This window comes from Anomaloglossus baeobatrachus, chromosome 4 (assembly GCF_048569485.1).
Source record: "Anomaloglossus baeobatrachus isolate aAnoBae1 chromosome 4, aAnoBae1.hap1, whole genome shotgun sequence".
NCBI lineage: Eukaryota > Metazoa > Chordata > Amphibia > Anura > Aromobatidae > Anomaloglossus > Anomaloglossus baeobatrachus.
Window position 1 is genome coordinate 574436094 of NC_134356.1, and position 144179 is coordinate 574580272.

Sequence of the window (144179 nt, forward strand, 5' to 3'; positions counted from 1 at the left end):
GGGCACCTTCGTTGCATGAATCCGGAGGGCTGGACTGGTGGTGGGCACCCATGTTGCATGAATCCGGAGGGCTGGACTGGTGGTGGGCACCCATGTTGCATGAATCCGGAGGGCTGGACCGGTGGTGGGCACCTACGTTGCATGAATCCGGAGGGCTGGACCGGTGGGGGGCACCTATGTTGCATGAATCCGGAGGGCTGGACCGGTGGGGGGCACCTTCGTTGCATGAATCCGGAGGGCTGGACCGGTGGGGGGCACCTTCGTTGCATGAATCCGGAGGGCTGGACCGGTGGGGGGCACCTTCGTTGCATGAATCCGGAGGGCTGGACCGGTGGTGGGCACCTACGGTGCATGAATCCGGAGGGCTGGACTGGTGGTGGGCACCTATGTTGCATGAATCCTGAGGGCTGGACCAGAAGTGGGCACCTACGTTGCATGAATCCGGAGGGCTGGACCGGTGGTGGGCACCTACGTTGCATGAATCCGGAGGGCTGCACTGGTGGTGGGCACCTACATTGCATGAGTCCGGAGGGCTGGACCGGTGGTGGGCACCTACATTGCATAAATCCGGATAGCTGGGCTAGACTGGTGGTGGGCACCTACGTCGCATGAATACGGAGGGCTGGACCTGTCGTGGGCACCTACGTGCTCACTTTGCCAAAAATCCCACTCCAGTCTCTACCAAATTGGTGACACAGCAAATGCACTACTTGTGATAAATTTGAGCAGTGGTCACCATAACCACCCCCCCAACCAAAGCTGGGTGGAAAGGGCTTAAGAACACAGTTGCAAAAGTTTGTTTTGTTTTTTTAAAGACCCTCAGGTTGCACCAGACATTTTGACTTTTAAAAGCTTTTTATACCAGAGTGCTGGGATAAAAGCTTTGAAGAATTGGGGCCTCTTGTTCTGGGGGAAACCCCTTTAACTTGATAAACTTGACAGTTCAATGCAAATAAATTCTAATCACTTTATATTTAAAAAAAAAAAGTTTTAAGAAACCCTTTTAGGTAACTTTTCATCAGTGGCAAAGTTTGGTACAACCTTTTTCTTTTCTTGACATTTATGAAAAGTGCAAAAGTGAGCAGCTACCATCGCTCTGATAAACTTATTCTGGATAATATAATTATATTGGTGCCAAGTGTAGCACATATTTGCACCCGCGGGCAGCAGGCATAGATTTCAAATTTCTGTGCCGCATTGTTTATATATTTGGACCATTCTACACCAGTCATTTTAAGGCCTATGAATGGGACGAGTGCAATGTGAGAAAATCTCCCGCTACACTCGGGCTAATGTTTTTCAATGAGGCCGCACAGATCTGCATTTTATTTTCTCATGCCAAACTGGTGCAAGAGAAAAACGGTACCATGCTGTGATCAGTACCGGTCTCAGATCATTTGTACACCCATACAAGTCTATGCGTGCGTGTGTGAAACGTCAGACTTCACTCGGAGGTTTCAATTCTTCATATTTAAGATTTTAGTTTGCGGTCAGTGAATAACCGTATACATCCATAGGTCTTGCATATAATGGGAACACAGGATATAGAATGGTTGCATTACTATGTACATAAAACCTTTTTCCACTGGTCATACATGAAAATAATTTGGCTCCTGTGCAGTGAGCTCGAGGAAGTAGGGCTAATTAATTAACCATATAGTGTCTGGCTTTTTTTCCATCCATATTAAAGGGAATCTGTCTCCAGGTTTTTGCTCCCCCATCTGAGAGCAGCATAATATAGGGACAACGACCCAGATTCCAGCGATGTGTCACTTACTGCGCTGTTTGCGGTTATTTTGATAAGATCAATGTTTTCTCTGCAGCAGATCTAGCAGTTATACAGAGCTCATGAATATGCTGGACTACCTGCAGCACGCCAAATAGTCCTCTAATGATAAAATCACTGTTTAATCAGCAACAGATTATTAAAACTGCAATAAGCAGCCTAGTAAGTGACATCACTGGAATCAGCGTCTCTGTGAAAACGTTATGCTACTCTCAGTTTAGGTGGCAAAAATCTAGTGACAGATCCCTTTAAAAAGGGGTGGTTCATTACTTAGGAGTAATGGCCACATCGATATAATGTTCAGAAACAAGGCTTATCTCAAATACCTCGTGTTGTCAATAGTGTGTGAGCGGAGCTTTTGCGGACCACTCATCCTGATTACGTGACCCCCAGGGCTCCGTGACCTCTCAGATCCGGTGAGGTCACGTCAACTGAGGCGGGTCACAGTCTCCGTGAGAGACTGGGCTGTGGGCGGAGTTTCACTGCTCATCGCAGCCCAGCGTCACAGCGCAGCATCTCACGCGCTCTCTCTTTCGCTGTAGAGCGCCGCAAGCAGGAGCGAAGCTGAATTTTGATTAGCGAGGAAACTCTGCCCCCAGCCCAGTCACTCGGAGACTAGGGCCGGCCTCAGTTGACGTGACATCACCGGAACTGAGAAGTCATGGAATGAGCGGTCCGCAATAGCTTCACTAACAGGCACTATTGACAACACAAGATATTTGAGAGAAACCTTGTTTCTGAGCATTATATCGATGTGGCCAGTACTCCTAACTAGTGAACAACCCTTTTAAGGTCGTAGGTCCTGGCCAGATTGAGGGTGTCGAACCCCAAACGACATGGTAGACATATAGGATGCCGCTCATTCAGATCCATAGCCAGACCGGGGACATGTAACGCAAGATGTTGTGAAGCCCCAAAGAGAAGCTCAGTTTGGTGGACGAGTGTCATGAGAGGTTAGTGAAGAAGAATGTCGTCCACTTTACTATTGGGAACGGATATCTGTGTATTGGGGACGAGGGCTTTTGGTCGCTCTCTTTTTCGGTCAAATCCATTCAGTCTACTTGAATGTAAAGCAAATGAAGTGCATTGGAATAAGGCTCCCATGGAAAAAAAAACCTTTTTACAACCTTTATTAAGAACGTCCCACACAGGTTGCTCTCCCACACTGCAGGACAAGGACACAGGTTTTAGGGCAAGTTGTAGACAGCACCAATGCAGTCTATGGCCCGCGGGCCAAATCATGTACAAAAACATACAAATGTCAACACAACCAATACCAAATCTGCTTGACTTGTAGAATTAACAGAAGAAATCTGTATTTCAGACAAATAATCGCCAGGGACAATACAATCTCTGAAATATTCATAAAAATGGGTCGTCTCTGTTCACATCCGAGTCAACAAAAATGACAAAAGAAAGATCTTTTTCTTAAGATTGGAAACTAAACTAAGTTTTTCTGCCACTTTTCACAGTAATAACTTGTCAACTAAACCAGGTGCCATCCCCTGCATGAACTATGGTGGGGGCCATACGTCTTGTCACTCAGCCTATGATTGCATATGACAGACCGTCTTAGAAGTAAGATTCAGGGGTCTGGATGGTTCATTTAGTCCCTCTTTTTCGATATTTGCATAAATAAAAGAGTCCTTGTGATGATACGTAACTTGATGTGGGACATGTTTGCCATACCGGTATGTCACCTGTCCATTTTCGGCAAATTAATTAATTGGGACAACGAATACTCCAAAAACCTAAAATAACACTGACCGTTCAGCCCAGTAGATGGCGCCACTGAGCAGTGGTGCCAGATCCACAGAAAACCAATAAATACCCACAGTGCTTGGTGTTTCCTTTTCCCAAACAATAAGGTCTTAATCTCCCCCCCATCATCACCTGGATCCAATCCTCACTATGGAGAAAACTACCACAGAAAAAAAAAATGTTTGCGTGTGGACAGAGAGTACCCGTCAATTTTACAGATGCGGGCTGAGCTGTGGTGGGCACTGGGGCGCCAGAACTAAGTCTATTTCTACCAAGAGGTGCAGAATAGTCAGCAGTTTGATCCCTTTTTCAGGATTACAGGTCTAGATCCTTTCCTATTCATGCACTGGAATTAATTAAGGCTGTATGTGATGTCCTCTAAGAAATAAAAAGTTACCAAACTGCTTGTGCCATCCAGTCCCTAGGGTGAATACAAATAATGCCTGGTTTACTATACGAGTACATTGATCTATGTCCATAGAGGAACATGGCAGTCCATAAGGGGGCATTTGCGGTGAATCAGCCAACAGCAATACTCTCGGGCCCCTAATGACACCGAATGATATGTAGACTGTGAAGACTGGTCCTAAAGGTGCAGATCTTCTGCTTGATCATACGCGTTACATGGTACAGTGCATGAGTCTATATACACATATTACATACAAAATACAAATATTATATAAATATATTTGCAGAGAATCTGGTACTTGGCTGCACTGCTTACACTAGGAAGATTGGACACTGCTTTTTCTAAGACGCGGCCCTTCAATTCACACAGAACCGGTCAAAGAAGTCCCATGATGTGGGGGCTTGCATCACAAAGTCAGAATCCCTAGGTCATGATTTATCAGACGTACTGAGAGAGTAAAAATCCTAACGTGTCCGACAATGTGATCATGTGCGCAGCGGATCCTCTACAGGGGATGTTCCTGGGAAGAAGATATGTACACCACAGTCATCAGCGTCCAGGGATTTCATTTAAGAACTTACTCGTTCTCAATCCAGAATAAAATTTGCAGCAAAAAGTTCATATTTACAGCCAAAAGGAGGGGGAAAAAAAAAAAAGATTAAAAGTCAATCAATGGAGGAAGCTCAACTTCTACAGCCACTAGTTGACTGTGATGGCCTTTGTAGGAGTAGACCCAACTACAACTGCGTAATGCCCCAAACCACAAAGAAAGGGGCAAGAAACTATAGAACAGGTCTGATCCTCCCGGCACCAGTATGAACGGCGTCTGATCCTGGTCTTTGAGCCTCCTCTTACAGTACAAATCATAGACTAGAGAAAGACCCCAGCACTTGGCACGTTTGATTCCATTCTTCCGTTTATCCAGGCCACAAGTTACAGGGTCTCGCCAAAGTGATCTTTTCTGTATTCGGCTGCATCCACTTGTCCATCGTTTTCATCATCTAAGTAAAGCAGAAAAAAAAAAAAAAAGTTATTATTTTCCCAAATAAATAAGTGTTAAAACTCTTAAAATGCAAAATCACATGCAAATTAAAAAAAAAAAAAGAAAGAAGAAAAAAAAGAAAGAGAAAGCGAACATGGATATGTGACCTACAGTAGTCAGCGGAGGGGAGATCTGTGGGATCAGGGAGGCAGCATGACGTTCACATAGGGGGCAGCCCCCTCAGGAGTTTTTGGAGCAGAAACTCATCGGTTTCACTTTTTTTTTTTTTAAAGTTTTCACTTCAAAAACTCTTGAGGGAAAAAAACCTCAGTATAAACATATCCTAAGCAGGCAAGGAGCGGTACTGGATTTCCATGCTTTTAGTCACTAGAACACTTCATACACTAATAGTCCATAGTGACAAAAGACCACTAGATGATGGTCCCTACAGATCAGAATAGTCTATGGGATTATAAATTCCCCATGGGACAGAACATGAACCCCCCCCCCCCCCCCCCCAAAAAAAAACCACATTCTCCTAGTGACATTAATCTCATATTGGCTGCATGTACGGCTGGCATCCAATACCGCCACTGGGGTCAGATGACTGGATTTCAGTCAGTATGTGGACCATGATGCCCAGTCTGATCCAGAGTCACTATAGGTATGAAATCCTGCCATCTGAACATAGCCTTAGCTGCTTTTATAAACAGAGGGTCCAAATTTTAGAAAAAGGCATTATTTTCATTGAATAAACCCTTCAAAATTGGGTCATCCTGTGTCTTTTACTACAAACCGGCAGGAATCTGCTGCCATCTGTAATGAAGACTTCTTTCCTTAAAGATCTTTCTCTTTGGATGTGGTGCCGGAAAACAATGTACGCTCTCACATTGTTGCTGTATCCATTTTCTGATTAGATGAAATGGACTCTTACATAGCCAGTCTATATCGGAAGAGATTAGTAATGAGTGACCACTACTATGCTTGGGTGCTTTGTACTCATATTGAGCAGTTGGATGGCCAGATGGGTACGACTCGAGCATCTGAGTATAATGGAAGTCAATCGGGAACTCGAGCATTTTTCTGTAAGATTTCCCAGAAAACCGCTAGAGGAGTCCAGCATTGACTAGTATTATACTCGGGTGCTCGAGTGGCACCCGTCCGGGCACTGAACTGCTGGCTTCCCGAGCATTGTAGTGTTGTCTCATCACTACCAGAGATGGCTTATGTTATCTGCTCCCAGTACTCTAAACCTGAGACTCCGTACACCATTTGGGACATAACTGGAGCTAAGGCCATGTGCACACGTTAAATATTTGGAGAGTTTTTTTTACCTCAGTATTTGTAAGACAAAAAACAGGGGGGGGAACAATCAGAGGAAAAGTATAATAGAAACAAGGCACCACATCTGTATTTATCACCCGCTCCTGGTTTTATCTTACAAATCCTGAGGTAAAATACTGACCAAATACTGAACATGTGTACATGGCCTAAGAGCGCAGATTTTCCCTTTACACCCCTAATATTGGCACTCTTTGGATATAAAAGCCAATCATACTAGACAGGGATCTGTATTCACTTCCCATTTGGTTTTTGTCCTTTCCAGCCCTCAAGTTTCCCCCCCATCATGTGGTGGGATTAATATCCTTAGGGTAGGGCCAGATGGTGCAGCTGAAATTCTGCCGCGGGTGGCAGAGCTTCTTCTGCAGACCTGGGCAAGGGGCGGCCCGCGGGCCACATCCGGCCCGCCTACTCTCTGTGACCGGCCCGCCTGGCTCAGGGCGTCCTTGCTGGCCGGTCACTGATGAGGGCAATCTGACCTGTTGTCCGGAGCTCCAGGCTCCGGGAGGCGCGTGGTCAGATTGCCCTCATCAGTGCCCGGGCAAATGCCGGGGCCCTGGAGAGCCGGGGGGGCCCACTCGGCCTTGTCAGTTCTGGTGACCCTTGGCCAGGGCCCACTCGCCTTAGTTCTGCTGCCCCCGGGCCGAGTTCCGGGGACCGCAGTCCTCGGCAGGAATCTGCAGCGCCATCCCTTTAAGGAGCAAAGACTTCCTGGTTGAACTTAATCTGTGGGCGGAGCTACCGGCCGGCGTCGTGCTCATCCCACAGATGAAAGAGTTGCAGTGCCAGCCAGCGACCCCCAGCACAGTGCTTCTTTCCGGCTCTGTGTGGGCCCCCTCTCCACCGTGACCTGAGCGGTATGTGCCCTCCCCACCCCCCGATTTATGGGCCCTGGTGAGCTGTATGGGCTCTTCTCCCCCCCTAGGTGTATTCCCTGCAAACCCCCCCCCCTCCCCGGTGCCGTATGTGCTGGGCCCCAGAGCCGCATGTGTCTGTATGTAGCAGAGCTATGTGTGTCTGTATGTAGCAGAGCTATGTGTGTCTGTATGTAGCAGAGCTATGTGTGTCTGTATGTAGCAGAGCTATGTGTGTCTGTATGTAGCAGAGCTATGTGTGTCTGTATGTAGCAGAGCTATGTGTGTCTGTATGTAGCAGAGCTATGTGTGTCTGTATGTAGCAGAGCTATGTGTGTCTGTATGTAGCAGAGCTATGTGTGTCTGTATGTAGCAGAGCTATGTGTGTCTGTATGTAGCAGAGCTATGTGTGTCTGTATGTAGCAGAGCTATGTGTGTCTGTATGTAGCAGAGCTATGTGTGTCTGTATGTAGCAGAGCTATGTGTGTCTGTATGTAGCAGAGCTATGTGTGTCTGTATGTAGCAGAGCTATGTGTGTCTGTATGTAGCAGAGCTATGTGTGTCTGTATGTAGCAGAGCTATGTGTGTCTGTATGTAGCAGAGCTATGTGTGTCTGTATGTAGCAGAGCTATGTGTGTCTGTATGTAGCAGAGCTATGTGTGTCTGTATGTAGCAGAGCTATGTGTGTCTGTATGTAGCAGAGCTATGTGTGTCTGTATGTAGCAGAGCTATGTGTGTCTGTATGTAGCAGAGCTATGTGTGTCTGTATGTAGCAGAGCTATGTGTGTCTGTATGTAGCAGAGCTATGTGTGTCTGTATGTAGCAGAGCTATGTGTGTCTGTATGTAGCAGAGCTATGTGTGTCTGTATGTAGCAGAGCTATGTGTGTCTGTATGTAGCAGAGCTATGTGTGTCTGTATGTAGCAGAGCTATGTGTGTCTGTATGTAGCAGAGCTATGTGTGTCTGTATGTAGCAGAGCTATGTGTGTCTGTATGTAGCAGAGCTATGTGTGTCTGTATGTAGCAGAGCTATGTGTGTCTGTATGTAGCAGAGCTATGTGTGTCTGTATGTAGCAGAGCTATGTGTGTCTGTATGTAGCAGAGCTATGTGTGTCTGTATGTAGCAGAGCTATGTGTGTCTGTATGTAGCAGAGCTATGTGTGTCTGTATGTAGCAGAGCTATGTGTGTCTGTATGTAGCAGAGCTATGTGTGTCTGTATGTAGCAGAGCTATGTGTGTCTGTATGTAGCAGAGCTATGTGTGTCTGTATGTAGCAGAGCTATGTGTGTCTGTATGTAGCAGAGCTATGTGTGTCTGTATGTAGCAGAGCTATGTGTGTCTGTATGTAGCAGAGCTATGTGTGTCTGTATGTAGCAGAGCTATGTGTGTCTGTATGTAGCAGAGCTATGTGTGTCTGTATGTAGCAGAGCTATGTGTGTCTGTATGTATGTAGCAGAGCTATGTGTGTCTGTATGTATGTAGCAGAGCTATGTGTGTCTGTATGTATGTAGCAGAGCTATGTGTGTCTGTATGTATGTAGCAGAGCTATGTGTGTCTGTATGTATGTAGCAGAGCTATGTGTGTCTGTATGTATGTAGCAGAGCTATGTGTGTCTGTATGTAGCAGAGCTATGTGTGTCTGTATGTAGCAGAGCTATGTGTGTCTGTATGTAGCAGAGCTATGTGTGTATGTATGTAGCAGAGCTATGTGTGTCTGTATGTAGCAGAGCTATGTGTGTCTGTATGTAGCAGAGCTATGTGTGTATGTATGTAGCAGAGCTATGTGTGTATGTATGTAGCAGAGCTATGTGTGTCTGTATGTAGCAGAGCTATGTGTGTCTGTAGCAGAGCTATGTGTGTCTGTAGCAGAGCTATGTGTGTCTGTAGCAGAGCTATGTGTGTCTGTAGCAGAGCTATGTGTGTCTGTAGCAGAGCTATGTGTGTCTGTAGCAGAGCTATGTGTGTCTGTATGTATGCAGCAGAGCTGTGTGTCTGTAGGCATGTATAATGTGTATCTATGTATGTCAGTGTATATGGCTGTATAGATGTGTCTGTTCTATATGTATTTTTGTGAGTTTGTCCTTAAATATGTATGTGTACGTATGTGTGTCTGCGTGTTGATGGGGCTCACTGGGACTCTTCCGCCCGGGGCCCACAAAAAACCTGGAGCCGGCCCTGACCCTCATCACACGCTGCGTGTCGGGTAGGAAACAGAGGACAGATCCTGAAGCTCCGCACAGTGTAGGCAGCGGAACGCAGGAATCTCTCCTCTGTTCCTTGCCCGACACTTTTCTCTGTGACACACGCGCGCCCTGATATCGTCAGTACGGCGCGCGTGTGTCATTTGAAAAGTTCCCGCCCGGCAGGAGAAGCTGCAGAGGCGGGGGCCGTATGGAGAGAGGCAGCGGCGGGGGCTACTAGGAATACAGCGTCGGCGCAGCCTGGCCATGTGAAGGAGAAGCAGCTCAGCGGGGGGCTCATACGGAGGTGTCTGAGGACGGGAACGATAAGAAGAGAGGTGAGTGGTTACTAGTAACCTGCGGGGACAATGGGGGCGGGCAGGCGGGGGGCTGGGGGAGAGGGGTAACTTTTGACAAATATTTGGGGTGTAGTGGTTTAGTATATGGGAATGTAGTTTTACAGGTGTGGTATAGGGGGGGGGGGGGGTGTAGTGGTGTAGTTTTATAGGTGTGTAGTGGTGTAGTATAATACAGGTGTATATAGGAGTGTAGTATAATACTACACCCCTATATACACCTGTATTATACTACACCCCTATATACACCTGTATTATACTACACCACTACACCCCTATATACACCTGTATTATACTACACCCCTATATACACCTGTATTATACTACACCCCTATATACACCTGTATTATACTACACCCCTATATACACCTGTATTATACTACACCACTACACCCCTATATACACCTGTATTATACAGGTGTCTATAGGGGTGTAGTATAATACAGGTGTATATAGGGGTGTAGTGGTGTAGTATATTACAGGTGTATATAAGGGTGTAGTGGTGTAGTATATTACAGGTGTAGTGGTGTAGTATAATACAGGTGTTTATAGGGGTGTAGTGGTGTAGTATAATACAGGTGTAGTATATAGGAGTGTAGTATAATACAAGTGTAGTATATAGGGGTGTAGTGATGTAGTATAATACAAGTGTAGTATATAGGGGTGTAGTGATGTAGTATAATACAAGTGTAGTATATAGGGGTGTAGTGATGTAGTATAATACAAGTGTAGTATATAGGGGTGTAGTGATGTATGTTATCACAGGTGTAGTATATAGTGATGTGCTGCAGTTTATTACAGGTGTAGTGTATACTGATTTATATTACAGGTGTAGTATGTGGCGGGTGTAGTGATGTAGTATATGGGGATTGTGTGTGTATGTATACATTGTGTGTATGTGTATATATACAAGATATGTACAAGATTTCTCCCGTGCATCCCCCATACTCTGGAACGCTCTACCTCAGCACATCAGACTCTCCCCTACCGTGGAAAGCTTCAAGAGGAACCTCAAGACCCACCTCTTCCAACAAGCCTACAACCTACAATAGCCCTCAGCCCAGTAGACCACTGCGCAACCAGCTCTGTCCTCACCTATTGCACCATCACCCATTCCCTGTAGACTGTGAGCCCTCGCGGGCAGGGTCCTCTCTCCTCCTATACCAGTCTGTCTTGTACTGTTAATGATTGTTGTACGTATACCCTCTTTCACTTGTAAAGCGCCATGGAATAAATGGCGCTATAATAATAAATAATAATAATATATTATACACGCACAGTATATATGCGTGTTTGTGTGTGTAATAAATTATATATATATATATATATATATATATATATATATATATATATATATATATATATATAACCGAGTTAATTATATTAGTCCGGCCCTCTAAAACCATCCCAATTTCTCATGCGGCCCCATGGGAAAATTAATTGCCCACCCCTGTTCTTCTGTGTTGTGACTGCACCGTCTGACCCTACCCTTAATATTGAATGGAATTTTATGTTCTCTCTCTCTCAATGTGAGGGACTAAAAGTCAACTTTGACTAATAACTTTTCAGTAAATCTGAGATCCAAAATCAATAATATTCTCTATATACCTGGGATATGATGAACTAAGCTCCTAACACATCAGACTGCACTGAATACAGGACTCATCACTAGGAGCAGCTGTATCATGCCTCCAGTTACCCGAATTTGCCCCTAACCCCCACCAAAGGCCTAGTGACCCGAATGTCCCCCTAACCCCCCACCAAAGGCCTAGTGCAGGATATATCTCACACGGATTAATCTGCAATCCGAGAGGAATATGGCAGCATTTTATAGTGGACCGAGCCCTCCAAGTACTAAAACTATAATATAATTCATTTTAAAGCTGCTTCTATATTGCAGAGTTTTATATTCTGCACAGACCTTTGACCATACTATGTAAAAGGCTATATGTATGCATAATAAAAAAAAGAGAAAAAGCTGTCTAGATAAATAAAATCTGGTTAGAGGGAACCCGTCAACTGAGTCTTGCTGCCCAAACCACATGAATCAGATCCTGGCAGCATTATTTTCTCTGAGATGCTCCGGCATTTCAGTAAAGTAAAATTTAAAGATCCGTCCGGTGACCATAATGAGAGGCGAGACTAGTCCAGCGTGCCTATAGCTGATGCTCCCCACTGCCCTAGAGGCGATTGACAGGTCTCGCTAAGGGAGAGATCTGACTATCACTTTTGGCGGCGCTGAAAAGAGCCAGCCAGGGGCGGCGGTGGACTCTGCTCATCCCTCACAATGATTCCCGGCCTAAAGTTTGAGCAGTATAAATGAGGTGACTAGTTCCCTCAGGTTTAGGCTACTCTGGTCTTCTGCAATTCCACATAGAACGGTTTATAGCATTTGAATATTGGAAACTTCCCCTCCTCCATAGTGTCTGGGACCATATTAGAGCATGTAATTATATTTCTTACACCATCAGGATTGGACGTATCTCAAGAGTTGATGCACAATCCATCACCGATTTGAGGAACCAGGATCACTCGACTAGGAGTGTATGTTTTTTGATGGGCATCAGGAGAAATAGGTGTCAGGAGATTGAAAGTGGCCAACAGATATCTTAAAGGAGTTTTCCAGAAATAGGATTCTTCAATCTATCAACTTGCACAAGGTTAAAATAAATAAAAAGAGTGGTTAGTCACCCTCCTCATCAGCCCTTTATTATTTCAACCTAGCAAAAAAGTGAATAGGTCGACAAAACCTATTTCTAGAAAACCCCTTTAAAAGGGAACCAATCACGAGGATTTTCGTATATAACCTAAAGCCAGTGCTATACTGGCACCATCAGGCTGATTCTATACATACAATTAGTGGTCAGCTCAGATGTTTAGGTTTGGAAATCCAAGAAAGTAAAGTTTATAAAATCATCAGCTTCTTGAGTGACAGCAGCTGATGATCAGATAATATCTGGGGGGTATTCATAGCTATCCCCACCCCTGTTAGAATTAGCATAAGTATTATACAATTTCCTTTGCAGGACCTGTGAGGTCATACCCATGTGACCAGAAGGGGCGGGGCTTCAGCCAACAAAGCTGATATCATGAAGCAACATTTTCCTATTGGTTGAGGCCCCGCCCCTTCTGGTCACATGGGTATGACCTCACACAGGTCCTGTTAATGAAAAAGTAAATCGATTGTATAATATTTATGCGAATTCTAACAGGGGGAGGGGATAAGTGTGAATACCCCCAGATATTATCTGCTCCTCAGCTGCTGTCACTCAAGAAGCTGCCGATTTTATAAACTTTACTTTCTTGGAGTACAAAAAATATATATCCGAGCTGATCACTAAAGGTATGTATAGAATCACCCTGATAGTGCCAGTATAGCACTGGTTTTAGGTTATATACGAAAATCCTGGTGATTGGTTCCCTTTAAGTGTAAGGCCACCTTTTCTGTGTGTAAGGCCACCTTTTCTGTGTGTAAGGCCACCTTTTCTGTGTGTAAGGCCACCTTTTCTGTGTGTAAGGCCACCTTTTCTGTGTGTAAGGCCACCTTTTCTGTGTGTAAGGCCACCTTTTCTGTGTGTAAGGCCACCTTTTCTGTGTGTAAGGCCACATTTTCTGTGTGTAAGGCCACATTTTCTGTGTGTAAGGCCACATTTTCTGTGTGTAAGGCCACCTTTTCTGTGTGTAAGGCCACCTTTTCTGGGCTTTTAAAAGAAAAGGACCAGCTTGGCTTCCAGGAGTGGTTTGCATAGACCAAAAAGTCTGAAAGGTGCAGATAAACTAAATTTGATGAAGAAAAAAAAATAACAAAAATACAATGTACAGTATAAAAGCTCCTTAAAATAGTCTTGTCCAAAACCCAGATCATATGCACAATGTTATAATTGGTGACACACATGACTAATTATCATGCACATTCTCTCTGTAACACGATGGCAAATTGCTATCACAGCAAGCATGGACGACGCCAAGTACCATGATCAGCTCCAGATACTTCATGACACTTATAATGAATGCAGAGAAAGATGAAATGGTTGTAACACCACAAACCAGAGGAAATCTAAACACAAGACGGATGCCGGAGAGTAAAATGCAACATACGTAAATGAGCAAGAAGGAAGAAATAGAGGAGAAACATGCAGACTAATACTAGAAGTGCAGAGCATCGCATCTTACAAGGTGCTAACACCGAGGCAGCCGGCAGTGAGGGATTCATGCACAGCAATCGGGCATGCAGAATGAAGCACAAAACGGCACAGCCATCTAATGTCTCCAGCAATAAATGTATTGAAAGCCATAGCTGTGACACGGTTATAAATAGCAGACTCTCTTGTGCCGAGTGTCACGTGACCTGGATAATCCGGAGCTGGATTGTATAGAACAGGGGGATAATTTGACGCAGGCAGAGCCCACGCTCACCTTGTACGTCTTCTTCTCCCCCATCACCATCCTCTTCCTCATTGTAGGCCAGCTCTGCCTGCTTGTCTGCCTCGTACTCACCCACGTTACCATCATCCCCGTTATAATCTGCCACTTTAGAACCATGTTGAGCATCTACGGGGGACTCATTCTCATCAAAAAACCGACCTGGGAAGTCGGGAGTGGGAAGGAGCAAAAAAAAAAAAAAAGGGATGGAAGGGCAGGAGAGAAGAAAGGAGAATGTGAGAAAATTAGGAAACATCAGCAAAGACAGGACAGGACTTTATCCCCAAGAGTTGTCAAAGTAATGCCGAGACCTAAAAATGAGCAGCAGAGTCCGGGACAGGAGATCCATAGTACCTCTGCCTCAGAAAGCCTGGAGGGTCCGATAAGGGGTGGGGAAGGGAAAGGGTAACAGAGGTCAGCAACCTGGAGCACTCAAGCTGTTGGGGAACTACAACTCCCATCATGCCCTAACAGCCTGCAGCAGCCATGCTGGGAGTAGCAGTTTCATAAAAACTGGAGTCTCGCTGGTTACTAGCATAACATAGCATTCTGCAACTCCAATACATTAGTTACATGAAATAGGACACACAATAATACCACAGTGCAAAGTATACAAAAACGTGATCAGAAAATAATAAAGTGAAAAACAAAACTAATAATATTGATATCAATCAAAACAGCAAAGAAATAAATTGTAGATAATGAGCACTGTAGATGGGGTGCAGCCCAAACCCAGAGTAAAGAGCACATGTACTGAGCACTGTAGATGGGGTGCAGCCCAAACCCAGAGTAAAGAGCACATGTACTGAGCACTGTAGATGGGGTGCAGCCCAAACCCGGAGTAAAGAGCACATGTACTGAGCACTGTAGATGGGGTGCAGCCCAAACCCAGAGTAAAGAGCACATGTACTGAGCACTGTAGATGGGGTGCAGCCCAAACCCAGAGTAAAGAGCACATGTACTGAGCACTGTAGATGGGGTGCAGCCCAAACCCAGAGTAAAGAGCACATGCACGGTAGATTAACAGGGGGCAAGGCATTAACATTAGGCTGCAAAGAAGGCTCCTTAAAGGGGTTGTTTCATTAGAGACATGGTATACATGACCACCAGTGAGAGGAGGGCTGGAGGGACACACGATACCTCTCTACACTCATTGTTGGGGTCATTCTGAATACAACAGACAACGCCTATAAGGCTAGTTTCACACTTGCGTTGAACGGCATCCATTGCATTGCGTTGTGTGACGGATGCAACGGATGTGTTGCATTTAGTGGCACAACGGATCGTACAAAACAATTTTTTTTTTTCTTCTTTAGTTTTACCTGCGGCAGACTATTGTGAACGATCAGCTGATTGCTCACAGCAGCCGGTTGCCGGGTGATCAGCTGATCGCTCACAGCAGCCGGTCGCCGGGTGATCAGCTGATCGCTCACAGCTGCCGGTCGTCGGGTGATCAGCTGATCGTTCGGCCGCCGAGAATGTGTGAGGGGGGGTGGAGTGCGGGGTGGGTGGAGCAGAGCTGGACCATGGCGCTGAGGACGTCAGTGCAGCGAGGAATGCAAGGCTGGGGACAGGTGAGTGTGTGTGTGTGTGTACATATATATATATGTGTGTGTGTGTACATATATGTGTGTGTGTGTACATATATGTGTGTGTGTGTACATATATGTGTGTGTGTACATATATGTGTGTGTGTACATATATGTGTGTTTGTGTGTGTGTACATATATATATATGTGTGTGTGTACATATATGTGTGTGTGTACATATTTGTGTGTGTGTGCATATTTGTGTGTGTGTGCATATTTGTGTGTGTGTGCATATTTGTGTGTGTGTGCATATTTGTGTGTGTGTGCATATTTGTGTGTGTGTACATATTTGTGTGTGTGTGTGTGTGTGTGTGTGTGTGTGTGTGTACACATGTGGAGTGGAGTGCGGGAGGGGGCGTAGCCGAGCGGGAAAGTGTCTGGCTCCCTGCACACGTAGCCAGGGTAAATATCGGGTAACTAGGCAAAGCGAATTGCTTAGTAACCCCATGTTTACCCTGGTTACGTGTGCAGGGAGCCAGAGATTATGCACAGCGAAATCCTACAGATTGCGCTGCTCAAAAAACGCTACATGCTGCGTTCCCTCCGCCCGACGCAGCGTCAAAATAACAACGTTGCGTCATGCAGCGGATGCAACGCAAGACCATCCATAGCTAACAGAAGTCTATGAGGAATATAACGGTTTCCTGCAACGGTTACCGTAATTCCTCAAGGCTGCAGATAGCAACGATAGCCGTCCAACGCAAGTGTGAAAGTAGCCTAACAGACAAACCGCACATGTGCTACTGCCCCCCACTCACAGGCCACGGATGAGGGATCGAGACCCCAAATCTGAAGACAGGTGCAACTCACAGGAGGTGGAACCTGCAAGTAACAGACATTTCTGGCATAAATGTCTCGTGTGATAATCCCTGATTATTAAGGCAGTAGACAAAGTGTAACTGTGGTTTTAAATTTTATTTCATAAATCAATAGTACGTATGAAAATAAGCAACTCTGTAATAAATCTTATCAGACAAATCTGCTTCTTTCTCTGCCAGAATTGATCAGTCATTATCAAAACTCATCCGCGAGGTAAAATCTGTATTCAGTGAAGACTTTCCCATTATTGAGAGAAGATGGCAGCTGTTACTGATGAGATTCTATGTAGAGGAGGGAGGAGCTCTTCCTCTAGCTCCTCCCATCATCATAGAATCTCATCAGCACCAACTGTCATCTCCTATCTCAGTTATGGGACTGATCAATTCTGGCACAAAAAGAAGCAAATGTGTCTGATGAAATTTATAAAATGAAAATTAAACAGATAGTTACACTTAAAAGATAAGATCCAAGTAGGAGCCACTCTATGTATATATGCACACACACACACACACACACACACACACACACACACACACACACACACGAGACCAAAGTAGAACTTTTTGGGCTAAATGCAAAACGCTATGTGTTGTCAAAAACGAACACTGCACATCACCCTAAAAACACCATCCCCACCGTCACACATGGTGGTGGTGGCAGCATCATGCTGTGGGGAGGCGCTTTTTTTCCATCAGAGACAGGGAAGTTGGTCAGAGATAATGGCAAGATGGATCGGACTAAAACACAGGGCAATCCTGAAGGAAAACTTGTTAGAGGCTGCAAAAGACGACACTGGGGCAGAGGTCCACCTTCCAGCAGGACAACAAGACTAAACATACTGCCAAAGCTACAATGGATGGTTTAAATCAAAGCATATTCATGTGTGTCAATTGCCCAGCCCTAAATCCCATTGAGAATCTGTGACAAGACTTGACAATTTCTGTTCACAGACGCCTCCATCCAATCTTACTGAGCTACCGCTATTTTGCAAAGAAGAATGGGCAAAAATATCACCTCTAGATGTGCAAAGCTGGGAGAGACATCCCCCAAAAGACTGATAGCAGTAATTGCAGTAAAAGGTGGTCCTACAAAGTACTGACTCAGGGGGCTGAATATAAATGCACGTCACAATTTTCAGATTACCGTAATATTTCTAAAAAGGTTTAGAAAACCATGTAACATTTCCTTTACACTTCACAAATACTGGCTATTTAGTGCTGGTATATCATATAAAATACATTTAAGTTTGTGGGTGTAACATGAAAAAAAATGTATGTTCATGGGGCATGAACACTTTTTATACATATATACATACTGTATCTCTAATATATCCTTAGTATAAAAATCTCGCCCTTCAAAACTTGGAGAATTTGCTACAAAAATATGACATTTCTTTTAGATGCTGTAAAAAAAAAAAAAAAAAAAAAAAAAAAAAAAAAAAAGCACAAAACAAATAAAACACTAAATACTATCTAACATGGTAGTGATCAATGCAGAATATCAGGCACTAATTGGATCTGTGGACACTCTCAAAACCTTGTTTCAGCAGATACTTGTACTCCCCAGAAACATGTCAGGAAAGGTGATTGTTCTTTTAAGGCTATGTGCGCACTGGGAAATGGAATTTTCTTGAGAAAATTCCGCATGCTCTCAAAGATTACCGCACCCGCGGTAAAAAACCGCGGGAAACCGCACCCGAAAACCGCATGCGGTTGGCTGCGGTTTTACCGCGGTATTATTCGCGGTATTGCCGCGGTTTTGCCGTGTGCAGGTTGGGATGTGCTTTATTGCATTCAATGCAATAAAGCACATTGAAAAAAAAAAAAAAAAAGTCATTTAATTCTGAGATAGTAGATAGATAGATAGATAGATAAAGAGACAGAAGAATAGATAGAGGGATAGATAGATGACAGATCGCTGCATTTTCCACGGTCGGCAGTGAGTTCACATTACCGGCCGTGGGAAATGACCGGTAATTACCTCTGCTGTCTGCTGCATTCAGCCTGTGTCTGTGACAGTCGCGGCTGGATGTCAGCAGTGCAGGACGCCGGAGCCGGAGCTGTGGATTATGCCGGAGTTTTGTTGCGGGAGGGGTTAATAAAATGGTGAACGAGGCTTGTTGGTTTTATTTAAAATAAAGGATTTTTCGGTGTCTGTGTTTTTTTCACTTTACTTACGGGTTGATGATGTCAGCTGTCACATAGACGCTGCCATGATCAAGCCTGGGGTTAATGGCGGTGATCCACCACCATTAACCCCTTGTTATATTACCCTGACCGCCACTGCTACACGGCGGCAGGAAGAGCCGAGGACACTCCCGGTGCTGCCGCATAACGCATGTGACAGTCCCGGGGCAGCTGCGGCTGATATTCTCGGCTGCCGGAGGGGGAGTGAGGCGGGGGACATTAACCCTGCCCCTCTCCCTCCCCAGCCTGAGGATACCGGGCCGCCGCTGTGTGCTTACCTCGGCTGAATGGTAAATATGCAGCGGAGCCCACGTTCTTGGTTTTCTATATTTCCGTTTTCTTTCTATGTGTGTTCTATGTGTCTGTGATGTCTGTGTGTCTGTGATGTGTGTGTCTGTGATGTGTTTGTGTTTACTCTCTGCTCCGCTTCCTCTTCCTGTAATGACATCACTTCCCTGCAAAACCGCAAGCAAGTGATGTACATTACCGGAGGTAAACCGCAAAATACCGCAGGGAATAACGCAGGAAAACGCAGTGAACCGCACAGAATTTGCTGCCTGCGTTATTCCCTGCGGGATTTCACGATTACATTGGAGTCAATGGAGTGAAATCCCGCAGCGATGTGCGGAAAAGAAGTGACATGCACTTGTTTTTGCTGCGGGAATCCCACAGCAAAACATGCAGCTGTCAAATTCCGCCCAGTGCGCACAGGATTTTTTTTCTCCATAGGATTTGCTGGTGATTCACTGCAGAGATGTTATGAACATTTTCTGCAGCGAAACATGCAGCAAATCCGCGAAAAATCCGCGGCAAAATCCGGTAAGTGCGCACATAGCCTAAAGCCTACTTTAAGCCCGTTTTACACGCTGCAATGTATCTTACAATGTGTCGGTGGGGTTACGTCGTAAGTGACGCACATCCGGCATCGTAAGTTACACTGCAGTGTGTGACAGCTACGCGCGATTGAAAGGTAAAACGTTCATCGCACGCACGTCGTTAATTCCTCATGAATTGAACGTCAGATTGTTCATCGTACCCGGAGTAGCACACATCGCAGTGTGTGACACCCCGGGAATGATGAACAGATCTTACCTGCGTCCTGCGGCGCCCGGCCGGTAATGCGGAAGGAAGGAGGTGGGCGGGATGTTTAAGTCCCGCTCAGCTCCGCCCCTCCGCTTCTATTGGCCGGCTGCCGCGTGACGTCGATGTGACGCCGAACGTCCCTCCCACTCCAGGAGGTGGACATTCGCTGCCCACATCAAGGTCGTATGGACGGGTAAGTGGGACGGGGTTTAATCGTTTGTGCGGCACGTTCAACAAATTGAACGTGCCACACATACGATGGGGGTGTTGCAAATCGCATACAATAGCGTATGCGAAATTGCAACGTGTAAAGCAGGCTTTACATGCTACAATATATCTTACGATGTGTCGGCGGGGTCACATCGTAAGTGACGCACATCCGGCATCGTAAGGTACATTGTAGTGTGTGACAGGTACGTGCGATTGAATGTTAAACCGTTCATCGCATACACGTCGTTGAATCCTGACGAATTGCACGTCAGGTTGTTCAATATTCCCGAGGCAGCACACATCGCAGTGTGTGACACCCCGGGAACATTGAACACAGCTTACCTGCGTCCTGCGGCTCCCGGCCAGCAATGCGGAAGGAAGGAGGTGGGCGGGATGTTTACGTCCCGCTCAGCTCCGCCCCTCCACCTCTATTGGCCGGCAGCCGCGTGACGTCGCTGTGACGCCAAACGTCCCTCCCACTCCAGGAAGTGGATGTTCGCCGCCCACATCGAGGTCGTATGGACGGGTAAGTACGTGTGACGGGGGTTAATAATTTGTGTGGCACATTCAACAAATTGAACATGCCGCACATACGATGGGGGCGGTTACGATCGCATACGATATCGTATGCAGAATCGTAACATGTAAAGCAGGCTTTAGGCAATTTACTAGTATGTTTGTGAGCTAGGAAACGTTATGTCAGGAGATAGTCATGCAGAAAGGGATAACAGGAATCACAGGATAAGACATAAAATTGGTTAAAGAGGACCAGGCCACCAAGGTGTTCATATATAAACTAAAGCCAGTGCTATACTGGTGTTATAATGCAGATTCTATACATTCCTTTAGTTGTGAGCCGCGTGACGTCGCTGTGACGCCAAACGTCCCTCCCACTCCAGGAAGTGGATGTTCGCCGCCCACATCGAGGTCGTATGGACGGGTAAGTACGTGTGACGGGGGTTAATACTCCCTTCTGAAATACAGGCAAGTAAGGTTTGTGAAATGCACAGTTATTTGATTGATAGCAGCTACAGAATATGTAATGGGTGGGTCGGGTTCTGCTAGTTATTCCCGCCCCTCTCTGCCTGCCTGCCTGTCCTCCCACCTACTTTCACCTGTAATAAACAGACAGGGGGAGGAAGGACAGGCAGGCAGAGAAGGGCGGAAAAAGCAAGCAGAACCCAACCCACCTTTCCGTTGCACCTGTCAAACAACAATGCATTTCACAAATTTTACTTGCCTGTATTTCAGACATGATACATCCAACCTCACAACTACAGGAATGTATAGAATCAGCATGATCGTGCCAGTATAGCACTCGCTTTAGTTTATATAGGAAAATCCTGATGGTTGGTCCTCTTTAACTAATAACTGAAGTGATAGATGGCAAGTATATAAGACTGGGAAATCAACCATTGGCTTTTCCTCACCTTTTTCCATTGTTACCGTATTTTTCGGACTATAAGACGCACTTTTTTTCTCCCAAATGTAGGGGGGAAAGTGGAGGGTGCGTCTTATAGTCTGAATATGGCTGCGGGGAATGAGGGTGCTGCGGTGGAATGGGTCATCAGGGGCACGAGCAGGCTGTAGCAGCGCCTGCCGTGACCACGTGGGCCCGCTCATTACATATGCACGCCTGTCCTCCCGCCCATCATCCCTCAGCGCTGAAGCCAGCGCTGACAGGTGGGCGGGGGGTGCGCACATAATTAACATCCGGCCGTGATCACCCCTGGCGACTACAGCCTGGAGTGATCATGTGCGGCTGTATTCACTGCCCCCCGCGCATCATCAGCACGGGGTGCAGTGAATATTACGGTATACTCACCGGTTACTTCCCTGCAGCATCGCGATCTCCTCCTGTCTGTACCGGCCAGCTGATCTGTGTAGAGAGCGGTGAGCACAGCGATGACGTCAGGCAGGACAAGCGATGCTGCAGACAACGGTGACGGCTCCACACAGATAAACGGCGCTGCTGCTGCCACAGACAGGGGGAGGAGCGATGCTGCATGGAGCGAGGAAAGGCGAGTATAAACGTTTGTTTTCTTTTTTTTTGTGTGACACAGGATACATGCCATATAGCAGGATGGGGCCATATAGCAGGATGGATGGGGGTATATAGCAGGATGGGGGTATATAGCAGGATGGGGGTATATAGCAGGATGCCAGTATATAGCAGGATGCCAGTATATAGCCGGATGGATGGGGGTACATAGCCGGATGGATGGGGGTACATAGCCGGATGGATGGGGGTACATAGCCGGATGGATGGGGGTACATAGCCGGATGGATGGGGGTACATAGCCGGATGGATGGGGGTACATAGCCGGATGGATGGGGGTACATAGCCGGATGGATGGGGATACATAGCCGGATGGATGGGGATACATAGCCGGATGGATGGGGATACATAGCCGGATGGATGGGGATACATAGCCGGATGGATGGGGATACATAGCCGGATGGATGGGGATACATAGCCGGATGGATGGGGATACATAGCAGGATGGATGGGGATACATAGCAGGATGCCAGTATATAGCAGGATGGGGTACATACACACATATACATATATATATACATACATACATACATACATACATACATACATACATACATACATATATATATATATATATATATAAAAGGATGGGGATCATATACAAGGCAGGAGGATCATTACCAGAATGGGGCATCTTAGTAGAGAATTTGGGGACATTACCCCCATAACAGTGTCATGACCACATTTTTTCCTTAAAATTTTATTTTCCTATTTTCCTCCTCTAAAACCAGGGTGCGTCTTCTAGTCTAAAAAATACGGTAACTTGCCTTTATCCTATATCTCAACAAGAGCCTATACTCTGATACGTGTCCAGATAATTATCACGATCTGAGCTCTGCATTACAGAAATATTCTGCTGGGGGCGATAATCCTGGTAAAAATGAAACACTGTTATTCTCCACTTCCACTGCCAATTCTACACTGCTGGATGCACCATAGTGTTAACTTGTAAATCCTGCATAGGTTTTGTGACGGGGTATGCGACAGAGCAGGCAGGACACCAGGCCGATGAACAATCCAACAAGTTTTATTGAGGCAAGGGAGCATAGAACATCCAATATCAAAATGGTGCTTTAGAGTCCACACAAAGGAAACCGATCCGGTGGCGACACCCGTCAATCCAATGCCAAGGAAAATGCAACAACAGTCTTTAGATGAGTTCCTTAAATCCAGCAACGTGGCCGAGACAACACAATCCCACAATACAGCCGATCTTCACTGTCCCATAGTCCATACATGGGCACCAGGACCTGGCCTCAGCAACAGATCCCAGCCCTTCACCAGACACCGCATTGACTAACAAAACATGTGGCTGATTCTTCCACCTCTACTTAGATCCACCACCTGGATGGGAAAGGGTTCACACCCACTTTTTAGTATGTGAATTTATATGGAAAAGTTTCCAGAAACAATAGGCTTGTAGTGGATGAGTCCCATGCGAGAACAACAAAGACACAGTCGCCCACTAGATGTTGACCTAGGCTTGATTACATTAAAGTCCAGAAACACGGGCCAGGGAGGGACAGGTTGTTACAGTTTACACCTGGAAACCTGTAATACTACATTCCCAAGGACCACGTTGGTCCCACAGTGATATTCGCACCAGCAATGACCAATGTGCAGGGGGAGCCGCACATTTCACTTTTTGAATTGCGATGGTCACAATAACGTCCTGCAGCTATAAATTAACATTGTGCAGATCCTAATCTTGCAGCTCTTGTTAATTTATGATATGGATATTTTTTTTCGGATCGTGCATGATATGATGCAGCAGATTTCCTGCAACTAATACAAAGCAGAAACTTAGCATGGAATGTAACCTGACTTGCGGCATTAATCAACTACTGATCAGCAGTTATCTGTTATACAGACTGACCGCACAGAACGATCAGTGCACATAGGCTGACCGCACAGAACGATCCGTGCACATAGGCTGACTGCACAGAACGATCCGTGCACATAGACTGACCGCACAGAACGATCCGTGCACATAAGCTGACTGCACAGAACGATCCGTGCACATAGGCTGACTGCACAGAACGATCAGTGCACATAGGCTGACCGCACAGAACGATCCGTGCACATAGGCTGACTGCACAGAACGATCCGTGCACATAGACTGACCGCACAGAACGATCCGTGCACATAAGCTGACTGCACAGAACGATCCGTGCACATAGGCTGACTGCACAGAACGATCAGTGCACATAGGCTGACCGCACAGAACGATCAGTGCACATAGGCTGACCGCACAGAACGATCAGTGCACATAGGCTGACCGCACAGAACGATCAGTGCACATAGGCTGACCGCACAGAACGATCAGTGCACATAGGCTGACTGCACAGAACGATCAGTGCACATAGGCTGACTGCACAGAACGATCAGTGCACATAGGCTGACCGCACAGAACGATCCGTGCACATAAGCTGACCGCACAGAACGATCAGTGCACATAGGCTGACCGCACAGAACGATCAGTGCACATAAGCTGACTGCACAGAACGATCCGTGCACAGAGGCTGACTGCACAGAACGATCCGTGCACATAGGCTGACCGCACAGAACGATCCGTGCACATAGGCTGACCGCACAGAACGATCCGTGCACAGAGGCTGACTGCACAGAACGATCAGTGCACATAGGCTGCCTGCGCAGAACGATCCGTGCACATAGACTGACCGCACAGAACGATCCGTGCACAGAGGCTGACTGCACAGAACGATCCGTGCACATAGGCTGACCGCACAGAACGATCAGTGCACATAGGCTGACCGCACAGAACGATCAGTGCACATAGGCTGACCGCACAGAACGATCAGTGCACATAGGCTGACCGCACAGAACGATCAGTGCACATAGGCTGCCCGCACAGAACGATCAGTGCACATAGGCTGCCATTGTTCTCGGACCTGATTACACAGGACGATGAACTGCTGAGAATAACGATCTTATAAGAAAAGATCATTTCACCCAACAAATAGGTGCTGTGCTCGTTTATTGGGTGACCAGCATACTGTTTACACTGCTCGATTATTGTGAAGAGTCTTGGAAGGCAGGTTACTCATAATTATGCAGTATAACTGGGCTTTAAAGCTGGTGTCACACACAGCGACAACGACAACGACGTCGCTGCTACGTCACCATTTTCTGTGACGTTGCAGCGACGTCCCGTCGCTGTCGCTGTGTGTGACATCCAGCAACGACCTGGCCCCTGCTGTGAGGTCGCCGGTCGTTGCTGAATGTCCAGCTTCATTTTTTGGTCATCACTCTCCCGCTGTGACACACACATCGCTGTGTGTGACAGCGAGAGAGCGACGAAATGAAGCGAGCAGGGAGCAGGAGCCGGCGTCTGGCAGCTGCGGTAAGCTGTAACCAAGATAAACATCGGGTAACCAAGGGAAGACCTTTCCCTGGTTACCCGATATTTACCTTCGTTACCAGCCTCCGCTCTTGCTGCCAGCGCCGGCTCCTGCTCTGTGCACATGTGGCTGCAGTACACATCGGGTAATTAACCCGATGTGTACTGTACCTAGGAGAGCAAGGAGCCAGCGCTAAGCGCGGCTCCCTGCTCTCTGCACTGTGACATGTAGTTGCAGTACACATCGGGTTAATTAACCCGATGTGTACTGTACGTAGGAGAGCAAGGAGCCAGCGCTAAGCGCGGCTCCCTGCTCTCTGCACATGTAGCACAGCGACGTTATGATCGCTGCTTCTGCTGTGTTTGACAGCTAAGCAGCGATCATAACAGCGACTTACAAGGTCGCTGTTACGTCACCGAAAATGGTGACGTAACAGCGACGTCGTTGTCGCTGTCGCTTAGTGTGAACCCAGCTTTAGGGCTCGTACAGACGACCATAGATTTTCTTATCTGAGAGAACTGGTCAATTATGCAAATCACACACTGATCAGAGTGTCTGCATAATGTGCATTCTCTTGGGTGAGGAGACAATGGAGAAAAAAAAAGTCTCCATCTTCTCCATTGTGTCAGCCTGTGGAATGAGACAGCAGTCAGATGTCATCTAAGAGCAGTCCAATGGTTTCCATGCACTCATTGACTTGCATGGCCGAGTGCGATCTGATAATCGGATCAAACCCTGACAGGCAGCTATATTTTCCTCGGACAGAGTCTGGGGGAGAAAAAACAAACAAAAAAACAATACATGTTCAAGGTCCCATTGACTACTATGGGTCAGAGTGCAATCTGATGCTTTGTCGGATCACACTTATATACGGTCATGTGAATCTGGCCTAGCTCCTAGTGGTAGAGATTGGGGATTATACAAGTCTCATTAATATGACTATTATCTTACTGAATAGCCTCATTTATCAGCTTAAAGGGGTTTTCCCACGAACAAAGTTAATTTCAAAGTTGATTTTAATCAATAGATCTTAGAATAATAATAAAATTCCACAATTGGATGTGTTTATAAAAACAAAATAAAACAAACACGTTCCTGTGCTGAGATAATCATATATATGTGTCCCTGCTATGTACTGTGTAATGGCCGTGTCTGACCAAACAGGGATATGACCTGATCATACCACATCTCCTGGGCCGAGAGGACGCAAAGGAGTATACAGATAGCAGCACGAGATTGTATCCAATTCCTTTTTGTGAGGTAAAGTATTTTCCTGCCTGTTTTTTAAAAATTATTTTACCTCATAGAAAGAATAATTTGTGATCTCATTCTGTAATAGCTGTATACTTTCTCCCCAGCCCAGGAGATGTGGTATGATCAGACCATGTCCCTGTACGGACAACTCTGGGTGGAGTGCTTAAAGGGAACCTGTCAGGTCCAATATGCACCCAGAACGACAAGCAGTTCTGGGTGCATATTGCTGATCCCTGTATCTGGTGGCATAGATAAAGGGATTTTTAGAAAAGGTATTTCTAAAAATCTTTTATCATATGCTAATGAGCTCGGGGACTAGTCCCCTGGGCGTTCCTTCCCTTGCTAGTTGGCCCCATTAGCATGTTAGTATGCCCCTGTGGGTGTGCTAACATGCTAATGAATATGCAGCATCAGCGGATGATCTCACTCACCTCTCCGCAGCCACAGTGCCAGACACTGGACTTTGGCTCAGAACACATGACCCTGGAGGTTCGATTATGCGCACTGTGAAGCCAGGTGTATGCGTCCCGGCTTCAAATTGAAGTAGTGCACATGACCGAAACTCCGGGGTCATGCAAAATGAGCCAAAATCCAACGTCGGGAGGCGAAAGCAGTGGAGAGGTGAGTGAGATCATCCTGTGACACTGCACATTCATTAGCATATAGCACACCCACAGGGTCGTACTAACATGATAATGGAGCAGACTAGTAAGGGAAGGAATGCCCAGGGGACTAGTTCCCGAGCTCATTAGCATACGATAAAAGATCTTTACAAATACATTTTCTGAAGATCTTTCTTTATGTTTGCTACTAGATTCTGGGATAGTTAGGCAAGGATTAGCAATATGCACCCAGAACTGCTTGTGGTTCTGGGTGCATATTGGACTTGACAGGTTCCCTTTAATGTTACACAGGAAGGTAAATCCAGAGCTGCAGACAAACAGACCTTGGTCTGAGGATATCAATAAAACTTCACATTTATGGTTTTCTATTAAAAGCTTTATATTGATGCATGTATTGCAGTCAACTAGTCCTGACCGTACAGGAGCAAAAAAACCCTTACCTGGCCATAGTCATGGTATACAAATCCCAATATAGAAAAGGAGGGGTGGGGTGCAGCACGCTAATTGTAATATAAATGTATTAGCATGTTGCACCCCACCCCTCCTTTTCTATATTGGGATTTGTATACCATGACTATGGCCAGGTAAGGGTTTTTTTGCTCCTGTACGGTCAGGACTAGTTGACTGCAATACATGCATCAATATAAAGCTTTTAATAGAAAACAATAAATGTGAAGTTTTATTGATATCCTCGGACCAGGGTCTGTGTCTGCAGCTCTGGATTTACCTTCCTGTGTAACATTGACCTAAATCAACATTAAAATGAACATTGTTCATGGGAAAATCCCTTTAAGGCCACAGCACACCTTCAGTATTCTACCTCTGTACTTGTAGCCAAAATCAGGAGTGAAACAATAAAGAGGAAAAACTACAATAAAAACACGTCACCACTTCTGTATTTTTACCCACTCCTTGTTTTGGCCAGTGTGACGTATTTCTGGTATTGTCTTCTGAAACCCTTCTAAAGCTGTTGACATCACCAGGTGTGTTTGAAACAGATCAAAAAATGCAGTTTATATCAGTAAGTATTATACTGCCTTGAATGCTTAGGTAGGTGTGAATATCGCCCGAGGCCACCACTGCTGGTATTAGTGAATACACCCTGCCTACATCAACTATATGGAAACATAGCTTAGTTTCAGTCAAACAGCTTATTCATTGCTATCTATGAAATGCAAGAATGGACCCGAATATATGAAGGAATTCTATATTAATATATATATACACACACACACACACACACATACATATATATACATATATATATATATATATATGTGTGTATATATATGTGTGTGTGTGTAATATATATATATATATATTATATGTGTGTGTAATTAAAATTATATTATATTTTATATATATATATATATACACACACACACACACACACACATATATATATATACACACACATATATATATACATACACACACACATATATATACACATATATATATACACATATATATATATATATATATATATAGATACACACACATATATATACACATATATATATATACACATATATATATATATATATATATATAGATACACACACATATATATACACATATATATATATACACATATATATACATATATATATATATATACACACATACATAATATATCTCTATCTATATATTTATTTATTTATTTTAGGGGCTCGCTGTAAAATCCCTTTCTCCGAGCCTTCACTGGGGGACGAAGGAGACCATAGATGTATGCTGCTGCCACTAGGAGGCTGACGTTAGGCAATACACGACTTAGCCCCTGCTTAACAGGGTACACCCATTGAATGACAGAAAGCTAATCAGGTAGTGAGAAAGCTGTAAGAGAAGTAACAGTAAAACAAAAATGAAGCTGAAAACAACAGGATTGAAAACAAATGAAAAAAAACCAAAACGTTACACATGGGCAGGAGCTGAGTGCCCCAATTGAAGGCTCCAAGAAAGTGATTTTATGGTGAGTACCCAAAATCCTCTTTTCTCATTTGCTTCATTAGGGACACAGGAAACCATGGGAAGTCTAAAAGCAGTCCCAAGGGTTGGATAAGGGACAAGAAGAAATAAAGCCAGGATCAGGACTATACGCGAGCTACTGCCACCTGCAGAGCTTTCCTTCAGAAGCTTACATTAGTCGAGGCGTAGATGTGTACTCGGTAGAATTTTTAGAATGTATGAACAGACGACCAGGTAACAGATTTACAAAGCTGCAACATGGAAGGTTTATGATATACAGCCCAAAAAGCCCTCACTGCATGGGTGGAGTGAACCTTCACTACCGGTGAAGGTTCCCTGTCACACTCTGACAACGGAATATTTGTCTGGCCTCGAACCAGCGGAAAAAAGGTCTTCAAAGTCCAGTGGTAGACACGGGAAGAAGAGGTTTTCCTTGCCTTGATCATAATTTGTATGATCTGGTGGAGGAAACCTGCGTCTCTTAATACTGCGGCTTCAAAAGCCATGCCATTGAATTGAGAGAATATTAATTTTGGTGGAAAAGGGGCCCCTGGATAGGAGGTCTGGGAGTTTCCATAGGACATCCACAAGATGGACTACTTCTGCATAACACACTCTTCTGAGACAGTCTGGCGCCACGAGGATGACCGGTACTCCTTCCACTTTGATCTTCTTGAGACAAGGAAACAGGGGTAAAGGTGGGAACAGATACGGCAAGTTAAATTAAGACCAAGGCAGATCAAGGTATCGCGGGATCTGGAGACATATTTAGTAACCATCCTGTTCATTCTGGATGCAATCAGGTTGACTTCTGGCATGCCTCACCTGTGGCAGATTTGATTGAAGATCATTTGCCAGAGAAGAGGCCTTCATGGCTTAAGAAGTCGGCGGCACAGTTGTCCAAGCTGGGAATCTGTACCGCCGAGATTGCCGGTATCCTTTGCTCAGCACATGAGAGGATGTGAGAGACCTCTGCCATTACTGACTTGCTCTGGGTACAGCCTTCTTGACTGATGTATGCCACGGTTGTGGTGTTGGAACTGAATGCGCACAAGACGGCCTGACAGATGGACCTGCTAATGACGGAGGAAGAGCTAGATGGCCCTGAGCTGTAAGATGTTGACAGGGAGGTAGTCGATTCCTGGGGGTCCAAGCATCCCTGCACCATGAACTGGTGAAACACGGCACCCCATGTAGCATCAGTCGTTAGGATCAACCAATACAACGGGAGAAAGGATCGCCCTTGGTGAATGAGGGGTGAGAGTTGCTACCTAATCAAGGACTGTTTAACCCATGGGCAAAGAATGACAGGATGGTCAATGGAGGAGATCTTATTGTCCCAGCATGAATGGAGAGAGTGTTGAGGTTGACGAGTGTAGAATTGTGTAACGGGAACGGCCTCCATTGCAACGACTATCTTGCCTATCTTGCTGATGCCAAGCCAGAGAGGACAGGCCGATATGAGTCTGAGGGAGTGAATCCCGAGCAACAGGGCAGAGACCTTTTTATTGGGAAGGAAAAAAACTGGCGTGAGCGGTACTGAACAGCATGTCAAGAAAAACTAGGGATAAAGGGACTACTTCACCCTGTTGACGATCCAGCCTAGATGGGACAGCGTGCTGAGAGTGATTTGAAGACTTTTGCAGTAGGCTTGATGGAATTGGGCCTTGATCAAAAGATCGTCCAGGGAAGGTGTGACCATGATCCCTCTGGGACATAGAATGGTCAAGACAGCCACCGTGACTTTCCTGAAAACTCAGGGAGCCAAAGCTAGACGAAGGGGGAGAGTTGTGAACTGAAGTGACGTTCCTGAACTGAGAATCGGAGAAATCTTTGATGAGACGTGCAAATCGGTATGTGAAGACAAGCAACTGGAATTCCTGAGGGTCCATGTAGGCTAATCTTGATCGGAGGGACTCCATTGTAAAGTGGCGAGTGCGAACCCCACACAGTGTTCAGGAGTTTGAGGTCGATGATGAGCTGAACTGAGCCATTATTTTTGCAGCCACAAAAAGGTTTGATTAGAAACCCAAGAACGCTCTTGAATGATGACTTGTGATTGGAGGGAATTGATTGCTTTGAAAAATCCGTGAACCAAAAGGTAAGTATCCTTGGGAGGGAGAGACTTGAAAAATCAAGAACAAGGAACGAAAAAAAACTACCTTGTAACCAGAGGATACAATTTCTCTAATCATCATCGTTTACGAAAAAGAAGACTGTCGCCCACCCTGAGAGGACCTGTTGAACCTGGAATGCAAAGTGTTGGTTTGGTATGCGACCTCCAGGACAGCGTTGGTTTAAACAACGGCTTCTGCTGCTGGAATAGAGATAGGTCGTGATGGTTGAAGGGCCCAATGGATGAGAATTGATGAAAGGGATGAAAACCATGGCGCATCTATTGACTGGAGGACGCTTGGGATTTAGCAGGGGAAGAAAGGTACTCTTTCAGCTAGTAGCATCTGCAATAATCTGATCCACCTTTGTTCAAACAGACATGAAACTCTGAAAAGGAAGAGTGGAGAGAGACTTCTTCAAAGCTGCTTCCGCGATCCAGGCCTTGAGCCACAGAACTCTGCGAATGGCCACAATGTTGCTGGACACTATTGCAGAGCATGCCACTGCGTTGAGAAATGCAAAAAGAAGATACCTGGGAGATATGGTCTGTCAGTTCCTTGGGGGACGTGCCTGATAGGATCCCTTGCCGAAGTAGCTTTCCCCAGGCAGAGCATGATTTTGAGACCCTGGTGGAGGCGATAACCAGGCAGACAGATGTGTCATGGTCTTAAAGGCAGGTTTTGCCAGGTATTCAATGTGCATGTCATTCTTTGAGAGAGGCATCATCCGGAAGCAGGAGGATCGTATTTGTGGTAACCGAGATACCGTAGGATCAACAACCGGGCACTCTGCTCAGACATTAAGGAGGTTGGGGGTAAAAGGATTAAGGATATCCATTTGCCTTTTTATTTGGAAAGGCCTTTCCGGATGCCCCCATTCTTTTGATAAAATGCCCTTGCATCCCTTGTGATTGGAAACAACTGAGGGGGTGTCATTTTGCTACTCTGAAGGATACAGACGGCTCTGATGGCGGCAAATTTTCCTTGACATGAAGAGTCTGGTTGACTGTCAGGATCACGCTGTCCCCACCATATCTTGAAGTTTAGTGGCCTGGTTGAAGTCCGGCTTAGAGTCTGGCTCAGAACCTTGCGCAGCTTGGGGGATTTGGTAATGAAGGAAGCAAAACTAATGCCAACCTGGAGGATGTAGAAAGAGACCAAGAGGAACTGGAGTGTGTCCACTTCTTAAATCTTTTATAAAGGCTGCATGGACAGAAATATTAACAGGTGAATCAGACATGTCCCGAGGACCATTTCGATCACCAGAGGAGCCCGACGGATTAGGCAGACATTCTATAACCGAAACCATGGTTTGGGAGACCTTGGTAAGGTCAGAAACGGACTGCAACAGAGCAGTGGCCCACTTGGGAGGAGGTGCGTCACACCGCTGGGCAGCGGGTAATTTCTGGGGAGCTTTCACTGTGGCATAGGGTAGAGCTTTGACCCAAAGGCAGTTTTTTTATTAGAGGAAGACCAAGTAAAGTGGAGAACAATAAGAGAAATAAGAGAGCTATTTTCTCTGGAATTAGGCATAGGGAGATAAGAAGTTAACCCACTATGGTGGACGATCAGGCTGGAGATGGATGGTGAATACCATTCAGGTAGCCACCCTGATACACTCTTGAAGTGTTAAGGGGTTGGTCCTGCCAGACAGACCAGAGGGTATGAAATGGATCAGACCACACAGTTTGCACTGTCTCTAAGGTGGCAAAGTAGGGTGAGCGATCACACCCTGTTGCCCAAATCACAAGCTGCACCTGAAAGACAAATGGAAAACATTAATAACAACAAATTTTGGTGGAGACGGATCTGAGAGCAGACCAGTGTCTGCCTCCTACTGACACCAAGCTAAAACAGACTAGTTTTGTGTCAGTCGGTGGGTGTAACCTACTGAGGAAGGGTTACCTTTATTGCCTAATGTCACCCTGCTAGAGGCAGCAGCATACACCCATGGTTTCCTCTGTCCCCCAATGAAGCAATCGATAAAATTAGTTTTGAAGAACTGTGGCGAAATGAAAGGGCTCACATATTTATATTGTGTCTGATCTAGAAAGGAATGGCTTTCTCATGGTAGAATGTCCCCTCACAAGTGACATCTGGAAAAATCACCTTTTGATTGTGTAGTAAACATGGCATCAGTTACCATTAATCTGCCATGCTGATATCTGCAGCGTGCCAGTGTAACTCCACACTCCATGTATTATTTCTACATATGTAAATTATTAATGAAGAGGCGCCAAAAGTTTAATTAACCATCTCAAGGCACGAGATACATAAGTAGCTATAGTCAAGATTTGATTAAAATGAAGTCGCCTGGCACAGTACAGATGACAGAGAAATGTACACCGGCAGCCATAACTTTAAAACCAAAAGTCTAAAACACTGTTGTATTCTCCCTGGTGCCACAAAGACAGCCCTGACCCTTTAAGGCATAGCCCCTAGAAGGTGTCTAGTGGTATCTCAGACCATGATCTTAGCCACAGATCCTTTACAAGGGGTTGGCTCAACTTCTTAATGGCTAAAAATTGCAATGTGCCTGTTAAAACAAACAACCGTGCAATATGTTTTCATATTTCATTGTTTAATTCAATAGTTTATTGCTTGTTGTCTAGCTTAGTAGCCACAGCTGCAGCCCATCTGAGGTGGCTGGATCTTGGGAGCTTCAGAGTCCCTGCACTTCTCCCATGCCACAGAAGCAAAGCTGCCTCTGCATGGAGCGTCCAAGAGCGCACAGTTCAGACCTGTGGCACGACCATGCTGCGGGACCAAAATGTATACAGTATGGAGTGCGCCATTCTCCGTCACACAGGAAGCTAGGAGGAAGAGGAGCAGTGTGCTCTGGATCAGGACTACAACCCCTTTAAGTCATGTAAGTTGCGAGATGCGGCCTCCATGGATCAGACTATCCCCCGGCCTAACGGCAATACATCCCACAGATGCTCGATTGATGGCCTTCAAATTCCCAGATATCAACCCACTATGAACGGCTTGTCATTCCTAAAAAGAAACAAATGCCAGGACTCCCAGCAGAACACTGCACACTGCAAATGCCAGCTTGTCTTCTTCCATGGTGCCATCTCTTCTCCAGGGGAACAATACACATACAACCAAGATGTAAACACACTATCGGTCTAGATATTCATCTTCCACTGCCCCGTGATGGAGTTCTGATACACACACGTCTACGTTGGTGTTTTTGACAGTGGGCAGGATATAGCATGGGCACTCTGACACATCTGCAGCTACGTACCCCTTGTATACTTATTTGTGTGTACTTTCTAACACCGCCAGCAAGAAGTGTATTCCCAACATGACCATTTATAACACAGATAGGTATTGTCCGTCCCCCCCCACCTCAACTCAATGATAGTGATCATAATGCCACCCTTGTGAGACGCTCTCATCCTCACACTTGCCTGTTTTGCTTCTTACACATTTACTTTGAGAACTGGCTGTTCACTTGCCGTCTCCTCCATTCATGCCCTGGACAGGTGCCCTTGTTATAAGTGGTATTCACGTCACCTCCCCGTGGTTTTAAAGTTATGGCTGGTTGGCGCACGTCATACATGCTTTATATGGATTGCATACTACAGTGTGTTATAAGAATCCCCCATTTGGGGTTTGTTCATCTTCACATACCTTTGGTACTGTATTGTAGAGACCAAATGTTACACTAGAGTTTCATAGTTATTAAAACTTATAAAAGAGGTGTCCATCAAGATCAACCTATAACCTAACATGTTGATGAATGCAAAAAACCCTATGAAGGCAGGTGCTTATAGCTACATATTAGAGGAAAAAAAGCCGTATGTGGAGTCGGGAAGGAAATCAGACTAGTTCCCCCTGGATCAACATCCCAGTACAGAATCCAATGCCCAAAACCTGTGATAGAAAGGCATCCAGACCTCCTTGGACTTATATATAGTAAACCCACTGATGAAATACCGCTCTATGCTTCTTTTTCTCCACAGTTTACCATTTTGCTCATGTTCTTTCTTGGTTGATGGAGTTGTGGTTTCTTTAAATATTGTGGAGCATGTCTACGCTGTACAACACTATGCCAACACTGCCATCAAGGCATCAATTTTTACTGTAGACACAAACATTATGATTGATCCTATTTACTTCACAGTTCTGGGGGGGGGGGTTAAAAGTGAGTAGGTTTTATAGTGGCTGGCACGGTGGCTCAGTGGTTAGCACTGCAGTCTTGCAGCGCTGGGGTCCTGGGTTCCCACCATGGACAACATCTGCAAGGAGTTTGTATGTTCTTCCCGTGTTTGATTGGGTTTCCTCCAAGTTCTCTGATTTCCTTCCACACTCCAAAGACATACTGATAGAGAACCTAGATTGTGAGCCCCGATGGGGACAGTGTTGCCAGTGTATGATAAGCGCTGTGGAATTAATTTCCAGCACTGCAGCTTACTCTGTTCCGGTTAGCAACAACATGGGACCCCATAGGGAGACCACCCTCAAAGCCAAAAATGGATAACAGCTACTCATTGGAGCCAGCAACCTCCAGAGATTAGAAATAAATGCCTCACCATAAGAAATTGGGGGGGGGGGGGGAATTGAAAAAAAGCTGCACTTCACTCCATACAGGAATGGTCTGGTGAATAAGCCTAAATCTGCACGATTATCACACTGTTAAGTGGACTCGTGTATCATTTTCAGCACATTGCTGTGGAAAAGCTAAAATTAATCTGAACCTCTCTAAATAGGAGGCACAAGCCTGTACTTCCTTTTGGTTTACAGAAATGACCGGAGGCATTAAACTGTTGTTTGTAACTTATACACATGAATATTAGAACTGTAGAAACTTAAACAAGGAATAGTATATTCTATATAATATATATATAATATATTAGTTTTCAGGAAATGTGGCATCTCTTATTATTGGTAACCATTGCATGTCACTAAGCTTTTTCTAAAACTCATAGAAAAGGAGTAGAATCTTTCAAAATACTCTAAAACATGCGTATGTACAATTTAGCACCACAGCAATGTGTAAAGGAGATGGAAACGTTTGATTTTCTGTAGAAACATTAGTAGTAATACCAGACCAGACCACAAGATGGCAGCACATCCCTGTGCAAGGTCTCCATTAGCGTTAAAGGGAACCTGTCACCAGATTTTTCCCTATTAGGCTATGTGCACACGCTGCGTTTTTTTGACGCTGCGTTTTTGGCCGCTAAAAACGCACAAAAACGCACCTGCGTCGAAAAAACGCGGCAAAAAACGCACGCGTTTTGCCGCGATTTGGTGCGTTTTTTTGCTGCGTTTTGCTGCGTTTTTTGCTCACTGCGTCCTTATGCTTTTTTTATCAGTGAACAAAAAAAAAAAAAAAAAGGTCTGATGTCATTTCCTTCTTCAATGTGTTCTTCATTCTCCACTAGTGTATGCAGAAGAGCAGACAGCTGCAGAACTACAAGGCTCAGCATCCTCGATCCAATAGTGTATGCAGGAGAGCAGACAGCAGCTGTCGAACTACAAGGCTCAGCATCCTCCTTCCAGGACTGTATGCAGGATTTCTTTGCCCCCCCCCAAAAAAAAAAAATGACGTGGGCTTCGCCATATTTTTGTATGCTAGCCGGGTACAGCAGGCAGGTACGGGCTGCCCCCAACCCCCAGCTGCCTATTTGTACCCGGCTGGGAACCAAAAATATAGGGAAGCCCTTTTTTTTTTTAAATTATTTCATGAATTTCATGAAATAATTTAAAAAAAAAAAAATGACGTAAGCTTCGCCCAATTTTTGAGTCCAGCCGGGTACAACTAGGCAGCTGGGGATTGGAATCCACAGTGCAGGGTGCCCATGCTTTCTGGGCACCCCCGCTGTGAATTGCAGTCCCGCAACCACCCCAGAAAATGGCGCTTTCATAGAAGCGCCATCTTCTGGCGCTGTATCCAACTCTTCCGGCTGCCCTGGTGACGGGTGGCTCGCCGGGTAATAATGGGGTCAGGGCTAGCTGTATATTATCAGCTGGCCCTAAGCCCGAAATTCATGGTGTCACACCAATATTAGACATGGCCACCATGAATTTCTAGTAAAGATAAAAAAAAAAACACAACACAGAAAAATATTTTTATTAGAAATAAAACACAACACAATTAGTGACTCCATCTTTATTGAAATAAACCCCCCTCCGCAGTAATCCTGGGTTAGGGTCCCGCGCCGTCCAATCCGGATCCAATATCATCTGATCGGTTTGCTGGAAGGCAAAGCGATCAGATGATGTGTCAGGATCAAGTGCCTGAATCCCATCACACATCAGCTGATTGTATAAAAGCCGATTATACAATCAGCTGATGCATCGGTGCAAAAAAAAAAAAAAAAAATAATAATACTCACTTATGCGCTGATTACCGGCAGCTCCTGGAGCGATGGGGCGGGAGACTGATCCTGTCCGATCGCTACAGAAGCTGTCGGTAATCAGGGATGAAGTCTCCTGACGCATCCGCTGATACCGGCCGGGCGCCCGCGTCAGCCCGAGACTCGATCAGCTGATGCGTCAGGTGACTGCATCAGGTGATCAGCGCCAGGTCCTGCATCCATCGGAGCTTTCCCGGCCGTCTGCACACAGCCGGAGCGGGGGTGGCGATACCGTGAGAGGAGATGGGAGCGGGCATGTCACCGGGAGGCTGCAGACAGGTGAGTATAACTTTTTTTTTTTTTTCTACTGTTAACTTTTGTTTTCGCAGCCGCTTCCATCTCCCGCCCAGACATGGCGCTGCACGGCAGCATACATGCACAGGACGGGAGATGGAAGCGGCGGTGACGGTACCGGGAGGATTCACGCTTCTGTATTTACTGACAGAAGGAATCCTCTTCCTGTACACGTCACTTTACTACCCACCTCCTGCGTTTATAGCTGCGTTTTTGGTCTTAGAAACGCACCAAAACGCAGCTATATTTGCAATTTGCGTTTCTCATTGCGTCTTTCAACATCCCATTGAACTCAATGGATGAAAAGCGCAGTGAAAAACGCGGGGAATAATTGACATGCTGCGTTTTTGTGGTCACCACAAAAACGCAGCTGAAAAAAACCGCTGTGTGGGGACAGCAAAAATGAAAACTCATAGACTTTGCTGGGGAAGCAAAGTCATGCAGTTTTGAGGCCAAAAACGCACCCGAAAAACGCGCAAAAACGCCGAGAAAAACGCACCGTGTGCACATAGCCTTAAACTAAAAGAATCCCCTTCTGCAGCTCCTGGGCTGCATTCTATGAAGGTTCATCTTGGCCCTGACTCCCCTTCCAGACCCCAAAAATAACTTTATAAAACTTGGCCGTTAGGTATGCTAATTACCTGGGTTGGCCAGATGGGCGGGCTCATTTTCTGCTCCTTTATCCCCCTCCTGCCGCTGATCACCGACCTCCTTCCTTGAGTTACGGGATGACTCTCAGTTATCCTCGTCGCATTTTCAAATCTCGCGCCTGTGCAGTTAGGTCTGCTCGCGCAGGTGCAGTTCGCTCTGCCATATCGCGGGCAGAGCAGAAAACAGCTGCCCTCGCTTGCGCCGGTGATCTAAATGCGCAGGCGCAAGATTATGTGCGTGTACGAGCATGGTGCTGGTGAGGTCATGCACAGCGCCGACCTCACCAGCACCATGCTCGTATTCACGCCTGCGCATTTAGCTCACCGACGCGGGCTAGGGCAGCTATGTTTTCTGCTCTGCCCGCGATATGGCAAAGCGAACTGCGCGAGCAGACCCAACTGCACAGGCACGAGATGTGAAAATGCGACGAGGAGGAATGCGGAGGGCATCATCCTGTCAATCAAGGAAGGAGGATGGCGATCAGCGGCAGGGGCAGAAAATTAGCCCGCCCATCTTGCCAACCAAGGTAAACAGCATACCTGACGGCCAAGTTTTATAAAGTTATTTTTGGGGTCTGGAAGGGGAGTCAGGGCCAAGGTGCACCTTCATAGAATGCAGCCCAGGAGCTGCACAAGGTGATTCTTTTAGTTTAGTAGGGAAAAAGCTGGTGACAGGTTCCCTTTAATGGACAGCGCGGATATGAATCGGCTTGTCAGGGGTAAGAATGCTGGAGAATGATGATAAGACACCATGAATAGCAAAAATTACACATTATACTTATCGCAATTACATTTTTATTTTTTTAAAGGTTTCATTTAACACTACTGCAGTCCTTTCTGTTATATAAGGATGGATGCAGTGATCGCATGAGGATTGCCTAAGAAATTCATGATATACTCACTCTGCTTTATATTGGGGAATATCATGGACTTGGGCTCTTTGGGGATTTGCTTCTGAGGCAGCTGATCTAAGTGCACAGCGTTGTCTTCAATGGGAGATGCAGAATCCTTATTGGCACCGGGAGGAAGGTACTTGGCTATGGCAGAAGAGAAAAGACCAATTATCACAATGTGCCCAACAAGTGTTGGTGTGCCATAGGGTCACATGTAAGTCATTTTAGTAAGGAGCCGTCTGTATTCTGGACTTGTTTGTTTTAATAAACATTGGTATTTAATATTGAACAATTCTGCATCATCTTTCTAAGTACATTAATTCAGTTGTTCCTCCTGCAAATGTAGAAAGAAAATTAGAAATACTACCCTCTCATCTGAGCCCCACAATGTACCTAAACCACAGTTAACATCCACGTTTGGCAAAATGGCGCACCTTCCCTTCCGAGCCCTGCCGTGCGCGCAAACAGTAGATTTCCACCACATATGGAGTATCCCTGCACTCAGGAGAAGTTGCACAACAAACTGTATGGTCTACAGTTACCCTTGTGAAAATGAAAAATTGGGGTTAAAGCAACATTTTTGTGGTAAAAAAGAGAATTTTGTTTACTTACCGTAAATTCTTTTTCTTATAGTTCCGTATTGGGAGACCTAGACATTGGGTGTATAGCTTCTGCCTCCGGAGGACACACAAAGTACTACACTCAAAAGTGTAGCTCCTCCCTCTGAGCTTATACACCCCCTGGAGAACCAGATCTAGCCAGTTTAGTGCAAAAGCTGAAGGAGAATAGCTACCCACAAGTAAAAACAGAGCAAGAACCGGAACAACCGGAGCCTCCGTCTACGACAACAGCCGGTGATAACACGCGGAACAAGAAACGGCCAACAGGCAACAGGGAAGGTGCTGGGTCTCCCAATACGGAACTATAAGAAAAAGAATTTACGGTAAGTAAACAAAATTCTCTTTTTCTTTATCGTTCCTATGGGAGACCCAGACATTGGGACGTCTCAAAGCAGTCCATGGGTGGGAATAAACAGAAAAACTGAGAAGTAGGCGGAGCCTAACTTCACAAGTGGGCGACAGCCGCCTGAAGGATGCGTCTGCCCAAGCTCGCATCTGCCGAAGCATGAGCATGCACTTGGTAGTGCTTTGAAAAGGTATGCAGGCTAGTCCAAGTGGCAGCCTGACAGATTTGCTGAGCCGTAGCCTGGTGCCTAAAAGCCCAAGAGGCACTGATAGCTCTGGTCGAGTGTGCCTTGATCCCCGGCGGGAGAGGCACCTGAGAACACTGGTAGGCATCCGAAATGGTTGACCTAATCCAACGGGCTAAGGTCGGCTTAGAAGCAGAGAGGCCCTTACGCCGACCTGTGGTTAGCACAAAAAGAGAGGTGCACCGCCTAAGAGCAGCGGTGCGAGACACATAGATCCGGAGCGCCCGCACCAGATCCAGAGTATGCAACGCTTTTTCAAAGCGATGAACAGGAGCCGGACAAAAGGAAGGTAGGGTAATGTCCTGGTTAAGGTGGAAAGGAGAAACCACCTTAGGGAGAAAGTCCGGAGTCGGACGGAGAACCACCTTGTCTTGATGAAAAACCAAAAAAGGTGACTCCGAAGAGAGCGCAGCTAAATCAGAGACTCTCCTGAGGGAAGTTATGGCCACTAGAAAGACCACCTTCTGTGAAAGACGAAACAAAGAAACCTCCCTAAGAGGCTCAAAGGGGGGTTTCTGCAAAACCGTGAGAACCAAATTGAGGTCCCAGGGATCCAAGAGCCGCCGGTAAGGCGGGATGTGAGCCGCACCTTGCATGAAGGTGCGGACCTGAGCCAGCCGGGCGATACGCCGCTGGAACAGAACTGACAAAGCGGAGACTTGTCCCTTGAGAGAGTTGAGGGATAGTCCTAGCTGCAGACCGGACTGTAGAAAGGACAGAAGGGTCGGCAAGGAAAAAGGCCACGGAGAATGGCCGGAAGAGCGACACCAGGACAGGAAAATCTTCCAAGTCCTGTGATAGATCTTGGTAGAGGAAGATTTACGGGCCCGAGTCATAGTGGAGATGACTTCAGGGGGGATACCAGAAGCCGTCAAGATCCAGGACTCAAGAGCCACGCCGTCAATCTGAGAGCCGCAGAATTCTGGCGGAAAAACGGACCTTGTGAGAGAAGGTCTGGACGGTCCGGAAGATGCCACGGCACCTCTACGGACAGATGGAGCAGGTCTGGGTACCAAGCTCGCCTGGGCCAGTCCGGAGCAATGAGGATGACTCGACGGCCCTCCATTCTGATCTTGCGCAGAACTCTGGGCAAGAGAGCTAGAGGGGGAAACACGTAGGACAGACGAAACTGGGATCAGTCTTGAACCAGAGCGTCCGCAGCAAAGGCCTGAGGATCGTGGGAGCGAGCCACGTAAACCGGAACCTTGATGTTGTGACGGGATGCCATTAGGTCCACTTCCGGAGTGCTCCACTTTCAGTCAATCTGCCGCAACACTGCCGGATGCAGGGACCACTCGCCACTGTCCACGGTTTGACGGCTGAGATAATCTGCTTCCCAGTTTTCCACGCCTGGGATGTGGACTGCGGATATGGTGGACTTTGAGTCCTCCGTCCATTGAAGGATGCGTTGAACCTCCAACATTGCCAGGCGGCTGCGTGTCCCGCCTTGGTGATTGATGTAGGCAACCGCTGTCGCTTTGTCTGACTGGACTCGGATGTGCTTGCCCGCCAACAGGTGGTGAAAGGCTAGGAGAGCTAGAAGCACAGCTCTGGTTTACAGCACATTGATCGAGAGGGCTGACTCGGACGGAGTCCAAGTGCCCTGCGCTCGGTGGTGGAGACATACCGCTCCCCAGCCGGATAGACTGGCATCCGTGGTGAGGATCACCCAGGACGGGGCCAGGAAGGAGCGCCCCTGAGACAGAGAGAGGGGCCGAAGCCACCACTGAAGAGAGCTCCTGGTCTGTGGCGACAGAGCCACTAGCCTGTGCAAGGAGGAAGGCCGCTTGTCCCAACAGCGGAGAATGTCCAGCTGCAGAGGACGCAGATGGAACTGGGCAAAGGGAACAGCCTCCATTGACGCCACCATCTGACCCAGCACCTGCATCAGGTGCCTGATGGAATAACGGCGGGGCCTCAGCAGAGAGCGCACCGCCAGATGGAGGGACTGCTGTTTGATCAAGGGCAGCTTCACAAGTTCCGGCAGAGTCTCGAACTGCATCCCTAGGTACGTGAGCCTCTGGGTCGGAGTCAGAGTGGATTTGGGCAGATTGACAAGCCACCCGAATTGGGCTAGAGTGGCGAGAGTGAGCGAGACACTCCGCTGACAGTCTGCGCTGGATGAAGCCTTGACTAGAAGGTCGTCCAGGTAAGGAATCACTGCCAACCCCTGGAGGTGCAGAACCACAACCACTGCTGCCATGATCTTGGTGAATACCCGAGGGGCCGTGGCTAACCCGAAGGGGAGAGCCACGAATTGGAAATGTTCCTCTCCGATTGCAAAACGTAGCCAACGCTGGTGTGAAACTGCAATTGGCACATGCAGATAGGCATCTCTGATGTCGATGGATGCCAGGAAATCCCCTTGGGTCATTGAGGCAATGACTGATCGCAGAGACTCCATGCAAAAATGCCGCACCTGAACATGCTTGTTTTGAAGCTTGAGATCCAGGATGGACCGGAAGGAACCGTCCTTTTTGGGGACTAGGAAGAGATTTGAGTAGAAACCTCTGAACCGTTCCCGGGCGGGAACCGGTACAATTACTCCGTTGGCCTGCAAGGATGCCACGGCCTGAGAGAAGGCGGCGGCCTTGGAGCAGGGGGGAGTTGACAGAAAAAATCTGTTTGGCGGGCTGGAAGTGAATTCTATCCTGTAGCCGTGGGAGATGATATCCCGCACCCACTGATCGGAGACGTGTTGAAACCACACGTCGCCAAAGTGGGAGAGCCTGCCACCGACCAAGGACGTTGCTGGCGCGGACAGATAGTCAAGAGGAGGCTGCCTTAGTGGCAGCAGCTCCTGCGGTCTTCTGTGGACGCGCTTTTGTGCGCCAGCTGGATTTTTGGTCTTTGGCTGAGTTAGTGGACGAGGCCGAGGGCTTAGAGGACGACCAGTTGAAGGAACGAAAGGAACGAAACCTCGACTGAGTCCTACCCTGGACAGGTTTCCTGGTTTTGGTTTGTGGCATGGAAGTACTCTTCCCACCAGTAGCCTCCTTAATAATTTCATCCAGCTGTTCACCGAACAGCCTGGACCCAGCAAAAGGGAGTCCAGCAAGGAACTTCTTAGAAGAAGCATCTGCCTTCCACTCTCGAAGCCACAGGATCCTGCGGATAGCGAGGGAATTAGCCGAATCCACCGCAGTGCGGTGAGAAGCCTCCAGCATGGCAGACATGGCATAGGATGAAAAGCTGAAGCTTGGGAAGTTAAAGCAACCATTTCGGGCATAGATTCCCTGGCGAGGGAATGCATCTCCTCTAGACAAGCAGAGATGGCTTTGAGAGCCCACACTGCTGCAAAAGTTGGGGAGAACGAGGCCCCTGCCGCCTCATATACAGATTTGGCCAGAAGGTCGACCTGGCGGTCAGTGGAATCCTTAAGAGAGGTGCCATCAGCCACTGATACAACGGTCCGGGCTGATAGCCTAGACACCGGAGGGTCTACCTTTGGTGAATGAGCCCACTCCTTGACCACCTCAGGTGGAAATGGAAACTGGTCATCAGAACCACGCTTTGGGAAGCGTTTGTCAGGACAGGCCCTAGGCTTGGACACAGCGGCCTGAAAACTGGAGTGGTTAAAGAACACACTCTTTGTCCTCTTAGGCGAGGTAAACTGGTGCTTTTCAGCCAGAGAGGGTTGCTCCTCTGATACTGGCGGATTGAGATCCAGTACAGAATTAATGGACGCAATCAAATCACTAACATCTGAGTCACTTTCGGACAGATCAATGGGGCACATGGAGTTAGCCTCCGAGCCCCCTGTAAAGGTATCCTCCTCGTCCTGCGAGTCAGCTCCTGAATCAGAGCCGCGGGACGAGGAAGGAGAGGGAGCCCTGCGTCTCCTTTTAGGAGGACGGGGTCTGGGACCAGATGATGAATCCTCTGTGAGCTCCGCTGAGAGAGCCCTAGCAGCAGAGGCACCCTGTGAAGGGGGCTGATGCATGTTCAGCAAAGTCCTGGACAGCTGTCCCATGGAGTCGGCAAAAGACTGGGAGACAGACCTAGAAAAGGATTCTACCCAAGCCGGGGGTTCAGCCACGGGGACCGGAGCAGCCTGAGAGACCACTGGGGGGGCGATTCCAGGCTGAGGCATCGTCAGGTTAGAGCAGGCATCACAATGTGGATAGGTGCTCGGTTCAGGCAGTAGGTTACATGCAGTGCATACTGAATACAGCTTTGGAGCCTTGCTCCTCGTGTGAGACATGCTGCTGAAGTGGGGGCTCTGCCAGAATGACCCCCAGAGAGTATATACAGAAGGTCCACAACCGGAGGTTGTTACTTACCAGACCGCTGGAGCGGTTTGTGTGCCCTCCAGATCCCAAAGCCCGGACCCCCAAGCACCTCAGCAGGGATGCTGCAGCCAGCGCTGATCGCAGGGAAGAACGCTGAGAAAATGGCGCCGGAGTGAAGAGAGGGGGCGGGACTCACTCAGAGCGGGATCTGGAGGGCCATAGAGACCTACAAGGGAGGAGACATGAACTCAGTGAGGAGTGTCTCTCCCCTGTGTAGAACGGCCGCTGGGCGGAGCCGCATTGTCCCTCTGCATGTATGACATGCGAGGGCAGTGAAACCGAAAGTAGGCCTCCGGCGAAGCCGGGGCCTAAATTTGAGCGGTGCGGCCGGCACGCAGGCACCATCGGCGCGGTTCTCAGGCAACAGCCAGAGAACCCGCCGGAAATGTCACAAAAAACACTCAGCACACTCTCCCACAACAATAAAGTACAAGGGACCCCCATATATAAACGTCTCAGGTACTTAGCTTGCTGAGACGCAGGGTTCCAAGTCCCTGGGGGCGAGTGCTCCGGTCCAGCAGGATCCTGAAGGGCTGCGGATGGAGACCGGTCTCCTGCCAAGCATGGAGAACCGTGCTGGCTCCCACTTCAAGCCAGAGCCCAAGGAGGGATGGTGAAGGAGCACGGCATGTAAGGCTCCAGCCTTGGAATCAACCTTTACAGCACCGCCGACACAGTGGGGTGAGAAGGGACATGCCGGGGGTCCAGGCTTGGACCCGCTTTTCTTCAAACTCTTTCCAAAAATGAAAAATCAGATGAGAATGCATGTGTGGATGTATGCCTCCTGAACACAAAGCGATAAACTGGCTAGATCTGGTTCTCCAGGGGGTGTAACAAGCTCAGAGGGAGGAGCTACACTTTTTAGTGTAGTACTTTGTGTGTCCTCCGGAGGCAGAAGCTATACACCCAATGTCTGGGTCTCCCATAGGAACGATAAAGAAATATTTTTTCCCCCCATTTTCACGGCTCAACATTATAAAATTCTGTGAAGCTGCTGTCAAATTCCCTGAGTGGTGTGGTTTACAAAATAGAGTCACTTGTGGGGGTTTCTACTGTTTAGGTACATCAGGGGCTCTGCAAATGCGACAGAGCGTCCCCTTACCAATTCCAGCTAAATTTGTATTCCAAACTTCATATTGCGCTCCTTCCCTTCCAAGCGCCCAAACAGTCGATTTCCACCACATATGGTGTATTGGCGTACTCGGGAGAAATAGCACAACAAATTGTATTCTCCATTTTCTCCTGTTACTCTTGTGCAAAAATGATAAAATTAGAGCTAAAGCAATATTTGTGTGTGAAAAAGTCAATTTTTTTCCTTCCATATTGCTTTTAGTTCCCGTGAGCCACCTAAAAGGTTAATAGACTTCTTCAATGTGGTTTTGAGTAGTGTGAGGGTATAGTTTTAGAATGGGGTCACTTTTCGGTATTTTCTGTCACATAGGACCCTCAAAATCACTTCAAATGTGATGTGGTCCCTGACAAAAAAATTGATTTTGTAAAATTTGCTGGAAAAATGAGAAATTGCTGAGAAGACGTTAGAAGGATTTAAAGTTTAGCAAAAAAACTTGATGCTCCAAAAATGGTGCTGATGAAAAGTAGACATGTGCGGAATATTATTTATTAAGGATTTTGTGTGACATAATTGTGGTTTAAGGGCATAAAAATTCAAAGTTTGAAAATTGAGAGATTTTTTTGGATATCATAAATAAACACATGATATTGACCAAAATTTAACACTAACATGAAGTACAATATGTCATGGAAAAACAAAAAATCTTAGAATCACTGGGATTAGTTGAAGCGACCCAGAGTTATAACCACATAATGTGACACTGGTCAGAAATGGAACATTTACCGTATTTTTCGCTAGCTCTGGAGCGGTGCTGGTCAAAGCTGCAGGAGGGAGCCTTTGATCTCCTGCTCCCGCTCATATGATATGCACTGCAGCTGTCCATCACCGTGGTGCTGAAACCGCACCGCGGTGATGGGCTGGGACAGTGGCGCATATTATATCTGCCTGCGCCCCCCTTTGATGGCACATGATCCCCCCTGTGTTAGATATGGCCCCCATATTGCTGCCCATAGTAAAATAAAAAAAGCTTTACTTACCTCCAGCGCTGATCTCCCGGTGTCTCTCCTGCCGCTGTCATCAGTCACGCAGAGAGGATATCACTCTGCTGTGCCGATCACATGACAGACACCGAGAACCAGTAAGTGGAGGAGCTCAGCAGCACGGAGGCAGACACGAGGAGGGACAGCGCTGAGAAGGTAAGGAAAGAGTGTTTTATTTTATTATGGGCAGCAGCATGGGGGCCATATCAAACACAGGGGAGGTGTGCCATCTATAGTGGCCAAGGGCAGCACACATGGGGGCCATATCAAACACAGGGGAGGTGTGCCATCTATAGTGGCCAAGGGCAGCACACATGGGGGCCATATCAAACACAGGGGAGGTGTGCCATCTATAGGGGCCATGGGCAGCACACATGGGGGCCATATCAAACACAGGGAAGGTGTGCAATCCATAGGGGGCCATGGGCAGCACAGGGGAACATGTGCAATCCATAGGGGGACATGGGCAGCACAGGGGGACATGTGCCATGACTAAGGGGCGATAGGCAGCACAGGGGGACGTGTGCCATCCATTGGGGGCCATGGGCAGCACAGGGGGACGTGTGCCATCCATAGGAAACGTGTGCCAGCTATAGGGGACGTGTGCCAGCTATAGGGGACGTGTGCCAGCTATAGGGGACGTGTGCCAGCTATAGGGGACGTGTGCCAGGCTTCCAGCAATAAGGGACGCGTGCCAACACAGGGGGACATGTGCCATAAATAGGGTATGTGTGTCATCAATGGGGGACATGTGGCATCACTGGGGGACATGTCCCAGCACAAGGGGGCTACATTCAATATAATGGGGCCATATCCAGATTAAGGGGGGCTAATTTTAGGATGGGGGGCTATGAGGGACATATACCCTATATGATTTGTTAGACGGACACTAGCATTATAAGATGGACCCCATTTAACATTAAAAAAATAATTCTCTTTTCCTTCACCAAATTTGGGGCTGCGTCTTATAATCAGGTGCGTCTTATAAAGCGAAAAATACGGTAGTCTGTGAAAACAGGCTGGGTGGTGAAGGGGTTAAGTGTCAAAGATTTAAAGGGGTATTCCCATTTCCAAGATCCTATCCTGATATGTAGTAAATGTAATAATATTAGCAATTACCTTCCATTAGAAATGTAGTATAGTTCTCCTGATTCACTGTTACTTACCTCATGTTCAGGGCATTGCAGGACCTTAGATATCTATGGTAATGACCACAAGTAACTGACTGTCACTATATGCGTAGTCGGAACCATGGATACCTAAGGTCCTCCAATGCCCTGAACATGAGGTAAGTGATATAGTGAACTATACTATATTTCAAATTGTAGGTATTTGCTAATATTATTACACCTCCTACATATTAGGATAGGATCTTGGAGATGGGAATACCTTTTTAATTTCTGGGTTTTTGTTTTTTTTTTTTAAATAAAATTAGGGACATTATTGTCTCTCAGGACCCTTTGAATCAATGAAATCAATCTCAAATACCTGTGATAATTAGTTTGCCAGCTGAGCACAGTTAAGGAAAACTACTTAAGAAATCAGTTCTATGTTATTATGCACGACACAGGTTTCATGAAACATGGGAAAGAGAAAAATTTCTATGCTGCTGAAAAGTGTCAAATAGTGTAATGCCTTGGACAAGGTTTGAAAACATTAGATGATATTTCACAAAAACCTAAGCGTGATCATCGTACTATGAAGAGATTTGTTACTGATACACAGCACAGATGGGATAGTGCAGATAAAAGCATAATGAGGAAGGTTTCCGCCTGACAGATTAAGAGAGCAGCTGCTGAAACTGGTGTACAAAGCAACAAACAGGTATCTGAAGCTGCTGGTGCCTCTGGAGTCCCATGACCATTAAAGGGGTGGTTCACCCATATTTTTTATTGTCTAGATCGATATTATATTGAGAAACAATGTTTCTCTCAAATACCTTATGTTGTCAATAGTGCCTGTGAGAGGCGCTATTGCAGACCGCTGCTCCCCGTCCAGTGACGTACCCGTCCAATGCTGCCACGTCACATCCGTGCGGCCGGCTACAGTCTTCCAGACTCTGAGCTGTGAGCGGTGTTTCACTGCTGTCACAGCCCATTTGCTCCCCCCTCCTCCTCCCTCCTCCCTCCTCCTTCCTAGCACAGCACGACGCGTCTCCTGCTCCCCCTTCCCTCCTCCCTCCTCCTTCCTAGCACAGCACGGCACATCTCCTGCTCCCCCCTCCCTCCTCCCTCCTCGCAGAACGCTGCAAGCAAGAGACGTGCTGTGACGGAGGAGGAGGAGGAGCAGGGAGAAGATGGGCTCAGAACGCAGCCGGCCGCACGGATGTGACGTGGCAGCATTGGACGGGTACGTCACTGGACGGGGAGCAGCGGTCTGCAATAGCGCCTCTCACAGGCACTATTGACAACATAAGGTATTTGAGAGAAACATTGTTTCTCAATATAATATCGATCTAGACAATAAAAAATATGGGTGAACCACCCCTTTAAGGTGTAGGATCCTTCAGAGGCTGCAGTTGTGCATAAACATACTCTTTGGCCACACCTAAACAATGCTCATGAGCAGAAATGGTTGCAGTGGTCCAGACATACTTGACTAATTTTATAATAGTTTTCTTTACTGAGGAGTACTGTGCAACCCTGGATGGTCAAAATGGATGGTTGGTGGATGGCCACCATGTTCCAACAAACCTGCGACACCAGCAAGGAGCTGGTGGAGTCAGGTTTTGAACAGGATTCACGGGGATAGAGCTGGACGGACCCTTTAGGGTCCCTGAAGGTGTGAAAATTACCTCAGTAAAAGGAGGCTGGAGTCACACTTGAGCGAGTCTCGCATCACATCACCCGGCACAGCATGCTGCCCTCCGGACAGCAGCATCTCAGCTGCATAGAAATACATGCAGCCAACCCGCTGCTGTCTGGAGAGTGTAAGGCCATGCCGATTGATGCAATGCAAGTCTCTTGCAAGTGTGACTCTGGCCTGACCCACTTTCTTCCATGGTACAAAAAGAGGAATAGTGGCATTTGTAGCAAAATCATCTGAATTCATGACAGTGCACCATTTCTTGTTGCAAAGAATACCTCCGAGTAACTGGCTGTGAGGGTATGTGCGCACGTCTCTGCGTTCTATTCCGCAGCGCTTAAGTCACTGCATGTGCATCCCAAAACGCAGCCGAAAAGCTGCATTTTGAAAGCATGGTGCATGCGGAATTCATGCGTTCTGGATGCTTGCTCTGCCATAGGCAGAGTGGGAAAAGCATCCAGAACACACAAAAGAAGTGACATGTTGCTTTTTAGAACGCAGTGTTTTGGCAAAATATTTCAGCAGCCGAAACGCTGCGTTCTAAAACGCAACATGCGGATGGAATTTGCACAATCTTCATAGATTGTGCTGGGGACGCAGGACTCATTCTTTTACACTGCGGTGCAGAACACAGCGTAAAAGCATGAAAAAAGAGAATTTTGTTACTTACCGTAAATTCTTTTTCTTATAGTTCCGTATTGGGAGACCCAGACCATGCGTGTTTAGCTTCTGCCTCCGGAGGACACACAAAGTACTACACTAAAAAGTGTAGCTCCTCCCTCTGAGCTTATACACCCCCTGGTGAGCCAGTCCCAGCCAGTTTAGTGCAAAAGCTGAAGGAGAATAGCCACCCACAAGTAGAACAGAACAAGAGCCGGAACAACCGGAGACTCTGTCCACGACAACAGCCGGTGATAACACGCGGAACAAGAACTTGCCAACAGGCAACAGGGAGGGTGCTGGGTCTCCCAATACGGAACTATAAGAAAAAGAATTTACGGTAAGTAAACAAAATTCTCTTTTTCTTTATCGTTCCTTTGGGAGACCCAGACCATGGGACGTTCCAAAGCAGTCCCTGGGTGGGAAATAAACAGAAAAACTAAGAAGTAGGCAAAGCCTAACTTCACAAGTGGGCGACAGCCGCCTGAAGGATGCGTCTGCCCAAGCTCGCATCTGCCGAAGCATGAGCATGCACTTGGTAGTGCTTCGAGAAGGTATGAAGGCTAGTCCAAGTGGCAGCCTGACAGACTTGTTGAGCCGTAGCCTGGTGCCTAAAAGCCCAAGAGGCACCGACAGCTCTGGTCGAATGTGCCTTGATCCCCGGCGGGGGAGGCACCTGAGTACTCTGGTAGGCGTCCAAAATGGTCGACCTAATCCAACGGGCTAAGGTCGGCTTAGAAGCAGGGAGGCCCTTGCGCCGACCTGTGGTTAGCACAAAGAGAGAGGTGCACCGCCTAATCGCAGCGGTGCGAGACACATAGATCCGGAGAGCACGCACCAGATCTAGAGTATGCAGCGCTTTTTCAAAGCGATGAACAGTAGCTGGACAGAAGGACGGCAAGGTAATGTCCTGGTTAAGGTGGAAGGGAGAGACCACCTTAGGAAGAAAGTCCGGAGTCGGACGGAGAACCACCTTGTCTTGATGAAAAACTAAAAAAGGTGACTCCGAGGAGAGCGCAGCCAAATCAGAGACTCTCCTGAGAGAAGTTATGGCTACCAGAAAGGCCACCTTCTGTGAAAGCCGAGACAAAGAAACATCCCTAAGAGGCTCAAAGGGGGGTTTCTGCAAAAACGTGAGAACCAAGTTAAGGTCCCAGGGATCCAAGGGCCGCCGGTAAGGCGGAATGATGTGAGACGCGCCTTGCATGAAGGTGCGGACCTGAGCCAGCCGAGCGAGACGCTGCTGGAACAGAACTGACAGAGCTGAGACTTGTCCCTTGAGAGAGTTGAGGGACAGTCCTAGCTGCAGACCGGACTGAAGAAAAGACAGAAGGGTCGGCAAGGAGAATGGCCAAGGGAGATGGTCGGTAGAGCGACACCAGGACAGGAAAATCTTCCAAGTCCTGTGATAGACCTTAGCGGAAGAAGACTTACGGGCCCGAGTCATAGTGGAGATGACTTCAGGAGGAATACCAGAAGCCGTCAAAATCCAGGACTCAAGAGCCACGCCGTCAATTTGAGTGCCGCAGAATTTGGGCGGAAAAACGTACCTTGCGAGAGCAGGTCTGGACGGTCCGGGAGATGCCACGGCATCTCTACGGACAGATGGAGCAGGTCCGGATACCAAGCTCGCCTGGGCCAGTCCGGTGCAATGAGGATGACTCGACGGCCCTCCATTCTGATCTTGCGCAGGACTCTGGGCAAGAGAGCTAGAGGGGGAAACACGTAGGACAGACGAAACTGGGACCAGTCTTGAACCAGAGCGTCCGCGGCGAATGCTTGGGGATCGCGGGAGCGAGCCACGTAAACAGGAACCTTGTTGTTGTGACGGGATGCCATTAGGACCACGTCCGGAGTGCCCCATTTGCGGCAGATTGACTGAAACACTGCCGGGTGCAGGGACCACTCGCCACCGTCCACGGTTTGACGGCTGAGATAACCTGCCTCCCAGTTTTCCACGCCTGGGATGTGGACTGCGGATATGGTGGACTTTGAGTCCTCCGCCCATTGAAGAATGCGTTGTACCTCCAACATTGCCTGGCGGCTGCGCGTCCCGCCTTGGTGATTGATTTAGGCAACCGCTGTCGCGTTGTCTGACTGGACTCGAATGTGCCTGCCCGCCAGCAGGTGGTGAAAGGCTAGGAGAGCTAGAAACACGGCTCTGGTTTCCAGCACATTGATTGAAAGGGCTGACTCGGACGGAGTCCAAGTGTCCTGAGCTCTGTGGTGGAGATATACCGCTCCCCAGCCGGATAGACTGGCATCCGTGGTGAGAATCACTCAGGACGGGGCCAGGAAGGAGCGCCCCTGGGACAGGGAGAGGGGCCGAAGCCACCACTGAAGAGAGCTCCTGGTCTGTGGCGATAGAGCTACTAACCTGTGTAAGGAGGAAGTCCGCTTGTCCCAACAGCGGAGAATGTCCAGCTGCAGGGGGCGCAGATGGAACTGGGCAAAGGGAACAGCCTCCATGGACGCCACCATTTGACCCAGCACCTGCATCAGACGCCTGAGGGTATAACAGCGGGGCCTCAGCAGAGAGCGCACCGCTAGCTGGAGGGACAGCTGTTTGTCTAAGGGCAACTTCACAAGTGCCGACAAAGCCTCGAAATGCATCCCTAGGTACGTGAGGCTCTGGGTGGGAGTTAGAGTGGATTTGGACAGATTGACCAACCACACGAATTGGGCTAGAGTGGCGAGAGTGAGCGAGACACTCCGCTGACAGTCTGCGCTGGATGGAGCCTTGACTAGAAGGTCGTCCAGGTAAGAAATCACTGCCACCCCCTGGAGGTGCAGAACCACAATCATTGCTGCCATGACCTTAGTGAACACCCGAGGGGCCGTGGCTAACCCGAAGGGGAGAGCCACGAACTGGAAATGATCTTCCCCTATTGCAAAACGTAGCCAACGCTGGTGGGAAACTGCAATTGGCACATGCAGATAAGCATCTCTGATGTCGATGGATGCTAGGAAATCCCCTTGGGTCATTGAGGCAATGACTGATCGCAGGGACTCCATGCGAAAGTGCCGCACCTGAACATGCTTGTTGAGAAGCTCGAGATCCAGGATGGGCCGAAAGGTACCGTCCTTTTTGGGGACTAGGAAGAGATTTGAGTAAAAACCTCTGAACCGTTCCCGGGCGGGAACTGGTACAATTACTCTGTTGGCCTGCAAGGCTGCCACGGCCTGCGAGAAGGCGGCGGCCTTGGAGCAAGGGGGAGTTGAGATAAAAAATCTGTTTGGCGGGCTGGAAGAGAATTCTATCCTGTAGCCGTGGGAGATGATATCTCTCACCCACTGATCGGAGACGTGTTGAAACCAAGCGTCGCCAAAGTGGGAGAGCCTGCCACCGACTAAGGACGTCGCCGGAGCGTGCAGAGAGTCATGAGGAGGCTGCCTTAGTGGCAGCACCTCCTGCGGTCTTCTGTGGACGCGCTTTTGGGCGCCAGTTGGATTTCTGGTCCTTGGCTGAGTTAGCAGACGAGGCCGAGGGCTTAGAGGACGACCAGTTGGAGGAACGAAAGGAACGAAACCTCGACTGATTCCTACCCTGGGCAGGTTTCCTGGTTTTGGTTTGTGGCATGGAAGTACTCTTCCCGCCAGTAGCTTCCTTAATAATTTCATCCAGCTGTTCACCGAACAGCCGGGACCCAGCAAAAGGGAGCCCAGCAAGGTACTTCTTAGAAGAAGCATCTGCCTTCCACTCTCGAAGCCACAAGACCCTGCGGATAACGAGGGAATTAGCCGAAGCCACCGCAGTGCGGTGAGAAGCCTCCAGCATGGCAGACATGGCATAAGATGAAAAAGCTGAAGCTTGGGAAGTTAAGGCAACCATTCCGGGCATAGAGTCCCTGGTGAGGGAATGCATCTCCTCTAGAGAAGCAGAGATGGCCTTGAGAGCCCACACTGCTGCAAAAGCCGGGGAAAACGCGGCCCCCGCCGCTTCATACACGGATTTGGCCAGAAGGTCAATCTGCCGGTCAGTGGAATCCTTAAGGGAGGTGCCATCAGCCACCGACACAACAGTCCGGGCTGAGAGCCTAGACACCGGAGGGTCTACCTTTGGGGACTGAGCCCACTCCTTGACCACCTCAGGTGGGAAGGGAAAACGGTCATCAGAACCACGCTTTGGGAAGCGTTTGTCAGGACAGGCCCTGGGTTTGGTCACAGCGGCCTGAAAACTGGAGTGGTTAAAGAACACACTCTTCACTCTCTTAGGCGAGGGAAACTGGTGCTTTTCTGCCAGAGAAGGTTGCTCCTCTGATACTGGCGGATTGAGATCCAGTACAGAATTAATGGAAGCAATCAAGTCACTAAGATCTGAGTCACCCTTGCGTCTCTTCTTAGGAGGACGGGGTCTGGGCCCTGATGATGAGTCCTCTGTGAGCTCCGAACCTAAGGGACCCATAGCAGTAGGGGCACCCTGCAAAGGGGGCTGATGCATATTTAACAAAGTCCTGGACAGAAGTCCCATGGACTCAGCAAAAGACTGGGAGATAGACCTAGAAAAGGACTCTACCCAGGCCGGGGGTTCAGCCACAGGAGCAGGAGCAGCCTGAGAGACCACTGGGGGGTGAGACTCCAGGCTGTGGCCCTGCCAAGTTAGAGCAGACATCACAATGAGGATAGGTGCTCGGTTCAGGCAGCAGGAGCTTACATGCAGCGCATACAGAATAAAGCTTTGGAGCCTTGCTCCTCGTGTGAGACATGCTGCTGGAGTGGTGGCTCTGCAAGAGAATACACCCCAGAGAGTATATACAGAGGTCCACAACCAGAGCCGGTTGTGGCTTACCAGACCGCTGGAGCGGTGTTGTGTGCCCTCCAGATCCCGAAGCCCGGACCCCCAAGCACAACACTTCAGCAGGGATGCAGAGTGCAGACCAGCGCCGAGTGAACTCTGTCTGAGAAGATGGCCACCGGAGTGAAGAGAGGGGGCAGGACTTGGCTTGAGAGCGGGAACTGGAGGGCCATAGAGACCTACAGGGGAGGAGACACGCACAGCAGTGGGGAGTGTCCCTCCCCTGTGCAGAACGGCCGCCGGGAGGAGCCGAGCCTGTCCCTCTGCATGAATGACATGTGAGGGCAGAGAACAGAAACTAGGCCTCCGGCAAAGCCGGGGCCTAAATTTGAGCGGTGAGGCCGACGCGCAGGCACCATCGGCGCGGTTCTCGGGCGACAGCTAGAGAACCCGCCGGAAATGCCTATAAATACAGTAAGCACACTCTCCCCAACAATAAAGTACAGGAACCCCCAAAATATAAACGTCTCAGGTACTTAGCTGCTGAGACGCAGGGCCAGGTCCCTGGGGATGAGTGCTCCAGTCCAGCAGGGTCCTGAAGGGCTGCGGATGGAGACCGGACTCCTGCCAGGCAGGGAAACCGTGCTGGCTCCCACTTCAAGCCAGAGCCCAGGAGGGATGGTGAAGGAGCACGGCATGTAAGGCTCCAGCCTTTAAAATCAACCTTACAACACCGCCGACACAGTGGGGTGAGAAGGGACATGCCGGGGGTCCAGACGTGGACCCGCACTTCTTCAATCTCATTCCAAAAGGAAAAAATCATATGAGAATGCATGTGTGGATGTATGCCTCCTGACACAAAGCAATAAACTGGCTGGGACTGGCTCACCAGGGGGTGTATAAGCTCAGAGGGAGGAGCTACACTTTTAAGTGTAGTACTTTGTGTGTCCTCCGGAGGCAGAAGCTAAACACCCATGGTCTGGGTCTCCCAAAGGAACGATAAAGAAAAAGCACACGTGTGCACATAGCCTTATAGGCATAAAAAGGAGAGAACCAATGGTGTGGCCACCAGCCTCCCCTGACCTCAACCCCACTGAGAACCTTTGGAGGATCCTCATGCATGAAAATCTATGAGTGGGAACCAGTTTACATCAAAACAGAAGCTTTGGGAGGCTATTCGGATATCCTACAAAGAAGTTCAAGCAGAAAATGTCCAAAAACTCACAAGTTCAACGGATGCAAGAATTGTGAAGGTGATATCAAAGATGGAGCCCTATGTTAACATAACTAGGCCTGTTAAGATGTTTTTGATTGGAAAAGTTTTTGATTTCAGTAAATGTGACGTCTTAATCCTGCAAATTCAACAAATGACCATTTTCAGTTCTTTCAAACTCTGCACTTGGGGTTTTTAGGTTTGATAAAAAATACTATCATTCGGAGGTTTGTCCAATAAAACGTGATTTATCCTCTAACGGTTGATGGTTTGAACATTATACTGACTCAGAAACATCAACCATTTTGGAAAATCAGAGGAAAATAGCATTTGCATAATAATTTGGAATACGATGTATGTATGACCATGTAACATATGGACAATTATGGGATATTCAATGTGAAACCCTGCCCCACTCATGTCAGCCCAGTTCACAGGTACCATGGCCCGAGGAAGTCACCAACCTTGGTCATTTGCAATAGCGTCCGGTTGGAAAGAAGGTTGCTTGTCAGACTCCCCAATTCCATTTGCCACAGCACCAAACTCTGCCTTCTTTTCTGCTACATAAAAGACATGAATAAGTGACTGCAAAAATGAGAACAGATGGAAAACCTCGACCCCCTTATGTTCTGGTCACACTCACCGGTGGGGACTGCGTCTGGTTTTGCTGGCTCACTGTCTTCTATTTCTGGCATTCCTGCATCACCTCCTGCTTTGGCAGCTTCTAAGAGGTAACATTTTCACAATTATTTAGGTTTCTTCTACCTTTTTAGACAAATTCTTAATTTCTGTTGTCTATATTGAGGGATATTTCAACTAAAGAGTCTAGGAATACTCTCACTCCAGAGGACAGACAAATCACTGGGAACAGCTCACTGAAATTAGCAGAACTGTATAATCCAGGAGTCTCCAAACTGTGGCTCGTGGACCTTTGATATGTGGCTTGTAGATACAAAAAAACAACAAAACTATGAAGAGTTGGTCTACAGATTGCGACTTTAGGGAGCGGGCCTGCACAGAAGATCAGATCTGGATGCCAAGAGGTAAGTAAGGTATAATAATCTGGAGAGGAGACAGTGTGGTGGGAGCGCTCGATGCAAGAATACCAAATAGGACTGAGGTAGGCACCTTGGTGTAAGTATACTGCCTCCATGTGATTTCTGAGGAGAAGCTACAGCTGTCATTATACCGATAATGGAGGCTCTGAGTGTCACGATAGTGGGGGAGGCAGGAGCTCAATTGTCACTACTCAAGGGCCTCTGTATGTACTCACGATCCGCTCAGAGCTGAATGTGGCTATCAAGGTAAAAAAATGTTAGGGACCACTAGTGTAGAACCCCATTCCTCCTATGGTGATGCTCTACTCTACAATCTCCAGTAGTCCTATGGAGAATGAATGGAACTGAGATGTGCATGCATGACCTACTCTACATTCACACAGGGCTCTTCAGAGCCATATTATCAGGACAAATGGGGGTCCTAGCAGTCAAACACCCACGATAAAGATGTCATTTTCTTGTCCTATGGCTTGATGACATCCACATTTGGTATAAACTCTATAAAGACTTGCTGCCGGATACCCCCGAAACAGAACAAATGGTAGAAGAAACCTGTGGTTACTTTGTTGTAGGGAAACCATTCTAAAGGGTGCTTTACACGCTGCGACATCTCGTCGGGGTCACGTCGTTAGTGACGCATATACGGCGCCGTTAGCGACATCGCAGCATGTGACACCAATGAGCGACGATCAACGATTGCAAAAACGTGTAAAATCGTTGCTCGTTGACACGTCGTTCATTTCCTCAATATCGTTGCTGCTGCAGGTACGATGTTGTTCGTTGTTCCTGCGGCACAATACATCGCTATGTGTGACACCGCAGGAACGACGAACATCTCCTTACCTGCGTCCACCAGCAATGCGGAAGGAAAGAGGTGGGCGGGATGTTACGTCCCGCTCATCTCCGCTCTTCCGCTTCTATTGCACGGCTGCTGTGTGACGTCGCTGTGACGCCGCACAAAACGCCCCCTTAGAAAGGAGGCGGATCGCCGGCCAGAGCGACGTCGCAGGGAAGGTAAGTCCGTGTGACGGGTGTAAGCGATGTTCTGCGCCACAGGCAGCGATTTGCCCGTGAAGCACAAATCGACGGGGGCAGGTACGCTCGCTAGCGATATCGGTACAGATATCGCAGCGTGTTAAAGTACCTTTAACAGGCAAAGATTGTCCAAAATGTACAACCCTAGAAACTCGGCAATGGAGGACATACCTTCCATTTTCCATAAGATGCAATTGGCTGAATATATTTGGCCCGCTTTGTGAGAAGCATGGTAAGCAAACCTATTGTCAGTGAAATACAATTAGTATCATAGGACTGGACCACCAATGAATCTCTGCTACTGCTGTGGCATCAGGCCAGGCATGGACAGATGCTCCTGTATGGTGGATGGCACAAATACCAAGCGGGAGTTGTGCCCAGGCCCCATTCAACCTCTCATATCAGTCAGAAGAGACTTGTGGAGATACAGTTTACAAATATATATCAGGAGCCTAGGGGTTTTACATAGAAATGTGTTGGAGATAGTAGCAACCAAAGCAAAGAATGATTCCTGCCCACATGGACATGAGATAATCCATCAAGGAGAAGCAAATCCGATAATATCCAGATTATTTTACCTCTGTCAAAGTGTAGGCGGTTACTTGAAGGGTCCTCCACGCGATCCTCTTTGGCCACGGTGGCTATTGTGTGCGCCTTGTTCTCAGGAAGGGTTTCACCTGCTGCCACCTTGTTGGACGACTTCTCTTCCTCCTCCTACAGGAAAAAGGTAAAAAAGGTTTAGTCTACACCACGGAACTGACGTAGGATTGTGATTGGTTCAGGTTTCCCCAAAATATTCAAACTCATCTCTAGGTGAATATAAATCTACAAAAAGGAAAATAAATGGGGAGATCATTTTCCCAACTATGATGGATGGATGAATGAATTTATGAATGGTTTGATGAATGAATGGATCAATGAATGAATAAATGGATTGATGAATGAATGAATAAATGGATTGATGGATGAATGAATAAATGGATTGATGGATGAAGGAATAAATGGATTGATGGATGAAGGAATAAATGGATTGATGGATGAAGGAATAAATGGATTGATGAATGAAGGAATAAATGGATTGATGAATGAAGGAATAAATGGATTGATGGATGAATGAATACATGGATTGATGGATGAATGAATAAATGGATTGATGGATGAATAAATAGATTGATGAATGAATAAATGGATTGATGAATGAATAAATGGATTGATGAATGAATAAATGGATTGATGAATGAATGGATTGATGTTAATAAAGTGGTCAACGGATGACAGGAATGGATTCGCCCCTCTTGGAAATCCTCATCAGTCCATTCCAACTCTCTAATTGTCAAGTAAGTTTCAAAACAAATTTCTTCTACAAGTTTCAGCAATGTATGCACAGATCCTGACCTGCCGTGCGATTCTAAATCCACAACATGTTACTTCCCGTCCAAAATTAGTTGTGGATTTTCCACAAATCAATACATTTGATACATTCAATGGGGAAAACTAAATCTGCAAGAAAATCCAACTGCTGCAGATTTTGCCACCGATTCCCTTGTGACCAGGAACGTCAAAACTGTTGGCAATAATAAAAAGCTACCAGCTTGTTCCTGAAGAGGCTTTGCATAGTGAAGTCTCAGCGGGTGTTGTAAAGAGCCTTGTGCACATACCCCAACTGAAATTTCCTTAAAAGAAACCATCTTTATAAAATTACCTATTGTTTAAATCGGGGTTTTGCATTAAATGTTTCGTTTGTTTATTGGTATTAAAAATACAAAATGAGAAATCTTGCAGTTTTACAGTGGCCACTAGGGGTTTAGACTTTTTTTTTCCCCAGAAAGTAACACGTACCGTATTTTTCGTACTATAAGACGCACTTTTTCCCCCCCAAAATAATGGGGGAAAGTGGGGGGTGCATCTTATAGTCTGAATATAGGGCATGGCTGCGGGGAATGAGGGTGCAGCAGTGGAGCGGGTCATCGTCGGCACGAACATGCTGTAGCAGCGCCTGCCGTGACCACGTGGGCCAAGCTCATTACATATGCACGCCCATCCTAAAGCTTTTTATTATAAATATTTATATCAGTACGGGGGTATATTATACGTGATATATAGATATATATTATATATATATATATATATATATATATATATATATATATATATATATATATATATATATATATATATATATATATTATATATATAGCGGGACGGGGGTATATAGCGGGACGGGGGTATATAGCGGGACGGGGGTATATAGCGGGACGGGGGTATATAGCGGGACGGGGGTATATAGCGGGACGGGGGTATATAGCGGGACGGGGGTATATAGCGGGACGGGGGTATATAGCGGGACGGGGGTATATAGCGGGACGGGGGTATATAGCGGGACGGGGGTATATAGCGGGACGGGGGTATATAGCGGGACGGGGGTATATAGCGGGACGGGGGTATATAGCGGGACGGGGGTATATAGCGGGACGGGGGTATATAGCAGGACGGGGGTATATAGCAGGACGGGGGTATATAGCAGGACGGGGGTATATAGCAGGACGGGGGTATATAGCAGGACGGGGGTATATAGCAGGACGGGGGTATATAGCAGGACGGGGGTATATAGCAGGACGGGGGTATATAGCAGGACGGGGGTATATAGCAGGACGGGGGTATATAGCAGGACGGGGGTATATAGCAGGACGGGGGTATATAGCAGGACGGGGGTATATAGCAGGACGGGGGTATATAGCAGGACGGGGGTATATAGCAGGACGGGGGTATATAGCAGGACGGGGGTATATAGCAGGACGGGGGTATATAGCAGGACATATATACAAGGATGGTGATCATATAACAAGGCAGGAGGATCATTACCAGGATGGGGTATGAAGGCCTAGGCTATGAATCGTTTGTCCAGTATAATAATAAGATGATCTGTATTCTGAATGCTTTCTGAATTTGTTTCCACATATACCTGACTGAAATGTTGAAGGAATGTATAAGCAAACAAACTATGTTTAAGGGCTAAATAGAACAGATACTTTGAAAACCGGTTAGACTCATGAATAAGTAATATTCTTGAGTAGACTCTTGTCCACGCCCTGAATACCTTGCTATGGAATGTTGCTGTACAGGAAAGACTGTCCAAAATGCTGTATAAATTGTTATGCTCTTGAATACAAGCGGCAGAAGAACACAACTGTGCTTCTCTCAAATAGAGATACGTCTCTGAGTGGTCATTTTCCTGATTCATATACATATGCGCAGTTCTGATTTGAAATCCACCTCCGAGACCCGGAGGTCTCCCCCAACAGGGGTACCTTAGTTAGAGAGTTTGGGAAATTATCCCCATAACAGTGTCAGCAGCAGATCCTCACCCCATAACAGTGTGTCATGACCACACTTTTTGCTTAAAATTTAATTTTCCTATTTTTCTTCTCTAAAACCAGGGTGCGTCTTATAGTCCGAAAAAGACGATACTTTAGCCACAATGGTAGCTCCTGACCTTATCTTTTGTACTGATGTGTCTAAATACCATATTTTTTCGGATTATAAGACGCACTTTTCCTCCCAAAAATTTGGGAGGGAAATGAGGGGTGCATCTTAAAATCCAAATGCTGGCAGGGGCAATGCTGTGGGCGTTGCTCTGTGCGGCAGGCGGTGAAGCACGGGCCATTCTGAAGATGTTGGTGGAAAGGGCGCCAAATAATGGCACCCAGAGTCGGCGTGTGCGCAGATGGAGCTCTCGGCTCAAGCGCTCATCTGTGTAGGCGCCACATCTGGCCCATTGATGTCCCAGCAGCGGACTTAAGGAAAATGGCGCCTGGAGGTGGAGTGTGCGCAGATGAGATCTCTGCTTCTCATTAAGTTAATAAGTCAATCTGCGCACACGCAGACTCCAGCTGCCATTTATTTGAAGCCTGCGCCGCCAACATCTTCAAAATGGCCCGTGCCTCAGCGCCCACAGCAAGCACCAGCACAGAGCAGCACCTGCTGTCCCAGCACAGCATCGCCGTCCGCGGTGAGCATCTAAGACCCCTCTACACAGCCCACAGCATCACCGTACTCCAGCACCGCCCCTGCCTCCTGTGACCCCACTGCCGCCCCTCCTTCCCAGTAAGACACCACCAGATTATAAAAAAGCACCCTATATTTTTTTTCACTTTTTTTTTTTAAATTTGGGGTGCGTCTTATGATCCGCTGCGTCTTATAAAACGAAAAATATGGTAGCCTGTGAAAAGGGGATTGTGAAGGGAGGGGAGAAGGTGAGCTGTGACATCACCTAATACATTGAAGGATTTTGTGTATAGAGGTGTTACATGTCATTGTAATCCTGATTTAAACAATAGATCATTTTTCGGACAAGAGTTTCCCTTTAAGTAATATTAACCCATTAGTCTACATGTAATTATTTCATGGTGTGCCCACCTTGTCATTGTCGGTCTGCTGGAGTTTCTTCATACCCTCTTCGTACTCGTGCTTCTGATCCGCCAGCTGCTTCGCGCACTGTTGGCTGATATGAAGAAAACAGAATGAGTGGACTAGTTATTGTACGGGTTACCCATCTAACTAGTACACGGCTCAGTCCGCACCTCTCTTCCTTCAGCGCCTTCTGCAGCAGGGTGTTATTGTTCTTGTACTCGTGCAGCTGATCCTCCTGTCGTAGAAATTCTTGGCGAAGCTCATGTAACTGTTCTGTAAAAGCGGGAACGTATTACAGCGGGGAGGGACAGAGACAATATCCCAAATATCACAGCAGTTATCAGTCATCAATATCCTAAAGGGATCCAGGTTATTGTGTCTCAGACCTTGGCTTTATGATGGATGTGGTTGAAATAATTAAACGATGGAAATAACTTTAGGGATTTTTTATTAACTTGTGGGATCATTGAAAAAAAAAAAAAAAAAATGGGATAGATTTCCAGGCGTTTAACACAATGTTAGTACACAGATATCAGAAAAATAAGTTATAGGGGTATTTGCATCTCCAAAACACTATCACAATAATAATAATAATAATAATAATAATAATAATAATAATAATAATAATAATAATAATAAATAATATTAGCAAATACCTCTTTAGGGATGTAGTAAAGTTCTTCTTATTAGCCATGTTACTTACCTCATGTGCAGGGCATTGCAGTAGCTTAGGTATCCAGGTTACCACTACGAGCAACTATCACCATGAGTGGTCATAACCATGGATACATAAGCTGCAATGCCCTGCACATGAGGTAAGTGACATAGCGAATCAAGAGAATTATACTACATTTCTAATTGGAGGCATTTGCTAATATTATCATTATTACACCCACTACATATTAAAATAGGATCTTGAAGATGGGAATACCCCTTTAACCATGGGACATGTTGACTGGTGTCTCACATCTGCTTATACACGGCAGTAATCATGAATACTCAGCCAATCCGGGCACACACATTTATGAGGAGTCATCAGACATGCATTTGTTCGCTTGACTAATTCTTTCTTAATTGTTTGGCCAATGTTATGTCTCTACATGGCTATTTTTTTTATAATTATAGCAAATATCATAGGTTCAAGAAAGGATTGCCTTTTTCTAAAAAATGGGAGGTAGGTCCTGTTCGGTTCTTGACCTAAAATAATCAGCCAAAGTGTGTATGTGTATGTGTATGTGTATGTGTATGTGTATGTGTATGTGTATGTGTGTGTGTGTGTGTGTGTGTGTGTGTGTGTGTGTGTGTGTGTGTGTGTGTGTGTGTGTGTGTGTGTGTGTGTGTGTGTGTGTCTCTGGAGAATCTGTCTGAATATCCATTTCAATGACCAACATGCAAATAGCCTAATCAAGGTTGAAAGAACGCTAGGGCCACCTATTGACCCTAATCCTAAAAGTTAATATTGACCCTTTAATGAGCCTGGTCATAGGACTTCATTTGAAGGCATGTTTGAGGCATTTATATGTCCTCAGTGCAAAGCAGGAGATAGGCCTCTCGCCTAAACAAATCCTTTGACAGGAGATATAAGAGGGAGTGTTTTGGACTGGAGAGAGTGCCAAGCTAGCATAAGGAAGCTTATAGCCCATGTAATGCTCCTCTGTGAAATTAAATAGGTAAAAGGCCTCTTCAGAAAGAGGACTTGAAATATAGCGTCACCTACTTGATGTAGCAAATCCTAAAATTGCCACAAGTCTTGGGATAAGACTTTAGGATAGCTACAGGAAATAGGTGGCACTAGAGTTCGCATATTTCATTTCCCAGATAAGCATTGTATGGCCTAAAAGTCTCCGTACACTGGCTTGCCACTCTCAGTAATGATCATCATGTAATTATTATTATAGCGGCATTTATTCCACTGCGCTTTACAAGTGAAAAAAGGTATACATAAAATCAAGAACAATAATCACAAACAATACAAGGCACAGACTGGTAGAGGAGGAGAGAGGACCCTGCCCGCGAGGGCTCACAGTCTACAGGGCATGTGTGAGTATACAGTAGGTGAGGACAGAGCTGGTTGTGCAGTGGTGGTCTGAGGGTTATTGTAGGCTTGTCGGAAGAGGTGGGTCTTCAGGTTCCTTTTGAAGGTTTCCAAGGTAAGCGAGAGTCTGATATGTTGTGGTAGAGCGTTCCAGAATATGGGGGAGGCACGGGAGAAATCTTGTATGTGATTGTGGGAAGAGGAGATGAGAGGTGTGGAGAAGAAGATCTTGTGAGAATCTGAGGTTGCGTGCAGGTAGGTACCGGGAAACTAGGCCACAGATTTATAGAGGAAACAGGTTGTGGATGGCTTTGTAGGTCATGGTTAGTGTTTTGAACTGGAGTCATTGGGCAATGGGAAGTCAGTGAAGGGATTGACAGAAAGGTGAGTAATGCTTCATTTTCTCCTGTGGGGGAGCTGTTGGGTTATGGAGCACTTGCTGCTCAGTTTTCGAGCAGATCCCCGGTAGGATATGCTGTATCACTCTATGGGCACATTCAAAATTATGTCCATACAAATCAACAAATCAGTCAGAGATTGGACCACAATGCACAGACTTGCCGCAAGTCTCCCAACCGGAGCGTGACCACTTCATCTACTTCTATAAAGCGGTCACGCTCGTGTCAGGAGACCCTGCGGCCAGCCCGTGCATTGCGGTACAATCTCAAACAGACCTGTATACGCAACAGAATATGCCCTCATAAAAAATACTTTGAAGTGTCAGCATTATTACTTTAGCTTCATTTCCGCTGATGTGTGCATCAAAGTCCCCGTCCAACACCGACAAACTTTCCACCGGATTCAGGCAGAACAGGTTAAAAAATGTGTTTAAAATAATCAAGCACCGTGAAGTTGTCGGTGTCCTGTAAGCCCACACCCCATTGACAGCCAGGCATTCATATGGCAGTGCCAGGGCAGACACATATCTCTTACCCTTCAGACGAGTGATGTCTGCCATCTGGAGCGACACGTTGGCCAGCAGCTTCTCCTATAAAACAGACAGATAATATTTACACAATGGAGCGGGTGCCGTGCCATGATTAATCGTCTGCCGGTGAATTCTCCGCGCTCGTACGGAACGGATGCAGCTCACAAATTAATTCTCTTGTTAAATGTGAAGCAACATGGGAACATACAAAGGCTTATTACTGATGATGGTGTACATCCAGTTGCGGCACATTAGGCACGGCAGACGGCCAAGACTGCGCAGATTACGGCTGGAAATACCAAAATCTGACTGCATCTGGAGCCTCACATTATCTGCTCTGGAAACTGACTACTGAAGGGTTATCTCCCCCCAAAATATACCACGGTAGCCACTATGGATGGACGGCATATAGAGAGGCGGAAGAAATAAAGCTCAGACCTCTTTAAATATGTACGATATACTGTATATAGAGCAATACGACAATACGGGATCAGAGTGCAAAGGCTGGTCAGAAAGTAAATGACAAGTTCCGTCTGTTCCTCTGCTCCTACGCAGGTCTTTAAGGTGTGTAATGTGTACGGAGTGACCGCCATTGTACAGTTTTAGCTCCATTATCTCAAATACAAAGAAACCTTGAAAAGAACAACACCACATCTTTCCACTTTACTATTGAAAATCATTTCCATATGGCGCACCCCACCAAAATAGCCTAAGGGGAGAACAGCTTTCCACAATCCTCAGATTCTTCTGGTTTACTGAATGGGGCAGATTTATTACACTTATTCATTAAGAGACCACCGATCACCAGCGCAAGTTTGATAACCAGTGTATACACCGGAGGAAGGAATAGATCGCTCAGGGCGTACAGAACGCCATTATTCTTGGCAGAAAAGCGTCCTGTTTATACGACAATACGCTGCTGAGAACGAGGATCTTTTGAAGAAGCCAAAAGATCATTTTACCCCATGAATGAGTGAGTGCTTTGCTCGTTCGTCAGGTGATCGGTAACTTGGTTGTACTGCCGGGTCCAGATAATCGAGGAGTGTAAATGCACCTTCAGGCCCCATTCACACATCCATTTAAAAAAAAAACGCACGTATTGCATGGTCCGTTGTGTCACGTGTCAGCCGTGTGTGTGTGTACGTGTCAGCCGTGTGTGTGTGTACGTCATCCATGTGTACATGTTCCGGGTGTGTATGTCATCAGTCCGTATGTGTACGCGCTGTGTGTGTGTGTGTGTGTGTGTGTGTGTGTGTGTGTGTGTGTGTGTGTGTGTAGTCTTTGTTCTTAACAGATTGTCCTGTTTACACAAGATTACTATATTATTATATGACATGTCTAATGGCTAGGTGTGTAACATGCAAGCATCTACATCCATCAGCCCAATGGTGTTTTACGGCAAATACAAGATCAGAGAGTAAATCATGAAAAACCTTTGCACTTCTGAAAGTCACCGGGTCAGAACACCACGGGGATTAGGTTCTTTGGGGGGGCTCGGTTTATTACTCCCAATTGGTACGGATTTTCTTCATACAGTCATGGGCAGCAGACCTTCGAGTTATACAGGACTTTACCATAACTACTGGTTGGTGGGCCCCATATGGATGAATCTCTGCCTCAAGAAGGGTAGTCTTTGGCCCAAAGTGTTGCACTTTTTACATTGGTGGTAAAATACCTTTGACTAATATGTGTAACGCAGAGGAGAATAGCGTACATGCACCATACATACATATATATATATATATATATATATATATATATATATATATATATATATATATATATATATATATATATATATATGACCCAGGACATCTAAAGGGGAACAGAAATGGCAAACAACAAAAATCACACTTCATACTTTTCGTTGTCACTGTACGTTTTTTTTAGTAGCAGTGACAGGTTAATAAGATATGGAATATATTAAGTTACACAATAAGAAATAAGCAGGAATACTGCTTGGAAAAGCAAATCTACAAACCCTAAATCTTCTTAGCGAGCGGCTGGGAGAGGAGAGATTACGGATGAGAAGATGCCGTCTACAGGATCAGCTCCAAGTCATGAACTATTGATGTGAGCATTAATATCAGAAGGAAGGAAAATTGCTCTTGGCGGAGTGTGATCACCGTATGTGGCTACTTAGTGGGTTTAGCAATCTCCGCTACATCCACTGCTAGATGTACAGAAACCTCAGACTCCTTAGGGTCCATGTCCACGGACAATCAGGAGGGTTCTTAAAAATGCTCGGCTCACATCTTTCAGTGTAAACAGGCTGCTGATTACCAGATTAAAAAGGACAAAATGCGCATTCATCAGTCCAGAAGGGTCCATTTACACTGCAAGAGTATAATGGACAAGTGTTCCTAGGTATGCTTGTGTTACAACAATCTTGCAGTCTAAAGGCCGCTTTACACGCTGCGACATCGCTAGCGATAGCACCCGCCCCCGTCGCTTGTGCGTCACGGGCAAATCACTGCCCGTGGCGCATTATATTGCTAGTACCAGTCACACATACTTACCTTCCTAGCGACGTCGCTACGGCCGGCGAACAGCCTCTTTTCTAAGGGGGCGGTTCATGCGGCGTCACACGGCAGGCGTCTAATAGAAGCGGAGGGGCGGAGAGCAGCCACATGAAAGACACACCCACCTCGTTGCCGGAGGACGCAGCGATGTGTGTTGCCTCAGGAACAATGAACAACCTTCGTCCAAAAGCAGCAACAACATTTGGGATTTTAACAATGTGTCCACGATCAACGATTAGGTATTTTTGATCATTGGCGGTCGCTCGTACGTGTCACACGCAACGACGTCGCTAATGAGGCCGGATGTGCGACACGAATTCCGGGACCCCAACGACATCTCGTTAGCGATGTAGTTGTGTGTAAAGCTGCTTTACACACTGCGACATCGATAGCGATCGCACCCTACCCCGTCGTGCGTGCGTCACGGGCAATTCGCTGCCCGTGTCAAACAATATCGCTAGTACGCGTCACACGAACATACCTTCCTAACGACGTCGCTGTGGCCGCCAAACAAACTTTAACATGGCGGTTTGTACGGCGTCACATCGACGTCACACAGCGACCCGCCAATAGAAGCGGACGGGCGGAGAGCAGCTGCATTAATGTCACTCCCACCTCGTTGCCGGAGGATGCAGGTACGGAGTTGTTCGTTGTTCCTGGGGTGTCACACGAAGCGATGTGTGCTGCCTCAGAAACGACGAACAACCTTTGGCCTAAAAGATCAACGATTTTTTTTAGAAAGGAACGACGTGTCAACAATGAACGATTTTTCACCATTTTCGGATCGTTAGCAGTCGCTCGTAGGCGTCACATGCAAAGACGTCGCTAACGACGCCGGATGTGCGTCACAAATTAAGTGACTCCAGCGATTTCTCGTTAGGGGTCATTGATTGCTGATTGGCAGTCATATAGCCAATCAGTAACGCCTAAGCAAAGATTTACAGATCAGAGCCTTGATCAAAATAAATTTTGCACACAGATCTGTAACAGATCGATCAGTGTGAATAGGCTGCCATTATGCTCTACAGTGTGAGCCCTGTGTACAAAGCATAAAGTGCTGCCGAGAACGATAGTCTTCTGTGCTGCACAAAAGACAATCATTCTAGGCAGAATATCATCCTTTGTGCACAGGACTCGCACTGCAGAGAACAACAGAAGCCGGTACTCACCGAGCAATCTATTAGGGTATATGCCCATGATCAGTATTTGCAACGTTTTCGATGCACCATGCTCCAGCTGCGTCCAAAACGCTGCGTTGTACAGTACAAGCATATTGGATGGGATTTCTAGAAATCCCGTGCCCACTGTGCTTGTTGTTGCTGCAGCAAACATTGACCTGCGGAGCGTCTTTCCAGACCGCAGCATGTAAATTATTTGCTGCAGAGTCGCCAGCGTTCTCCGTAGGGAGAACACAAGCAAAAGACCACAGCACATTGAACCCTGATCATAGGCACGGGCAGCTGCGGTCTCCTGCGTAGGAGACTCACGGCCCCACAGGTCGGGACCTGCTGCGTCCAGGACACGGAGTCCTGATTGTGGGCACATACCTTTACTGATCATTCAGAGAGTGTTTAACACCGTCTACCTGTGCACACCGGCTATTTAATGACTACCGATAGTAAATTTCTTACTGATTGGTGGTCATTTAATGCGTCAGTCGGTTCATCTAGACGATCCTTAAAAAAGGTGTAATTAACTTTTTTTTATTATTTTATAAAAGGGGGATCCTAGTGCACTCAGCGGGGTGGGCAAACAAGTATGGAGCTACAGAACTATACAGGGGGGCATGGAGGGCAGGGTAAGCATGCCTGGGGTGATGAAGGCTGCATAACCATGAAATCATGGAGCTGCCCACAGCTCTCAACCCTGACCGCAAAACCTAACTTTAGAATATATTATCAGAGAAAGGCTGGATTCACACATCCGCGTTGGGTGGTCCAAGCACGCACAGTAATGCACAGAATCCACGCAAATACAACGGTCGCGTATATGTCTATGAAGCTGTCGGGTTTGGCACAGGAGACTTGTGTCTGGTCTGTGCATTGAAGTCCATGCAGACCATAAATGTGTGAATCTGGCCACAATCGCCTCTCCTCCTCCCACATTGATTATTCTTACTTACAAAATGAAATCTACAAATACAAAATGATAAGGGAATATGTACAGCCCATAAAAGCCTATGGAGAGGGGAGGATGTCAAGTGAGCTACCGCTGCTGCTTTCTAGTAAGTGTTTCTCGCCCCAGGGCTGGTCCATCTGCTGACATATTCCCTTTAATCTCCATAAAACAACTGGTTGTGCTATGAAACGTATATCACTTCCATTACTCCGTGTGACGCGACGCTCACGCTCACGCTCACACTGCAGACGCGCAAGCTCACACTGCGGACATGCCACGGACGCTCACACTGCGAACGCGCAAGCTCACACTGCGAACGCGCAAGCTCACACTGCGAACGCGCAAGCTCACACTGCGGACACGCAAGCTCACACTGCGGACACGCAAGCTCACACTGCGGACACGCAAGCTCACACTGCGGACACGCAAGCTCACACTGCGGACACGCCGCGGAAGCGCAAGCTCACACTGCGGACACGCCGCGGAAGCGCAAGCTCACACTGCGGACACGCCGCGGAAGCTCACACTGCGGACACGCCGCGGAAGCTCACACTGCGGAAGCTCATACTGCGGACACGCCGTGGAAGCTCACACTGCGGAAGCTCACACTGCGGACACGCCGCAGAAGCTCACACTGCAACAATGCTGTACATATTCACAACTTTCAATGGAGCAGAAGTGAATTGATCCGTGAATCTGTAGCACGATCTACGTCACACGTTTTCTTCTCTGTGTGTTTCCCCATCACACATGTAGTCTTTTCTGCCATCCTTTCAATGCCTGTACAGCCCTGCATGTGCTGCTGAGCCGAGTCTGCTGCCATATTGCTGCCTCATCCGATGCCCTCCCGCATTGTCATTGAATGGAGCACCAGGACCACTACTCTGTCCCCAGAATCCAAATCAGCTCCACAAACGTTTTTGCCCCCATCATTGACTCACAATCCCTTAAAAACACAGCAATCTCGTTCTTCCCAGCTGCTTTCTCCTAGGGCCCTGTGCACACTTTTTTTATGCGTTTTTTCTGTGAAGGTTTTCCACAAAACCTGAAGGATTTCCTGTTGCTAGCAAAGCGAATGAGAATCCTGAAGTCTCCTGCTCACATTGAGCATTTTCTCCTTGGAGATTTATATCTGCAGAATGTCAATTCTTTCAGCGTTTTGCTGCAGATCTCACCCATACTAATGAAAGGGGAATATCTGCACCAAAACGTAAGTAAAAAAAACAAAACAAAAAAAATGAGTATTTTACGCAACATTTTTCCTGCCAAGCGATGTAGACATTTCTGCACCAAATACCTTACGTGTGCACATACCCCTACTCGGGAGCTTCTTGGGGAATCGCTTACACACCGGGAACTTCATCTGCCGCCCAATGAAGACATCTGCTTTGTTTGACCTTAACGTAAAGAATAAGCTTTGAAGGTTGTTGAGCGGCTGCTGACTCCTTATCCATAGCTATGACCAATGGTTTCAAAAGAACTTAACACTTTGGAGGGTCCACCAAGGACCCCACTCAAGGTTGTTCACCTACTGATAGAATGTGGTCAACTGCGACCAGTCCCTTCTGTGGTAATGAGCCTTAAAGGGATGGTTCAAACTCCACTATGCTCTCCCAATATGTACTAGGTGTAATTATTATTATTATTATTATTATTATTAATAATAATAAATAAATATTAGCAGATACCTCCAATTAGAAATGTAGTATAGGTCTCCTGATACAGCCATGTCTCTTACCTCATGTGCATGGCTGGACCATATATGACAAGTTCTCCCCCCATTCACCTTTTGTGCCTCCCCTATTCCCTCATAGACTGTAGCTTACGAGCAGGGCCCTCACTCCTCCTGGTATCTTAATTTTGTTATTTTGTATTGTCTCATATTGTCTGTACATGTCCCCTCTGAATTATAAAGCGCTGTGGAATATGTTGGCGCTATAGAAATAAATAATAATGATAATTATATATTATTATTGCATCTTAGGTATCCATGGATACGTCCACTCGTATAGTACCAGTTCGTTAGTTGCTAGTGGTCATATCCATGGATACTTAAGCTGCAATGCCTTGCACATGAGGTAAGTGACATAGTGAATCAAGAGAACTATACATTTCTAATTGAAGGCATTTGCTAATATTCTTAATATTTCACCTAACACATATTGAGATAGGATCTTTGAGATGGGAATACATCTTTAAAAGACTCTTCTCACCCAAAGTTTAAAGGTAAGGCTCATTCAGATAATCGTTTTTTCCTTGAATAGAACAAGAACCCTTTACAGTCATGGCCAAAAGTTTTGAGAATGCTACAAATATTAATTTTTACAAAGTCTACTGCTTAAGTTTTTCTAATGGCAATTTGCATATACTCCAGAATGTCATAAAGAGTGATCAGCTTAACAGCAATTACGTGCAAAGTCAATATTGGCTAAGAAAATGAACTTTAACCCCCAAAACACATTTCAACAGCATTGCATTCCTGCCTTAAAAGGAGCAGCTAACATTGTTTTAGTGATTGTTCTATTAACACAGGTGTTGGTGTTGATGAGGACAGGGCTGGCGATCAATCAGTCATGATTAAGTAAGAATGACACCACTGGACACTTTAAAAGGAGGCTGGTGCTTGGTATCATTGTTTCTCTTCAGTTAACCATGCTTATCTCTAATGAAACACGTGCAGCCATCATTGCGCTGCACAAAAATGGCCTAACAGGGAAGAGTATCGCAGCTACAAAGATTGCACCTCAGTCAACAATCTATCGCATCATCAAGAACTTCAAGGATAGAGCTTCCATTGTTGCCAAAAAGGCTCCAGGGTGCCCAAGAAGGAACAGAAACACCAGGACCGTATCTTAAAACTATTTCAGCTGCGGGATCGGACTACCAGCAGTGTCGAGCTAGCTCAGCAATGGCAGCAGGCTGGTGTGAGTGCTTCTGCACGCACTGTGAGGCAGAGACTGCTTGAGCAAGGCCTGGTTTCAAGAAGGGCAGCAAAGAAGCCACTTCTCTCCAGAAAAAACATCAGGGACCGACTGATATTCTGCAAAAGGTACAGGGAGTGGACTGCTGAGAACTGGGGTAAAGTAATTTTCTCAGATGAATCCCCTTTTCGATTGTTTGGGACATCTGGAAAACAGCTTATTAGGAGAAGAAGAGGTGAACGCTACCACCAGTCCTGTCTCATGCCAACTGTTAATGATCCTGAAACGATTCATGTGTGGGGTTGCTTCTCAGCCAAGGGAATCGGCTCACTCACTTGCCTAAAAACACAGCCATGAATAAAGAATGGTACCAGAATGTCCTCCAAGAGCAACTTCTCCCAACTGTCCAAAAGCAGTTTGGCGCCCAACAATGCCTTTTCCAGCATGATGGAGAACCTTGCCATAAAGCAAAGGTGATCACTAAATGGCTCATGGAACAAAACATAGAGATTTTGGGTCCATGGCCTGGAAACTCCCCAGATCTTAATCCCATTGAGAACTTGTGGGCAATCATCAAGAGACGGGTGGACAAACAAAAACCAACAAATTCTGGCAAAATGCAAGCATTGCTTATGCAAGAATGGACAGCTATCAGTCAGGATTTGATCCAGAAGTTGATTGAGAGCATGCCATGGAGAATTGCAGAGGTCCTGAAGAAGAAGGGTCAACACTGCAAATATTGACTTGCTGCATTAACTCATTCTGTCAATATAACCTTTTGGTACTCATAATATGATTGCAATTATATTTCTGTATGTGATGTAAACATCAGACAAACAATTAAAAACCAGAGGGCAACAGATCATGTGAAAATATAATTTTGGTGTCATTCTCAAAACTTTTGGCCATGATTGTATACCTGTATCACAGACGTCTATTTTTGATCAAAGGCAAGAATTAAAATTACCCATACAAGTCTATGGATCCGTGAAAATCACTGTCAGCACATGGCTGCCATCTGTCTGCATGTTACCCCACATATTACAATGTTAAAAAAAGGACAAGTTCTGATTTTTTTTTATTTATATACAAGGATCATTTCCCACACCCTCCCAAAAAAAAAAAGAAAAAGTTATTTCTTATCTATAGGATCTTAAAATGCTGATCAGTGGGGGTCCAACTGTTAGATCCCTCAGCAATACTTAGACAGGGGCTGTGCAACCCAGTCTTGAATGGAGAGGAGGTGCACATATTCAGGTTCAGGTCCATTCATGGTCAGTGTTACTGCTGGAGAAAGCCCGGCTCTGGACTTGATTTCCAGCAGCTCAATTGACCATGAATCATAGCTGTAGAAAAAGACATGGACCACACATCCATAAATTTACCATGAATGAAGCAGAGGTGGAGGGTGTGCACCTCCACTACATTCTAGGAGGAGCTGTAGCACCCCCTTCTCAGAGCTCCAAGTCCTAATCCATGGGAACCCCAGCAGTTGGAGTGTGAGAATACAAAATATTTTTCTATATGCTCTTCGACTGTGAGTGTAATTTATACTAATATATATATATATATATATTTGTTAATTAATTACACACCGTATTTTTCGGATTATAAGACACACTTTTCCTCCCAAAAATTTGGGAGGAAAATGAGGGTTGCGTCTTAAAATCCGAACATAGCTTTACCGAGGGGGCTGTCTGTGTGGTGGCTGCGCGCGGGCGGCCTCTCTGTGCGGGTGGGCGGCTTGCTGGCTGACACTCTGTGCGTGCAGTCGGGTGGCTGTGCGGCAAGTGTCCCATTGTGTCCGTGGTCCCAGTTTCAAACGATGGCACCGGGAGTCAGCCATGGATGAGAGTTCCATCTGCACATGCACCGCTCCAGGCGCCATAATTTGAACCGGTACCGCGGACAGACTGGGACACTTACCGCAGCGGCCTGCTCCACCATTCACATGCTGACGGCACTGACCCGCTGTGGCTGCCAGCACCTCTGCCTTCTGTGACCCCACTTCAGCACCACTACTGCCCCGCTCCGGTAAGAAAACACCAGAGTATAAGATGGACCGCATTTTTATTTTTTTTTTACTTTATCTCTAAATTTGGGGTGCGTTTTATAATCCGGTGCATCTTATAAAGCGAAAAATACGGTATGTTTCTTTATATGTGTTTTTATATAACCACTAAATACCTTTCTATAACAAAGTTTTCTTTTGTATATAAGAAGCAAGATGGCGTTTTAAAGCCTGCAGCTGATGTCTGATATATATATTTCAGTTTGTTTTCGGTTTACTGCTACATATCAGGTAAAGTATGCGTACTCAAGGTCACCAGCTGCAGACTGATACAAAGCAACGGAATGCAGATGTGATAAAAGACTGGCTATCTGTGCAAGTCCAAATTCAAGGCTGAAGATGTTATGTGCCAGAGATGGAGTCGGAAAATAGGAGGCGCAGCATAGGAAGTTCCAAAATAGATATACATCACAGACATTTTGAATATTTTTTAATAAAGCCAATGGCATAATTATGAATTTTACTAAGAGATTAACCCCTTATGGCTCTATAAAAGACTTGTAAACATAAAAGCATGTCATTCTTGTGCACCTTCACTGAGAAGGAATTTGTACCATCTTCTGTGTGGGCTGGATTTCTTTGCCGGGACTCCGTAACTATTAATCAGAGATTTTAGCAGACATTCACTGTTATGAAGGAGGTTTGTTAAAATATGGAATTTCTCCCTGACAGGAGGATAGTTTGTTTTTTAAAGGGTTATTCCCAAGGAAACAAAACAACAGAATAACTCCATCTTGAAAATCGCTGATCACCTTCCAGCAAGACAATTTTGATCCCCTACTTTGCTTTTTCTCCTGTGAATTAATGTAAAAATCTTATAATAAAAAAAAAAAAAAAAAAAAAAAACACAAAACAAAAAACTCACTTCCAATCCTGGCCTTGAAAAATAATAAATGCAGCTTGATATTTGCAGTATCTAGCAATCGTCAGCAGCACTGCATTAATCATAGTGATGTACTGACCTTTATTCTATGAAAATATAACAAAAAAAAAAAAAAAAAACAAGCCTTTTCTGGTAACGAAGCAGCATGGATACTGTGCCATGGGATGGGAAGTGAATAACCTGCCAATATGTGAGCTCTCAGCAACTATTCAGGGAGGGTCACTGATAAATGGGGGCAGGGTCCCAGATCAGAGGAACGCTGCAATTTAGGCAGAATCTTTGTAAAGATGATTTCTGTCCGTAAGATGTTGAAAAAGGGAAAGAAGTTGTTCTGTTCATAGCCAACACTTAAGGGTACTTTACACGCTGCGACATCGCAATATATCGATATTTTGTGATCGCTGCCGTAGCGAACATTATCGCTATGGCGTCACACGCACTTACCTAGTTAGCGACGTCGCTGTGACCGCCGAACAATCCCTACCTCAAGGGGGAGGTGCGTTCGGTGTCATAGCGACGTCACTGCAGCGTCACTAAGCGGCCGGCCAATAGAAGGTGGGGGGGGGCAGAGATGAGCGGGACGTAACATCCCGCCCACCTAATTCCTTCCGCATTGCCGGTGGACGCGGGTAAGGAGATGTTCGTCGTTCCTGCGGTGTCACACACAGCGATGTGTGATGCCGCAGGACCGACAAACAACATCGTACCAGTGGCAGGAGCGATATTAAGGAAAGGAGAGACGTGTCAACGATCACCATTTTTGAACAATTTTGCGATCATTGATCGTCGCTCCTTGGTGTTACACGCTGCGATATCGCTACCGGCGCCGGATGTGCGTCACTAACGACGTGACCCCGACGATATAATCGGTAGCGATGTGGCAGCGTGTAAAGCACCCTTAAGAGGAGACAAGTCTGCTCCGGGGGACACAGGTCTGCACAGGAGATTTGTAACTCACACTATTTGGGACGTTACTACACTTTGTTCATACCATAAGTGGGGGCTTATTTTTTCATTTGGTAACATACTGATCATATCTGGTTCACAAAAGAAAAAAAAAAAAAATACAGCTCACTGTCAGACGTAGATATTCTTAGATGTAAATCATTCTGTGGAAGAGGTCAGACGGTGCGTGGAACAAGGGAGGCTAGACTTGATCGCAAACGGTGGAGATCCAGCAACAAACGTCTTCATTCAGGGAAAAAAGGGCCAATAAAATTAAATTAAATGGAATTTTATTGAACCGTTTTTCCTGAATGAAGATGTTTGTTGCTGGATCTCCACCGTATGTGATCATATATGGTTGTAGGGTAAATGAATGTGGGATAGGGTCACAAATAGTGTCATATTCGGGTCCTCCATCTGCTGGGTCATAGGGCTGCCACACAATGAATGGTCACTCCAAAAGAGTCCGTAAAGCCTTTTTTCAAGCGACTCTTCTGAACAAACTGTCATCCAAGTTGTATTCTGTATCTTTTTAGTCTCAATATATATCAGTTTTCTTAATCAGCTCCTATCGAGATTCCCTCCAAAATAAGCCCTAGCATGATTTTACAGGATTTGGGGAGTATGGTTGAAAAATAAGCCGTACGCCAAAAATATAGGAATTAATGTTGCGGTCAGTTGGAGCGCTAAGGAGTAAGAGGAGTCTTTGAACAGGGGGATAAAACATCCAGTGGATGTTAGAGGGCTTTTATATCAATAACAGGTTTGTTGTTTTATCCCCCTGTTCAAACACTCCTCTTACTCCTTAGCGCTTTAACTGACTACAACGATAATTCCTATATACCGGATATCCCGGTTAAGGGATTACTAGCAGGAGCAGCTCTGAGAGTTCAGGATCTATCCCTAACAGGACCTGTGGTTGCTGGGATACCGGACCAGTGCTGGCTGTGCGACAGGACCTGCGGTTACGCACTTCCGGTTTTGTTGTGGTTACGTGATTCATCCGGGATTAAGCTTTCACAGCGGTCCCTAAGGTGATTCAGCTAGCAGAGGTCTTCACCAGCATTGCAATTTGCCCTCACCCTGACCGGGGTTGTGCAGGGGTGCGCAACCCCAAAAGGTGAGCAAATTCTCAAGTTGTTAATTTCCTACCACCACCAGGTGCCACACAGTGCGTCTCTTCTTTTTCCTTTCTAAGCCAAAAATAAGCCCTAGTCACAGTCAGGACCAGCATTGGGGGGGGGCGCGGTTCTCATTAATGTACACGCTGCACCCCATCATGACAGAAAAAAACCCAGAAATATAAAGAAGAAAACCAGAAATATCACATGGTCATAAATATTCAGACCCTTTGTTCAGACACTCATAAGTCACATGCTGTCCATTTCCTTGTGATCCTCCTTGAGATGGTTCTACTCCTTCATTGGAGTCCAGCTGTGCTTTATTAAACTGATAGGACTTGATTTGGAAAGGCGCACACCTGTCTATATAAGACCTCACAGCTCACAGTGCATGTCACACCAAATGAGAATCATGAGGTCAAAGGAACTGCCCAAGGAGCTCAGAGACAATTGTGGCAAGCCACAGATCCGGCCAAGGTTACATAAGAATTTCTGCAGTACTTGAGGTTACTAAGCACAGTGGCCTCCATAATCCTTAAATGGAAGATGTTTGGGACCACCAGAGCTCTTCCTAGACCTGGCCGTCCAGCCAAACTGAGCAATCGTGGGAGAAGAGCCTTGGTGAGAGAGGTAAAGAAGAACCCCAAGATCACTGTGGCTGAGCTTCAGAGATGCAGGAGAGATGGGAAAAAGTTCCAAAGTCAACTATCACTGCAGCCTTCCACCAGTCGAGCTTTTATGGCAGAGTGGTGTGACGGAAGCCTCTCCTCAGTGCAAGGCATTGCACCTAAGATTTCACTGTTTTGAGCGCCTTTGTTGACTGCCGGCAGTATTTTCTCTGGCTGGTCTCCCCGACATCAGTGATTGTTTTGTTTTGTTGGTCTACTAGGCATTGCTCCCACCTAGCCAGAATTCTACTCCACACTGATGAGGGGCAATACCCCGAAACAGCTGTCTGTGGATGGATACCTGGCCTTGGTATTTCCCTTGTCATATATTTAAACTCGTCAAAGAGCTGGATATTGAGTAAAAGGGCCACTTAATATGGTGGTCTCCTAAAAAGAGCCACTCCTTGGCTAGGTCTTTCCCGGAGGTATATCTGGCTATTTTCTGTGTCGAGACGCCTAACAGAGGCTCCACGGACCTTTTTTGATTGGCAGTGCAAGACATAAGAAAGCCTGCAAAGAGTTTGCAAAAAAAAAAAACAAAAAAAAAAACACACATGAAGCACTCCCAGACTATGAGAAATAAGATTCTCTGGTCTGATGAGATGAAGATAGAACTTTATGGTGATAATTGTAAGCGGTATGTGTGGAGAAAACCAGGCACTGGTCACCTGCCCAATACAATCCCAACAGTGAAACATGGTGGTGGCAGCACCATGCTATGGGGGTGTTTTTCAGCTGCAGGGACAGGACGACTGGTTGCAATTGAAGGAAAGATGACTGTGGCCAAGTACATAGATATCCTAGAAGAAAAGCTCTCAAAGAGTGCTCTTGACCTCAGATTTGGCCAAAGGTTCACCTTCCAACAAGACAATGACCCTAAGCACACAGCTAAAATAACAAAGGAGGGGCTTCAGAACAACTCTGTGACCATTCTTGACTGGCTCAGCCAGAGCCCTGACCTAAACTCAACTGAGCATCTCTGGAGAGACCTGAAAATGGTTGTTCACCATCCAATCTCACGGAACTGGAGAGAACCTGCAAGAAAGAATGGCAGAGGATCCCCAAATCCAGGTGTGAAAAACTTGTTGCATCATTCCCAAGAAGACTCATGGCTGTACTAGCTCAAAAGAAGGGTGCTTCTACTCAATACTGAGCAAAGAGACTGAATACTTATGACCATGTGATATTTTAGTTTTTCTTGTTCAATAAATTTGCAAACATTTCTACATTTCTGTTTTTTTCTGTCAAGATGGGGTGCAGAGTGTACATTAATGAGAAAAAAAATAAACTCTTTTGAATTTACCAAATGGCTGCAATGAAACAAAGTGAATAATTTAAAAAGGGGTCTGAATACTTTCCGTACCCACTATACTGTGAATCCAGCTGTGGGATGAGATAAAACACTTACTAGAAAACAGCAGAAGCATATCAGTCTCTGTCTGTGGGTGAAAAATAAAACCGGGGAGGCAGAGGTCTGGGAAGTGCTCCGATCACGCCCAGAGCATTTCAGCCTCATTTGTATACAGATTAAATAGTGGATTTTGACTAAGTGCTCAGTGGATTGTCTTTAACTTTCTAAAGCTGGGTTCACACACGACGACGTCGCTGTTACGTCACCATTTCCTGTGACGTAACAGCGACCTTAGATGATCGCTAGTTAGCTGTCAAACATGTCATTTTAAGCAGCGACGGAGCAGCGATCATAGCGACCTCGACGGTCGTTGTGCGGTGTCACACGCATCGCTATGCGACGACTCAGACCTTGATGGAGGCGTGGTGTTACCCCTAGACATGTTTTGCGTTGCCTCTTTTCACGCCCTCTGTTCTGATTGGTGATCGCTACAGCGCCTTTGTGTTGCCTTTTTCATGCCCTTCTATTCCGATTGGTGATCACTACAGCGGCGCCTGATTGGGTGACCGTGCCAAACAAAGAAAGACGCAGTAGTGCTTTCATTCTATTTCATTTCATTCAGATCCCCAAAGAACGACGCACTAGCGACACCAGACAGAGAATCTACTACGTGGAACAAAGAATGCAACTTAAAGAATGAAATCACTGTAACGCCTTCGGCAAGGTACCCAATCGGAACGCTGCTGTAACCACCAATCGGAGTCGTAGGGGCGTTGCAAAATACACCGCAAAAACACGCCCTTGTCCTGCCTTCAGTCCTACGTCACTGCCTTCAGCGTCGTCGCTGCGGTGTGAAACACAAGGATGCTGAGCTTATCATCATGGCGCAGCGGGATAGCAGCGATCAAAAAATGACCTGGAATATTCAGGAGCGTCCCTGTTAAGGTCGTTGCTACATCACAGAAAATGGCGACTTAGCAGCGATGTCGTCGTCGCTGCGTGTGACACCACCTTAAGGGCCACATGACCATATAAGCGGTTCAAGAGGATTGATTCATGATAAATAATGTGGATGACAAATATATTGTCAGCTTTATTGCAAGGTCGGAGGTCGCTTTAAGAGATAGGGTTGTCCAGGGGAGATGCAGTTTCCATATACTACACAATATATGTCTAATTATAGGGTAGGGATAAAGAACAATACTTTAGTAAGCGAATAATGGTTTCTTTGTTCTGCTTCAGGTACTAGGAAAAAAAAAATCATGATAATTGTGACCCATTATGTCCCAGTACAAAAGGAACTTCATATTTATTCTTGAATTCCTAAGTCCTGTTCTAACCCGGATTATTCCATACTCTAATAATACCTGCTGGATAGACACGTTTATCTAGGTACGACCGGCGACACTTCCCAGGACTGTAAGTGGATAATTACTCCTTAGAAAACCAGTTATATTGACCTTGCCACGTACAAGACATTAGAAAACAGCCATGTCCTAGAAAGGACGTGAATCATGGACGATTAGCACTTTATATAGCCCAAGATGTATGTCAAAGGCAGATTCAACAATAAACATCTTAGAGCACGGAGGGAGCGATTCAGCATGGCCGACAACCACAGATTAATGCGGGGGGTATTATTGGGGTACATTAGTTATCAGATTGGCCACAACTCAAGATCACCTTAATTGAAATTTCCAATCTTGCAGAATTCTTACATTTCCTTATTTAAGGATGCTTCTCCTGACCTGGCCATTGTAGCGGATCCATTGCCTTATATACAAGACCGATTCTACAGCTTCTATTAGCTAAATAGTACAAATAGCTGTGCCATTTTGGCTAGGGGTGAACTAATCTGTCGCAGTATCATGCCCTTTAGTAAGTGAAAACTAACTAAAGAATGTATGTCTGGAACACCAATGGTGTGAACATGGTGCAAGACTCAAAAACATAACTATACAATAGGATAAAGAGTTGCCCACAAGTCACAATGTATGGGAATGATGAAAAGCAGAACTGCTATGGGAATATTAGACTGAAAAATACAATGAACTATCTGAAAAAGTGAAAAACATGAAAATGGAATATGCATTACTGCTATGAATAATAGGAATAGCAGAGATGTTTAGCCATTGTATTGATCAATGCAAAAGAGCCCCAAAACCAACGCCAAGGTAATCTCTATTTTTGGGATCCCTAACCTATATGTAGCCTCACCTGCAGTTAAAAAACTTGCTTTGTATGGGAAGCAAAGGACCAAGCTATACATGTGAAAATAAGACACATGGCTATGGGTGGGGCAGGGTTCTCAGACAGAAAATGCATACCAATTAAAGAATGTATGTCTGGAACACCAATGGTGTGAACATGGTGCAAGACTCAAAAAACATAACTATACAATAGGATAAAGAGTTGCAATTTTTGTCTGAGAACCCTGCCCCCATTTGTTTCACTTCACATATATAGCTTGGTCCTTTGCTTCCCATACATGTAGGCTTGGGACCCCAAAAATAGAGATTACCTTGGCATTGGTTTTGGGGCTCTTTTGCATTAATCAATACAATAGCTAAACATTTCTTATATTCCTAATATTCATAGCAGTTATGCATATTACATTTTTCATTTTTTCAGATAGTTCATTGTATTTTTCAGTCTAGTATTCCCATAGCAGTTCTGCTTTTCATCAGTCCCATATACATTGTGACTTGTGTGCAACTCTTTATCCCATTGTATCTTTAGTAAGTGAAAAACCTCTGCAGCATGGGAAAAGCACACCAAGCAGTTGGCCGCCAAACAGATTGGAGTCCATGTTTATCGCTAGGAGATCGGCCTCCTCTACGTTGGCCAGTAATCTAGGCAACGAGCTAGACACTACAAAATTGACAATCCATCAGGTTATTAATAAGAGGTAAATTGCAAAGTTGCATGTTATTAAGGGGAACCAATCACCAGGATTTTTGCATATAACCTAAAGCCAGTGCTATACTGGCACTATCAGGCTGATTCTATACATACCTTTAGTGGTCAGCTCGGATGTTTAAGTTTTGAAATCCCAAAAATGAAAGCTTTAAAAATAAATAAATAAAATAAAAAAAAAAAAAAAAAAAAAAAAAATCGGCAGCTGCTTGAGTGACAGTTGCACTGGAATAGATAATTTATTCATAGTTATCCCCTCCCTCTGTTTGTATAATACTTACCCTAATTCTAATGACTCACTTTGTTGCAGGACCTGTGTGAGGTCATACCCATGTGATCTGGTATCCAGCTTTGTTGGCTGAGGCCCCGCCTCTTCTGGTCACATGGGTCACCTCACCACAGGTCCTGCAACAGACAAAGTGAGTCATTTGTATAATACTTATTCCAATTCTAACAGGGGGGGGGGATAGCTATGAATATATGATCTGCTCCAGTGCAACTGTCACTCAAGAAGCTGCTCATTTTATAAACTTTACTTTTTTGGATTTCTAAACCTATACATCCGAGCTGACCAGTACAGGTATGTAGAGAATCAGCCTGATAGTGCCAGTATAGCACTGGCTTTATATTATATGCGAAAATCCTGGTGATTGGTTCCCTTTAAGGACTTTGCAATTTTATCCATTTACTATGAGACAAACCATTTAAGAAGCAAAATTTCCTGACTTTATATAAAATGCTAAACAACATTTCAGCTAGAATATATAATATACCAGAATATATAATATACCATAAAGCCAGAAGGCCTAAACATGACTCCGGAGCTGGATGTGGCTTGTGATCTTTTGTGGTGGCCATTTTCCCAAAGCCCAGCACCCTGGAACATCATCAATTTGGATAGGTCATCAACGTTTGATCAATGGGGTCTGCCCTGAAATAGCAAGAGCAGAATACAAACCAGGCTGTCTATGTAAATATAGTGGCTGAGTCACCTTCATCTCAGCCAGGTATTTGACCCTTCAAGTGGTGAAACATCAGTGTCCTATCCTAACTACAGACCATGAAGGTTTAAAGAGTTTCCCAAAATCATAAGGTATTCTCTACCCATGATAGAAGAGAACGTGTGACTCTGATGGTCCAACCGCTGGCAACGGGGCTGAAGAAACCCAATAATAGGGCTCTACACTGTCTTAAATGGAGATGTGGATATGCACAACCTCTGCTCTATTCATGGTCTATGGGCCTGTAGGAGGAAGTGGAGTACAGAGCAGAGCCCCATTCCTGGGATCAATTGGGGATCCAGAGGTCACATCATCAATTATGCCCTATCAAGTATCCCACTATAGCCTTGAGGCACTGGGGTCCTGGAATCAAATCCCACCAAGGACACCAACTGCAAGGCGTTTGTATGTTCTCCCCGTGTTTGCGTGGTTTTCCTCCGGGTTCTCCGGTTTCCTCCCAGACTACAAAGACATACTGATAGGGAATATAGATTGTGAGCTCCAATGGGGACAGTGATGATGATCTCTGTAAAGCGCTGTGGAATTAATAACGCTATATAAATAAGTCTAAATTGAGGGCCCTGCTCCTTCATACTGCGGCTGGGATTGAATAGAGCATGACTGCTGCTGCTCCAGTGTGTATGGAACTGACGGAGGCAGCAGAATACAACACTCGGCTGTCAGTCAGTCCCATAGATGTGAATGGAGCAGCAGTCAGGCACAACCACCGCTTTCAATACCAACCACAAATGAAAAAGGACAGAAGATCAAGATCTTCTGACTGCGGGGGAGCTCAGCGATCACACATGATCCTGTGCAGGGTTCCCCTGGCATTCGCCCCTGACTTGATGCATCGATCAGGTACATAGATTGCTGGCTATACGTCCGGCCCTTTCACCATATATCTGTGACTCCACTCACACCAGCATCACTCAGTCCCACTTACTGAACGTCCTATTATTGTCCCTCATATATTCTTAAGGTGTGACCTGGAGCATCATCATTAAAACTGACTAATGCAGAATAAATCATAATTTCTCCAATAAATCACATAATCCACCTTTGAAACAGTTTTAACAATGTAATCTGCTTTGCCCTTTGATTTATTCACCCTACACTCGTGTTACAGCCCAGAGCTGCATTCACAATTCTGCTCTTTGCTACAGCTGAGCTCCTAAATACTTCCAATACTTTCTGCTATATGCAATATGCAATGTGGAGCAGTGTTGGGCAGAACGACCTATCCAGAAAACTTCTGACAAGCAGCGAAATGTGCGCTGAGGAGCCCAAGAGAATTCTGGTTTCCGCAAATAATACGTTTGTATAATCAGATGTTTTCCAATATTTCTCAAGGTTTTCAGATCTCTGCTTGAGATCATAGGAACCCGACAATCACAGAGGTGCACAACCATGACTAGAACAGGGATCAACACGGAGACCCCGATACACAAAGGTCATTGTTGGGTTTCACCAAAATCAACAGGTTCATCTGACTTTAGATAAAAGTTGGCTGAACCCAACGAATTTGGCCAATAATGTAACAATTAATGGGGCACGCCCGATTTTGTCCATAGGTCTCGTTCCCAGTAGCATATATAACAACAATCCTCAGACCAAAAATTGGTACGAGTGTGGTACGCACGTCACACTGTATATTATGGCTATGTCATGCAACTGCTCTTTTTTTTTTTCTCGCATAGCTTCAGTATGCACTGCATTTTTAACATCACCTTTTACATGCTGGAAAAGTATGCAAAACATGTTTAGTTAGTTTTCAGACCCCCTCATTTTTTACAACAAGCAAAAAGGTAAAACAGATAGCTGCTTGCCGATATTATCTGGCTGGGCAGTTCCATGATTATTGGGCCTTTCCCAGCCTAAAAATAACAGCACGCAGCCACCCTAGAAGTGGCTTTTCCATTAGATGTGCCAAATTTGCGCTTCATGATTGCCCTGGTGTGATGGCAAGTATAGTAATAGTAGTTGGGATTAAGGTCAGTTGTGTAGTGACAGCTGGTATCAAGCCCAGGGGTTAGTACTGAAGATACGTCTATCAGACACAACCATTACTAACCCAGTAAGTGAAAAGAAAAAAAAAAATACACACAATTTAAAAAAGAAGCCATGCAGGTCCGAAGTTGTCCAGGGGTTCTGCTGTATTCCAGAAATGGAAACCTGGAAGACATAAAAAGAAGCAGAGTCCCTTGTTCACCAATTTATTAGAAAGCAAAGTTCCCACATCTGACGTATCCAGGAATTCCCATGGCTTTCCTCGATTGCGATGCTGAAAGGCTATAGAGCATTGTTCGGCGTCTCCATAGCCTTTAAGCATCAGCCTCTCCTGGCACATGCTGTGCACTGCGAGACCTGATGATTATGATGAGTGGTGACATCAGTAATGTCACTGCTCATCAGAGCTGTCAGGTCATGCAGCGTTTAGCGTGTGCCGGGTTTGAGTGTTGCAATCAATCAACGTCGTGGGAACCCCTGGATTACGTCACGCTTGGGAACTTTACTTTCTAATAAATTGGTGAATGAAAGACTCCTGTTTCTATTTCTTTATTTCTCTCTTTTCATATCTCAGGTTTCCAATTGTTGACTATAACAGATTCTATGGATTATGTTGGACCTGCATGTTTTTTGTGCTTTGTTTTTTACCTTTTACATTACTGGGTTAGTAATGAGGTATCTGATAGACGCTTCTCCATTACTAACACCAGAAATTTATGCCAGCTGACACTACACAGCTGACAACACCAACTACCATTACCCCTATTGCCACCACATTAGGGCAATCGGGAAGAGGCAAAGGGCCAGAATTACAGCATCTAATGTGAAGCACCACTTCTGTGCTGGCTGCGGGCTGGTATTTTTACGCTGGGAGGGACCAAAAACCATGGACCTTCCCAGCCTAATAATAACAGCCCACAGCTATCTGCTTTACTTTGGCTTATTATCAAAAATAGACCCCACGAAAGGCACTAAAGGGAGCGAGCTTATAATATATAAGGTAGTGTAATATCTATTCTATACTTTTATTTTCTTTGAGACTTGTGCATAAAACAGCAAAGACTCACCAATGCAAGTCAACGGGTGCAGGGGGGGGGGGAGGGGATGTACAGCACACGTTCCTCGTGTATGCAATGCGATTATTGTCTCACACCCACTGACTTGCATTGGCAACTATCGTGCAATATACACAGCATGATGTGATTTTTTTTTCCTTCAACCAGCTTCCAGCTGTGGAAAAACACTGCCACATTTCATAACATTGGTGCCAGGGCATTTGTCATACTGCACTCACTCGTTTTGGGAGCAAGGCCTAACCGATGATGTTGAGAAGGGTGAGCGGAAGAAGGATCCGTCACGATGAATTTCAATATTGGAACCTTTAGCTCTCTGGAAGATAAAACAATCCAGAGCCGGACAGCGGCTATTTCATAGAGAACACAGGAGCCATCGGCTGAGCCGGGTGTTCCTGTGTATGGGGAGAGAAAGATGTTTGCTGAGCGATTGTGTGTGGACAGCTTGGGTTCAGCTAACTATAGTGATCGTCTTGCCCCATGCCTCCATATATCCCATGCCTCCATATATCCCATGCCTCCATATATCCCATGCCTCCATAGCTGATGCTTCATGCTTCCCCAGCCCACGTCTCCATTCCCAAGAACCTGCACATACATTTATGATCAGAGTGACACTGACATCTGGGTTTACAATGCAGCATTTTAGTAGCTCACAGCTTCGGGTTAACGGCCCTTTAAGGCGGATCTGTCACATATTTCACAATGCAAACATTATGAGAACAGCACTCTGTGGACTCATAAAATGCTCATCTTGATATCTGGCAGCAAAGCTTTCAAATAGGATTAGACAGCCATTCTGACGTGGATTTTCACAGTAAATATAGCAGCCTCATCAGGTCTAAAGGCCCCGTCACACACAGAGATAAATCTTTGGCAGATCTGTGGTTGCAGTGAAATCATGGACATATTGTTCCATTTGTACACAGCCACAAACCTGGCACTGATTGTCCACAATTTCACTGCAACCACAGATCTGCCAAAGATTTATCTCTGTGTGTGAGAGGGCCTTAAGAGATATATTTAACTCAATACTTATTTTCTATTCAATAGACAGGTGATTAAATTTAATTAGTGGGGGGTGGGCCGTGATCACTGGGACCTCCCCATTGATGCCATATAGTCTAGTCTAGTGTGACTCCAGAGAACCAGAGTCCCCCCTTCTAGCAGTTGGTGGGGTCCTAGCTGTTGATCCCCCCAATGTATCTGACATTTAACTTATTACCCAATAATTGGGTAGATAAGATGCTGGAGTACCCCTTTAATGTTGTATAACGTTTCTACAGTGAAATCTGATGAAAGATCAAATTCCTTCGCTGAATGTTGGAAACCACATTTATTTATACAGGTCTGCCGATATTAAAAGGGGTTTTCCCTAAAAAAAAAAAAAAAAAAAAAAAAAAAATAAAATGATAATATTTCACCTATCTATACATGGAGACTATAAATGAAGTATCAGAGAAATATATATATTTAAAAAAAAAAAAAAGACACCTATTTCCATTACAGCCATACGGTGTATGAGCTATGTACAGCACAAGGGGCTTCTCTGGTTGGATGATGGAAGTGTGTATTCATAAGGCGGCTACCGCTACAGTTCTTTAAACACACTGGGGTTTGGGAGAGGTGCTGCCCCTTTTATCTTACATACGGTGTTGTCACGGGATAGGAAAAACAATCACGACCCCGGCGTAGTCATCTCCCTTGGCCCGATCACTACACAACATTCTCTAATCTTTGTAATCAGTAATTTATATTGTATGCCTGATGTCAATGTGATAAATTGAAGTGGAGAGGGAAACGGAAGCAAAAAAAAAAAAAAAAAAAAAGGGGGGGGGGCTGAGACGCTTGGTGAAGGCTTAAATAGAGAAGAGCAAACCCGAGGTTCAGTGTTCCGACCAAACAGACTTTGCAAGCAAAAAAAAAAAAAAAGTCAGAGTTCGGATGCTTTACATATGTACACCACTCCAGTTTGCATCGCTGTGGTCGGGTACACTCGGTGCTCTGCCCAGTGCGAGCCGCTTGCAGCGTTTGATCGGCTCACACTGGGGGAACAGAGTGATCGGATGTAGTGTGCACCAAAAAATAAAAAATTATTTAAGAATGGAAATACTCTACCCACTCGCCCCCGGAAGTGTTCTGTTCATGGCTGGCTGCATGTGGGCGGAGACATGAACTGCCCAATCAGTGGCTTCCATTGGGGTTCAGGTCAAGTCCACATCCAGAACAGAACTAAAATCCGGGTGAACTTGCCGAACCAAACGTCCACGGGTCCGCTCATCTCTTCTTATAAATCCATAGGCGGTCACCACTGTCTGTAATAAACCAGTTTTCACATTTTTGGTTCTGGCATTTTTTGGGATAAGAGTTGAATGAGTATCGAAATCTTTGTGTCCTATTCAGAACGAATATGCGAGTATTACACAGTACTCATTACGAGTATCACGAACATTTCAATACTTGTTCAACTCTACTCGGCATCCATTTCTATTTCTTCAGGGACAAATTTCACTACAATAGAAAGAAATGAACCAACAACCGTGAACGGGACACTGAGGACACAAAGATGGCAGACTATATAAACACTTCACGGCAAACAAGAAACACAACTATGTAAAATCCCCATCATGATGATCAATAAGGAAAAATACAAATCAGAAAGTAAAAAAATGCAAAAATATAAGTAAAAGAAAATCTCTGCTCGGTGTACGGCCGGGGTCACACTGTGTAGAGAATGGGGCGCGATATACTAATGACACTCTGCTGCGAGCGTGAGCGAGCCTCATCTACTGAGCTCCGATTATCCCACATGTGAGAAGGAGATTGATTTCTCCATTGTCTGCCTCTGTGTATGTCACACTGCACTCGGATTACATCAGTGCAGTCCGGTGCATCACACACAACCATAGACTTGTATGCGGGCACGTGATCCGATATGCGGAATGTCTATTGTTTTCCCAAATCATCATGAGAAAACAATCTCTCCCCATAGTATAACACTGGTCTGATACAACAGCCCTTGTCCGTGTTATATGATAATGTGCCGGGGAACTTCCCAGGACACACGCTGGAACTTACACTGGGAATAGCCGTGTCTGGCTGCGGCACATCGGAGTCTCCGGAGCCATCACTGATAATGCTGTGACTCTTATGCTTATAATTACAAGTAACTTTTGTATTTGGCCCTTATTCATTATTTTATCCCGTGGAGGGGGGGAACCCACTGGGCCCAGCAGAACAGGGCACCTTAGCATGGAGCGACGGTGCACATGTGGGGCCTGGGCACCATTCTTTCCCTATAAGGCTCCTGATAGCTGTGCTTTATTTTTTTTTTTCCAGCAGCCGCACAGAAAATGAATGGTGCGGTGACCAAGAAAGCGACCTGACGCTGCACACTTTTCTTTTTAAACAATAGAAGCCTATTTGTGAAGGAAGCCGCTCAGAGCCATCAGTAAGGGTAAACAGCCAAGGTTTCAGAAACCTCGGACACACTGAAGACGCAATGTGGAAGGAGCATTAATAACAAGAGGAGAGAGAATGGAGATCACCACTGGGCGATATGTTGTAGAAACGCTCATGGCATAATACCGTACAGAGGAACAACATAAAATCCAGAGAGTATATGTACATCTAGGTGCACAGGTGACAGTCATCACTAGGCGCACCATAACCTCTAGTACCGCAATAGAATATTAGATGCCATCAAGCCTGGGACATGGTACCGCAATCCTTGGGGGCATCTCCGCTTCGTTGGGAATCCAGGATTGTGGTGCTGTTGAGTTATAGTGATGCAAGCTCCATGTACAAATTACCCACGAAGAGTCGCGTGGGCGGTGCCGGTTCAGAGAAGAGTCGCGTGGGCGGTGCCGGTTCAGAGAAGAGTCGCGTGGGCGGTGCCGGTTCAGAGAAGAGTCGCGTGGGCGGTGCCGGTTCAGAGAAGAGTCGCGTGGGCGGTGCCGGTTCAGAGAAGAGTCGCGTGGGCGGTGCCGGTTCAGAGAAGAGTCGCGTGGGCGGTGCCGGTTCAGAGAAGAGTCGCGTGGGCGGTGCCGGTTCAGAGAAGAGTCGCGTGGGCGGTGCCGGTTCAGAGAAGAGTCGCGTGGGCGGTGCCGGTTCAGAGAAGAGTCGCGTGGGCGGTGCCGGTTCAGAGAAGAGTCGCGTGGGCGGTGCCGGTTCAGAGAAGAGTCGCGTGGGCGGTGCCGGTTCAGAGAAGAGTCGCGTGGGCGGTGCCGGTTCAGAGAAGAGTCGCGTGGGCGGTGCCGGTTCAGAGAAGAGTCAGGCGCTCCCACATCCCACAACCTCGGAAACGTTACGCCAAGTGAATTCCAGCACAATGACGTGACGTGTCTCCATCTTCACTATACACCACCCGAAATGATAAGATCTGGCTTAGGAGATATCGATCAAGCCAGGATGGGACATAGGAGGCCATGACGGTTCAGGATAGAAACCGATCTCAGCATAGTATTTTGCTCTAAAGCTCCATCTTGAAAAATTAAAGCAGAGCTGTGATTGGTTGTTAGGGGGCAAAGAGGGCATTTTTTTCCCCCAAATCTGCTCCAAGAGTTATACAAATACATGAGAAGAAATCTATGGTAAAAGCAGACGAACGCTGTAGTAATGATTTAGGGGGGGACGACGACACATCATTGGTGCAGTCTGCGGACCAAGAGGTCAGGGGCCATTTCTACCTGCAATGCAGAAGGCATTGTGTATTTTGATGGGTCCATATACTATCCTTCCACCTGTCTGTGTGCACCAGTGGGTTTATTCTATAATGGCACAGAGTAGTGGGGTCAGATGCCATAAGATATAAGTAAAGAAACCTTTGTCCCCAAAAGACCTTTGTTTTCCTTCTTATGGGATCTGATACAATTTTTGGCACTAGAGACACAATTCTCACAAGGAGCCAAGTAAACTAAGAACTCTGGACATTTCTGATGAGCGCCAGTATTTATGGCCCATTTATCAGGCACCGCTTCTAATAATGCCTTTAACCCCTTCCTGACAGGAGGTCATAGCAATCTGCCTGTAAAAGCAGCAACTGGACCAAGCTCCGATTGCTGCTGTGTAACCATTTACATGCCCCAGTCAAATCACTAACAGCAGCATATAAAAGGCTCTACTGCCGATCGGGGATGCCTTACTATTACAAACATGTTATATACGCAGTGGGATGAGCTGCCAATCCGGCTGACAGAAAACACTTAAAATAGCATATTGTGGTAGGTGTGACCGCTGATGAAGTGTTGCTTTACATAAGTTGTGGTTCAGATATTTTGGACCCCCCCCCCCCCCCCCCCCATCTCCCTTTCTTCTTTACATTCCTCCAGTATACAGACAGTTATTTGGTTTATGTGAAAGCATAGTCATATGCATAGGTTATGCTTACATTCTAATGTGCAATGATAATACCAATAAAAAAGTGATAATTATAAGTTATCAAATATAATTGGAATGTTCTGTTATATTAATGTTGTTAAAAAGAAAAGAAAAAAAAAAAAGTTGTATAAAAGTTGCGTCACCCCCACCCTCCTTTTTCTCCAGATTAAAAATTAACATATTTGACTATCTGATCCATAAACATCAGGTCCATGAATGCTGGGGGCTGTAGCGGTCCTCACCCCCAGGCCCCCCGCCTCCCTCCCGGACTCACCCCCAGGCCCCCCCGCCTCCCTCCCGGACTCACCCCCAGGCCCCCCCGCCTCCCTCCCGGACTCACCCCCAGGCCCCCCCGCCTCCCTCCCGGACTCACCCCCAGGCCCCCCCGCCTCCCTCCCGGACTCACCCCCAGGCCCCCCCGCCTCCCTCCCGGACTCACCCCCAGGCCCCCCCCCTCCTCCCGGACTCACCCCCAGGCCCCCCCGCCTCCCTCCCGGACTCACCCCCAGGCCCCCCCCTCCTCCCGGACTCACCCCCAGGCCCCCCCGCCTCCCTCCCCCTCCTCCCGGACTCACCCCAGGCCCCCCCGCCTCCCTCCCCCTCCTCCCGGACTCACCCCCAGGCCCCCCCGCCTCCCTCCCCCTCCTCCCGGACTCACCCCCAGGCCCCCCCGCCTCCCTCCCCCTCCTCCCGGACTCACCCCCAGGCCCCCCCGCCTCCCTCCCCCTCCTCCCGGACTCACCCCCAGGCCCCCCCCGCCTCCCTCCCCCTCCTCCCGGACTCACCCCCAGGCCCCCCCGCCTCCCTCCCCCTCCTCCCGGACTCACCCCCAGGCCCCCCCGCCTCCCTCCCCCTCCTCCGGACTCACCCCCAGGCCCCCCCGCCTCCCTCCCCTCCTCCCCGGACTCACCCCCAGGCCCCCCCCGCCTCCCTCCCCCTCCTCCCGGACTCACCCCCAGGCCCCCCCGCCTCCCTCCCCCTCCTCCCGGACTCACCCCCAGGCCCCCCCGCCTCCCTCCCCCTCCTCCCTGACTCACCCCCAGGCCCCCCCGCCTCCCTCCCCCTCCTCCCGGACTCACCCCCAGGCCCCCCCGCCTCCCTCCCCCTCCTCCCGGACTCACCCCCAGGCCCCCCGCCTCCCTCCCCCTCCCCCCGGACTCACCCCCAGGCCCCCCGCCTCCCTCCCCCTCCCCCCGGACTCACCCCAGGCCCCCCGCCTCCCCCCGGACTCACCCCCAGGCCCCCCGCCTCCCCCCGGACTCACCCCCAGGAGCCCCGCTCCCTCTCCCTCCCCAGGACTCACCCCCAGACCCCCGCTCTCTCCCTCCCCGGGACTCTCCCCCAGGAGCCCCGCTCTCTCCCTCCCCGGGACCTCACCCCCAGGAGCCCCGCTCTCTCCCTCCCCGGGACTCACCCCCAGGAGCCCCGCTCTCTCCCTCCCCGGGACTCACCCCCAGGAGCCCCGCTCTCTCCCTCCCCGGGACTCACCCCCAGGAGCCCCCGCTCTCTGCTCCAGGACTCACCCCCAGGAGCCCCGCTCTATCCTCCCGGACTCACCCCAGGACCCCCGCTCTCTCCCTCCCAGGACTCACCCCCAGGACCCCCGCTCTCTCTCCCTCCCCAGGACTCAACCCCAGGACCCCCGCTCTCTCCCCCAGGACTCACCCCCAGGACCCCCACTCTATCCTCCCGGACTCACCCCCAGGACCCCCGCTCTCTCCCCCAGGACTCACCCCCAGGACCCCCGCTCTCTCCCCCAGGACTCACCCCCAGGACCCCCGCCCTCTCTCCCCCAGGACTCACCCCCCAGGACCCCGCTCTCTCCCCCAGGACTCACCCCCAGGACCCCCACTCTCTCCCCCAGGACTCACCCCCAGGACCGCCGCTCTATCCTCCCGGACTCACCCCAGGACCCCCCGCTCTCTCCCCCAGGACTCACCCCCAGGACCCCCGCTCTCTCCCCCAGGACTCACCCCCAGGACCCCCACTCTCTCCCCCAGACTCACCCCCAGGACCCCACTCTCTCCCCCAGGACCCCCACTCTATCTTCCCGGACTCACCCCCAGGACCCCCGCTCTCTCCTCCCCCAGGACTCACCCCCAGGACCCCCGCTCTCTCCCCCAGGACTCACCCCCAGGACCCCCGCTCTCTCCCCCAGGACTCACCCCCAGGACCCCCGCTCTATCCTCCCGGACTCACCCCCAGGACCCCCGCTCTCTCCCCCAGGACTCACCCCCAGACCCCCGCTCTCTCCCCCAGGACTCACCCTGTCCGTCTCGCAGCGCTGGGCCTCCACGTCCCGGGCCTGCAGCCGGTCGCCCACGTTCTGGTACTCTCCCAGCCGTTGCTCCAGCTGCCGCCGGTTGCTCTCCGCCTGCACCATCAGCTCTGAGTGCCGCTTCTCCAGCCGGCTCCGGGCGACCTCCGTGCGCTGCACCTGCTCCTGCAGAGCCGCGATGTCCTCCTGCAGAGCGGCCTGCCGGGCCGGACACGCTCCAGTAGTTGAAGGCCAGGAGGGCGATCACCACTAACAAGGCCACCAACACAAACGGGGGCAGCCGGCCCGTGCGCCGCGGGGCTCCGAACCCCACCATGATCCCCTCGCCTAGCCCTGTCCGCTTCACACCGTCTTTCTTCTCCGCGCTGCCAAACCTGCTGCTGTGACAGCGAATGTGAACCGACACCGAGCGCCAATAGGATGAAGGACGTCCAGAGTGAGGAGAGCGGTGATTGGGTGACGAGGACGTGGTGACCACGCCCACACTGTTGGGTTGAGCTGAAAGGGAGCGAATAAGTATTGAGAAAAAAAGATTCGTCAGTGTACGCATGCGCAATACAGTTCCGCATTCGTTGTCATGGCCGCGTTGCCTGTCTCTGGGGGCGTGGTTGGCACATTCGGTTACCATGGAGATGTAACAATTTAGTAAGTTTTACTGACATACTATGGGGACAGTCAGCCTATGCCTATGTTCACACTTTGCTTTTTTTCTTTCTGCTCTCTTGGTAGTAAAGAAGCTGCTTACAAAAAGCGGGTATGCTGCAGTTTTGGTGCAATTTAAGGCTGTGTTCACACGGTGCATTTTTTTAATGCAGATTTGGTGTCGAAAATGTCTGCAACATGCGCACATAGGCTTGTCTACAGTACATGTTTAACCCCTTCACAACCTTGGACGTATTGCTTGGTCATAGGTCACGACCCTGATCTTAATGGCGGCTGATCTGATCATGTGCCTCCAACAGTCTTTAGTGGATCTCCCGAACCACCCGCATCTGTTAACTAGTTAAATCCTGCTACAAATCTCTGATAATTTAACGCTCACACTCATCAGTGGAGAGCGTGTCATTTCCGACTCCCATTGGTGGCCACATGAGGTGATCATGGCGGACGGGTGGGGTATGGGGGTCGATGGGTTGTAATGAGGGCCGGGGTCGGTTGATGACCCCTGTCACTGTCATGACTAGTTCCTGTGAAGGCCAATATTCACATGAGATCAGCATTTCTGCTGAACAGAGCGATGCTGAAGCACAACCACTCTACAGCAGAAGCAATTGTCGCGGGCGGAGGAGGGGACGCCACGCTCTCCCACTGCTCGGGTCCGGCTGCCGCTGCGGCTGCTGCGGCCTGCTGCTGCTGCTCGGTGGCTCGAGCGATGGGCCGGATCCCGGGGACTCGAGCGGCGCTCCTCGCCCGTGAGTGAAAGGGGATTGGGTTTTGGGATAGTTTATTGTCCGTGACGCCACCCACGGTTGTGGTGATTAAGTGGACACCACCGCTGCTCTGTCTGGGGAGCCCGGGAGTGATGGTATGGAGCAGCCAGTTGTTGATTTGCCCCTCCGTGGGTAGGGGTTTGGTGGTCCCGGGGCCCAGTGATGGGGTTGGTATGGTGGACAGGCGGGTATGGGGTCTGCGGAGGTGCAGGGGCGCAGGGACAGCGCTGTGCCGCACGGCATGGAGGTACTCACTCAGCCAGTAAACACGACACAGTTCTTGGTAAACAAACGGCTGGTTGGACGGGTCCCTCGGACGGTTACGGTGCTGCTGTTCCCTGCAGTTAGCGGTGACGGCCTCTTCCCTGCACCTATGTAAAGTCTTTTTGGTAGCGATGGGTTCCCACCGGTTACCCGCTCCCCGACCTGGACATGAGCCGGAGGAGCCCCTCTCTTGCCCGCAGGCGCTGGCCCTGGGAAACTGGTGCCTTGGCGGTGGCGGTGTCTCCCCTTAACGGTCGGACTGTTGCCTTCAATCGGGACTTGGTTGTTAGGAGACAGAGGTCCCCTTCACTGACGTATTTGGCAAATTATGGCGACTCCTAGCCTTGCCGGGATCAGAAAGGCCCCTGCCCTGGTGCTGACTGTTCTTCGTATACTGCTCCGGTACCGCCGGGTCACCACCCGTCCGTGGTCCTTCCAGCAACCTCCAAGCAGTCCCCCTGCAGACTATCACCGCCGTCTGCTGACCTTGCTGTCTCAGTCCGGGGCACACACCCGTACCAACTTTAGGCTTTCTTAACTGTTCCTTTTCTGTCGCCACTCTTACTGTCCTCCTTTACCACTTCCTTCTACTTCACTCCCTCAAACTGATCTGCTCCTCAGACTCTAGTCTGACTTCAACTACAATTTTCTCAGATCTCCTGGTTTTCCCGCCTCCAGGGCTGTGAACTCCTCGGTGGGCGGAGCCAACCGCCTGGCCCACCCCCTGGTGTGGACACCAGCCCCTGGAGGAAGGCAACAAGGATTTTAGGTTAGCTTAGGTGTACCTGCCGGGAATGTGGGGTGCATGTGATGTGGTGACCTGTGACCCCTGGCTTGCCCAGGGCGTCACACAATCGCAATCTATCAGCTTCAAGTCCCCTAAGTGGACTAGTAAAATCAATAAAAACTGTAAAAATAAGAAAAGTTCTAAAAAAATATGGAGGAAGAAAGCAAAAGGCGGAAAGTTCAAATCATCCCCCTTTTGCCTCATTGAAAATAAAACAAACAAAAAAAAATTCCCGATCAAAATATAAAATAAATTAATCTGCTTGGTACACGGCATAGCGAGTTAAAAAAATCAAAATGCCAGAGTTGCATTTTTTTTGTCTCTGCAACATTGCATTAACATGCAATAACAGGTAATCATAACAGCGCATCTACCCGAAAATAGTATAATTAAAAACATCAGCTCAAGATACAAAAAAATAAGCCACCACTGAGCCCCAGATACCGAAAAATGAGAATGTTATGGGTTGCGGAAAATGGTGACAAAAGCGCTATTCTTTTTTAAACTAAAAGTAAACCTATACATGTTTAATATCTACGAACTTGTACCGGTCTGGGGAATCATATTTCCATGTCAGTTTTACCATATAGTGAACATGGCAAATCCCCCCAAATAAAAATTTGAGGAATTGCACTTGTTTTTGCAATTTCACCGTGTAGCACCCAGGGGGCAGGGGGAATCAGGGACGGGAAGTCTCGTACCAGAGTTACTCGTGACCGGGGCTGGTGTGATGATCTAGGATGTCGTGGTGGCCTGCCCGGCTTCGTGCTCCAAGGTGTACACCAATAAAGAGTGAAGATGATGGGGGTAGTAGTAGGATGAATGTCGTGACGCCACCTATGGTATGCGGCCAGCAATTAGCCACTGCTGCTGTCGCTGTCCTCTGGAGCGGATGGTAATAGCAGCCAGAGCTGGTATCACTCCCCACAGGTGGAGCGGGCACCGGGGAGGATGATAAGGGGAGTAGTGATGGCAATGGCCTTTAGCTCCGAGACGCGGGGCGGCGGTAATAAGGCCGGGGCCACACGGGGACTAATGTGATCCTTGAATGACACTCGGCTCACACTGGCAGCAAAGCGGGAGCCGAGTGTCATGCAAGTGTCACTGCGACTGAGGTCCGATCATGCGATCAGACCTCAGGTACAGGGGACGGGTCGGCACCGAGGAGGGGCGGGCCAGTGCTGAGGAGGGGCGGGCCGGCACAGAGTAGGAGAGGGAGGGATTTATCTCCCTCTCTCCTCCGTAGCCGGCTATCGGTGTAATGTGAGTGCAGTGCGATGTTTCTCTCGCCCCATAGACTTGAATGGGTGCGAGAGAAAGTCTCGCATTACAATCGCAGCATACTGCGATTGTTTTCTCAGTCCAATTGGGGTCGAGAAAATAATCGCTCATGTGTGCTGACATACAGGCTAATATTGGTCCGAAGGAAATGCGATGTTTTGATGGCCCCACTTTGCGTTTTTACCTGCTTTTCAGGTGCTTTTTGGGTGCATTTTGAGAAGCACCTTTTTTATGCCAAAATGCTTGCGTTTTCATTTTCCAGCCATTTCAATCGCATTTGTGATTTTTCCGACCCCACTTTGAGTTTGTAAACGCATCTGCGAATTTGCATATTTTGTGGCAAAAACCATGCGTTCAAAAGAAGCAACATATCAATTGTTTTTGCCATTTTGGGTGCGTTTTGCTAACATTGAAGTCAATGAGAAGTTGCAAAAACCAAGATTACTTCAAATTCCTGCGTTTTACCTGCTTTTTATGTGCAGAAAACATGCGTTGTGGACTACCAAAACGCATGCTTTTTGGACATTAAAATAATAATTTCTTATATCCCTTTACACACACACACATAGTCCAACAATTAAATTTAAGAAAAATTATTAATTGCTATTTTTCCAAAAAATAGTATATTACCGCTAGAATTTTATTAAATATTTCTATTTCCTTAATTATTTCTAAAATTCAATATGAGTTCCTTTTTTTTTCTCTTTTTTCATTCTGTTTGACTGTTTAATCTTTATTTAGCAGTGTCTTGATGTTCAAAACGCATCTGTCAAAACACAGGTGAAAAAGCATGCAAAAACTGCTGAAAACGCATCTAAAACGCGGTAAATACGCATGCGTTTTCAGCGCTGAATTTCTGGAAAAGGCAACTTTGATCAAATCAATTAATGCCAAAACGTGAGTTTAGAACTGCAAGTAGGAAAATGCAAAGTGGGGCCCTAGCCTTAGAGTTCGAGTCAGTGGCTGCGGTTCCAGGTGTCTTTACTCACTCTTTGTGCCGCTCGCCCGGATAGTACTGGTAACCCGCTGTGATGGGCCCCGTCAACCCAGGATAAGTTAGTGTCGCGGGCGGAGGAGGGGACGCTGCGCTCTCCCACTGCTCAGGTCCAGCCGCTGCTGCTGCGGCTGCTGCTGCTCGATGGTGGCTCGAGCGGTAGGCCGGATCCCGGGGACTCGAGCGGCGCTCCTCACCCGTGAGTGAAAAGGGTGGGGATTGGATTGTGGGGATTTGGTTATTGTCCGTGACGCCACCCACGGTTGTGGTGATATTGGTGACACCACCGCTGCTCTGGACGGGGATCCCGGGAGTGATGACAGGGAGCAGCCTGGATGTTTGTTCTCCCCTCCGTGGGTAGGGGGTTGGTTGTCTCGGGGCCCGGTGATGGGGTAGGGATGGATGGCAGGCGAGTTACAGGACCTGGCGAGGTGCAGGGTCGCGGGGGCAGCGCTGTGCCGCACGGCTTGGTGGTACTCACTCAGCCAATGATGAAGACACAGTTCTCGGTAAAACACACGGCTGGATGGACGGGTCCCACAAACGGCTGCGGTGTTTCTCCTCCCGGCAGGTTGGTGGTGACTGCCTTTCCCTGCACCTGTGTAAAGTGTGTACGGTTCCAATGGGTTCCCACCGGTAACCCGCTCCCCGAGCTTGGATATGGGCTGACGGAGCCCCTTTTGCCCGCAGGCTCTGGCCCTGGGAACTTTTAGCCTTGGCGGTGACTGTGTTTCCCTCTAACGGTTGCCTTCTGTCGGGACTTGGCTGCTGGGAAACCCAGGAGGTTCCCTTCGCTAACGGATTTGGCAAATTCACGGCGACTCCTAGCCTTGCCGGGGTCCGTAAGCCCCTGCCGGATGGTGCTGGCTTCTCTTTGCGTACCGGTCCGGTACCGCCGGGCCACCGCCCGTCCACGGTCCTTACGGCTAGCTCCAATAGGCCACTCCTGCAGACGGTCGCCACCGTCTGCCAACCTTGCTGATCTGTCCGGGCCACACACCCGGACCAACTTCAGGCTTCTCTACTGCCACTTTCCTTCCTTCCACTTTCACTTCCAAAACTGATCTGTCTACTTTTCCCACCTCCAGGACTGTGAACTCCTCTGTGGGCGGGACCAACCGCCTGGCCCACCCCCTGGTGTGGACATCAGCCCCTGGAGGAAGGCAACAAGGGTTTTTGTCCGACTTCGGTGTGCCAGACCGGGAGTGTGGGGTGTGTAGGTGTTGTGCCTGTGACGTCCTGGCTTGTCCAGAGCGCCACATTAGGAGAAGTCACTGTTGTTTGAAAGAAGAAGAAAGTTGTATAACACACTATGAAGAAAAAGACCTGGATCGCACATCCCAAAAAATACAATAATCTAAAGCCGCTAGGCAAAAAATTAAATAGAACATGAGTTTTTTTGTTATCATTCTGATCAGATTGTATTAAGCCCACTGCCACGTCATGGCGAACCTCTTAAGTAGGTCCCTATTCTAAACCTTGTAGTGCGGCACTTTGCACTAACCACTGCCGCAGCGACAAAGTGTCAGCAGGCCTGATGCCTCACAGCACCCATGCAAGGCGAAGCCCCCGTGGCTCCAGGCCCCACTGACACGATACCACCACAACAGCGGCCAGCACACAGTGAGAGGAGCTGCGCACTCACCTCCCACTGGCTCCCATATGTGAACTGGGAGCAAAAAAAAGGGCTGACCCCTCTTGCAGTCTCCTGCTGATTAAAGTCACCTGTGCCAAATGGGGGGAGTGCAGATCCAAGCAAAAAGAAGAGGGGGATAGAATGTTGTATAACACACTATGAAGAAAAAGACATGGATCGCACAGTGGCTTTAGATCATTGTATTTTTTGGGATGTGCAATCCATGTCTTTTTTCTTCATAGTGTGTTAAAGAAGAAGAAAGTCCTTTTTCAGTGTTGCCCTTCCTACTGGGAGGAACCTGGGCTGAGCGCTCCTCTCCAAGCCGTAGGCCCCTGAAGAGAAGCCAGTGGTGCTGGTGTTACTGATGTCCTGAGTAATGGGTAGACTGACTAGTGATTGTGTGAATTTCCTCCTATTTCTACCCCAAGTGGAACCCGCCCCCCAGGTGGTTGTCCTGGTGAACGGGAAAGTCCCATGCTTCGTTATGGCCACCCCCTTACCTACCCTAGTCCAGCTCACCAGTGGGAAGGCTCCTGAGCTGTATGTAAAGTGTGAATGTGGAACACTGGTGATTAACCCCCTCCTTACCCGAGGCGAATACCACAGCTTAAATGAGCTGCAATACTCTGTGGCGACTGAAGCCTCAGGGGCGCTACAACCGCACTTTTTGAATTTCTTCCCCGTTTTCCAGTACAATATGGGGCAGAATGAGTGGTGTCATTCAACTGTGCAACTCATCCCACAAAAAAAGTATCCCTCATATGGCTATATTGAAGGAATAATTAAAAAAAGTTATTGGTCTTCGAAGAAGGGGAGGAAAAAAAACAAAAACAGAAAATCACTAGGTGGTGAAGGGTTAAAAAACTTAGTTTCATTCACGAAGAAAAGTAGCAAAATCACATGGCTGCCTTTTTTTTGCAGCATTTTGCACTTTATTATTGCTTTCAGTGGTACCATGGCAGTTAAGGGCCTACTGAAGATTCACAATAGCAAAACCTTTATGAAATCCCCCTGTTCAGAGAGTGATAGATAGCAGAATGGGGTCAAAACAAGGAAAAAATCCTAAAACATAACATTTATTAGATATGCAGATAAAAGGTGGACTGCCACCATAAAAGAATAAAACGTTTGTCAAGGGCTGCTGAATGTATAATACCAGCCTCCAAACAAATCATGCAAGGCACACACTGCAGGAGGTATGAATACAAGTCACACTCAAACCTGCATTGATAATGACAGCTAGGATGGTCGCTTCATCAGGATCAAACAATTGTTCGCAACCATTAAAGCAGAAAAAACGGCCTTACCGTATTTTCAAAGGGCATATGATGATATGGCTCAAAGTCAGGTGACCTCATATAGGTCTAACACAAATACCTTCACTTTGCTCGAACCATACCACAGTACCTCCCTCCCGACGCGTTTCAAAATTCCTGCAGCTTGGCGTTCTTCCTTGCTGGACTTTATTTGGGTCCGTCCATGGGGCAATTTTGACTATATATCAGTCTGGTGATGTTTACTGATAAGACGACTTGTACCCTGAGAAGACTCCCCTGATGATTATTCTTTGAAACGCGTCGGGAGGGAGGTACTGTGGTATGGTTCGAGCAAAGTGAAGGTATTTGTGTTAGACCTATATGAGGTCACCTGACTTTGAGCCATATCATCATATGCCCTTTGAAAATACGGTAAGGCCGTTTTTTTCTGCTTTAATGGTTGCGAACAATTGTTTGATCCTGATGAAGCGACCATCCTAGCTGTCATTATCAATGCAGGTTTGAGTGTGACTTGTATTCATACCTCCTGCAGTGTGTGCCTTGCATGATTTGTTTGGAGGCTGGTATTATACATTCAGCAGCCCTTGACAAACGTTTTATTCTTTTATGGTGGCAGTCCACCTTTTATCTGCATATCTAATAAATGTTATGTTTTAGGATTTTTTCCTACTGAAGATTCCTCTATCTGCCATGTTGGAAATCCTAAGAAGCCATTACAGCAGCTGAAAGAAAAAAGGTAAAAATATAGGGAACAACAGGGGAAGGGAAGGGAAGGCTAACCTTGTTTCCACTCACCTGACTACAGTACTAGACGCTGGGACAATGGCCGCTGTGGACCCTTAATCGTCAAAAGCGGTAATCTGCTATATGGAAGAATATGATCCAGGAAAAGAGTGAATGAGATTAGACGCTCTGCCAGTAGAAAAGAGGACTCCCCCCTAGTGTCTATGGGGTAGTAAACCTTTACTACACATTTTGAGAATGAACTGCTCACTCCACCAAGTCTAATGATACTGGACTCATACGTTCCAAGCAACCTGGAGCCAGCGGGAATTTGAGGAGCTGTCCTGGGAGGTCGGGGTATGTCCAAACCAACTGAATCTTTGCAGGACACAGATACAGTTGAATGCAATGGAGGTGCATGAAGTCAGCAAACCCCTACTCCACCATACAGTCTGGGTAGAGAGAGACTGAAAAGCCTTCAAGGCTCATATAATTCTCCGGTCAAGTGGGGGATCCTTGTGTTGGGTCATCATTCTATGTGTGTGGATGAGGAGGGGGGATTGTGGGACTTCATGACTTCATACTGTATATGCTGTCATCATACTGTGTGGGGGACTATGGGAACCTTACACTTTGTGGTGAGATTATTTTGTGTGTGGGGGGCGCATTGTGTGCTGTTTTTGGAAGTTTGTGGGGTCATCATATTGTCTGTGGGGGCTGGGGAAGGCATCATACTGAGTGTGGAGTGTTGTGGGGTCATCATATTGTTTGGGGGGTGCTTTGGGGCATCATACTGCACTTGGAAGGTTGTGTAGACACCCATACTGTCTGGGGGGGCTATAGTGGGCATCATACCATGTGTAAGTGGTTATGGGAGAATTGTATTGTGTGTAGGGGGCTCTAGAGCATTACCCCTTGGGAGAGTCTGCAAAGCCTCATAGTGAGCGAGTGTATATGGGTGCTCTGGAGACCCTCAATACTGTGTGGGGGCAGTGGTATTGTGTCGCCCTGGACAAGCCAGGGGACACAGATAACAACACACACACACACACCCCCACCCCCAGCAGTTTCACAGCAGACATCCCCAGTGAAACTTGATTCCTTTCCCCGGGCTCAGACTGACACACCAGGTGGGCGGAGTGAGGAGATGGGATGCCCACCCAGGGGTTAGCTGGCCTGAGACAGGAAACAAGCCGAGTCTAGTCCTAGGAGAGGAAGAGTGAAGGTCTGCAGAGAGGCAGACGGAGCCAGGGGCCTAGGTTGGAGCCTAGGGCCTCGTAGAGAGAGTCCGGCAGACGCTAAGTGCCGTCTGCAGGGAGCCGGGGAGACAGCTGGTGGAACCGCAGGTAGCCGGGGCTGGGCAGTGGCCCCCCGGTACGGAGGTGGGGAGCCAGCTGGAAGCCGGAGTGCAGGAGAAGGGTGCACGGAGGTAGAAGAAAGGACTTACACCGTCAAACTGGGTCAGGGGAGAAACAACAACCGCAGCCGTCTGAGGGTACCCGTCCATCCAGCCGAGTGTTTTACTAAGAACTGTGTCAGTGTCTCAGGCTGAGTGAGTACCACAGTGCCGCAAGGCACAGCGCTGCCCTCGCGTCCCTGCGCCCACCAGGCCCTGCACCTCCCAAGCCATCACCGGGCCCCGGGATCACCAACGCCTACCCACGGAGGGGCAACACAACACCTGGCTGCTCCGCATCACCATCCCCGGGATCCCCGTATTGAGCAGCGGTGGTGAAATCACCACAACCGTGGGTGGCGTCACGGACTATAAACAATCCCCACACCCAACAAACCCATTTCACTCACGGGCGAGGAGTGCCGCTCGAGAAACCCCCGGGATCCGGCCTACAGCTCGAGCCACCACTGAGCAGCGGCCGCCGGACCCGAGCAGAAGGGGTGAGCGTAGTGTGCTGACACCCTCCTCCCCGCCCACGACAACTTGGCGTCACGAACAGGATCCTACCGCTCTGCCATTTGGTAGAGGTGCGCCTTGTTACCGCCGGAGGTGTCCGGCCGAAAATTTTGTAAAACCGCCATCTTGGGCGCGAAAATTTCCCGCTCGTGCGTCTTCCCCGAGCAGGAAAGGCGCGAAAGTGGAGCCCCGCCCCCTGAAGAAGGAAGTGCCAAAAAGAAGCTAAGGGGGACGGGATGGCGTCCGGCCGCATGTGAACCGCGGCTGTGGAAGCAGGGACGCCAGGACTCTGCCAGCATTTGGTTCCTGGAAGAGATGAAATCACCACAACCGTGGGTGGCGTCACGGACTATAAACAATCCCCACACCCAACAAACCCCTTTCACTCACGGGCGAGGAGTGCCGCTCGAGAAACCCCCGGGATCCGGCCTACAGCTCGAGCCACCACTGAGCAGCGGCCGCCGGACCCGAGCAGAAGGGGTGAGCGTAGTGTGCTGACACCCTTCTCCCCGCCCGCGACAGTATCATATTTTATGGTGGTTCATAAGGGTACTATATTGTGTAGGGGGGCACAGTGGTGACCATTAAAAGGGTACCATACTGTGTGGGAACACTAGTGGGCTTCACAAGGAAAAATATGTCTTTGTCAGTACATAATTGATTGGATGAGTTTAGGAAGGAATGTAGCATGGCGTATGAATTGAAGCAGCGTACGTAGCAGTATTTGTTCCTCTTTCTCATCTTCCAGAGTTGTAAAATTTGCTAGACTGAGGTTACAAACCTAATATAAGAAACCAAAAACTAAAAGTATGGGTGTAAGATATACAGATATAAAATATGAAAACTTTGGTACAGGTGCATCTCAATAAATTAGAATATCATCAAAAAGTTAATTTATTTCAGTAATTCAATGCAAAAAGGGAAGCGCATATATTATATAGAGTCATTACACACACAGAGTGATCTATTTCAAGTGTTTACTTCTGTTAATGTTGATGATTATGGCTTACAGCTAATGAAAACCCAAAGGTCATTACCTCAGAAAATTAGAATAATTACCATAAAACACCTGCAAAGGCTTTCAAGCATTTAAAACGATCCCTTAAGGTACCTTCACACATAACGACTTACCTGCGATCCCGAAAACGATGTGACCTGATAGGGATCGCAGGTAAGTCGCTGGGAGGTCGCAGGTGAGATGTCACACAGTGAGATCTTACCAGCGATGCAGAACAATACAGATCGCAGTAGCGACCTGTATAACGATCTCAGCAGTCACTGTGATCCTGTTACACAGTGTCAAACACAGTGATGTGTCCTGCCCAGCAGGACATCGCCTTTGAAGAAAATGGCCTGGACCATTCTGCAACGACTAGAGATCTCACAGCAGGGGCCTGATCGCTGGTAGGTGTCACACATAACAAGATCGCTAACGGGATCGCTACTGCGTCACAGAAACCGTGACTCAGCTGCGATCTCGCTAGCGATCTCGTTATGTGTGACAGTACCTTTAGTCTAGTTCAGTAGGCTACAGAATCATGGGGAAGACTGCTGACTTAACGGATGTCCAGAAGGCAGTCATTGACACACTCCACAAGGAGGGTAAGCCACAAAAGGTCAATGCTAAAGAAGCTGGATATTCACAGAGTGCTGTAGCCAAGCATATTAATGGAAAGTTGAGTGGAAGGATAAAAGTGTGGTAGAAAAAGGTGCACAAGCAAACGTGATAGCTGCAGCATTAATAGGATTGTTAAAAAGACCATTTAAAAATTTGGTGGAGAGTCACAAGGAGTGGACTGCTGCTGGAGTCAGTTCGTCAAGAGCACCACACACAGACGTATCCAGGACATGGGCTACAACTGTCGCATTCCTTGTGTCAAGCTACTCTTGACCAATAGACAAAGCCAGAAGTGTCTAAAGGCTGCTTTACATGTGTCGATTTCTCGTGCGATCGCATTTGCGATCGCACCCGCTTCCATCGTTTGTGCAGCACGGGCAATTTCTTGCCCGTGTCGCACAATGTTGTAACCCCCCCGTCACACGTACTTACCTTCCAAACGACCTCGCTGTGGGTGGCGAACATCCACTTCCTGAAGGGGGAGGGACGTTCGGTGTCACAGCGACGTCACACAGTGGCCAGCCAATAGAAGCGGAGGGGCGGAGATGAGCATGACGTAAACATCCCGCCCACCTCCTTCCTACAGCATTGCCTGCGGGACGCAAGTAAGCTGCAGTTCATCGTTCCCGGGGTGTCACACGGAGCGATGTGTGCTGCCTCAGAAACAATGAACAGGACGTTCGATTTTTTGAAAATGAGCAATGTGTCAACCATGAACGAGAAGGGGAGTATTTCTACTCGTTCATAGCTGTCACACGCTACGATATCACTAACGATGCCGGATGTGCGTCACTTACGACGTGACCCCGCCGACATCTCGTTGAATATATCGTAGCGTGTAAATCCCGCTTTACCTGGGCCAAAGAGAAAAAGAACTGGACTGTTGCTCAGAGGTGCAAGGTGTTGTTTTCAGATGAAAGTAAATTTTGTATTTTATTTAGAAATCGCGATCCCAGAGTCTGGAGGAAGAGTGGAGAGGCCACAATCCAAGCTGCTTGAGGTCTAGTGTGAAGTTTCCACAATCAGTGATGGTTTGGGGAGCCATGTCATCTGCTGGTGTAGGTCCACTGTGTTTTATCAAGACCAAAATAAGTGCAGCCGTCTACCAGGAAATTTTAGAGCACTTCATGCTTCCCTCTGCAGACAAGCTTTTTGGAGATGGAAATTTCATTTTCCAGCAGGACTTGGCACCTGTCCACACTGCCAAAACTACCAATACCTGGTTTAATAACCACAGAATCACTGTGCTTGATTGGCCAGCAAACTTGCTTGACCTAAACCCAATAGATTATATCAATTAAGTCAAGATGAAGATGAGAGACAGTAGACCCAACAATTCTGAAGGCTGCTATCAAAGCAACCTGGGCTTCCATAACACCTCAGTAGTCCAACAGGCTGATCGCCTCCATGCCATGCTGCATTGATGCAGTATTTCATGCTAAAGGAGCCCCGGGCAAGTATTGAGTGCATTTACTGTACAGACTTATCAGGAGGCGCCAACATTTCTGAGTTTAAAGGTACCTTCACACATAACGATCTCACAGCAGGGGCCTGATCGCTGGTAAGTGTCACACATAACGAGATCGCTAACGGGATCGCAACTGCGTCACCAAACCGGTGATTCAGCTGCGATCTCGCTAGCGATCTCGTTATGTGTGACAGTACCTTAAAATCATGTTTTTAGTTGTTCTTATAATATTCTAATTTTCTGAGATAATGACCTTTGGGTTTTCATTGGTTGTAAGCCATAATCATCAACATTAACAGAGATAAACACTTGAAATAGATCACTCTGTGTGTAATGACTCTATTGATGATATTCTAATTTATTGAGATACACCTGTATAATTCATTTTGTGTTTGGTAGCCAACAGTTCCCTAATCAGTAGGCCATGGGTCAATTTCTAAAAGGGCCTTAGAAGTGGTAATCAGGATGTTCCATATCAATGTTTGTAGCATTGAAAGAACAAAAGCTGAGACCCCAAACAATTGTATTTCAATCATTAGGTGGTGATAACAACCTGGCCAACATGTCTCTGTGTAATGAAGGAAGAATAACCTGGATGTCTCATATTGTAAGTAATAGACAGATTGATGAATACACTTCTTTTATCACAAGATGAGACATGGTGTCTCTACGTTCCAGAGGGAAGTGGATAACTTGAACCCAAATGCATAGCTCCCAGCAGGACTGTCCCAGTTTCAGGAATTTAGGCCACGTCTCACTAAGCAACATCGCTAGCAACATCGCTGCTGAGGCACGACTTTTGTGACGTAACAGCGATGTTGCTAGCGATGTTGCTGAGTGTGACATCCAGCAACAACCCAGCCCCTGCTGTGAGGTCGTTGGTTGTTGCTGAATGTCCTGGACCATTTTTTAGTTGTTGCTCTCCCGCTGTGAAGCACAGATCGCTGTGTGTGACAGCGAGAGAGCAACAACTGAATGTGCAGTGAGCAGGGAGACGGCTTCTGCGGACACTGGTAACCAATGTAAATATCGGGTAACCAAAAAGCCCTTTCCTTGGATACCCGATATTTACCTTCGTTACCAGCGTCCGCCGCTCTCACGCTGTCAGTGCCGGCTCCCTGCTCTCTGCACACATAGCCAGAGTACACATCGGGTAATTAACCCCATGTGTACTCTGGCTAGGAGTGCAGGGAGCCAGCGCTAAGCGGTGTGCGCTGGTAACCAAGGTAAATATCGGGTTGGTTACCCAATATTTACCTTAGTTACCAAGCGCAGCATCGCTTCCACACGTCGCTGCTGGCTGGGGGCTGGTCACCGGTTGCTGGTGAGATCTGCCTGTTTGACAGCTCAACAGCAACCCGTGTAGCGACGCTCCAGCGATCCCTGCCAGGTCAGGTTGCTGGTGGGATCGCTGGAGCGTCGCTTAGTGTGACAGTACCTTTAGTCCCGCACATAAGGGCTTTGTGACTGTCCCGACTTGCACTCGCTCTTCTCTCTGCATCTTCATTGCTCCCTAGCTTCTCCACTGGGGGGGGGGGGGGGTGGGTGGAGGAGAAGGGCGTCTCTGCTCTGCCCACACATAATTAAATGCAGAACTCAAACTCGTAGATGTTTGGGTTCGGTGGGTCCAGCCAGACTTACAAAAAAAAAAGTCAGTTCGGGACTGGACTTGATGCAAACTTGAGCCCAGACGATGATCATGATACACGTCTAAGAGACCTGAACTTAAGTGTTATAAAATGGTGTTAGTAATGGCGAGGGGGCTGCAAAAGGAAACAAAATGGGGTTTAAAGCAGGACAATTATACTTACCGAATTTCTGTGCAGATGTTACACTGCTTGCATGTAGGTTTGTGATCTATAAGTGCTTCTTGTTAGGTTGACCTAACGGTCACAGCTGTTGCCAGCGATGTCCGAATGCAGAGAGGGTACCGGTGACCCCCCCTCGGCTATTCCGTCTCAATGAAAACAAGCAGACGCTGTTAAACACAAAAGACTGGAGATGTGTGGCTCCAAATAGAAAGTGTATTATTTTGTTTACATTACAAGGTTATACAAAGTTGATTAGGGCGTAACTATGCAACATACATATTCATTAATCTACATTCATTAAGGCGTGGATTGCATATTCCCAGCAAGAGAAATTAACATAATGACTTATACTCCCATAATAATCTATAATGTTCTTCTTCCCATAACAAGATGTTTGTCAGTCGTTTCTAAGTCAAAACATTCTGCGTCCTTGAGGTTGGTCTCATAGTTTATTACGTAAATAAGTCTGGTTTGGTCTTGCAAGGGAGAATGAATTTCTATTATTTTCTAAGTCAGTGAAAAAGGTTAACTCTTTCCTCACAATCTCAATAAATTAGAAAATTAAAACAGGTATTAGTACTTTTGGCAGTGTGGACAGGTGCCAAGTCCTGCTGAAAATGAAATTTCCATCTCCAAAAAGCTTGTCGGCAAAGGGAAGCATAAAGTGCTCTAAACTTTCCTGGTAAATGGCTGCACTGACTTTGGTCTTGATAACACACAGTGGACCTACACCAGCAGATGACATGGCTCCCCAAACCATCACTGATTGTGGAGACTTCACATTACACCTCAAGCAGCTTGGATTGTGGCCTCTCCACTCTTCCTCCAGACTCTGGGAACTTGATTTCCAAATGAAATGCAAAATTTACTTTCATCTGAAAACAACACCTTGGATCACTGACCAACAGTCCAGTTCTTTTTCTCCTTGGCCCAGGTAAGATGCTTCTGGCATTGTTTATTCGTCATGAGTGGCTTAACACAAGGAATGCGACAGTTGTAGCCCATGTCCTTGATACGTCTGTGTGTGGTGGCTCTTGAAGCACTGACTCCAGCAGCAGTCCACTCCTTGTGAATCTCCCCCAAATTTTTAAATGGTCTTTTTTAACAATCCTATTAATGCTGCAGCTATCACGTTTGCTTGTGCACCTTTTTCTACCACACGTTTTCCTTCCACTCAACTTTCCATTAATATGCTTGGCTACAGCACTTTGTAAATATCCAGCTTCTTTTGCATTGACCTTTTGTGGCTTACCCTCCTTGTGGAGTGTGTCAATGACTGCTTTCTGGACATCTGTCAAGTCAGCAGTCTTCCCCATGATTCTGTAGCCTACTGAACTAGACTAAAGGCCCCGTCACACTAAGCAACATCGCTAGCAACATCGCTGCTAACGAACAACTTTTGTGACGTTGCTAGCGATGTTGCTGTGTGTAACATCCAGCAACAACCTGGCCCCTGCTGTGAGGTCGTTGGTTGTTGCTGAATGTCCTGGGCCATTTTTTAGTTGTTGCTGTCCCGCTGTGAAGCACAGATCGCTGTGTGTGACAGCGAGACAGCAACAACTAAATGTGCAGGCAGCAGGGAGCCGGCTTCTGCGGAGGCTGGTAACCACAGTAAACATCGGGTAACCAAGAAACCCTGTCCTTGGTTACCCGATATTTACCTTTGTTACCAGCCTCCGCCGCTCTCACTGTCAGTGCCGGCTCCTGCTCTGTGCACATGTAGCTGCAGGACACATCGGGTTAATTAACCCGATGTGTGCTGTAGCTAGGAGAGCAGGGAGCCAGCGCTAAGCATTGTGCGCTGCTCCCTGCTCTGTGCACATGTAGCTGCAGGACACATCGGGTTAATTAACCCGATGTGTGCTGTAACTAGGAGAGCAGGGAGCCAGCGCTCAGTGTGCGCTGCTCCCTGCTCTCTGCACGTGTAGCTCCGTGCGCTGGTAACCAAGGTAAATATCGGGTTGGTTACCCGATATTTACCTTAGTTACCAAGCGCAGCATCTTCCACGCGGCGCTGGTCACTGGTTGCTGGTGAGCGCACCAGCAACTCGTGTAGCGACGCTCCAGCGATCCCTGCCGGGTCAGGTTGCTGGTGGGATCGCTGGAGCGTCGCAGTGTGACATCTCACCAGCAACCTCCTAGCAACTTACCAGCGATCCCTATCTTTGTTGGGATCGCTGGTAAGTTGCTTAGTGTGACTGGACCTTAAGGGATCATTTTAAATGCTTGGAAGCCTTTGCAGGTGTTTTATGGTAATTATTCTAATTTTCTGAGATAATGACTTTTGGGTTTTCATTGGCTGTAAGCCATAATCATCAACATTAACAGAAATAAACACTTGAAATAGATCACTCTGTGTGTAATGACTCTATATAATATATGCGTTTCCCTTTTTGCATTGAATTACTGAAATAAATTAACTTTTTGATGATATTCTAATTTATTGAGATGCACTTGTACTTAGATGTGGCTACCTATTTGTAATTTTGTATTATTGGATAATCATTACTTTTGTGTTTTCGCAACATTGAATTGTACTATCTGACTACTAAGTGCACATTTATCTGATACTCTGTCTATTGTGCACATAGGATTATACCAAACTATGTGTGCAGAACTCATTAGCATTTTACCACAAATATAGTATATGCATATATGATATTATTTGTCTGTTGAGCCTTTATTTTTGGCACTATTAACTACATTTTACTGGTACTTTTCATTTTCTAATACTAAAGATACTGGGTATGCTGAATGCATTTTAGCCGTGTTATTCATCTGCTGCTAACCAAGTGTGTTTTTACCTCTGTTTACCTGGTATATGCTATGTATCTATTGCCGTCAGATTTGTATATCTGTACCTTTTTTTTTTTGTTGGGAATTTATACGTTTATGGATTTACAGTCCATACTATTGGCCATTTGTCCATGACTGCCATCTTTTATCATGTTTTATGTGGTGCTTTAATCCTTGTTACTTTAATGTCATTGTTGAATAAAATTACTATTTTTATACACAGTCAATTTGTTGTACTACATTTATTGTTATATGGGGTATTTTTCCAAACCAGGTAGTTTTGGTGTTTTTGGTTTGCATTAGTTTAACCCAATCTATATCTAGGCCCTTGTGTTTTTGGTTTATCGTATTAAAGGATTGCTGTATTTTTTTGTTGGGTGTTTGAATCTTGTAAAAAATAACATTATAGCCAACAATATTGGATACTGAACAATAAGAAATATTATTGATTAGACCAATATCAACCGATTTCACAACATTGCACAACAATATACCTACGTAGATCCTAGGGAATAGTCCGCAGAGAAAGTACACTGACAAACGTGTATGGCTATGTGCGCACTTAGCGTTTTTACCTGCGTTTCTGCAGCGTTTTGAACTGCAGCGTTTTAATGGCAAAAGGCATGCGTTTTGATTTTCAAGCAAAGTCTATGGGAAATAGGGCTTTTTTTGTGCGCACTATGCATTTATAAATGCAGCGTTTTTGTTGTTTTTAGCAAAAACTCAGCGTTTAAAGAAGCAGCGTGTCAATTGTTTTTGCCATTTGGGCAGCGTTTTGTTAACATTAAAGTCAATGAGATTTGTCAAAACGCATAAAAAGAAAAAATATGCGTTTCACTCGTAAGGATGGAAGTGACCTCACTAGCGTCACTAATTACATCACATCCTTTTGGACATAAATGGAAACGTGCGTTGAGGATGTAGCCGTTTTCCAACAAATAATTGCAAACCAGGATCACAGCATCATCAGAAAATATGGCTTGGTATAAATGCCTAAAGTTGGATGTCACCAAATTATTAAATCTGGTAATGTTTTAAATTGTTAAAAAAAGAATTTAGAATTGTTTTATTTAATGTAGTTATACTACATTTGAGAAGTTCCACTGAATATTGTGAAGAAACTTAAAGGGGTGGTTCACCCATTTTTTTTTATTTTCTGTATGAGCTCTACTTACCTTTCTAGGCGTCTTCTCCATTGGCTTCTGTTTCCAGTTCTGGCACTGAGCGGCGCTATCCTGCACGCTCAGTGCCGGTCACATGACCCCCTGGAGCTGTGGCCGCCGGCATCCTCTGACGTCCCGGCATTTCCGGGCTCTCAAACAAGACGGGTACGTCACAGGATGCCGGCGCCACTCAGATTGAGTGACAGGGCTGTGGGCGGTGACTACCGCACGTCACAGCTCAGCATCGAGGGGAGGATCCGGAGGACGTTTGTGTGGAGCCGGCTAGCGTCCTGCAGATGGTGAGGCACGGGGCGCCAGTGTGCAGTGAGGGGGGGGGGGTCTTCAGCTGAATCCCCCCCTGCACGTAAGTATGTGATCACTGTCCACCCGCCCGCTCTGCTGCGATGTCAGGAGAGCGGCCGGTGTCAGGCAGTGTGATCATCTGCTCCTCCCAGCAGCAAGACACTGACGGGCATGTCACCGCTGTGCTCTGCCACCTGTCCTGCTGCATGGGACCAACTGTCTGCACTCTGTCACCTGCACCACAAGTCACAGAGTGGAGACAGTTGGTGACAGAGCACCTCTGCCCCCCCCTCTTCCCCCCCCCCTCTCTCTCTTCTCCCCCCTCTCTCTCTTCTCCCCCCCCCGTTCTTTCCCCACTCTCTTCTCTCCCCCCACTCTTCTCCCCCTCCCCTCTTCCCCATCTTCTCTGCCCCCTCTTATCCCTCTCTCCTCTCCCCTCTCTTTTCCCTCGCTCTCTTCCCCCCTCGCTCTCTTTTCCTCCCCCCGCGCTCTCTTTTCCTCCCCCCTGCGCTCTTTTCCTCCCCCCTGTGCTCTCTTTTCCTCCCCCCTGCGCTCTCTTTTCCTCCCCCCTCGCTCTCTTTTCCTCCCCCCTCGCTCTCTTTTCCTCCCCCCCTCGCTCTCTTTTCCTCCCCCCTCGCTCTCTTTTCCTCTTCCCTCGCTCTCTTTTCCTCCCCCCCTCGCTCTCTTTTCCTCCCCCCTCGCTCTCTTTTCCTCCCCCCTCGCTTTCTTTTCCTCCCCCTCGCTCTCTTTTCCTCCCCCCTCGCTCTCTTTTCCTCCCCCCTCGCTCTCTTCTCCTCCCCCCTCACTCTCTTCTCCCCCCCCCTCGCTCTCTTCTCCCCCCCCCGCTCTGTTCTCCCCCCCGCTCGCTCTCTTTCCCCCCCGCTCGCTCTCTTTTCCTCCCCCCTCGCTCTCTTTTCCTCCCCCCTCGCTCTCTTTTCCTCCCCCCTCGCTCTCTTTTCCTCCCCCCTCGCTCTCTTTTCCTCCCCCCCTCGCTTTCTTTTCCTCCCCCCTCGCTTTCTTTTCCTCCCCCCTCGCTTTCTTTTCCTCCCCCCTCGCTTTCTTTTCCTCCCCCCTCGCTCTCTTTTCCTCCCCCTCGCTCTCTTTTCCTCCCCCCTCGCTCTCTTTTCCTCCCCCCCCTCGCTTTCTTTTCCTCCCCCCTCGCTCTCTTTTCCTCCCCGCTCGCTTTCTTTTCCTCCCCCCCTCGCTCTCTCTCTTTTCCCTCGCTCTCTCCTGGCATGGTCAGTACAGAAATCTCTCCATCGTGGAGGGGTGAGAGGGAGTAATAAACATGGAGTCCCTACTGTGTCTGTGTATTTATTTCTAATAAAGTATTTTTCTCTGTGTGGTCTTTTTTTTTTAAACCCTTTATTGGAGATTCTTAATGGCCAGGTCAACCTTGGCCTGACATTAAGAATCTCGGGCTTTATACCAGCGGGTAAAACATAGCTGGTATTAACCCCTTATTACCCAGCGTGCCACCTGCCACCAGGGCCACTGGAAGAGTTGGATACAGCGCCAGAAGATGGCGCTTCTATGAAAGCGCCATTTTCTGGGGCGGCTGTGGACTGCAATTCGCAGCGGGGGGCCCAGAAAGTTTGGGCACCCTTCACTGCGGATTCCAATCCCCAGCTGCCTAGTTGTACCTGGCTGGACTCAAAAATTCGGCGAAGCCCATGTCATTTTTTTTTTTAATTATTTCATGAAATTCATGAAATAAAAAAAAAAAAAAGGGCTTCTCTATATTTTTGGTTCCCAGCCGGGTACAACTAGGCAGCTGGGGGTTGGGGGCAGCCCGTAGCTGCCTGCTGTACCTGGCGAGCATACAAAAATATGGCGAAGCCCACGTCATTTTCTTAAAAACGTTTTCAGGGAAAAAACTTTATAAAAAAAAAAATGCTTCCCTGCATTTCTATTGCCAGTGAAAGTAACACCAAGCAGCGGGGGCTAGCAGCCAGTAGCTGCTTTGGTTACCCTTAGCAACAGAAAATACAGCGGGAGCCCACAAACAAGGTGATTTTTTTGTTTTTTTATTTTTAATGAATTTTTTTTTAAAAAAATCGGCATGGGCTTCGCCCATCGAGCACCAGAGCATTTTACTGCTCAATTCATCCCAAGTAATCAGATGACTCCAGTGTCGGCCGATTACTTGTTCTGTGTCCCCCCTGCATCCATCGCAGCGTGTACGGGCTGTGAGGTCAGCGGAGTGGAGACAGTGACATGCTCTGCTCTGACACATAGTGTGCTGCATGTCACTATCTTTCTCCACTATGGTACTTGTTGTGCAGGTGACCGGATGCTACATGTCACTAACTGTCTCCACTATGGGACTTGTTGTGCAGGTGAGAGTGTATACAGTTGGTACTATGCAGCAGAAATCACAGAGTGGGGCAGTTAGTGACATGTATCATCCGGTCACCTGCACAACAAGTCCCAGAGTGGATACAGTGACATGCAGCACACTATGTGTCAGAGCAGAGCATGTCACCAACTTGCTCTGCTCTGTCACCTGCGGTGCTGCATGTCACGTTTTTGCCGCGATTTGGTGCCTTTTTTGCTGCGTTTTTGCTCACTGCGTTTTTAATCAGTGCACAATGCCATTAAAGATTGTTGCTGAAAAAAATAAAAAAGGTCTGATGTCATTTCCTTATTCAAAATGTTCATTGTATGCAGGAGAGCAGACAGCAGCTGCAGAACTACAAGGCTCAGCATCCTCCATCCAGGACTGTATGCAGTTTTTTACCCAAAAAGAAAAAAAAAATGACGTGGGCTTCGCCATATTTTTGTATGCTAGCCGGGTACAGCAGGCAGGTACGGGCTGCCCCCAACCCCCAGCTGCCTAGTTGTACCCGGCTGGGAACCAAAAATATAGAGAAGCCCTTTTTTTTTTTTAATTATTTCATGAATTTCATGAAATAATTTAAAAAAAAAATGACGTGAGCTTTGCCTAATTTTGGTGTCCAGCCGGGTACAACTAGGCAGCTGGGGATTGGAATCCACAGTGAAGGGTGCCCAAGCTTTCTGGGCACCCCCACTGCGAATTGCAGTCCGCAGCCACCCCAGAAAATGGCGCTTTCATAGAAGCGCCATCTTCTGGCGCTGTATCCAACTCTTCCAGCTGCCCTGATGCCGGGTGGCTAGCCGGGTAATAATGGAGTTAGGGCTAGCTGTATATTATCAGCTAGCCCTAAGCCCGAAATTCATGGTGTCACGCCAATATTAGACATGGCCAACATGAATTTCTAGTAATGATAAAAAAAAAAAAAAAACACAACACACAGAAAAATATTTTTATTAGAAATAAAACACAACACAATTAGTGACTCCATCTTTATTGAAATAAACCCCCCTCCGCAGTAATCCTGGGTTAGGGTCCCGCGTCGTCCAATCCGGATCAAATATCATATGATCGGTCTGCTGGAAGGCAAAGCGATCAGATGATGTGTCAGGTTCATGGATGTGAATCACATGACACATCAGCTGATTGTATAAAAGCCGATTATACAATCAGCTGATGCATCAGTGCAAAAAAAAAAAAATAAATAAATACTCACGTCTGTGCTGATTACCGGCAGCTCCTGGAGCGATTGGATGAGAGTCTGATCCTGGCCCATCACTGCAGGAGCTGCCGGTAATCAGCTGATGAAGTCCCCTGACGGCAGGATCAGCTGATAGCCGGCCGGGCGCAAAAAAGCCGGCGAGACTACGATCAGCTGATGCGTCAGGTGACTGCATCAGGTGATCCACCGCCAGGTCCTGCAAGCTTCGTGCATGCACCGGGGAGACTGCACACAGCCGAAGCGGCGGGACCGAGACAGGAGCTGGAAGCAGGCATGGCACCGGGACCCTGCAGACAGGTGAGTATGACATACACACACACATACACACTCACTCACACACTGTATATATACACACATACACTGTATATACGCGCACACACTGTATATACGCGCACACACTGTATATATACACACACTCACACACTGTATATATACACACATACACTGTATATACGCGCACACATACACATACACTGTATACACACACACACACTTTCTTCCCCTGGCTGTGTAGAGCTGCTGCTGTCTCTGTGTAATTGATCTCAGTGCATCCACTGGGAAGAGGCAGGGAGGAGAGTTTGGGTGGGAGCAGAGTGGGTGTGAAATGATGGCCCAGGGGTGCCTCCGACCTTGTAGTCGTGGCCCGGGAGGACTGACTTACCCCTGGTTCCACCATTACAGGAAAATTAGCCTCTGTTCTTGTGTGGCAGTGTGTGTCGGTGTCTTCGCCAGATGGTGCACAAACAGTCTTCAGACAAAAGCTGATGCTAATAAAAGATGACATTTATTTTTCACAGGAAAAGCAATCCGGTCAGCAGAATTCGGCACTTTCTGTGGAGCTGGGGACAACCTGCCCAAACGCGCCCTCTGGTGGGGATATGCCCTGGGTACTCCACTTCTCCGGGCTCCCACTTCTAAGTCAAGCACACACTGGACCCACACCAGCGGAATCAGACTTTGAGGTTGCGTCCTCCACCGTAACTCCGGCGTCCCCTGATGTTCCGCTCAGACACACTGCCACCGATGATCACACACTGCTGTCCCGGATCCGACTACTCTCTACACACACAGACCTTCCCTAGACATCCAGCCGACTCCTCCTTCCCCGGTGGCAACAGCCGTCCCACCCGGCCACTAGGGGGTGCCCTAACACAACATACAATAATAAAAATCAACATTTTTAATAATTACAATTCCGGGTAAACTATGCTGGTACTAGTAGGGGGTAGGCTCACCCACTACATGCCTCCCCTCTTAAAATCCGAGCCTCCCGGCACGGATCTTCTTTAAAACACACATAACGTACATAAAAACCTTCAGCCCAGTCCACAATAGGCGCAGCACCCGCAAGGGCACCAGTCCCGCGTCCGGCGGCTTTAGCGGCGCTCCCGGTCTTAGGTGGTGCCCGGAGGCTCAACAGCGCTCCCGGTCTTAGATGGGGCAACGGGCCCGTAGGACTTTTAACAAAACTTCTGCCGGTCTAAGAACAATACCGGTCTTTAAACAGATTAGCTGCGGAGCTCTATTCTGGAGGCCAGGACCGCTTCCACTCCTCCACTTGTGCCTGTATGTAGGCTCCCAGAGACTGCCCCGGCTGGCGGCGTATTCTCCGGAAGGACATGGGGGCAAAGGGTGGTTCCGCTGACGCAGCTGCTTCAACTCCTGGCGGGGGTGAAGGTGTCGCTACCCGGGATGGTGGTGGCGCGGGTGGCGGCGCGTCCAGAACGATGACCGGTTTATTGGTCACATGCTGACTCACTGTTACCACTGGGGGAACCTTCTCCGGGTCAGCGGTCGGGCCAGATGATGCTTACGGGGCAGCAGACAAGGTGCGCCGGGAATGAGAGGGCGCGGACGGGACCGGTCTTGGATGGCTCCGGCGCCGCTCCTGTTGCTCCTCCCACTCCAGCTCCTGCTGCCACTGGGCCGCTTCCCGGGCGGTCGGCATCCGATTAACGGCAACGGCGAACAGGCCGCGACTTCCCGCGTCCGGCAAGAATTGGACCTTCTCGCCCGGCCAGAGGGTGTGGAGACGTTTAGGCAGCCCCTCCACATCCAGGTGGACTCCATTATAAAAATAGTCGTCCCCGGTGTTGACCTCGCGGATGAACCCGTAACCCTCCTGCTGGTTAAATTTCACCACCACTCCGGTGGTGAACTGCAGGGCCAGCTCCTCGCCGCCGGGACCGGACAACATCTCCCGGACGACGGTTTCAGCCATCAGGCGTTCTCGGACCGGGTCAGGTACCGGGGATGGAGCTCTGGGGGGCTGCACCGGGGAAGGAACGACGACCGGATCCCACACGAAGCCCAGGTGGTCTTCCTCCGGCCGCTCAGCTAGCTCTTCGGCCGGCACTCCATAAGAGGCAGTGGGTGCGGCAGCGAGGGCGTCCGGCTGTGGGGTCTCCCAAGGGGAATGCGTGATCCCCGGAATCCGGTCTCTTACTGGGGGCTGCGTGGCATACGTTGCCCGGACCTCGGTGATCGTGCCTCCGGTCTTTGCATCCCACGTGGTCTTCCAGGACACCTTCTCAGTCCGCGTGGAACCTCCTGGTCCGATCGGCAGGTCCACAAGGGATGCCTCACTTGCAACAGCAAACTTAGGCCGCCCCCGGCCTAGGCTGACCAGAGCCATGGTGGTGGCAAGCTCTTCCGGTTGTCCCGACATCTCCATATCTGTCTCCGTTTGTTGTACGACCAATGGCGACGGTGTCAAAGCTGAGACTGAGGAAGGAGGGGGGCGGGCCTTTGTTTCCCGCTTTTAAACAGAATCCTCCCCCAGCCTCATGCATCATCTTGACTCCTCCGCGGCGGTACTTCTTTCTCTTCAGTACACCGCCCACTCTACATGTTCTTCGGTGTGCCCTGGGACTGGCGCCTCCCCTCTTTGGGCGGAGTACTCTGTGCTTTTTCTTCGGCAGTGGCCAGCCCCAGGCTCTTCTTTCGGCGCCAAGATTTCGCGCCTTTTCTTCCTTTTTGCAGATAACGGCCCTCCTGTCGTCATCTTGTACCCGGTCCAACGCTGCGGGCACTGTGTTCTCTTCCCACCAGGGGACTGGAAATCTTCTCTCGTAGTCAGGGTCCTGTGCCCCAGGCACTACTTGATCTCCAGCTTCTTGGGTTCCTGGCAGGGGACTCGTATCCTGCCAACTACGCCACATGAAATGATGGCCCAGGGGCGCCTCCGACCTTGTAGTCGTGGCCCGGGAGGACTGACTTACCCCTGGTTCCACCATTACAGGAAAATTAGCCTCTGTTCTTGTGTGGCAGTGTGTGTCGGTGTCTTCGCCAGATGGTGCACAAACAGTCTTCAGACAAAAGCTGATGCTAATAAAAGATGACATTTATTTTTCACAGGAAAAGCAATCCGGTCAGCAGAATTCGGCACTTTCTGTGGAGCTGGGGACAACCTGCCCAAACGCGCCCTCTGGTGGGGATATGCCCTGGGTACTCCACTTCTCCGGGCTCCCACTTCTAAGTCAAGCACACACTGGACCCACACCAGCGGAATCAGACTTTGAGGTTGCGTCCTCCACCGTAACTCCGGCGTCCCCTGATGTTCCGCTCAGACACACTGCCACCGATGATCACACACTGCTGTCCCGGATCCGACTACTCTCTACACACACAGACCTTCCCTAGACATCCAGCCAACTCCTCCTTCCCCGGTGGCAACAGCCGTCCCACCCGGCCACTAGGGGGTGCCCTAACACAACATACAATAATAAAAATCAACATTTTTAATAATTACAATTCCGGGTAAACTATGCTGGTACTAGTAGGGGGTAGGCTCACCCACTACAGGTGTATTAGACACAATGGGTGTGTTAGATAAGCCAGACACCGCCCTAGAGCCACAAAGAATTCTGGGACTTGTAGGAACTGAACACAGGAAGTCAGAGGAGAGATTAACCCCATCAGAGCTGGAGCCAGCAATGAGCATGTGCTGCTGGTGCACAATGAAAGGTAATTTTGCTGAAAAAACATAATAGATGTGTTGAGGGGCACATATTAGCAAGATTTATCAGAATATAAAAAAATCAGTTTTGGTAACTGGACAACTTCTTTAAAATATTGTTTTGTTTTATTTTATTTTAAAAACCTGGATTTAATTTACAGATGGTAGCATATTGGTTTTTATACTTTACATTTTTTTTACATCAATATATAATGTTAATTATTTATTAGCCGACAATTGCTTTTATTTTTTTTGTTACATGAATTTTCCCTTAGTTGATTTATGCATTACATATAGTTGATTTTAAATTTTTAGGATGGTACATTGTCTAAATTTCCATAAAAAACATGGAATATTATTGAAGGATATAAATTCTGTCACTGAACACACACACACACATATATATATATATATATAATGTTGTTTTTTTAATTTTAAAAATAAAACATAATTTATTTATTTTTTTAACTTTTTATTAAATTAATCATTTATTGTAAATTAATTAGTTATGGACAAACACATTGTTAAATCAGAATCACTGCCACACTCTCTATTTTTCTCTCGCTCTCTCTATATATTCCTATAAATATATGTTTGTTTGTTTCTTAATTTAAAAAAAACAAAAAAAAACACAAACATAAATTTATTTTTAACCTAAATATAAAAAAAAAAACAGTGTGTGAGAAAATGAATCAAGATGACAAAAAATCTTGATATTTAACAGTAAAGACAACGTATATATTTAAAACTAGCTGTACTACCCGGCTTCGCCCGGGTTAATAACTGCTGTTAACAAAATAGAATGTATTAACAAAAATGTATTCTGCACACAAAAACCACAAAACAAATAGATAGAAATGTAAATATTAAAAGGAAAAAACTAAGCTATATATATTTATACAGTGCCTACAAGTAGTATTCAACCCCCTGCAGATTTAGCAGGTTTACACATTCGGAATTAACTTGGCATTGTGACATTTGGACTGTAGATCAGCCTGGAAGTGTGAAATGCACTGCAGCAAAAAAGAATGTTATTTCTTTTTTTTTTTTTTTTTTTTAAATTGTGAAAAGTTTATTCAGAGTGTAATTTATTATTCAACCCCTCAATCAACCAGAATTCTGTTTGGTTCCCCTAAAGTATTAAGAAGTATTTCAGGCACAAAGAACAATGAGCTTCACATGTTTGGATTAATTATCTCTTTTTCCAGCCTTTTCTGACTAATTAAGACCCTCCCCAAACTTGTGAACAGCACTCATACTTGGTCAACATGGGAAAGACAAAGGAGCATTCCAAGGCCATCAGAGACAAGATCGTGGAGGGTCACAAGGTTGGCAAGAGGTACAAAACTTTTCCAAGGAGTTGGGCCTACCTGTCTCCACTGTTGGGAGCATCATCCGGAAGTGGAAGGCTTATGGAACTACTGTTAGCCTTCCACGGCCTGGACAGCCTTTGAAAGTTTCCACCCGTGCCGAGGCCAAGCTTGTCCGAAGAGTCAAGGCTAACCCAAGGACAACAAGGAAGGAGCTCTGGGAAGATCTCATGGCAGTGGGGACATTGGTTTCAGTCAATACCATAAGTAACGTACTCCACCGCAATGGTCTCCGTTCCAGACGAGCCCGTAAGGTACCTTTACTTTCAAAGCGTCATGTCAAGGCTCGTCTACAGTTTGCTCATGATCACTTGGAGGACTCTGAGACAGACTGCTTCAAGGTTCTCTGGTCTGATGAGACCAAGATCGAGATCTTTGGTGCCAACCACACACGTGACGTTTGGAGACTGGATGGCACTGCATACGACCCCAAGAATACCATCCCTACAGTCAAGCATGGTGGTGGCAGCATCATGCTGTGGGGCTGTTTCTCAGCCAAGGGGCCTGGCCATCTGGTCCGCATCCATGGGAAGATGGATAGCACGGCCTACCTGGAGATTTTGGCCAAGAACCTCCGCTCCTCCATCAAGGATCTTAAGATGGGTCGTCATTTCATCTTCCAACAAGACAACGACCCAAAGCACACAGCCAAGAAAACCAAGGCCTGGTTCAAGAGGGAAAAAATCAAGGTGTTGCAGTGGCCTAGTCAGTCTCCTGACCTTAACCCAATTGAAAACTTGTGGAAGGAGCTCAAGATTAAAGTCCACATGAGACACCCAAAGAACCTAGATAACTTGGAGAAGATCTGCATGGAGGAGTGGGCCAAGATAACTCCAGAGACCTGTGCCGGCCTGATCAGGTCTTATAAAAGACGATTATTAGCTGTAATTGCAAACAAGGGTTATTCCACAAAATATTAAAAATAGGGGTTGAATAATAATTGACCCACACTTTTATGTTGAAAATGTATTAAAATTTAACTGAGCAACATAACTTGTTGGTTTGTAAGATTTATGCATCTGTTAATAAATCCTGCTCTTGTTTGAAGTTTGCAGGCTCTAACTTCTTTGCATCTTATCAAACCTGCTAAATCTGCAGGGGGTTGAATACTACTTGTAGGCACTGTATATATATATATATATATATATATGTATATATATATATATATATATACAGAGAGAGAGAGAGAGAGAAGCCCTTCACAACATATATTTCAACACCACAGATATTCCACACAGATTTAACTAAATTGGCCAAGTAATGTGCCCTGTCTGCCTCTTTCCCCGTCTGCCTCTTTCCCCGTCTGTCTCCGTCTGTCTCTTTCCCCGTCTGTCTCTTTCCCCATCTGTTTCTCTGTCTATCTCTCTCTATCCGTCTCCCCACCGACATCTTATTACCTCACATATAAGCTTCTTATACTATGTCTTTTGTTCCTATAGCAACCAATCACAGCTCCTACCAATAACCTGTAGTTCCAGGCTCCATTTACTTTAATGGAGGCATGTTTTTTGGAGAGTAACTGTAAAGCGCAGGGTTACATTTTCCTGTCAAAACATAGTCTACGACGTTCCCTGGGTCACATGAGGTGTCTGTGCAAAATTTCGTGATTGTAAATGCGACAGTGCGGATACACTTTTCGTTTCACTTTTTCCCCATTATGTAGATAGGGGCAAAATTGATTGGTAAATTGGAACGCGCGGGGTTAAAATTTCGCCTCACAACATAGCCTATGACGCTATGATCCAGACGTGTGAGTGTGCAAAATTTTGTGGCTGTAGCTGCGATGGTGCAGATACCAATCCCTGACATACACACATTCAGCTTTTTATATTATATCTATCTATCTACAGTATATATATATATATATATATATATATATATATATATATATATACATATACATATATATATATATATATATATATATAAATGTAGCGCCCTGGAAAACCAGGTAGTTGAACATGTAAGCCCCCGCATAACACCCATCCCACGAAGGGTTAAATCAGCCGACCTGAAACCCTAGTCACCCCCCTCAGGGAAGGACGGACACACCAGTGGGCGGGAGGACCAGGCGGATAGGGATTGCCTACCTAGGGGTCTGGAGAGTCCAGGGCGGGAAAATAGAGTAGTTGAGTTAAGGTAGAGTTCAAGTGAGGAGTGAAGTCTGGCAGGTGCCAGGGTCGGAGCCCTGACACCTTGGCTAGGTGGCAGACGGTAGCCAGAGTCGGCAGGAGATGGGAAGACGGCTGCGGAGATCTGAGGTGGACCGGGAGAGGGTTGTAGCCTGCCGATACCAACACCAGAGAACTAACCCGGAAACCGTGTACACAGAGGGGGTACTTGGACCCTCCTGAAGCCAGGACCGGCACCGACGGCCTAGCTAATTAACCAATTGAGGGCAGGATTTTAGGTCCTGTCAAAACCTAAGTCCCGAAAAGTAGACAACCACCCACCGAGAGGGATAGGGCAACTACCAGGGCCCGTAGATCCCAAGGGTCAGCGTCAGACGGGCACGGCTCCCAACCAAAGGACCGGGAGCGGACTCTCGCGTTTCACACCGGGAAGTACTACCTACAACACACTGAGTGCAGAGGAGAGAGACTTTGACTACCAACCCAGGTGTGGGATCAGATACACCCGTCTGCAGTAGCCGGCCACCATCACCTTGGTTTACCACAGGACTTGTGTGCTTTATTTGCCCGTGAGTAACATCCCCGGCCTGGCCGGTTGCGCTGGACCCTGCACTCACTAACCTCAACATAGAGACACTGGGCCCCGGGACATCCATCCCTACCCACGGAGGGGTTAACATCCAACTGCCAGACCAACGTCCCCCGAGAGCTTCGCAGCGGCAGTGGTGGTGCTGCATCTCACCACGCACCGTGGGTGGCATCACAGACCTTTTATAACCAATCCCGTATAAATACGTCCCTTTTATTCGGAGTGTCCGCGAGACCCCCACGAGCCTCACCATAGATACGGATCCGAGCAGCAGCGGCTGCTGGCACGGGGGCGGCATATATATATATAATATTATATATATGTCGCGGGCGGAGAGGGGTTTTTGGGGAACGCCGCTCGCCTGGGCAATCTCTGGCGCTCGGGTCCGGTGCTTCTGCTCCTCGGTGGCTCGAGCACGGGGCCGGACCCGGGGGCTCGAGCAGCGCCTCCTCGCCCACAAGTGAAAAGGGGGAGGTTTGGTGGTGGGATGTCGGTTGTGACGCCACCCACGGGGTTGTGGTGATGGTGGGCACCACCGCTGCTGGTGACGGGGGTTCCCGGGAGCGATGGCGGGGAGCAGCTGAGGTGTTGGCCCCTCCGTAGGTAGGGGCTGGTGTCCCGGGGCCTGGTAGGAGGGAGCGTGCTTCAGGGCACAGTGCTGCGGTGCGGTGCCTGATGGCACTGTTGTACTCACAATTGAACCACACAGAGTCACTGGTAAACTAGAAACTGTCGGAGTCCGCAGCCTTCGGTACGGAGGGTGTTTAAGTCCCACACATGGTGCAGAAGACCCCTGTTCTTTCCCTGCAGTCAGGTGCCTCTTTCTCCACTCTTTCTCTTTCTTTCCTCCTCGGCTGGGAACGGGGAGTCCACTCCCCTGCAGTGATCCGGGATCTCTTTCGATACTGGCGGGCCACTACCCTGCCCCGGTCACCTCAAGTCCCTTCCTCACTAACAGCCTGTCCCGGCCCTTTTTGAGCACACTTCTGTAGTAGCCCGGGAGCTACAACTCCGGACTCCTCTCCTCTCCCTCTCCCCACACACTCTGCTCCAGCCAGTCTCTTGCTGCTCTGTTTTGCTCTTACCCTGGGGGGGGTGTCTGTCCTGCTGCACTGGTGTGGGATCAGGTTACCAAGGAGGAGAATGGCCTGCACTTTGCTGGATTTCTGCAGGCTCTGTGACACCCTGGTTTTGCCAGGATGTCACACACCCCCTTGGTAAAACATAGCCCGTCCTCGGGCTGTCTGGGCACCGACATTTATTGTAACGGGAAAAAGAAAGTGCACACATTACAATTATACATCTTCCCACATCGGGAGGTACGTTTACTAAAACTTTAAACTGTTCTGCCACCCCACACATGCGGTGCATATGGCCTCCTCCTGAACTTGAGGACGTTCAACAGGGGTGACAGTCCATAAAACAGTCAACTTTTTTTTTTAACTTGCAGGTAGCCGTCCATGTTCCGCTACCGTCACTGCTGCCGCCACCGCTCCCAGTACGGGGCACGGGTCCCGTGCTCCGCCTCCTGCGTAAAAGCCAGGCCTACTCGGATGCCCTCGGCACCGGCTACAACCGGCCTCGCTAACTGCCGAGGGCTCCATCTTTCACTGGCCTGCTCCTCTTTGCAGGTGCACTCCGGCTGCTCCACAGCCGGGACAGGGTACCTGGGAGCGGCTGGCACCGCATCTGGGGCAGACTTCCAATCGGGTGTCGCCTCTGCTGTGGCCGGACGGACTGCCAGAGCCGACGTCATCACCGTTGCGGCCGGGCGGACTGCTGGAGCCGGGTGAGATGTCATTGGGGTTGCGGCTACTGATTCCAGGAACCAAACGGGTGCAGAGTCCTGGCGTCCCTGCTCTTTATCCCCGTGGTCACATGGGGCACAATCTTCACCCGCCCCCCCTTGGTTCTCTCTGGCACCTCCTTCTTCAGGGGGCGGGGCTTCACTTTTGCGCCTTCCCTGCTCGGGGAAGATGGCTCGAGCGGGAACTTTTCGCACCCAAGATGGCGGAATTTCAAAATTTTCGGCCGGACACCGCTGGCAAGGACTGCAAGGCACACTTCTACTGGTAAGTAGATGGGTAGGATCCTGTTTGTGACGCCAAGTTGTCGCGGGTGGAGAGGGGTTTTTGGGGAACGCCGCTCGCCTGGGGAATCTCTGGCGCTCGGGTCCAGTGCTTCTGCTCCTCGGTGGCTCGAGCACGAGGCCGGACCCGGGGGCTCGAGCAGCGCCTCCTCGCCCACGAGTGAAAAGGGGGAGGTTTGGTGGTGGGATGTCGGTTGTGACGCCACCCACGGGGTTGTGGTGATGGTGGGCACCACCGCTGCTGGTGACGGGGGTTCCCGGGAGCGATGGCGGGGAGCAGCTGAGGTGTTGGCCCCTCCGTGGGTAGGGGCTGGTGTCCCGGGGCCCGGTAGGAGGGAGCGTGCTGCAGGGCGCAGTTCTGCGGTGCGGTGCCTGATGGCACTGTTGTACTCACAGTTGAACCACACAGAGTCACTGGTAAACTAGAAACTGTCGGAGTCCGCAGCCTTCGGTAGTTTAAGGGTGTTTAAGGGTGTTTAAGTCCCACACACGGTGCAGCAGACCCCTGTTCTTTCCCTGCAGTCAGGTGCCTCTTTCTCCACGCTTTCTCTTTCTTTCCTCCTCGGCCGGGAACGGGGAGTCCACTCCCCTGCAGTGATCCGGGATCTCTTTCGATAACGGCGGGCCACTACCCTGCCCCGGTCACCTCAAGTCACTTCCTCACTAACAGCCTGTCCCGGCCCTTTTGGAGTACGCTTCTGTAGCAGCCCAGGAGCTACAACTCCGGACTCCTCTCCTCTCCCTCTCCCCACACACTCTGCTCCAGCCCCTCTCCTGCTGCTCTGTTTTGCTCTTACCCTGGGGGGGCGGGGGTCTGTCCTGCTGCACTGGTGTGGGATCAGGTTACCAAGGAGGAGAATGGCCTGCACTTTGCTGGGTTTCTGCAGGCTCTGTGACACCCTGGTTTTGCCAGGATGTCACACACATTATATATATATATATATATATATATATATATATATATATATATATACTGTATATATATATTATATCTAATATATAAAGCTCAGTGTATGTATGTATGTGTGTATGCATGTCCGCTAAAGGAATTTGCACTGTCGCATTTCCAATCACGAAATTTTGCACAGACACCCAATGTGACTCAAGGTACGTCATAGACTATGTTTGGGCTGGAAAATTTAACCCCGTGCTTTCCAGTTACTCTACAAAAATCCTGCAGCCATTAAACTGAATGGAGCTGGGAGCTGCAGGCTATCAATAGCAACTGTCAGTGGTTGCTATAGGAACAAAATAAACTGTTAGTATAACAAGCTTATGTGTGAGGTAAAAAGATGTCGGTGGTGAGACGAATAAAGAGAGACACAGACAGACAGCCGGGCAAAGAGACAGCTAGGCAAAGAAACAGCCGGGGAAAGATACAGAGAGGGAGAGAGACAGACAGATACAGAGATTGAGACAGATACACTGATGCAAATATAGACAGAGAGATAGAAACAGACAGACAAGGAAAGAGACAGACATCGAGACAGACAGACAGTGACACACAGACAGAGATTGGGAGAGAGACAGAGAGACAGTTACTATCCCGGTTCTACAGCTAGTATATATATATATATATATATATATATATATATATATATATATATATACCCCCTTAACGACCGCCGATACGCCTTTTAACGGCGGCAAATTAGGGTACTTCTTCCGATCCGCCGCTTTTTAACGGCGGTCGGAAAAAAGGGTCTAGCGCCCCCCAGAGTCAGAAAATTTCCGGGGTCTCAGCTGCCGGGGGTAGCTGAGACCCTGGAGATCATGATTCTGGCCGGTTTTTCCGGTCCCCGCTCACCTGATGACCGGTATACACCGTATACCGATGATCAGGTTACAGTAAATGACCGCGCCGGTAAAAAATCATTTATCTCCCATCTGGCATAAACAAACATGTCAGATGGGAGATAAATCTCATCCCCCGGTCCTCTCCGGTCCCCCGGTGTCGCTAAAGTGTCCCCCCCACCCCCCCTTCCTCCCGAAAATCTAACATGGCGCTGCACATACCGGCGCGCACAGCAGCGCGCCGGCCGCATTTCCCCCTTTCCCATGGTTTCTGTCGCATGTGCTATGACACATACGACAGAAACCTGCTCCCCAGGCCCTGCCAAGTCCCCCCCTATCCCCCCGGTGTTCCCCGGTGTCATACATACCTGTCAGCTCTGATCCCCCGCGGCCCCCTCCTCCGGCTCCTTCTCAGCAGACGCCGGACACACGTGCAGAGCGCGGCTGTCAGCTTCCTGTGTCTGTGACTCAGACGCTGGCTGCTGCTGCTTGCACAGAGTCTGCAGCTGTGACCCGGGGAGGGTGGGTGCAAATTCTTTGCACCCACTCTCCTCAAATGGAGGGTCTGCCCTCCTAGAAAATGGGGGATACGTTCCCTGAACATGCCCCCCATATTCTAGAAGGTCCAGAATCGCCGCGGGACGTCCAAATGGATTACAGCAGGGACTTGATTTTTTTTTTTTCTTTTCAATAAATTGGCCAAAGAGGGAATGTTTTTGGGGAGTGTTTTTTCAAATAAAATTTTTTTTTTGTTGTCAATTTTTTTTTATTATTACTGTCAATTAGTTATGTCTGGTATCAAATAGACGCTGTGACATAACTAATTGCTGGGCTTGATGCCAGGTGACATTACACATCTGGTATCAACCCCATTTATTACCCCATTAGCCACCACACCAGGGCGCGGGATGAGTTGGGGCGAAGCGCCAGGATTGGCGCATCTGATGGATGCGCCACTTCTGGGGCGGCTGCGGCCTGCTATTTTTAGGCTGGGAAGAGTCCAATAACCATGGCTCTTCCCACCCTGAGAATACCAGACCCCAGCTGTCAGCTTCACCTTGACTGGTGATCTAATTTGGGGGGACCCTACGTTTGTTTGTTTTTTTAATTATTTATTTATAAATAATTTAAAAAAAAAAAACAGCTTGGGGAGCCCTCCAAATTGATCACCAGCCAAGGTGAAGCTGTCAGCTGTGGTTTGCAGGCTACAGCTGTCTGCTTTACCCTAGCTGGCTATCAAAAATAGGGGGGACCCCACGTCATTTATTTTAATTATTTTTTTTCTTTTTGGGCTAAATACAAGGCTAGGCACCCTTTAGTGCCACATGAAAGGCACTAAAGGGCGCCAGCTTAGAATATGCAGGGGGTGGGACGTTATATATGTTTGACATCTATCCATTCATCCATTGTAGCATTTTAGGCTGTGTGCCCACAATCAGGGTTTGCAGCGTTTTGGGCGCAGAGTGTTTTCCCTGCGTCCATAACGCTGCGTTGTGCAGTAGAAGCACAGTGGAAGGATTTTTAGAAATCTCATGCCCACTGTGCTTCTTTTCTCCGCAGCATAAACCGACCTGTGGCGCAGCTTCCCGAGCCTCAGCATGTCAATTTATGCTGCGGAGATGAGTGTGCTCTGCAGGTAGCATAGAACTAAAGTCTACAGCAGCCTGAACCCAAATCGTGGGCATGGGCAGCTGCGTTCTCCCGTGGACAACACTCACATCTCTGCAGGAAGGCTGACACTGTGTACTAGACGCTGTGTCGCTGGATCATGGCCACATAGCCTAAAAGTGAGACATTTGTTGCTACAGCAACATTTTTGTGAAGTACCTGTGGATTCAAAATGCTTACTATACTCCTGAATAAAATCCTTGAGGGGTCCAGTTTCCAAAATGGAGTCACTTGTGGGGGGTTTCTAATGCATAGGTACCCAAGAGGCCCTGCTAATGTGACATGGTGCGCGCAATTTATTTCAACTTTTCCAAAATTCAAATGGTGCTCCTTCCATTCCAAGCCCTCCCATATATCCAAACAGAGTTTTTTGGCCACATATGGGGTATCCCTGCGCTCACAAGAAATTGGATAACAACCTGTGGGGTCCACGTTTTGTTGTTGCCTCTTGAAAAAGTGAGAAATGTGATGCTAAAGAAACATTTTTGTGAAAAAAATGAAAATTTTCAATATGGCAACCTAAGCTTATCAAATTCTGTGAAGTATTCGTGGATTCAAAATGCTCAATATACACCTAGATAAAAGCCTTGAGGTTTCTTGATTCCAGAATGGGGTCACTTGTGGGGGGCCTCCACTGTTTAGGCACTTTAGGGGCTTTCCAAATGCGACATAGCGTCCACTAATTATTCCAGCCAACTGTTCAGTCAAATTGCACTCCTTCCCTTCCAAGACCTGCCGTGTGCCCAAACAGTTGATTTCCACCACATATAAGATATCACCAAACTCAGGAGAAATTGCAGAATACATTTCATCGTGATTTTTTTCCTGTTACCCTTGTGAAAAAAAAGCTACCTGGTTGAAGTAACAATTTTGTGGTAAAATTTTATTTTTTTATTTTCATGGCTCAACGTTATAAACTTCTGTGAAGCACCTGGGGGTTCAGGGTACTCACCAAACATCTAGATAAATTCCTTGAGAGGCCTAGTTTCCAATATGGGGTCACTTGTGGTGGTTTTTTGCTGTTTACGTACCTTAGGGGTCCTCTAAATGCAACATGGTGCCCGCAATCTTTTTCAGCCAAATTTCCTTTCCAAAATTCAAATATTGCTCCTTTCGTTCCAAGCCCTCCCATTTGTCCAAACAAAGGTTTCAGACCACATGTGAGGTATCACCGCGCTCATAAAAAAGTGGGTAACAAACATTTGGGTCAAATTTTTGGAATTACCTCTTGAAAAAGGGAGAGAATTGATGCTAAAGCAACATTTTTGAGAAAAAAATTACAATTTTCAATATGACAAAGTAACGTTATCAAAATCTGTGAAGTACCTGTGGGTCCAAAATGCTCAGTATACCCCTAGATAGAAGCCTTGAGGGGTCTAGTTTCCAAAATGGGGTCACTTGAGGGGGGTTCCTGCTGTTTAGGTACCTTAGGGGATCTGTAAAAGCAACATGGTGCCCGCAATCTGTTTCAGCCAACTTTGCTTTCCAAAATTCAAATATTGCTCCTTTCATTCCGAGCTCTCCCATTTACCCAAACAAAGGTTTCTGACCACATGTGGGGTATTGGCGCGCTCATAAGAAAGTGGGTAACAAAGTGTGAGGTCTAATTTTTGGTGTTACCTCTTGAAAAAGTAAGAAAATTAGTGCTAAAGTAACATTTTTAGGTAAAATGTTAATTTTTATTTTTTTTCATTCCACATTACTTTAGTTCCTGTGAAGCACCTGAAGGGTTAATAAACTTCTTGAATGTGGTTTTGAGTACCTTGAGGGGTGCAGGTTTTAGAATGGTGTCACTTTTGGGTATTTTCTGTCACCCAGGCCTCTCAAAGTCACATCAAATGGGATGTGGTCCCTAAAAAAATGGTTTTGTAAATTTTGTTGAAAAAATGGGAAATTGCTGATGAACTTTGAACCCTTCTAACTTCCTAACCCCAAAAAATGTTGTTTCAAAAAATGCGCTGATCTAAAGTAGACATGTGGGAAATGTTATTTATTAACTATTTTGTGTGACATAACTCTCCGGTTTATGGGCATAAAAATTAAAAGTTTGAAACTTGCAAAATTTTTAATTTTTTTGTCAAATTTCAGATTTTTTCACAAATAAAATAAAAAAAATCATCCTAAATTTACCTCTAACATGAAGCCCAATATGTCACAAAAAAACAGTCTCAGAATCACCGGGATCCATTGAAGTGTTCCAGAGTTATAACCTTATAAAGTGACACTGGTCAAAATTGCAAAAAATGGCCTGGGCATTAAAGGGAAGCTGTCATCAGAAATTTCGCCCAAAAGCTAAAAGATTCCCCCTCTGCAGCTCCTGGGCTGCATTCTAGGAAGGTCCCTGTTATTATTGTGCCCCATGTGAGACCAAAATAAAGCCTTTATAAAGTTCTACCTTTTTGTATGCAGCTTCTGTAAATGTGTCACGGGGGCGGGCTCTCTGCCGTCCGTTATTCTGCCTCCTGGTCCTGTATGCCGCCCCCATCGCTCCTTTCCATATCTGATGCACCGCCCACTGCTCCAGCCATCCCCGCGCATGCCCAGTGCCAGTCTCACAGGACTGAGCAGTGTGACCGCTGGTGACGTGTGCGCAGGCAAGTGATTATGGGCGGGACTGTGACTGTTATCAGCAAGTACCCGCCCATAATCTCGTGAGCGCGCAAACCTCTCCAGCATTCACACTGAGCTCAGTGTAGATGCTAGACTGTATGGGCTGCTTCCAGGGATGACGTCCCTTTGTCATGTGATAGGGGCGTGTTCAAAATACTATCACATGACAAAGGGACGTCATCCCTGGAAGCAGCCCATACAGTCTAGCATCTACACTGAGCTCAGTGTGAATGCTGGAGAGGCTTGCGCGCTCACGAGATTATGGGCGGGTACTTGCTGATAACAGTCACAGTCCCGCCCATAATCACTTGCCTGCGCACACGTCACCAGCGGTCACACTGCTCAGTCCTGTGAGACTGGCACTGGGCATGCGCGGGGATGGCTGGAGCAGTGGGCGGTGCATCAGATATGGAAAGGAGCGATGGGGGCGGCATACAGGACCAGGAGGCAGAATAACGGACGGCAGAGAGCCCGCCCCCGTGACACATTTATAGAAGCTGCATACAAAAAGGTAGAACTTTATAAAGGCTTTATTTTGGTCTCACATGGGGCACAATAATAACAGGGACCTTCCTATAATGCAGCCCAGGAGCTGCAGAGGGGGAATCTTTTAGCTTTTGGGCGAAATTTCTGATGACAGGTTCCCTTTAAGTACAAAACTGGCTTCGTCCTTAAGGGGATACATGTCGCGGGCGGAGGAGGGGACGCTGCGCTCTCCCACTGCTCGGGTCCGGCTGCCGCTGCGGCTGCGGCCTCTGCTGCTCGGTGGCTCGTGCGATGGGCCGGATCCCGGGGACTCGAGCGGCGCTCCTCGCCCGTGAGTGAAAAGGGGATTGGTTTTGGGGATTTATTGTCCGTGACGCCACCCACGGTTGTGGTGATTATGTGGACACCACCGCTGCTCTGTATGGGGATACCGGGAGCGGTGACAGGGAGCAGCAGAGTTGTTAGTTCTCCCCTCCGTGGGTAGGGGTTGGTTGTCCCGGGGCCCAGTGATGGGGTGGAGGATGAGGGATGGAAGGCCAGGTGCGGGGCCTGGTGAGGTGCAGGGTCGCGGGGGCAGCGCTGTGCCTCACGGCACGGTGGTACTCACTCAGCCTGAGACGTTGACACAGTTCTCGGTAAAACACACGGCTGGAAAGACGGTTCCCACGGACGGCTGCTGTTGCTTTTCCCCGGTAGTTAACGGTGACTGTCTCTTTCTCTGCACCTGAGTTCAATGTTGGTAGCGATGGGTTCCCACCGGTAACCCGCTCCCCGACTTGGATATGGGCCGGAGGAGCCGGTCTTTGCTCGCAGGCGCTGGCCCTGAGAAACTGGTGCCTTGGCGGTGGCGGTGTCTCTCTCATACGGTTGGACTGTTGCCTTCAATCGGGACTTAGTTGTTTGGAGACCCGGAGGTCCCCTTCACTGACGGATTTGGCAAATTCACGGCGACTCCTAGCCTTGTCGGGATCTGAAAGGCCCCTGCCAATGGTGCTGGCTTCTCTTTGTATACCGGTCCGGTACCGCCAGGCCACCACCCGTCCACGGTCCTTTCGGCAACCTCCGATCAGCCTCCACTGCAGACGGTCACCGCCGTCTGCTAACCTTGCTGTCTCAGTCCGGGGCACACACCCGGACCAACTTCAGGCTTCCAAACTGTCACTTTTTCTCTTTCCACTTCAACTCCTCTCACTTGCTCTTTTACCACTCTCCTCCTAAACTCATCTGCTAACTGCCTGGTTTTCCCGCCTCCAGGGCTGTGAACTCCTCGGTGGGCGGAGCCAACCGCCTGGCCCACCCCCTGGTGTGGACATCAGCCCTTGGAGGAAGGCAACAAGGATTTCTGGTTTAGCTTTGTTGTACCTATCCGGGGTGTAGGGTGTGGTGGTGTCATTACCTGTGACCCCTGGCTTGCCCAGGGCGTCACATACACATATACATAAAATATGTTTTTCCAAGAGTGGCAGTGAGACTGTGGACTGTGGAAGGTTTATGGGGTGGAGGCGGAGCAGGGCTGGAGGCTGGGCGGAGTCTTAAGGGAGCCCCAAAATCTTGCCAGTATGGGGCCCTGAAATGCCTGTTGGTGGCTCTGTAGATACTTATCCATCATACAATATGATCAAAGACAGGGGCAAACATATTGGTGCCACCTGTACAACTGCACAGGGACCCTAGGGTGCTCACTTCCACCTCCAAAGCAGCAAGTAGCTTTTGTGATAGACAGACCTATTGGACTGCAAAAGGCCTACATATTGTTCTTGCTCAGGGACCCTTTCATGCCTGTGTCCGCCACTGATCAGAGAGGAATTTCCTATTTTATCTACAGCAAGACAATGTTCTTGAAAGAATCCATACTTTGCAGCATTTTTTGCACACCTGTCTAAAACGTTTGCACAGAATTATATATCTAATGTTTTTAATAATATTTAACCATATTTTTAAGATATTTTAACCTACTTTTTATTTGTTATGTGAATTTTAAGAAGATTTCTGTATTTTCATGCTCTTCCACACTATGTAAAGTTTCTAATTAATCTGATGAAGAGAATGGTTCAGTCTTCAATGTGTGTAATAACGGTTTACTACTCATTATCACCACTGTATTGTTCAATTTTCCCATTGGCATTGAATCCAATCTCAATATATATATGACCTAGGTCGCCTCCCCCGGTTACCTAATTAGCAGACATGTGCGGCTATATAGCCTTTTAACCCCTTAGATCGCGCTGTCAAAAACTCACAGCATAATCTAATGCGATCCAGCGGGATCGCGCCGTTCCACGCAGCAATTGGCGGCTCTGTGACGCGATCACGGGTCGCCAACGGTTTGGTATGGCAGCGTGGGGTCAGCTTATGACCCTTGTCACTGCCATGATGTGTTTTCTGTGAATACTGGCAGAGCGCCGGCACGCACAATTAGGGTAGGGGCACACTGGAGTCACACTGGAGTATTACTTGCACGAATGCAATGCGAGAAAATCTGCAAATGCACTCGTCTTCATTTTAAAACAACAGTTTCCTCAGCCTTAATTGAACAGAGGAGAAAAATCGCAGCATGCTGTGATTGCATGCGATCTGTCATCACTTGCACCCATACAAGTCTATTGGTTTGTATGAAATATCGGGCTGCACTTGGATTACCAGGGGGCATACACTGCGAGTGGAAGAAAAGCGATTCCGGCAGCTAAATATGAATGGGTTCTTTACAGTTAGAGCAGTCAGACTGTGGAATGCCCTACCACAAGAGATAGTAATGGCAGATACTATAACAGCTTTTAAAAAAAGGCTGGATGATTTCCTCAGTACACAAGACATTGTTGCTTATAAATGACTTAGTGACTAAATGTAGAACTGGTGGAGGAAGGTTGAACTAGATGGACCTAGGTCTTTTTTCAACCTAAGTAACTATGTAACTATGTATAATGCAGTGCGATATACGCACAGGCTGACAATGGAAGGGATGAAAAGATTAATTCCTCCCTCCTTCTCCTCCGCAGCTGTGATCCAATCACAAGATCAAATAACAGTATAATAACACTCAGCTCATGCTCGCAGCAAAGCGGGAGCCGAGGGTCTTTAGCATATCGCATTCGATGCTCTCACATCAGATACCATATGCTCGTGGGACTCCAGCTTAAGGCTGTGTCCGCACTTTGCGTTTACACCTGCGCTTCACCTGCTTTTCTGCAGCGTTTTGAATTGCAGCATTTTCATGCCAAAATACTTGCGTTTTGATTTTCCAGCAAAGTCAATGGGAAAAGTGGATTTCTTGTGCGCACTTTGCAGTTCAAAACGCTGCATTTAGTTTGCATAATTTTGGGCAAAAACTCTGCGCTCAAAGAAGCAGCATGTCAATTGTTTTTGCCATTTGGGCTGTGTTTTGCTAACATTGAAGTCAATGAGAAGTTGTAAAAAGCAAGCAACATCAAAATTCCAGCGTTTTACCTGCTTTTTAGCTGCAGAAACAATGCGTTTATGACATCAAAATAATGGAAGGATATGTCCCTTTACACACACACATAGTCCGACAATTTAATTAATGGAAAATAATAATTTATTGGAATTTTAGCGATAAATAGTATAAAACCTCTATAATTTTATTAAATATAACTAATTTCGTTATGATTTAATTAATTATATAGGTTTTCTTTTTTTTCCCTTTTTTCATAGTGTTTGACTGTTTAATCTTTATTTAGCAGTGTCTTTATGTTCAAAACGCATCTGTCTTTATGCAATGGAAAAGCATGTAAAAAGAGCTAAAAACGCGGCTAAAACGCGGTAAAAACACACGCGTATTTATCACATTTCTATGCTCAAAAGCAACTTTAGCAAAAGCAATTTCTGCCAGAGGATGCGTTTAGAACTACAACTACGACGACGCAAAGTGCGGACACAGCCTAACACAGCCTTTCTTCTGAACAGAGCGATCGGATAGTGCAGCGATAAAATCCCCAAGGGGGACTAGTAAAATATATAAGAAGTGTAAAAAAAAAAAAGTTTTAAACAATACTACAAATTAAAAAAAAACTAAAAATTCAAATAATTGAAAATAAAGCAATTAAAAAAAAATAACAGGGAGGTAGCTGCTTTTATCATGAGCTCCTGCAGCAGCCTAGGCCAAAAACGTTATCCAGGCCCATCCCAACATCTCAAGGCTGCAGGGATAAGGCCAGGACAAGGGGCGCACATCAGGCCCGGCTCTCCTGATACTCTGGAGGTGAAAGGTGTATGCTGCACCACAAAGAAAGGAGGGCTCTGACACAAAGCACCAGGCTGCAGGCTGTGGGCTGTGCTGCACAGAGGAACGCTGCCCATCCTCCCTGCTCCCCCTGCAGCTGTGCCACTGCAAACGGAAAGCACCCGGGATATGGAAACACACTGGATGAAGGGCAATCACCCATTTCTTCACAGCAGAAAATATGCCGTATGCGCAGAAGCGTCATTTACGAGAAAACAAAGAGGGGTAGCTATATTGATCAATAAGCATATTAGTCATGAAGTTCTGGAGGTTTCAGAGGACCCTATGGGGAGATTATTATTGGTGAAAGTGAAGATAGAGGGCACTATCTACAACTTAGCAAACATATATGCACCAAATATTCCTGATCCACAGTTCAGAGCCAGATTGATCGAAAGTATCACAGGTTGGGATATGACTAATTTAATTGTAGGCGGAGATTTCAATGAGGCTCATGATGGAATTTTAGACAGGTCAAGTCCCCAGCCATCTCCTCTATTGGCGCTCCATAGTGGTTTGCAATATCTCGTCAATCAATTGGGACTAATAGACACATGGCGCATGCAGCACCCAATAGATAAAGATTATACATTTTATTCACATGTCCATGACTTACATACACGGATTGACTATTGGCTACTAAGCCCAGCACTGATGCCACATTTACTTTCCTCCAACATCCTAGACATCTGTATTTCGGATCATGCACCGGTTACTTTTAATTTGTTATTATCTACCACAATACTACGGGAAAGAAGGTGGAGGTTTCCTTCATATTTATATCAATCTGAGGATTTCAAAGCTTCTTTACAAAACTACTGGAGCTTTTATGAGAATGATAATCACGAGCATAGTGGGGACGCTGGTTTGTATTGGGCTGCCTCCAAGGCAGTAGTAAGAGGTCAGATAATATCATATGTCAGCCATAAGAGAAAAAAGCTCCTGGAACAAACTATATCAGCACAAAAACTTCTCACGCAGGCATATAAAGATTTTAAAAATAACAACACGGATGCGACAAAACAACATTTCTTAGAGGCCAAGGAGGCGGCGGACACCTTGGCCCATGAGATGGCACTTAGTAACCTGGACTATCAGAAACATAAATACTTTAAATGGGGCAACAAACCTGGGAAATTACTAGCTTCTTTAACCAAACCCTTTAGAACCACCACTAGAATCCACAAAATTAAAAAGAAAGATGGTACCATGGTAACAAAAGATGAGGAAATAGTGGAGGAGTTCAGGGCATTCTTTGGCTCGCTGTATGAGGCGGAACCGAGGGAGGTTGACGGGGAAGCTGATTTTATCCATGGTACCGTAGCGCCCATCTTGACAGAGGAACAAAGAGTAGTACTAAACGCCCCTATAAATATTTCAGAAATAGTAAAAACTATTGGCACTCTTAAACTAGCCAAAAGCCCAGGGCCCGACGGATTTAGTAACGAATATTATAAGATCTTGGGAGCCTCTATCGGTCCTCATCTATGTGCAGTGTATAATAAGATAGTCACAGATAGAATAATTCCCGACAGGTTCAATGAGGCAAACATTATAGTATTACCTAAGCCAGGAAAAGACCCACTACAGGTGGAGGGATACAGACCCATCTCATTACTCAACTCTGATTTTAAAATCTTTACTAAAATACTAGCTGGTAGATTACAACAAGTGATTCCAGATCTTATTCTGCCCTTCCAAACGGGATTCGTGCACGGGAAATCCATCACCTATAACATCAGGATGGCTATTGGGGCTATCTCTTATAGCAGGAAGCATAGATGTACCAAACATATAGTAGTTAGCCTTGATGCGGACAAGGCCTTTGACAGGGTCTCTTGGGCCTATTTACATAATCTTTTGGCATGTCGCCAGGTGGGATCCTGGTTTTGCGAAGCAGTCAAGATGATATACACAGAACCCAAATCCAGACTATCTATAAATAATACATTCTCTGAGCCATTTGAGGTACAGAGGGGAACGAGGCAGGGGTGTCCCTTGTCACCTTTATTGTTTAATTTGGCTCTGGACCCAATGTTGAGGACCCTACATAATTTAGCAATATTTCAGGGCATGAGAGTCGGTGGGACAACAATTAAACTTTTGGCTTTTGCCAATGATATTTTATTGTTTATTGCCAATCCCTCTCAAGCGATTCCAGAGATAATGAACACATTGAATAATTTTGGAAAGGCCTCAGGCTTCAGAGTAAATTACAAAAAAACTGAGGCATTGGCAATGTACAAATCGGGTAAAATTGATAACAACTTATTTCCCTTCCAGTGGTGTACCAGGTCCATTAAATATTTGGGGATTCAGCTCCCAGCAAACCCCTTGTTACTATATCAAATTAATTATAAGCCTCTTATAAATTCATTAATACATCTACTCCAATCTTGGAAACATCTGAAAATATCCTTTTCGGGCCGATGTCACTTAATTAAAATGGTAGCATTCCCAAAATAATGTTCTTATTTCAGACTCTCCCGTTGCTTCTACGCAAATCAGATATTAAGCTACTAAATTCATCCTTTGGAAAATTCATTTGGGGGCACAAGGGGCGAACTAGGATCAGCTTAATCAAGCTTCATTTACCAAAAGGGGCAGGGGGCATAAATCTTCCAGATCTGGGCAGATATAATCTAGCAGCAAATTTTAGATATGTGGTGGACTGGGTGCGAGGAGTATCTCACTTTGCCAATGTACAATTGGAACAACAGCTATGTTCACAAGTCTCGTTAACAGCATTGCTGCATTTAGGGAATGAGGAAATGCCGAGTGAGGTTAGGGATCATCCAACACTATGGCATACTATACAAACGTGGAGGAAGGTGAGGAAACTTGGTAAAACTAACACTTCAAGTTCCCCATTTCAACCCTTTATTGGAAATCCGAGATTCCTCCAGGGTCACCCTCCGAGGATTTATGAAACATTGTCAATGCAGGGTTGTGCTTATGCTGCAGATCTAATGGAGCCTGATTGGTCGTTGCTTTCTTACGAGAAATAATTTGCTTCTTTTCTGTGTGTTTCACAGCTCCCTTTATGGCTAGCATGAATTTCCGGGCACGCGACCAGGCGTGGCTCACCCATTTGAATGAGGTCACAAAAGGATGCGGTAGCATAGCCCCCAATTCTAACACCATTGACGGGGGACCCCCTGAGGACCAGTCTTTGCGGACCCTCATGCACAAATACAAGGATCTCTACAAAAAAAGAACACGCATATGGTGGAACCGGGCTTTCCTCACAAAATATTTGGAGAGCGGTTGGATACCTCGCGGCCTGCGAGTTCAGGTTTTTCCCTCCTTCCCTGCACCAGAGGGGGACTTTAAGTCCACTTGGGAAGGTCATTTACATGCATGTTCTGTGAATCTCTTGGAACTTTTGTCCAAACAGAATACATCCACGCTTGACCATATGGAGAGCGAGCTCGAGACACTGGAGGCCTCTATCCAGAGCCTTTGTACTCCCGAGGCTTTGATTAAATTTTATGATGAGGTGGGCCTGGACGCCCAGAAATGGGAGAAGGAGGTCTGCGACTTTAAATCTAAAAAATTCCAGCGTGACGCCAATGATTACCATACAAATAATGTATATAGGTGGAGTCATCGTTTTTCAAGGGGCAGGAGTTCATCCAGGCAGAGTCGTCCCTCTAGGTCCCGATCCACCTCGCTGTTCTCAAGTTCTTCAGCTGATGAAATGCCTCCAGCTCCATCTGACAAGACACATCAATTACCGTACAATGGTGGTGTAACGACTCGCAGTCGAGGAAGGGAGCCACGAGTTCCACAGAAATCGGTGGCCGAGGCTAACACCTCCAAACATAAATTGCAGGTAATTAATTTGTCAACACGTGTCTTCTCAGATGTTGAGCTTGAGGTATTATCTATGGGTCTGAATTTCTGTCCCACGAATTCTTTTAATTTATTTTCAGCTTTGAAAGACACAAATCTCTTTGCTAGAAAAATCCTTTTTAAAAGGCTGTATTCTCGGAAACAATCACTCAGCGAGTTGGATCCGACCGAGAGGAATGCTCTGCAGGATCTCCAAGACCTTCTGGACGAGCAGAACCCCAATACTGGTAGGTCTCCTGACTTTCTCAAACCCAGGTCGACGAGGTTCCCCCCCTTGTCCCTCTGCCCAGCAATTGACATCTTCACTAGGCTTGTAACCGAAGATTTTAAACAACTTTCTACTGTACGCCGCTATGATAACCTTACTCACCATCAAAGATTGGCCATTAAACGGTTACAGCTGTGTGATGATGTCGTTGTTAAGGCGGCGGACAAGGGGGGCAACATCGTCGTCTGGCCTGTTGATAAATATGAGAAAGAGGCCTACCGACAACTTCGCGATAAATCCACTTATGCACGTCTCCCATGTAGTCCAATGACCTCCTTCTCCCTGGAGCTTAGGAAAATACTTTCTAGGGCCCACGACCGGGGAATTATTGACGAGAAGATGTTCGAGGGCCTGCTCACTGGCTGTCCTCGCGTTCCCACTTTTTACCTTTTACCCAAAATCCACAAAGATGCCCTCAACCCCCCAGGACGCCCCATAGTGTCAGGCATAGGAGGGGTTTGTGAACCCATTTGTAAGTTTATTGATTTTTATTTAAAACCTTTGGTTGAGTGTCTCCCCTCCTATGTCAAAGACACTACGGACGTCCTGCGGCATCTCGATGGCATCTTTGTGGATGATAGTATGCTCCTGGTCAGCGCCGACGTGGAGTCTCTCTACACCTGCATCGGACATAAGGACGGTCTGGAGGCTGCCCGCTTCTACCTCTCAACCTCCGGTCTTGATGGCACCTTGGTGGACCTTTTGCTCGAGTTGCTTGACTTTGCCCTGACCCATAACTTTTTTGTTTTTAAGGATGTATTCTATCTGCAGCAGCGGGGCACTGCGATGGGC

The 144179-nt window shown here is 47.3% G+C and overlaps 1 protein-coding gene across 1 annotated transcript; it reads right to left on the reverse strand.

Moving 5' to 3' along the window:
* Positions 1 to 2901: 2901 nt before the first annotated feature.
* On the reverse strand, positions 2902 to 95714 carry GOLM2 (golgi membrane protein 2). Its single transcript, XM_075346097.1, is given in 11 exon segments — positions 2902 to 4957; positions 14084 to 14251; positions 39571 to 39705; positions 57053 to 57148; positions 57232 to 57312; positions 59260 to 59395; positions 63098 to 63182; positions 63262 to 63364; positions 66060 to 66114; positions 95300 to 95518; positions 95520 to 95714. Coding segments are annotated over 11 exon segments (1254 nt in total). The 5' UTR covers positions 95628 to 95714; the 3' UTR covers positions 2902 to 4889.
* Positions 95715 to 144179: the final 48465 nt, after the last annotated feature.